We start from the raw sequence: 144179 nt of genomic DNA on the forward strand, positions 1-144179 counted from the left end.
GAGGTCTTACAAGAAGACTGAAATGTGGACTTTGTCTGAGGCTTCCATGGGGTACATCCTGCTTGCTCAGGGGACACACAGTGCCCTGCCTCAAACTGCTGACTTTCCCTAGGCCTCCAAGAGGACCCTATCAGATGACTGGTCCATGAGTCATTACGGACATTGCCTGTCACACTAACCACAACACAACTGAGGAAAGATATCTAAAGGCCAGGAGTTGGAAATTAAGGGCAACTGAGCGGCTAGAGCAACGATTTCCCTTGTTTCAACTGCACATCCCAGATAGATTTCTTTCCCTTTTTAAAGAGCCAAGTTCTATATCCCATTTGCCCATATGGTTAGCCTGGGAAGGAATGAAATAAGCTTTCTTTCCTGCTTGAATTCTTCCAGCTCATCTGAGAACAACCTCCAGACTCATATGAATTAAACTCTGGTTTGCTCTTCAGAATACCCTTGTTACATTAATTTAGGAAGCATAATAAATCTAGATTGAAATATGTTTGCTGCAAATGCTAATTTGCTTGACGAGAATACCAATTAGATCTCTAAGGGAATAGAAATAATGGCTGTTACAGATCTCAAAGGTCATTCTTAGCTTGCACCGAAGTAAGAGGATGAGTGGTTATCTGCTGGAGCAGTCTGGGATAGAGTGCAAAAGGTACAAATATTAAATATCAATGAAGTATCAGGGATTGTGCTTGGGATTGAAAATTCAGGAATTTCACAGATCCCAGAAACCCACCCAGAGACCCTCAGAACGATAACAATAACAACAACAATAATAATAATTTCTACTTATTGAGCAACTATCATGTGTTACATCCAAGTATTAATACATTCAATCCTTACAACAGTTCTATGACATGGGTACTATTATTCTCCTCTTATAGGTGAGGAAATTGAGTTGTAGGGAATTTAAATAATTTTTCTGGCTTCTACTTCTAGCCAAACTGAAGAAATGGGGATCAAATGTACTTGTCTTACCAAAACAAGTGAAAAAAAACCAAACAACAGCTCTCGAGATACCAGATATCAATCAACAAAGGATAGCGATCCCTGAAAGATGGGGAACAAATGAGGTGAGTGAGCCACACACATGCTCCATCTTACTGCCTGTAGCAAGTTTCCATTCTACAGGGCTGATGGGGAGTATAGGCAGAGTTCAGCATACTCCTTGAGCTGACAACGCAGAACTAGAAGCCCAAGGCAGTCAAGGAGGCTACAGTTTGTAGGGCAGAGTCCCAGAGAGAAGCAAACTTAACAGAGAGAGCACTCTGGAGCTCTGCAGAGGATTACTCAATATTCAGTTTACTAATCATTGCATGTGTGTGAGGAAACTGCCAAGACCAGGCGAAAAAACCACCCAAAAGAATTAGAGGAACATTGCTGAGAGTTCACACAGGTCTAGGAATAGTGCCTGTTCCCAACAGCCAGGGTGGAAAACTCATTTTTTGTGGTGCATCAGCTTGGGGTCTAAGTGGGTACTGCCTCGTTCGTGGAGAACATTAATACCAGACTAAATACTGCTCTGGTCATGCCTAACATAGCCTCAAAGAAAGCCCTGGAAGGATCAAACTGCTTCCAAAGAACTGAACAGCATCCCAGAAAACAGCGAAAAAACATGTCTTGGAAATATTTATGAATAACGATGACCTCGCCAGATAAAATGTTTAAGTGGATGGGCTAAATGTGTAAAAAGTTAGAAAGCTATTGATTTAATCAGTTCTGCTTATAAGTATACTAAATTCAAATGGTCTCTATTCAAATTTGTTTGTTTGTTTGTTTAATATAACAATGTACACAACAATGTATATAACAATTTTACACAACAAAGTAAAATTTACAATGTCTGGCATCCAATAAAAAATGACTATCTAGTACACCTGAAAGTAATATAAAATAATATTGAATGTTAACTATAATTGAAAAAAATAAGTATATGGACATATATATGAGTATTATGTTATTCAAAAAACTTAGGAAAAGAGTAATGAAGCATGCAAAAGCAGCAAAAATAAAGAGAAAAATCAATCAAACCTGATTCAGAAATGATATAGATGATAGAATTACTATATAAGGTCATAAAAACAGTCATTATAACTTTATGCCTCATGTCCTAGAAGCTAGAGGAGAGATTAGACACGTTAAGTAGGCACAAGGATGGCATTTTATAAAACAAAACGCCCAAATTGAAGTTCTAGAGGTGAAAACAATAATGTCAGAGATAAAAAATAATACCTCAGATAAGATTCATGGCATGTTAGACATCAGAGAAGATGAGTGAACTTGATGGCATAGCCATAGAAACTATCCAAAACTAAATAAAAGAAGAAAACGCAAACGAACCTATGACAGAAAGCAGATGTGTGGATTTCTGGGGACAAGTGTACTTGGGAGGGGCGGGAAGGGCAGGAGGAAAGTTTTGAAAGTGATGGACATGTTCACTATCTTGGTTGTGGTGATGGTTTCACATGTGCTTACAAATGTCAAAGTTGACAAAACTGTACACTTTAAACAGGTGTCATTTACATTATGTCACTCAGACCTCCAGAAATCTGTTACAAAGCAAGTTTCTGAAAGTCAGACAGCGAATAAATCCCAGTCTCGCTGCAGACGCTACACACGTAAGTAATATTTTATACTGCAAGGTAGTTATTATTATTCCCATTTTCTAGATGAAAGAGTGAGAGTCAAAGAGATGATGTCATTTCTCCAAGGTCACACAGCTGATATGTGACAGAGCTGGAATTCACACCCATGTCTGTTTTACTCCAAATCAGGCGCACTTTATGTCCCTCTCTCTAAGTATGTGCTGTGTATTTGAAGTCTGTAGATGCTATACACATAGTCTGTGCTCTTCCACAGAACTGAGTGGCCTCCGTCTCATGCTCCACCTCTTCCCTCAGATACAAAGCCCACCCTGGATGCCCAGTCCTTACCCATGGATCATTATTCAGCTGCTTATCTTCTATACCTGGAAACGTGGGAACAAATCAATTTGTAAATGCCTAGGAGAGCTCAGGGCTCTGAGTAATTGCCAATGCATCTTTGTGAAAGCTAGAGCTTGCTGGGCACGTGGAAGGCAGCCCTTGCCTGTTTTAAAGAAATAGGCACTCTGAATCAGACCAACAGACCAGCAGGCACGCAGCACTTAGCATCTAGAGAGCCATTTCTCCTCTCTCATGTCTTTACAGCGACTCAGTAAGCTCAGTCTTCTTGCTCCCCCCTCCTTTTTTGAGATGAGGCAACTGATGCTGAAATTGTTATGAGGCATGGAAAAACATAATAGCTAAGGCTGCATTCAAACTCATCCTTGTGGGGGGAGGGAGGTTGCTTTGCATTCTAGACCTCATTTAGGTCATAGCAGAGTGAACACCTGACCAATTTTTCTAATATAAGCATGAACTTTATATAATCAAGACTTATTACGACAAAAGAAAAAACCCAGGGCAGCCATCTGGAGTGGGAGGGGGCTGTGTATTACCAGGGAGGTTCCAGCAGAAGCCAGCTGGCTGCTATCAAGAATTAGGCAAAGGAAGATTCCTGCCTGGAGTGGGGGCCAATCCAGAAAACTTCTGAGGTCCCTTCCTGATCTGGTGTTCTCTAAATGACAGGGGTGCTAGGCTCACATTTAGAACGCTGGTACTGTTCTAAGTGAGGTGAAGAGGGATCTCTGCCCTGTCCCCTGTCCTGAAGAACTCAGCATTTCTCAGCCACTGGACTGTCTCTACATGTAGTGCAATGCTTTAATCACTACATCAAACATTTTTTTTCTTATGACTGAGAAAAGATGCCGCTGCATATTGTCTGTTGGATGGAACATGGGGTGGTTATGAGATGCAAGCAGAGCAGGTCACACCTCTTCCTGCACTCCAAGGACACATTTAATGTAAATCTGAATGTTGTGATATAAAACAGTTAAGTTTTCATTCTGTGTGCAAAATTTGGAGCAACGCAGATTCCCCAAAATGGGGGGTGGGGGGGGGATGCATCATGAAAAGAATGATTTCCAAACTGGAAAGGCTCTGGAATGAATTGTATTCTGTGTTTACACTACTGATTCATGGCTATATCTCGTAAGGAGGTAAACTAAAGTCCCCATTTTCCTTGGTCAGGATCTGTCTTGAATCATACAAGATTTCTAGGAGCCATGTCACTTGCATTGCCTTGTTATGAGATAAGAAGCAAAGGTCAACATAAAGCCTGTTCCAATGAGGCATTTTGTATTTTCTGGAGCATGGGAGAACTTGGTCTCTAGAGCCGCTTGGTCCAGTAGAAATAAATTGTAAACTACATATGTAGATTTAAATTGTCTAGCCCTACTAATATATGTAGAAAGAAACCTGTGGCATTAAGTTTAATAATATAGTTTATTTAACCCAAAGATACCCATCATGTTATTTCAACATGGAATCAATAAGAAAAACGATTTTTGAATATTTTACGTTCTTTCTTTCATACTAAATTTTCAAAATCCTGTGTGTATTTTTGTAATTACAGCACATCTCAGTTCAGCACAGCCACATTTCAAGTGGTCAACAGCCACATGTGGCTGGTGGCTACTGTACTGGACAGCGCAGGGCTGGAATATCTAAGGGGCCTGGTCAGAGCACGAAAAAAAGGTTACCTGGGGAGGGCCACAGTTGTACGGGGTGGTTTATTCCAGGAAATAATGTGATAACTGCCCCCTTAGTTATGTTCTAAGATGTTTCCCCCCTCTTGCAGCCATCATCCTGTGATTACCGCTCCCTTCAGCTTATCGTTTTTAAGTCATTTAATCCCTCCAACTGGCCTGCCCCAAACTCCAGTATTCAAAGCCATCTTCTCACACAAGACTGAGGACCACTGGATAAATACTGGACAAGCCACAGTTAGTTAACGATTTTTTAAGCTAAACTCCCCAGCTGTAGAATGGTGATGACCAGGAACAGCAAGAGGATAAAATGAGACGGCTGATGAGAATGGTATAATTTGATTTTTATTATGAATGGTTCAGATGATATTCCTTGGCTGTATGACTATGCATGTTCATGTATAATGTTACCTTTCATCCCACCATCAAAGCACGTATTTGAACTTAAAGTAAGCAACAACAAAGCTAAACAAACACCAAAGTGAACTTCATGTATTTATTGAACCTCCAACCAACCAAATCCAAATATTTTTAAAAAGTTTAACTGAATATTGAACCAATTCCTTCAAAACAACAGCAACACCAATAAAACAAACAAAAGACCCAGAGCATCATTTCTAACTTGTCTGGTATTTTTGGGGTCCTTCTTCTTGGCTGCCTGACCCCAGTCACAGACTCCAGTCCAGGTTCTCTGCACCCATCACAGGGCATGAAAAACCAATGCATATAGCTCTGGGGGAGGCATGGAGGCATCAGCCAAATAATCATTATTTTTTATGATATCGATGCAAACGTAATGGGGCTTGTGTTTATTTTACAGAATGTGCAAAAAGGAATCATTTCAGAGGCACTTCCAAGCTGCCAGGACAGGGCAGTCTGTCCCCATCAATTATCACAACATGTGCAGTTACCCTGACTGAGAACTTGCTTAAAGGAAATTGCACTGAGGATCCATTCAGTACCCTGTTCCACTCTATCCTGCTCAGAATCAGATTGTTTTCCTCCCATTTGAATGATAGGTTATTATTATGTACCTGGGAAAAGATTTGAGGCTACTGAACGTGGGTGTTATATCATATTTTACTCAATGTGATTTAATGAAGAGCAACAAGAATAGCGATGCTCAATCTCCTTTGCTTAAACAACCAATGGCACGTCTAAGTGCTAAGTTCGATTATTAGTCTGCTGTACTCCAGTGAAAAATTTCATGGGTTTTGGAGTGAGCTATACCTGCTTCACATCCTAGTTGTCCTCAAGCTGTATCTTAGTTTGTCCATCAGTAAAATGGAGATAATCATGGCTGCCCAACAAGAGATAAAACGAGGCCATATAAGTAACTTCTTGTTACGTATTCAATAAATACTTTCCCTTTCCAGTTGCCAAGCCAGGATTCTCTTCTCAAGCTAATCTTTCAAGTAATTGCTGAGCATTTTCCAACTGGCACAGCAGATGATAAACTTGTTGACCCCATATAAACCATGACCAATTTTATTATGGCAGCCCTAGAAAGGCGTCCCACAGGCTGGTAGTCCACCATCAAACCACCACCAAACTAAAGGCTTTTCTGCTCTTGTCCCTAAAACAGTGGTAAGATACTATGGGCTCCTATGACTGTAATGTCTGTCGGTTCTTAGAAGCAAAGTGATCAATGAGAAAATAATGAGGAATTAATGGAAACTGTATGAAGACGTGCACGTATTACTGATTAACCCTTGGAACAAAAATTCTAGAAGGAGACTAGTTGGTGAGCAGAGCCCACACATTTAAAAGACTTTTAGAACATTGTAAAAATGAACTCAGGAATATTCCTCCAGCAGTGGACGGAAGTGCCCCTTTCCTCACAGCCTCATTAAAACACCAAGTTATTGCCATTTTTCATGTTTACTGACATGAAACATTGAACGGTATAATGTTTAATTTGTAAGGCTTTGTTGCAACATTTTTCCATATAGTTATTGGCCATTCATGTTTATTCTTTTTTGTTCATGTTTTCAGCCTAATGTTTTTTGGAGGTTAAGTTTTACCTTATTGGTTTATAAAGAAAAATCTTTGTAATATAGATATATATATAGTTTATATATAGATATATAGATTATATATATACATATATATAGATAGTTTACATATCTCTATATATCTATACACAGAGGGTGCCAAAAAAATGTATATACATTTGAAGAAAGGAAAAAGCTGTATTAAAATTACGCTGATGGTAACCACTTTGAGCACCTCTTGTAATTGCAGAAGTCAAACGTGACTTGTATTCATCTTTTGTTATCAGTATATATTGAGTATTACAGTTTTAATACAGTTTTTTCCTTTCTTAAAATGTGTACACATTTTTTTGGCACCCTCTGTATATATAAAACACAACTGTTGGATTTTTTTCCCCAGTGTGCTATTTGACTTTTAAGGTTTATGATTCTGTTCTTCAAAATTGTCTAAAAATTAATGAACAACCATTTATCCATCCAATAAACACTTACTGAGGGCCAACTCTGTGCCAGGCATTAGCATTAGAAGAGAAAAAAACCCAAATCTCTGCCCTCTGAGAGATCACAGTTTAGTGGGGACCAGATGTTTTTTAAAAAGTGCCATGAACACAATGTAGTGGTTGCTATGGTCAAAGGACGTGCTGAGAGCTCTGACAGCAGAGCGAGGGAATCCTAACCCAGTCGGGAACGATGGAAGGAGTTGGGGAACGATGGAAGCCTTAATGGAGGTAGTGACATTAAAGCCTACTCTCAATTAGACAGAGCAAGGAGGGCATTCTAGGAAGAGGCAAGAGCATAGACAGAGATCCCGAGGCATCGAAGAGGCTCAATCTTTTCAGAGATTCCACATAATTCAGAGTGACTGAAGTTTGTGATATCATGCAATAAGGGGAGGCTCATTCTAGAAGAGAGCTTTGACAGCAACAAGCTGGACAAGTAGGCAAGGGCCAGGTCACAAAGATCCCTGGATTTCAGGATAAGGAGCTGGAATGTCATCCTGGGCACCATGGGTTGCCATTGAAGGGTTCTGGGCTGAAGAGAAGGGCCCAGGTCATAGTTAGGTATGAATGTTAAGGCATAGACTGGACGCAAGAATCCGGTTAGCTGGGGAAATGAACCAAGCCAAGAATGAAACTTGGTTTCTAATGAAACAGACAACTTTTCAATTTTCTCTGGGAGGGTTGTGGGAGAAGCTGGTATAGCCTCTCTTTGCATGCATAATCCTTTCCTGGAAAGATTAACTGCTTATGCTGATGATAGTCTGGGATCAGATTCCAGAGGCTCTTGTGCTCATCCTCTCTGTCTCCCAACTCAGCTTTGGTCAGCCAGGAAAGCTGCAGGCCTGGTTTCTGGATTGCCCATACTGATGGTAAAGAGGCATGGCAAGGAGGTTGAGGTCTGTAATTCGGTTGACTTCCATTCACTGGGCTCTTACCAAGCACCCTCTGCATACAGAACCACAGAGAGGAATAAGGTAAGGTCCTTGCATTTGGGACAGGAATAAGAAAAGCACAAAGGATAAGGTAAAGGTTGGCCTAAGCTTCACACCATGTGCTAAGAACCATACAATTAAGATCTGAGAACTAGGAAAAGCATCAAGCGGCTTTTGGAAGCTGGCTCTAAAAGGCCAGGTTAGATTTCATTAGTAAGAGAGGTTGGAGAGAGAGAGAGAATTCAAAATTTCAGGCAAAGGACATGATTTTTAGTTCAGGGCGAAAAGTAATCAGAAGCAAACCTGGAAAAAGAGGTGGAGCCCAGTCTGGGGTTTTGTTCTACAGTCAGGGAGGAGCCACTGACATTTCTGATGAGAGAGCCTAGAGAAGTGCTTTGGGGAGGAGAGTAACTCTGGAAGCATATATGGATAGACTGGGAACCAAGAGGCTAGTTAGGAGGCCGCTGCAACATTTAGGCTGCTCTGAGAGGTGGTGATGGGGATATAGGGGGGCATATATTCCAGGGACACTATGAAGGTCGAGGGAGCTGAGGGATCTCTGTGTTGGTTATGGCGATGCTCTCTTCCAGAGTTAGGTGAGGGAATTAGCCGGAAGCTCCTGGAATCCAAGGCCACATTGTTGAGTCTTCAAATCACGGGACATCTGAACTGGCAGAGCCCTTAGAGTTCACTATGATAGACTACATATGGCTGCAAATCCTTTGACATTCCTCCTACTAAGAGCCGGGAACTAGGGCTCCTCTGCTTGATTCTGGGTGGGCTCTGTGATGCTTGACTAATAGCATATGGTGGACGTTACACTGTGCCAGTTTCTGGACTCAAGACTTGTGGCACGGATAGCTTCCACTTCTCATCTGCTGGAATATTTACTCCTAGAGCACAATTATCATACCGTGGGGAAGTGCAAACAGCTCCATGGAGAAGCGCACATGAAACCATATCAAACCTCTGGCCAACTGCCCAGATGAGTTCCCAGACGACAGCCAGCCAGCACCAACTTGCCAACCACATGAGTGAACCCTCTTGGTAGTGGATCCTCCAGCCTCGCTTGAGCTTTCCCCACTGATGCTGCCTGGAGCGAAAATAAGCTGTACCTGACCAGTCTGTCCAAATTGTACTAGATTCATGGGCAAAATAAATGATTGCTGTTGTTTTAAACTGCTAAATGTTCAAGTGGCCTGTCACATAGCAATAGATAAAGAAAACAATCTACTAGATGGGTGGCCGACTATGGCCAGGCGGCCAAATTTGGGCCATTGCTTATTTTTGTAAATCAAATGTTACTGGAACACAGTAAAGCTCATTCATTCACATATTGTCTTTGGTTGTTTTTAAGCTGCAACAGCAGAGCTGAGTAGTTGTGATAAAGACCCTATAGCTCACGAAGCCTGAAATATTTACTATCTGGCTCTTTACAGAAAAGGTTTACCTGAAGGGGGCGGCCGGATGGCTCAGTTGGTTGGAGCATGAGCTCAGAACAATAGGGTTGCTTGTTCGATTCCCACATGAGCCAGTGAGCTGCTCCCTCCACAACTAGATTGAGGACAATGAGCTGCCCGCTGAGCTGCCTGAGCGATGGCCTGATGGCTCAGTTGGTTAGAGCACAAGCTCTCAACAACAAGGTTACCGGTTCAATTCCCACATGGGATGGTGGGCTGTACCCCCTGCAACTAAGATTGAAAATGGCTACTGGACTTGGAGCTGAGCTGCGCCTTCCACAACTAGACTGAAGGACAATGACTTGGAGCAGATGGGCCCTGGAGAAACACACTGTTCTCCAATATTCCCCAATTAAAAAAAATTAAAATAAAAAATAAAAATGTTTACCTTTCATGATCATTTTAAAAGTTTACCCAAAATTTATATGCTGTTATTAACCAATATCACCCCAGTACATATAAATACATACATACATACATACATACATAAAGGCAAAAAAAAAGAGGCCAAAGGAGAAGAAGGCACTTGCTCAAAGATTACACAAAAATTAGGGACAGAATCAAGACAAAAACTCAGGATTCTCTAATCCCAGTTCTGTGTTATTTTCATTATTCCACTAAGATGTAGAAAGCATCTTTACAAAAGGTGATAGGGGTCACAGCTGCTCCCTGAAAGCACATTACCAGTGGGGAAGACAGGCAGGTGAAAAAATAACCATCTAGAAAAACTTACGGTAGAAAAGAGCACAGCACATGACAGAAGCCAGAGCAAGCACTTTTCATTCCCGCTGTGGTGGCCGGGAAGAGCTCCTGAGGGCTTTCCTAGCATCTGGCCCCCTCCTTCTAATAATAGCACCCAATTTTCCCTTTAAGAAGCCATCTCTATGACGTCAGTTCACATGGTTTGACAGGGACTGACCTCTTCTTTCAGCTCCAGGCCTGGCCACTGTGCTTCCTTCTGGGATGTCCAAAATGGCACACTTGCCAGTGAGATTCCGCCCCCAGACACCTGCAGGATCATCTAGGACAAAGGGGGATTCCTTCCTTGGAGGGGCTAAACTGGTAACCCATCAGCCTGGAGCCATTGGTGGCCATCTCTGCCACCACATTGGGAGGACCTGGCCAAGACGGAAGCTTCCACAGAGGAAAGCAAAACCAAGAGCTGGAAAAAGATTCCTTATGACATTGAATCAGATGTAATTCTCTGGTCTTCCATCATGCTAGTACATTTCCTTTTTGCTTATACCATGAGACTCTATCATTGTAACTAAACAATTCCAGCCAATATCTATCTTTTTTTTTTCCTCTGGGCAACTACCACCAGCTGCTTCTGAATCCTTCCTTCCTTTCCCAACCCTATCTCAGCTGTTTGCTATCTGCACCCGCGTCCTCTATCTAGGAATGCAAATTTCAGAAGCCAGCAGTGCCAAAGGCAAGTCTGAGAGGAGCCAGCCAAGTTTGACAATGAATTCTTGTTCACATGGGAGCCATTGCGGGTTATTCAAAAACCCATTCAGTGTTTCTCTCCAGTGATAATAAGCACACTGTTCTTGGTACTGTGTCTGTCACCAGCTAAATGACAGTGATATTTCCACTCAGGATCTTGTTAGTCTTGTGGCTCTGGAAATGATGCCTCTCAGAGGAGACTGGAAGCCCAAGGCACCAGGTGTGTGTGAGCTGAATGTGCTCTTAGCAGCTGGAAGCAGGAGATGGCTGCCCTCTGAGGACCTGCTTAGGTCTGGACCCCACTGTTTTCAGAGACACCTGGCTTCAGAAGGTGTTTCTTTTCCTGAGAAGTAGAGCCTACCTCTTGGAATTAGCATCTGCAATGTGGGCAGTGGGGCAATTGGGAAGGAAGAGGTTAGCAGCACACTGAGTCGGCTCAGATCTTGGGTCTCCAATAACTGCTACTTCAGAATTTCCAGGAGAATTTCCAGAAAGTCCAGGCTCTGGTCCCCATGCCCTGCAATGTTCTGGGTCAGTATGTGGTACACAATCCTGATATTTACAAAGCTCTTTGATTCTAAAGAGCATCCATGTTGGAGAATTATAGGTATGAAATATCCAGTGGCCAGGGTCCTTCTCCTTCCTCTTCCTAGGGGCCTCCCTTTCGTCTCTTAAGGCACCTCTACTGCCAGCTTCTAAGGTGCCTCACTGGAATCCTTTGCCTCGTGGACTGTCCAGAGTTACCTTTGTCCCAGAGTTGTGCGATCAGAGGCTATTGGGAACAATAGCGAAAACCACTGAGGTTGTGCAACCCGGTAGCTTTCCATTTAAGGAAACCAAGCAAGAACCAGAGAGGCCAAATGGGTTTTCCAAGACCACATAGCCAATTCCCGGACTTAACCACTGTGCAAACCAGGGAGACGCAACCGTGAAAACACCCCTGGGTCTGGTCCTGCACCCTCTGAATTATGGGGGTGGGGTGCTCTCCTTCATCTAGCTCACTCAGTCTTCCAAGCTAGACTCTCTCCATCCTGATAAGTGAGAAGGAGCTGCCCACTGAGGGAGAGCAAGGGCTTCTCTCAGCTCCCCTATGTATAAGCTTTCAGCTATGCAAAGAATTTAACAGGGAGCTCCCTGGGCTCTGCCGTTGTGGGGACAAAGCCCCAAAAAGCAGTTTCCAGGCTCTCGGCCTCACAATAGAAAGGTGCTGGCTCGGGTAGTAAATGGCAATCAACTGTGATCAGATGGCCAGCAGCTGTGGCTAGTTGGCCGTCAGCTGTAACCCGTAGGCCATTGGCCACTAATATAACGGCTGTGGCTACGCTAGCAGGAATGGAAAGGAAAATGGGGGCTAGCAAGAAGATGGTGGCTGGCAAGCGCGGACTGCTGTTAGGCAGATTATGTAGATCCTGCTTCCTGTGTCTCCAGCCCAGCCGCCAGCGAGAATATATTGGTTTCACTCCCCTATCTATGGCTCCGTGGGTATTCCTTTTTGGCCTCACCATGTCCTGCGTTCTTGGGCGGGGAGTGGGAGCTGAGACCCTGCACGACAAATGGCGCAGCGAGCAGGGTCCGCCGCGTGACAGCCGTGTTTCCCTTAAAATAAGACCTAGCCAGACAATCATCTCTAATGAGTCTTTTGGAACAAAAATTAATATAAGACCCGGTCTTATTTTATTATAAGAGCGGGTATAATATAATATAATATAATATAATATAATATAATATAATATAATATAATATAATATAATATAATAAATATAATACCGAGTCTTAATTGTTTTGCTCCAAAAGATGCATTACAGCTGATCGTCTGGCTAGGTCTTAATTTCGGGGAAACACGGTAGTATCTGTAAGTAAACTTCTTTTCCCTCTCCCAGGGTGGGGTGACTCTGGATGGGGAGTACCTGCCCTCCCTCCACCCAGCTCCTTCCTCTGTCCCTGCCCCCAGATTCCATACCCACACAACCACTCACTCAGTCCAGCGTGTCGGCAAGAGTGAGCAATGGAGCCCACAGACCATTGTTCAGGGGAGGATGGTGCTGAGTCACCGTGACAGGCTCCTTCCAGGAGACAGAATAGTAATACCCTTTGGATTGGCCTCTTAAAAATAGAACACAGGGAGTCTGCACCCATGGGAGGAGAAGTCCTTGGGATCGGGTGTCCTGTTAGGTTACAATTCACGGTAGGACACTGGCTCCTGGTCTGCCCAGAGGTCATTGGAGAGTGTTGTCCCAGGAGCTATCTAGGGGTCCACCAAGAGTCACATTAGAATAAACTCAGGTATGACTGAAAAGGGCTTGTTTTGAATAATGAAAGATGTCCTTATCACTCCAGAAATTCCAAGGGTTTTAGGATCTCCACGCCAGAAACCAGGGACAAAGACCAAATATATATTTGTTATTATACACCACAGGCTATTTCACCAAATATTTACTAAGTAGTCTCAACTTTTTGGAATACAAATAGGGTAAGCAGGATCCTTTTGTGGAAAAAAAGGGGTCACATTGGATGTCCCCTTATAAGAGAAGAGCTTTATTTATTCCAGTAGGTACATCAGCTGGCACACCCCTTCCCTCTCACCCCCCAACTTTTCCTAGAGTAGTGATCCCATGATATTATTTTGGTAGGATTCTTTAGTTTTACCTTCACTGTGGGTCCAGCTATCCATGGCACCCTGGGCTCTGAAGGTACAGGGACACATGGATCCTCTGCACCTTCAGAGTAGTCAGAGTGGAGCCAGGGACAGTCACAGCTCCTGGCCAATGGCCTTGGGACATGAAGGTTCAATAAATACCACTTTTTCTCTGAGGTGTGGAAGTACTGCGTTAGATTATTAGTAGAGCCTCATTTTGCTATGTGAGATACAATCCTGTTCATTCAATTAACTCACTCCAATTCCAAGTGCAATTAAAACTCTTTTCCTCCTCTTTGGTGTGCAGTTAAGAGAGGCACACAGTGCTGTGGACTTGGCAAGCAGAGCAGGGCTGGATTTGAGCTCTGCTCCCCACCCCCACTGGGTACCTCTGTGCAGGACACAAAACCCCCACGGCCCTGGGGAGCACAACACCTAGGAAAACGCGCCACAGAGAATGCAGCAAAACCAGTGTCCTTGGACTTGTGTGTCATCGCCCCATTGCCGGCACAATCAGTTCTGCTCTGACATGACATATGTGCTCCTGAAAATCACTGTGCTGTATAAAACTGCAATTAAAAACCACAGGGCTTTTGAGAAAAATGGGCTTAGGACATGACACTCAAACACTCTGTCAGTGACACAGTGAAAAAAAAAACACCTAAAGATAGGAACCTAGTAAATATGGTAGCACAGTCTTTCACGGTTAACAAATACATAAATATCACAACAAATATGTCACCTTACCTTGAGAAAAGACCTGAAGTTTGCTTGTGGAAGTGGGGGGAAGGGTGACAGCTTATGAGTTATGGTAACGTGATGGGAGGGGGGTTATCTGAGATCAGAGAGACAGCTGTAACCCCAGATGGGGGTAGATGCGGCTCATAACACAAGTGGAGAGCTAAGGGCTGATGAAGTGAGAAGTGCACGCAGGTGTGCGTTTTGCATATTCCTACTGATAATGTTGAGTTTAACTGGAGTCCTGTGATCCTGGAAAGCAGTGATGATTAAAGAAATCTCCTCACCTTTTTGTGTTCCAGCAACAGCTTACTTCCCATGTGACTTAAATAAGACTCATGACGACCTCCTTGTTAACATACGACAAGGCCAGACACAGACCTTCCAAATTCCCATTCTTTGCCTTATACGTGAGCAGCTGAATTGTTTTGTCCCACTGATCAATCGGAACAAAATTCTTGTCAACGAAACTTTGGTTTAAAATTCTCTCCTTCATCCAGGCATCCCAGCGTTGGCACAGCCTGAACCTGAACCAGCGTACAGATACAGCCTCTCCTTAGGGCCTCCTGAGAGCTGGCTGACATGCTCTGAGGCACTCTGATCACACCAACCTTTGATCATTCTTCCCACACCTGGTTCTTTCTGGCCTTGATTACTTTCTCTCCAGAAAAGTAAAATCCATTTGCCTAACACTTGAAAGCCTTGCAGATCTCATGAAGTATGCTTTCTCCCCATTGCAATTGCCCCTATCCTGTCCCCTTACCCCCACCCCCACAGTAAACCTTTCAAAGAAAGTGTCTCCTTGGCTAGGTCCAGATTTGTTTTTTATTTAGTACTATGCAGTCAGTTCAGATGAGTGCAGTTTACTGCTTCTACCTAGTGTTTCTCGTGGATGAAATAAAAATTTGCATTATGCCCAAAATGTTCTCCAATATATCACGGACAGTGGAACACGTCTCATTTTCAAAACAAGTGTTAAAGCATACCTTAGTGTAGATGTCTGGCCCAACGGTGGACACAGCTTATTCACATGCCAGGGTTCCAGTCACATAACAGTTCTTTTAAACTTATGGAAAGAAAGATGCCCAGCTAGTATTTTGATAACACATTGGATTCTTTGCAAAAATCCATGATATTTTGATCGTCTCTCATCCTTATCTGTATCTTCAAGTAAAGCCTCTTTCACAAGCCTTCTTCCTAGAATTGACCTCACCTTCATAAAAATGATAGAATTTTAAGGTGTGAAGAGATTTAAAAATCACTTAGTCCAATGCCTTCATTTTACAAAAAAGGAAAATGATGGTGTTGATGGTGAGCTCCTCAGGACAGGTCCTGGGTCAGATTCATATCTGAGACCCTCATGCTTAGCCCAGGACCTGGTATGATCAGGTATTCAGGAGGAATTGCAAATCCAAAGGCAAGGTGGAGTAAAAGGCAGCGAGGCAGGCAGCTTGCTTGGTGGTCTCTTAAATTACACCAGCTGGCTATAGGCTACTCTTCCTGCCAAAGCCAACCAACAATTTTTCTCATTCTCAGCCTCTAGATGGTCCTCAAACTGCCAAAAATATAGAGGCATCTTCGGGCTCAGCGAGGACTGAATTGTACCTTTTCTATTTTTCCAATTTGATTGTTTTCAACCCAGTAGATGATATGGGTTATAAATGGTCAGACTACATACTCTGAAATGTGACTCCTCCGGGAATTTTTAATCTATGCGAAACACAGACAAGCCCAGCAGGGGAAAGTGAAACTATCTCAGCCTTGTTAGAGAAAATGTATGAACTTGCCTAGGGTCGCTATGGTGACCAAAAGACAGGAACTATTTGCAGACCCCAGGACCTATAGAAGATCTCAGGTAAGACCTACATTTATGGACAACAATCTATTTCCCAGGTTGCTTGGCACACATTTCTTTAATCCTAACAAATACCTGTGAGATGGTTGGTATTATCCCATTTAGAACCGAGGTGCAGAGGCGCTACGCCATTTGCTGAAGACCACCTAGAATTGATCTGAACTCGTCTGACCCTGAAGGCTCTATACGAAGGGCTTTTCAAGATTGTGAGGATCATCGCTTCGGCTGACTCAGCGGGTGGAAGTTGTTATAAAAATGCACAGAGATACGCACTTGCCCCGGGACCACATCAGTGGGGGTGGCAGAGCCTCCACCAGCCTCCCTCAGGAGGCCCCGGGCCAGCATTCCCAGGATCCAGCTCATCTGTTGCTGTTTTCTTTTTCCTACTTTAGTTTCTTCCTTCTCTGCTCCTGAGAAAAAGAATCCGGTTGCTTTGCTTCATTATAATCATGTACAGATTCGTGTTCTGGTCAGCCGTGGGGGGCTGTCTTGGATCAAGGTTCATCCTTGTCTAATCAATTGGGCCTGGTGATTAGTGTGGGTTCTCCGGGAAGCAGACCCTGGAGCAAGGATTCGAGTGCCAGTTTTTATTTGGGAGGTGCAGGGAAGACTGGTAGGGGAGTGCAGAAGTGACCCAACCAAGGGGAGGTGGATTATTAAGCCAGCTGCCACAAGGAGAGTAGAGTTAAACCTCTGGGGAAAACCCAGCACGAAACATATACCTCAGAATGATCCCGCCCAAAGGTCAAAAGAAAAGAGGTATTTATATACCAACTCCCTAGTGTTACTGGTTGAAGGCTGCTCCCTGGGGATGTTAATTCTCAGTCACTTTCAGTGCCTGGGAAGAGTCACCTTTCTCATTCTGAGAGATGCAGATACTGGCAGTTGGAAATGGGCTGGAACCCACTAAAAGGTCACAAGGAATTGGGTGGGGTAATGACAGCTTCGGCTACACTACGGTTAAAGGGTCACATGAACAAAAGCATGATGACCTGTGCGAGAGGATCTGCCCCTGGCCACTTGGCTCATAAATGAGCTTGAGAGAGTGGCAGACACTGAGTGTGATCTAGATTCTTCTTGTAGACAATGACCTCTCACTCCTTCCAGAGACCAAACTGTTTTTCTAATATAGTCCATAATAACAACAGGCTAACATTTCATGTATTATCTCATTGACCCCTCCTAACATCCCTGTATGGAGGGCACTGTTATTTTCACTTCAGAGAAGAGAAAACAGAGGCTAAGATAACAGAGATCTTATATACCCAGAGATACCTATCTGGGGATATCTTTTTCAAAAGGTTGTTGTAAGTGCTCAGTGAAAGCTGTGATGACAATTTATTTAAGAAATTAATAGTATATTGCTTCTGGCAGATTTATTTATCCCACAATCTAGTGCCTCACAAAGTGCTTTGCACATAGAAGATGCTCAATGAATGGTGTGTGCAACTGGGTTGATTCCATCCTTGCTGCATTACATGTGCCAAGTTCGTAGTTTGCAAACCAACAAGTTCTGGCTTCGAATGTGTTTATCTGAACGATGTCGCCAAAGACAAGATGAATGGGGAATTAAAGAGATTATTTTGTTTAGGCTATTGCAACAAGGCGAGCCAACCAGATGTGAAGATCAAAGTGTCTGAGGGGGGTGGCTTTTCCTTAGACTTTTGTAGGGAGGAGAAGACAAGTTACAGGTGGGGTGATACAGAGTTAGAATTATTTTGCAATCAGAGGAAGTCTCAGCCAGCTGAACAGGAAGTGTTTCTCTTTGTGTCTGGCTAGTTTCAGGGGTACAAACAATTCTAATCTTAATCACTCATGAGACAAAGAATGGAAAGTGGAGGTTCATCTGTGTTTGGTCTTGTTACAGACAAACCAGGAATTTGTCATCTGCAAATTTGTGGGAGTCATGACAATGGGGTGAGGAGGATGGATGAAAAAGGTGAAAGGGATTAAAAAGTACAAATTGCCAGTTATAAAAACAGTCATGGGGATGTAAAGTACAGCACAGGGAATATAGACAATAATATTGCAATAACAATGTATGGTGCCAGGTGGGTTTAGACTTATTGGGGTGATAACTTCATAAGGAATATAAAGGTCTAATCACTATGTTGTACACCTGAAATCTAATACAATGTCCTATGTCAACTATAAGTGAAACATAAATTTAAAAAAAATCCATGGCGTTCCCTCAACCACCAGAAATTTATCAGCCAGTTTCAGGCTACTCCCCATTCCCCTCTCTGCCCAACTCCTGGCAACTACCATTCTACTTTCTGTCTCTGTAACTTTTACTACACTAAGTCTAAGTACCTCATATAGGTGGAATGAAATAGTGTTTGTCTTTTCGTACCGACTCTTTTCACTTGGTAATGTCCTCAAGGTTCATCCATGTTGTAGCATGTGTCATAATTTCATTCCTTCGTAAGGCTAAATATTCCATTACATGGTTTGTTTCTCCATTCATGGACCCTGGGTTGCTTCCATCCTTTGGTTATTGTGAATAGTGTTGCTATGAACATGATGGTACAAATATTTCTTCAAGACCCTGCTTTTAATTTGGGGGGGATATATATCCAGAAATGGAATTGCTGGATCATATGATAATTTTATTTTTAATTTTTTTTTTAGAAACTGCCATTCTGTTTTCCACAATGGCTGCCTCATTTTATGTTCCCACCAACAATGCACAAGGGTTCCAGTATCTCCTCCTTTTCACCAACACTCAATAGTTATTTTCTGTTTTTTTTTTAAATAGTAGCCATCCTAATGGGTATGAAATGATGAAATTAATTTTAATAAGACATTTTATTTAGCCCAGTATATCTACAATATTATCAAGTGTACTTGTAATCAATAAAAAATTATTAATGAGATGTTTTACTTTTGGGGGGTACAAAGTCTTTGAGATCTGCTATGTATTTTATACTTAGCACATTTCAATTAGGACTAGCCACATTTTAACTTCTCAATAGCCACCTGTGGCCAGTGCTTCCATGTTAGACAGGCCAACTGTAGAGGCGTTTACTCAGTTTAATATTATGTATTCATTGGTGGGTATTTCTGTTTGGCTGTCTTCCCCATTCATGCCAAACTCCAGGAGGACAACCAGTGTCACATAACAGTAGCTGGTTGAAGGTTGGCATATATCAGGAACTCAGTACACATTTTTAAATGAATAAATGAATTAATGAAAAGGATTACTGTTAATCTCTTTACTCGTAACTTTGTTCCGACTCATTTGTAGTTAATTTCTAGGAATAATTTATAATGCTTTGTTTCCATCAGCTTTCCAAACATGCTCCTTAGTCCCTGAGAAAGCAGAGAAATAAATGTTACTAACCCAGGCAGATCCTGGGTCTGTATCTTTGAAGACACTGAAATAGGAAGTAAATGCTATTGTAGGGGAAGAAAAAATATCTTTCCTCTATCCAATTTAGGTTCTTGGCTGGGTCTCTATAACCACAGACAGATTAACAAGAGACAAGCATCCATATTTATGTAAGATAAGTTGTATGTGACGTAGATGCCTTCATAGGAAATTGAAGACCCAGAGAAGTAGTTAAACCTGAGTGTTTTTATGCTAAGTTTGATGAAGAGTGAAAAGTCGTGGGAAAAGGTGATAGGACAAAATGGGTATGAGTTAAGTGGAGTAAACGTGGGGAACTTAGCAAGCCCCATTTGTTTGGATTCATCTGTGAGTTCCTTGGTCTTGGAGATCAGAATGTCCCTTTCCTCTGGGTATTGAGAGGGCACATCTCACATGAGAGTCTTATGATCTGCTTCAGGGGAGGTCAAAGAATCCTTCCTGTACATACCGTCTCAAATTCTTGCAGCTTAAAATATGCAATATGCCAAGATGCCGTATTTTAGGCTGGCGGGTCCTGAACCGCGTCGCTATCACACCAACACACAGCTAACTGGGTTCATCGGAGGATAAACATTACCTCTCTGACACTGGTAAGGTTTCAACATATAATCTTGGTCTTTTCATAATTATTTTCAGTATGAATCAAGGGCCAAGAAGGGTTAACTGTTAATCACCGGCATTCTAATATGGAAAATGCATAAGCAGCGGTCAAGAAGCTGTCACTCAGAAGGCCCCAGGGGGTGGGGTTATGGGTGGGGGTTAGGCATGGAGTTTCCCCAGGAGTTTCTGAGTTTTCCATGAGGCAAGTCAGGCCCTCATCCTGGATTTTGTGGAAGGACTACTACTTGGCCCCAAGGGTCCTTTGAATGAGTTACAAACAGGCGCTTCCTCTGGGCAGAGCAAGTGGAGCATGGGCTGCATTTCAGCAGTCTCACTTTCTTGTGCAGCGAAGAAACACTGCACTGTTTATCCACGTGCAGTGGCCCTGCAAAGTCTCCCTCGGGCAGTCATTTTGTCTGAGGTAAGCTTCCACTAACCAAGTACACTAGGTAATGTATAAAAGCAAAAGGCCCACTCATTATTTTTTGTTGAGAAGCCACTGCCATGTTTCCCTGAAAATAAGACCTAGCCGGACCATCAGCTCTAATGCGTCTTTTGGAGCAAAAATTAATATTATAAGACCCGGTCTTATTTTAACATAATATAAGACCGGGTCTTATATAATATAAGACCAGGTATAATGTAATGTAATGTAATGTAATGTAATATAATATATTTGGTCTTATATAAGACTGGGTCTAATATAATATAATACCAGGTCTTATATTAATTTTTGCTCCAAAAGACTCATTAGAGCTGATGGTCTGGCTAGGTCTTATTTTCGGGGAAACAGGGTATCACAGGGATCCAGGTACTATCTGTGTTATAAGTAGTGGTACAGTCTAAGCCACTTACAGTTGGCCCTTTCTATACATGGGCTCCCCATCCCTGGATTCAACCAACCATGAATTGAAACTACAGAGGGTGCCAAAAAAAAGTATACGCATGTTAAGATAGGAAAAAACTGTATTGAAATTGCAATACTCAATATATACCAATAACAGAAGATGAATACAAGTCACGTTTAACTTCTGCAATTACAAGAGGTTCTCAAAGTGGTTACCATCAGTGTAATTTTAATAGGTTTTTTCCTTTCTTAAAATGTGTATACATTTTTTTGGCACTCTCTGTATTTGAAAAAAAATTACACTGCTGATGAGTACATGTCTGTACTAAACATGTACACATTTTTTCTTGTCATTATTCCCTAAACAATGCAGTATAGCAAGCATTTATATTGTATTAGGTATTATAAGTAACTGAAAGATGATTTAAAGTATGTGGGAGGATGTGTGTAGGTTATATGCAAATACTACACCATTTCATATAAGAGACTTGAACATCCTCAGATTTGGTATCCCTGGGGGGGTCCTGGAACCAATAAGAGGAGGCTGAGGTTCACAGGGGTTAAGTAATTTGCTCAAGGTCACCAGGCAAATAAATGACAGGGCTGGGATTTGAACCCAGGCTGTCTAGTTTCCTAACCCAAGGTAATGAGAGACCCCCACTTTCCTTAGTCTCTGCTGACCTGGGGACTATAAAGATAGCTATTGTTCCTTCTTCTTGAATTCCGGCTTATATGTCAACAGCCCCACCTCAGAATGGGCACATTCTTTTTTCAGCCTAGTTAATCCATTCCCTTTTCAGGGGAATCCACTCTGTGCCCTTCAGATGACTTTGCAAATCTTTGTTCTGGCTATCTGGCTCAAGACTTCAAGCCTTCCCTTGGAGGGCAATTACTTCACCCTCATTTCTTAGTTATTGTGGAACATCTCCCCAGTGTACCCAAGTTCTGACAATAAGCACCCACTCAGACAACTAGAAAAACCAAACCAGTTTGAAAATTTCTGAGAACAAATTGTCTAATATTTCTCTCTTTACACAATAAACTTTTGAAACGCTGTGAGAGAAAAAAAATTCTGGAATTTGTAGATATTTAGATGCTTTGAGAAAGCTGGCTATTAGAGGAACCCTGATGTGAAGGCTTTTGTTAAGTGGAGGACCAGATTTGTAAATCAAACAATAACCCCCTAGCCGGATAAAACAACAGCTTCCATTTTCTGGCACTTACTACAGACTGGAAACTGCGCAAGGGCTTCATATCCATTCTCTCACACTCTCTTTTCATTACAGCTTTATTGTGACATAATTCATATACTGTACCATTCACCCTTTTGAAGCACACAATTTGGTGTTTTAAGTATATATATTATGGGTGTGCAACGATCTCCACTATCTGATTCCAGAACAGTTCCATGATCCCTAAAAGAAACCCCATACCAGTTAGCAGTCACTCCTCATTCCCTCTCCCCGAAGCTCCTGGGTAGCCACTAATCTACTTTCTATCTCTACAGATTTGCCTATTCTGAACATGTCATAAAAATGGAACTGTAAAATAAGCGGTCTTTTGTGCCTGGCTTCCTTCACTTTGCACAATATTACTGAGGTCCATCCATACTGCACCACATATCAGTACCTTATTCCTTTTTACGACTAAATAATATTCTCTTGTGTGGATACGGCATATTTTGTTTGTTCACTTATCAGTTGATGGGCATTTGGGGTGTTGCTACCTCTTGGCATTATCTCTTTTAATTCTCATCCCACCCTTGGAAGTGTGTAGCATTCTCCAGCGATTGACTTAGTCAACTATGTTTTCTTAAACACCAAAAATGACAAATTGTCCCAGGAAATCATTGACTGAATTTAAAAATCCCAGAGACCAGACAAGTGCAAGTTCTTATAGCATTGGGAAAAGACAATTCTGGATTTTAGCCTCCTTCCCAACCCCCGCCCTAAACTCAATCAAATGAAAATGTTGTGAGTCATGAATCCAGCTCCTTGAGTGCGGAGATATTTCTTTGAAGAAAAGTTATGGCATTATTGTATGTTCTCAGTGGTTGGTGGACTCTAAGAGATCATCTGGTCCTTTCCAGGGCCCACAAGATTCCAGCAGCCGGCTATGGTGGGTCAGATGTTCCCTTCTGCAGCCCTGGCTGGATTCAAGTATTCTGACAATTAGCAGGGGTGTGACCTCCCGCCAGTTAGTTAACCTCTCCAAGCTTCAGTTTGCTCACTACAGACTTGGGGTCCTAACACTACTTTGAAGTTGCGGTCAGAAGTCAAGTCAAGAGTTTCAGGACAGGGCCTGTCACATTGTCAATCAACCGCGGGCTTCCCGGCTCCCTGTCCCTGGTAGGGGACGGCTCTGTGCCAAGTTGCCCGATCCAAGCACGCGGGGTCCCTTTCCCCTCCAGACCCCCCCCACCCCCCACACACACACTGTTCTTTCCTGGCTCACTTCCCACTGTCCTGATTTCATGTTTAGTGCCACTGTCTCGGGAGGGCCTTCACGGACACCTCCGCCCCCTGCTGTTTTCTTCAAGCATCATCCTGAGTGTTCCCTTCGTTGTTATCACAGTTTGTACTTTGCTATTTTGGTCCACGTTTTTCGGCGTGTTTTCTTTTCTTGTTTATGAACCTTGTCTTGCTCCCTGCTGGGCCCTGCGTACCGACAGTGGTTTAGGAGCATCGCGGGCTTTCAGCAAATGTTTAGGGAGCAGCCCACTCTTGTCCTGAACTGGGGTTCGGAAAGGGAGTGTGGTCCCCCAAATCACACAGCGGATGAGTGGCCGACTTGAGCTCAGGTCTCCCCATGCCCAACCCCTACTCCATACCCGGCGCCGGGCAAACATGTTCTTCATCTGTCCCCTAATATGAGTCCCATGGAAAGTTCCAGAAAGGGGGAAAACAAAGGAGTGTGCGGGATAGGGGAACGTGATCGGCCTTGACCCCTCCTCTTTGGACCTTAAGGTGGGCATACTGTAAAGTGAGGAATTATGGCGATAATGACGTGGCAGGGCAGCCACAAGAATCGAACCCGCGGAGGGAGAGGCGCCACTAAAACCAGCCGGCGCCGGGAGACCGAAAGGCAAGGCAGACACACCCCGCGCAGGCGCCGTCGAGGCGCTCCGCCCGCCCCGCCCCCTTGCTCGCAGGCCGCCAAACGCAGTCAGCTGACACCGCGCGGCGCAGGTCACGTGGCAGCGGCTGTGGCGCAGGCGCGGATCGTGGGCGGCTGGGTCAGCTGACCCACGGAGCCGTCGGGCGGATTTAGGCCGCTCGCCTCGGCTTCGGAGTCGTCGCCGCCATGGCCAGTCAGTCGCAGGGCATTCAGCAGCTGCTGCAGGCCGAGAAGCGGGCCGCCGAGAAGGTGTCGGAGGCCCGCAAGCGTGAGTCTCGGGGTGGGGCGGCCAGGGATGGCGCGAGTCCGGGGAACGCGGGCGGTCGTGGGCGGACGAGGCCCGAAACGGCGCGGGGAGGGTGGGGCACAGTCGCGGAAGCTGGCGCACCCATTGGCAGCTCGATGGGTGGCAGCCTTTGGAAAGCCTGTAGGGCGATGGGAAGTTGTGCTGGGGGAGGGGAGACCGGGCGTGGAGACGACGATGGGGGGTGTCCTTGGCGCCGGGCGGCGTGGGAGTGGGCTGTGCACGGGGCACGTTGTGTCCCCCCCCACTGCTTCCTCGGGGTGCCCCGTCCCGGCGGAGGGAGCCGCCGCCTGCGCCGTGGCCCGGTCGGGGAACACGGGCGGCCGTGGCCCCGTCGCCCCCCCTCGCTGGCGCTCGGGCAGTCGTTAGGTTGGTGTGTCTGTCCCCGTCCGCCCCCCCTGCGCCTTCTTCCAAGGTGCCGGCTTCTCCGAGGCTCCCGGAGGAGCCCGCTTTCCTGAACGTTTTGTTTCAATGCGCCCGGGCCGTGCCCAGCGGGATGCGCGCTGTACCCGTGGTCCCCTCCGCCGTGGTGGTCAGGCCCCCAGGGGGGAGCAGGTGCCGGCCAGGGGAGCGGCGGGTGGCGGGGGGCTGCAAGTGAGAAGCCACGTGGCCCAAGAATGGAACACGTGGGTCCAGACCGGCGCGAGGCACAAGTTCCCTCCTCCCAGCTGCCCCTTCTCCCCTGCGGGGTTCGTCACCCCGCTGACAGGCCACCATCACCTTCACGGCCACCTTCGCGGCCAGCACACGTTTGGGGCCTGCAGCACAAAGTCCACATCCTTCCTTCGGTGGCGGGAGGCACTTTGCGATCTGTCCGTTGCTTTCTTCCCTAATCTCCAAGGTACGCTCCTCCGGACCGGTGAACTCCTGGGATTCCTCAAAGGGACCTTAGTTGATGTCCCTGCGAGCCTTTGCCCAGCTCTTTCCTCTCACCAGAAAAGCCTTTTCTCAGTTTCCTCTCTCTGTTCTCTACCCGTCAGTCCTCCTTCAGATCTCGAAATGGAGGCAGCCGTTCTTGCAAGAAGCCTCCCTGACTTGACCTTCTCCCCTCACACTAGGTTGAGTCCTTCCCAGGTGCTTATTTCTGTCGTCGCAGTGCAATCACCTGTGTCTTCCTCTCGCTCAGTCACTTGACTAAGCTCCCGGACAGTAGGCATTGTGTCTAATTTATGTATTCAGTTCCTTATCTAGTGACATAGATGTTTCTATTTCCCTATTTTACAGGTGGGAAAAACGAGGCTCAGAGAGAAGTTTGACTCTAGCCTGGGAAGCAGCATGGCTGGGGCTTGGAGGTCTCCTTTCTTGTGCAAGGGTGAAATACCAAGAAATATTAATCTTGGTAACTCCTTGGTGTTTCTCCTAGTGTAGGACTTACACTCTGAATCCATACCCAAGTAAAGGGCTTTTGTTACTCACAAAACCCGCTTAGGGGTAGGTTAGTATCACACAACCTACTAAGTGATAACTCACTTAGGGGTGTGCGATACTCTATATTTCATAGAAAAAGCTTTCTTTGAGGGAGTTGGGGATTGGAACCAAGCCTTTTATTCCTGTTGTGGTGACTGGAAAGTTTTGTGTTCTTCATAGAATATTCTGACTATGCCCTTGATACAGTGTTTCCAGAATGACTTCTCAGAGTTTGTTCTGTAGTGGTTCATCAGTAACGGAAGCAGTATCTGTTGGAAAGCATGTGAGAATATTTGGGGGAAGTGCGGCAACAAATACTTAGAATTTGGTAAGAATAATTCTGAGTGCCTTAGAGAAATGGGTTATGTTTTACACCTTTATCCCATTAAGCCTGGTGCAGGGGCTTGTACATCTGAATAGCTATTACACATTTACTGAATGAATTTGTTTTAATGGAGTTTATGGCTAATACACATCTCAGAATTTGCAATAACTAGAAACAGAAGTGTTGAGAAAGGCGGCAATTTGAAAAAATTATTGCCTTTCTTGATCTGTAATTATAGTTGACTTGCCCTGTTAGGAATTGGAAGAAGCAATACATGATGTGGTTAAAATGGTCCAACCCAAATTTTTCATGAAATCATTGCTTTGGACCATAATATTTTTAAAAAATTTATGACATGGTTTATTTCACTGGAGTGAAACAAAACTTTGGCTCCCATAACGTAAGGCCCATGAAAAACAGGGTTGAGAAGAAATATGATGTCCTGTACAGGTATTTAGTTTTGGTTTTCAGAGAAGGCTATTCAAAACTGAACTTTGAAGATGTTTGCTGACAGAATGTATTAGGTTGGTTGGTGCTAAAGTAATTGTGGTTTTTGCAATTTTTTTTAACCTTTTAAACTGCAATTACTTTTGCACCAACCTAATATTATCACAAGTGATTAATTCAGGGAGCCGTGGGAGTTGGGAGTGATCAGGAGAGCAATATTGTGAAATTATATGAAGCTACTGCACAGTGTTCAGGCCATAAATATTATTTGTAGATTGTTGGTGGGGAAAAGATTTTTGGCTTTAAAACATAACTTTGAAGGCTGTCCGGCTGGAACGTCAGGAAAAGACTGAAGATTAAATTGCAGGAAAAGAAAAATAGAAGCCATGTTTCGAAAACCTGTATTCCAGGTGCTCCATCAGTTTGTAAGACATGAGTCTGAAGTAGCTAGCAGCTCGGTTCTCGAAAGAGCCCTGAATCGTGTGCAGTTACTTGGGCGAGTGGGTCAGGACCCTGTCATGAGACAGGTGGAAGGGAAAAACCCAGTCACAATGTTTTCTCTAGCAACAAATGAGATGTGGAAATCCGGAGACAATGAAGCATACCAGATGGGTGATGTCAGTCAAAAGACAACATGGCACAGAATTTCAGTATTCCGACCAGGCCTCAGAGATGTAGCATATCAGTATGTGAAAAAGGGGTCTCGAATTTATGTGGAAGGAAAAGTAGACTATGGTGAATACACGGATAAAAATAATGTGAGGCGACAAGCAACAACAATCATAGCTGGTAACATTATATTTTTGAGTGACCAGACAAAAGAGAAGGCATAGAATGGACGATTCGTCTTTGGACAGTGTTTGGTACAGTCTCATTTCCAAATCATGTATAGTCTTTATAGTTTCTAAGGACAAGAATTAAAATATTGTTTTATATAAAAATAAAAAACATTGACTATAGCTGATGAGGGTAGCATGTAGTGCATTGGGGTACAGGTTGATTCCAGTGGACAACAGTAGGCTCTAAATAATACTGAAGTACATACAAACTTGCAGAAATAGTCCTTGGGGTGCTTAGAGAGCATCTGTTGATTGTGTCAGACTTGCCTCATGGAGTGGATGTCATGGGGTCATCACAGGTCTAAGATCCTTTGTTAATCTTAGGAGGTGGAAGGTTAAATTGAATTTCCTTTATCTACATGGGTTGAATGGGATTTGGGCAGTGATATATGGTGATAGATAATAAAGCTTACTTTTAAATGCAAGATTTTTTTGTTCTGAATTAAATAAATGCTTTGATTGATTGTCTAGAATCCCTCCTCTCCCCTCCTTTTTTTTTTTAATGTTTGGGTATCTGAGAAGTTTGATTGGTGGGCAGGGAATCAAAGTAAAGAGTATCTGTTTGGTTGGTCTTGTGGTCTTGTTTTTATGCAGGTTCCGATAGAACCTAAAGAAGTTTTCCAGTTGTATGTTAAACTAGTCTTTTCTAGAAACCAGACCACCTGTGTCTGTCTCATCGCCCCTTAGATGCTTGTGCAGTCTTACTGTCCAGTGCTCTGCATTTAGGATTCCTTCCCAGCACCACTTTCATTACTTAGTTCCTTATGCACAGGCATGGCCTTTAGTTTCCAATATTACATCATCTGTTTCATTAGTTAGAGTTTATGTTGAGGTCCCTTGGGACCTTATTAGTGTCTGCTAAGCTAAGCAGAGCTCCAATTGCAATCAGCAGCATACTTAGGTGTTTACTTCTTGGGAAGAGGAAGAGTTCCTTAGATGGTTAATGTCACCCATATGATGTTGGTTCTTAGTTAAGATTGGGAGAGTAGTCTCATACTTTCCAGTTTATTTTTCTGTTATTTTTACAGTCTAAAGATTTGGAAGGTAGACCTTTTTATCTGTTCACTTTCTATTAAGAGTTAAATACAGCCTGTAGGCAGCAAGAACTTACACTCTTAGGTAGCTCTGAATTCCGTCTTGCCAGTGCATGTCTCTTGGGACTTTATCTTAAAACATTTTTCTTTTTTTATGTTAGACTTTACCATCGTAGTCTCTGCTTCCTCTTCTACTTGATTTTTAAGCACTTCCTGATGTATCTCTTTCCTTTGAAAACAGGAAAGAACCGGAGGCTGAAGCAGGCCAAAGAAGAGGCTCAGGCTGAAATTGAACAGTACCGCCTGCAGAGGGAGAAGGAGTTCAAGGCCAAGGAAGCCGCGGTGGGCCCCCTTTTGTTTTCACTGCTGCTTTAGTTCCTGAGTGTTCCCTCTTCTTCCGGTCCTTCCAGTCTCAAAATGTCCAGCAGAGCTTGGCAATTTTCATTCTCGTCAAATTTTGAAATTTTGGTTATTGTGTATTTTATTTTATTGCATGCTCAGGTTGACTGTCAGGGTGATCAGTTTTTAACTAACATTGAATCCTAGTCTTCACTTATTCAATCATTTAACAAGTCTCTGTTGAATAGTTAACATGTGCCAGGTCCCTTACCAGGTGTTTGGGGTTGAGCTATAAAGAGAAATAGACATGGTCTTTGCCCTCATCCTGGTGTTTAGCGTACAGCCTGGTGGTCAGGGAGACTCCGAAGTGAAATGCAAGTCATGCAAACCTGCAGCTGTGAAAAGTGCAGTGGCAGCCATACACATATGTCACATGGAGCCCCACTTTAGTATAGTGGAGATGAAGACACTTACCAATATAGTATAGGCTCAAGATGCGTAAGATGCAGACAATAATAGTGCAAAAACAGATCACAGAGAGTACATAGGAAGCAAGGAACATTCTGGAAAGGGGAAGGGATGAGGAGGGCTTCACAGAGAAAAGAAACTCTCAGGACTTTTGGATACAGATAACAGAAAACAGTTCAAACTGGTTTAAGCAAAGTGGAGTTAATTAAAAATCCAGATGAAAGGCTAACTTTATTTTGATCCAGAAGTTTAAATAATGATCTTAGGGTTCTTATTTTCATCTTGCTACTCTGCCTTTGGCTTTGTGGGCTTCATTCTCAAGTTCTACATTGTGGCCTCTGCTAGTTCCTGGCACACAGCGTCCCAGGTCCAAGTCCAGTGATTAAGGCACATGCCTCTCAGCAGTAAGTAGCAATAGTTTTGTTCATCATTGTTCATCTTAGCACTGGTCAGTGGCAGCGTTCTTAAACTTAGTGTTTCGCTAACTCTTAAACTGGGCCAGCTGCTGTAAATTGTCAGACTGCCCACAGAACAGTGTAGAAATACTCTTGTCAGGGCAGCCATCTCATCTTACTTTTACGTCTCTGCCGCATTTGCTTATAGAGACTGTATTAGTGTTCCATTGTAGGCATAAGGTCTGAGTTTTTCTAGTAGGTTCCATTGTAACCTCTTCAGTAGTGAGACAACTTACTGGGGTTTGGCAATTTATATTCATAGACTAGAGTTAATGTGGGTTTTTTCCCCCCGAATAGGGTTTACGGACTTTTAAAAATATGAATTAGCAACTGAACTAACCATGATGAAGTGCCCCTGGGTGTTCCTGTAATATGAACAGTCATATATAGGATGAAGAGCCCTAAGTTTGAATCTTCACATGTTCACCTTTACCTCTTTGAGCCTGGTTTCCTCATCTGTGGAAAGGGGAGTTATAGCCTTCTCATCAGTTATGGAGGAATAGGTAACATCTGAGAGAATGCTTTATAAACCGTATTATACAAACATGAAGGGATATAGTTGTTAACATACGTAATGAAGTGAGAACAATATAGGCAATATTGGTAGGCAATATAAAGGGTTAGACACAAAAAAGTTATATCTTGTTATGAACCTGATAGGTTCTAATAGCAGTTGACAAAAAAGCCAGCCATACTGTGAAGACAGTGCAAGGTAAAAGAAACTATCGATCCGTGTATGTTAAATTGTGAATGGAGACTGAAGGGGTGAGACATGCATATAATAAAAACTTCAAGCAATAAAATGGGGCAACAATGAAAAGTAGTTTCCCTCATGCCCAGATCTGCAGGCCTCCTCAGAGACAGTTACTATTGGCAGTTTCGTGTGTGTTCTACTAGAATATTTATATTTGAAAGAACAGATGTTACATATTTATAATATTGGTGAATTCACTGCTGAATGTAAGAGCGAAAACATTAGCTAGTAATGGTGAAACTGTATATTCCTCCTAAATTGTGTCTCCCCTTGTACCCTTGTGCTTATTATTTTTTAAGAGTTTAAAAAAATACAAGAACATATATCCCCATTTTAAAAGCCACAAAAAGAAATAACCACACTGATGTCATTCTGTACCTTGCTTTTTTCCCGTTAAACTGCATATTTTACAGTTCGTTTGGTCTTGCTGTACACACCTTTCTTATCTTTCTTAACGGCCAAAGAGTGTTCTCTGGTGTAGATGCACCACCGTTTGTTTAACCAGCCCTCAGGCTATGGGGCTTTAGTTCATTCCAGTCTTTGGTTAGTGCTACACACTACACTCAAGAGAGATGAGAATATACCACTCTAAAAATACCTAGGACAGTAGAATATCTAGGATCAGAATACACATTAGGATAATTTCCTAGCAGTAGAAATGCTGTGCAATTTACTTCTTGATAAATGTTTTAAGGTTGGCCATCAAAGTGATTGCGTGAGTTTATGCCCCCATTAACTCTGTGGGACTTCCCCCGTGCTTGCTCTGCAGTCGTGAGGCTACAGTGCCCACTGCTGCTGATTGATATTAATTGATGAGCCCAAGTTTCCTCAGAGTTCAAAAGTTGTTCCTGGCTAACCAGAATGTCATCCACTGTTCCCTGTGTGTCATTGCTCCCCGACTCCAGGCTCTGGGATCGCACGGCAGTTGCAGCACTGAAGTGGAGAAGGAAACCCAAGAGAAGATGACCATCCTCCAGAGCTACTTCCGGCAGAACAGGGATGAAGTCCTGGATAACCTCTTGGCCTTTGTCTGCGACATCCGGCCAGAGATCCATGAAAACTACCGCATAAATGGATAGGGGAAGAGGAAAGAAGCACCTATTCCATGGATTGGTGTTTAGATGTCTCCATGGAATATGAAGCTTTAGCAAAGCTTGAGTTATATTCTTGTGAAAGGCATTAAATTATTTCTGTTTATTGTATACTAGGTCCTTCTACTTTTTGGAGAATAGCAAACCTAGCTTCTTTGTATAAACTTAGAGCTTATCCAAAGATTTCATCTTTTTACCTCACGTTTCTTAGAAATTTAAGGGTATATGTTGTCTGTTTTCCTATGCCTTTTAGCTCAAGCAACATATGTATATCAACACTGACTTTTTCTTTCTTAGATGTAGTAAAAAAACAAACTTTTTAAGAAAGAAAGGGATTAAATGTTTTTTCCCTAAAGCTTTCTTGAAGGTCAGGGGCTTTATCTATGAAAAAGTAGTAAATAGTTATTTGTAACGTGTGTAAAGCAGCAGCCAGCCTTAAATAGTCCTTTTTGGCTAAGGGTTAGAACAATGAATACTAGTATAATTGTTTGGGTGGTTTCTAGTAGTTCTTAATCCAAATTACTAGATGATAGGATTCAAAAACTTGTTACTTGTTATTACTTGCTGTACTGATAATCTTTCAAAAGTAAATGATTTTGTCACTCATTTTCCCTCCCTCTGGTTCATCCTTTTTGATAATATAAAGTGTACTTTGACCCAGATGTCTGCAGAATTTCACTTAGGAAATTAAATTAACGTGTATCACACACACATTTGCACACATGCTTAGAAAATACTCATAGTCTGCATCTTAGCAGGAAGGGAATCACTTGTGATTTCACCCAATGGCTGTTTTGAAAAACAGCAAGCAACTAGTAAGTCAGCAGTTTGCCTTTCCTCTAGAGCACCTGTCCTCAGCCTTGGGCAAGTTATGAAGCATATTTCTTTTCTGGCAGGCTAACTGGTATGTGTTAATACTTGCAGGAACGTCACACTAGTCCTGACGTGTTAAATGCCCTGTGACTCTATATTAGCAGAAAGTCCTTGGCTAATTTCTGGTAGGTAGAAACAGTTTAAAGAGAACATTGTGGGCTTTCTTTGCTTGTTCTGAAACAGAACGAGAGAATTAGCTGGACTTTAAAAAAATCTTTTGTATGACTTGGGACTGGTTGATCTCAGGTCACTGCCTGTCTCTAGTTACTGTTCTTTTTTACAGTAGAATTCCTCAGGAGTTTTCTCTGTGAGCGTTTCCGTTTTTCACTGTCAGAGCACTCTGACCCACACTTGCCTCTCCATTGAAAGTGCTTGTCAAGGTCAGCAATGAGGACCAGGTTGAGAGGCCCAGCCCTCTTCCTACCTGACCTTCTGTACTGTGCTGTCTGACGGGGTTGACTCCTTGAACCATTGTCTTGGCTCCTGCCGTAATATGCTGCCTTGCTTCTCAGTCTTTTCCTCCTCCTTTTCCTAAGGGTTTGTTCTTGGACTTCTCCACACTAATTCCCTTGCTGAGACCATCTGCATTTCCTGGCTTTAAATACCAGGTACATTGAAGACTCAAATTTATATCTTCAACTTAGCTCTCCTGAGCCCTGGAGTTCTTAAATTGCTTATCTGATATTTTGATGTGGACATCTAATAAACATGTCCATGTTAGCATGACCCCAAACTACCCAGTTTTGTTAGGGCTTTCCTCTTGGTATCTCTAAGAGTAGCAACTCCAAGTCTCTGCCTACTGCAACTACACGTTTCCCGAACCGGAAATCATGAAGAAGCAACACCTGCATTCACTGCTTTAGACCCAGTATCTTTAGCCTGGTAGCCACCAGTATTTGCGTCTCGGATTCATAGGATGGTGTTTATATGACTGACTCTTGACTTCCAGCCGACCAGCTGGATGTTGCTCAAGTCACAGAAGCAACAGAGGGAAATATTTCAAAAGTGCATTGATAGGTTCAGGTGAGAGGACAAGATAAGATCCAAAAAGTAGAGAGCGTGGTTTCCTGGGAGAGGAACCGAAGTGGTTTGAAGCATGCATTGAATGTAGAGTGGAAAAACACGTGGCTGTGAATGGAAGGAGAGAGCTGCAGTAGCGGCTGATGGAAGAGGTGATTTGAGAGCTGATAATACGTTCAGATGCTGGTGGGAGGGAATAGAGGGAGTGAGACTGAAGAAGGTGTTCTGGGTGGAGTGAGAATCCCTGGGGGGTGTAGAGGCCATGGGATCCAGGGCACAGGTAGTGTAATTCTGTAGTTGTTAATCTTGATTGTACCCAAGGATAAAGGTGGGTGTCAGGCCCCTCCCAGGCCAGTAGGAGTAGGGCCAAGACTAAGATATTTTAAAAACTCCCTTGGGGACAGGCTTCCATTGTAGTCTGGTATGAAAAAATAGCATGGTAGGTTCTGTGAGCACTAAGACAGGTATGTTGTTTTTGATACGGAATGAATTTCAAGATAACATGCAGAACAATGTGATTTGTTCCCACTGAGCACAAAAAAGATGATACAATTGCCTGTACTTTTATATGCATAGTAAATCTGGAGGACAGAAGAAACCTCAGTGATTATCTTAGAAGATAGGGTCTGGGCTGCCACAGGAGGGTTTCTTTTTGTACATTTAATCTACAGGGATGTTTAGCAGTGTCTCTGGCCTTGACCGTCTAGTAGATGCCAGTAGTACCCCTTGAGTTATGACAACCAAAAAATGTCTCCAGACCTTGTCATATGTCCCTGGGGGTCAAAACCACCCCAAGCTGAGAACCACTGTTGTACAGCAACAACAGAATTATTAAAGTTCCACTCATTCCTAGAACATTCCAGGTGCTTTGCAAATGTTTCCTAATTTTCTAAAATTTGCTTTTCGCAATCTAATCATCTTTGATTACAAGTTTACAAGTCCACAATAACAGCGGTAATTGTCCAGTCTGGATAGGATACGCTCTGAAATCTCAGTGGCTGACTACAACAAAGGTTTATTTCTTAGAATGTTCGATACAAGTTGGGTGACTCCAGGGCAGTTCTCTGTGAGTCAGTGATTCAGATTACTTCCACTTTGTGGCTCTACCACTTTAGCATGGTAACCGTGATTGCAGAGGCAGGAGAAGATAAAGTTGGCAAACGTGCAGCAGCAGCTCTTAATGCTTCAGTCCTGCAATGACACAGCATTTGTTTTCAGCCCACTAACCAGCATGGGTCACATGAGCCAACCTAACTGCATGGGAGGCTAAGAAATTGGAGAGCCTGTGGATATTCTGTGAGTGAAAAATACCTGCTACCGTTACTCACAGCTTTCTCTACACCACCTAGTATTTTAAGAACTTTTGCATTTATATTAAAAACTCAACCACTTTTATTTTGCAGTATATGAAGCAGAGAGGTCAAGGAATCAGCCCACAGTTGTGCTGTGGTAGAGTCAAGATTTGGGCTCAGTGTCTGGCGCAGTGTCTATACTTGACCACTGTGCGTATGCTCAGTACTGAGCATATCATACACCTTTTATGTATCTCACCCGTGTGATTTTTTTCATCTCCCGAATCCTAGATTGATGGTTCCAGGCAATTTCATGTCCTGTGAACCCGTTGTCTAGAGAGAGAAGGATGACCCGGATATTGCCCATTATAAGCACAGAAACTCTGACCGTTCCATGTGGTGCCATAGCTCAGACCTAGTCGTGTTCTTGAAAGAAGGCACAAAACTGCTTACAGTAAGCCGGACCCTGTGTGCGACACCTTATACAAGTTCCTAAAGATTTACCACTTCCACTTTCTGAGTGGAAAAATAACCTGATGTTCTCAAAGGTGAAGTAACTTGTCAGAGGCATATGTTGAATCTCTGCATGCTTCTAGTGAGGGAGGACTTTTATGTGCCAGGCACTTGATGTAAACCTTGTTGGGCAGTGTGATCCCACCTCCATGGATGGGAAAGCTGAGGCCCAGAGGCTCATCAAAATGGGTTCTTCCCACCAAATGGCTTTCCTTGACTTCTGAAACCATCATTCTTACAAATGTGCCAAGAAATGTAGAAGGTTAGCTACACAAGGCTAGTGTGAAGGAACTGTTTTGGTGAGTCTTCCATGCCCCTTGTTTTTCACCTTTAAAATTTTTTCTTTCCTTCAGAGAAATCTGGCAGATCTCAGTGTTTTGTCCTGTCAACTGATCTCATCATTTCAGTGGCTCTGAAATGATGGAGAAAGCTTTTTTCTGCACAGGCAGACAGTTCAAGTTTTGCTCTCACACTCCCACCCCTCCCCCTGCAAGTAAGCCAGTCTTCAGAGACAGGAGAGGCACATTCTCCTGCCAGTGGTTGGGGAGAGGAAGCTGCCAGATCATGTCAACATCTGTCTTTTCTGGCTTTTAAAAAATTTCAAATGACACTGACTGGCTTCTGGGTCAAGCATGAATTCCAGGCCATAGCTCACTGTGTTCGGGCGAATGATTGATGGGGATTGGTTGGCTTTGAAAGTCAGGGAGCAGATACCCCCCCTTTTTTTCTACTTGAAAATAAAAAGGGAAGAGCGATAGCATTCTAGAACAGATAACAGCAATTGAAGAAAAGCTTAAGAGAGGAACTAGGCTGATTGTTCTGAGAGCATGATTAAGTTGTCTACTATTGTCTTATGGGGTTTTTAAAGGTAAATCAGAGCCTAGCTCTCTAGTCAAAAGCCTGATTACTACCTTCAATTGTCCTCTCCCAATGAGATGTGAATGATCTCTCTTTGGACCCTGCCCCATTTTATTGCCTTTGTATCTGCCCGTGGCTCTTTCTACACATAGTGTAGAAACAGATGCTTGACATTTCAGGAGGGTTGTTCGCCTCACCGGCAGGAATTTAGAGTATTTCTTCTGGTTTTCACAGTTTCCTGACAAATAGCATGTGACTTGTCTTACTCCTTGCACATTCCTGGAAAGGACAGTTGTGTGTTTACTCCCAGATTCTGACACGTGTATCTCATACTGGGGTACTCACTACATGATGTGACTTCCAGGATTTGAAATCTATTTAATGGAGCCATGAGCAATGGAACATTCTGGGGGACATGCTGTTAGGAAAACATTTTAAGATAGCTCTAATTAGTGGCAGACACTGGATTTAACCCAGGTCTGTCTGACTTCCCAGCCTGAATTGCTATACGATTTAGTTTAATCTGTTCAGGCCATGGCAAATTTCAAGCAGTATGTTTCTAAAGGAGTTAGGAAGACAGTGAATCTATACTTAGCAGACCAGTTCCAAAAAACAAGATCTCATTTTTGATTTTTGCTTTTCACTTACTTATCCAGCGGTTCTGAGGCTCCCCTGTCTCATCAAACTGCCACGCTTGAAGGTTCTGCCAGGTTGGGAAGAATTTCATTCCTTCTTCATCCAGGTTGCCAGATAGTTGGCAGCTGGCCCTCAAACATGAATCTAACCCTTATCAACACAGCAGGACAGATGGTGCAACTGCTGAGTAAGGATGGCTTTGGGGTTTGTGGTTACAGTCATGCATTGCTTAATGACGCGGATATGTTCTGAGAAATTCGTCATCAGGTGATTCTGTCATTGTGCGAGCATCGTAGAATGGACTGACACAAACCTACATGGTATAGCCTACTACATACCTAGGCTCCATTATAATCTTTTGGGACCACTGTCATATATGCAGTCTGACGTTATGGAGTGCATGACTGTATTTGGATTTATGTGTAGTTGAGGCCGTGATGATTTCACTCATAGCTATTTATTCCCTAATTCAGATAAATGTGAAAAAACACTGAGGGCAGAGTGCTGCGGGACAGCTATCAGCATGGGCGGAAACAGCCCTATGCCCCATTTCTCTCTTTTTGGGAAATGGCACACTGAACAATGACCATACCTGTGCTAGGTGTGGTTGTAGGTTAAGCAAGGGTAACTACGAGAACGAGGTACTGGCCTGGGCCCAGGACAGGAAATGGCTCCCAGAAGCGTCCTTTCAGCTGAGACCTAAGAATGTGTCCATCAGGTAATGAGGTGGGGATGGGGTTTGGGGTACCTTCCAGATGGCAAGGCATGGCAACCACTGAGAAGTGAGAGAGGGCATGGGGTGTAGGAGGAACTAAGAGATGGTCTGAATTCTTGGAGCTTAGGGTTTTTAGGGGTTGGGGGACAGTGGGTAAAGATTAGCACAGGGCAGACTGGGTTGGGGAGGGTCTTAGGCCCACCACACAGAGTCTTGTGGATCCATCGAGATGTTGCTACTGAAGTCTGCTTTCCAGCGCTTTACTAGATACCACTCACCTTTTGTTGGATATTATTCACCTTTCTCCACTCTACATGGAGTCCCCACGCCCCCATGCTACAGTGCCAGGCCTTGCCATGTGCTGTAGTTCAGAGGTGAAAAAGGCATGATGCCTTGCTGCCCAAGAAAAGCAGCTCACTTTTATCGCGCGCTTTCTGCTAAGCACATCATCATCACATTTCATTCTTATAATCTTTCAGTTTAGCAGAAATTCTCATCCTTCTCTCATAAATGAGGCAATTGAAGCTCAGAGAGGTGAACCGACCTGTGCAAGTTCACGTGCCAGTAAGCCATGATGCCTGGGCAGCCAGTTCCAAAGGCCCACATCTTCTGTGCCTCCCCAGCAAAAGAGACTGAAATGTTAACATGTAAATCCATGCTGGAGGGATGAGCAGTGAGAATGCAAAGTGAAGACAGCCTGGCAGAAATGCAGTACAATTTCCAGCTTCATGGAGGAGGTAGGCCTTGCTAGAGAGGCAGGATTTGGCTAGATGGTGACCAGGCCATACATATATCTGTCAACGGACGCCTCTCTCAGCAATCAGTAAAGCTCCAACATCCCATGTGTTTTTTGCTTCCATGCCCCCAAATTGTGTTTTGGGAAATGAGGCAAACTAAACAGGTATGTCTTGGATCTGGTGTGTGCTCAGTGCTTGCCCAGTACACTGCCTGGCACTGAGCAGGCACCCAATGTCTATCTTCACTTCCCTGGTGAATGAGGGCTCCTGGCCAGTATCAGCTGCTCAGATGCTCAATCACTGCTCACTGCCCCCAAGCATTCTGCCTCTGCCTCTGGCCAAACGTGCAGCCAACTAAGTCCTGTGGTTTGAGAGGCCTCCAGCAACTTGGCAGTATCTGTTGAAATAAAACATGCATCCCCATTCCGACTCAGTTTTAAGTAGAAATGCAGGCGGTGGCATGTATGCAGAGCTGCGGCTGTGACCAGTCAGTCCAGCAAGGCCTGGGAGCAAGAGTGGGAACCCAGGAGGGACAAAGGAAAGAGAGAGCCTTTTTGCAGTATGTGGAGTTAGTTCTATGAGCCCCTTGAAAAGAAAGGAGGCTGAGTGGGGTGTTCAGGCATGAGGTGAATGCCAAGGAACTTTGTTTAATGAAAAAGTAGGGTGCCCACCAAATAGACTCCCTTTTGTATAAATACACACGTGTGCTCTGTCCATACGTACTCCATGGAAAAATACAAAACAGTAGCGCTTTCCTTGGGAAGGGGCCACTTTTCACTGTAGCCCCCTCTGAAATGCTGAGTGGTGCTGGTAGGGGTGGCAATCAAAATCTAGTGCGTAGCTACTACGTGTCTGGCAGTTGGAATACTTCACACAGAGTGTATCATTCAAGGTTTACACAATCCCACGAAATAGTATAATGATCCATTTTTCTTACAGAAAATTGAGGTACAGAGAAGTTAAATCCTTTACCAAAGATGATCTAAAAAGCGGACCCCCAAACCAATGATCTTAACAATACAGCGCACACAATTTTTCATTTAAGAACAAGTCCCTGGGAAATTTCTGGTCCCCGATACTGGCTCATCCCCCGAGCCCCGTGACTGTGTCAGGCGTGGGCTGGACCTCCGAGGTAAGCCTTTGCTCTTCGGCGGGGCCGACCCAGACTCAGGGAGGGGCGGGGATCTAGGGTTCGGCCCCGCCCCCAACCCCCCCCCCCCCCCGAGCCCTAAAATCGCCGCACGTGGCTGGCAAGGCGCTTCGCGGCGTCCGGGGAGAGAGCCCAGCTGATGAAAGGACGCTCCCAGCGCGGCCTCCAAAGCCTTCGCTCTCGGCCCCGAAGCGCGGCTCCTACGCGTGGGGTGACGGCGCGGGGCCGAGCCGGCCCGGGGGCGGGACCGAGGAGGGTGGCGCGCGGCGCGAGGCAGGCGGGGCGCGCGCGGCGGGGCCGGGGGCCGGGGCGCGGAGGGGCGGCGGCGGCGAGGCCGGGTGAGTGTGCGCGGGCCCGGGCGCGCCCCCGTCTGTGCGCGCGCTCGTGCCGCCGGAGCCGAGACTGCAGCCGCGCGGGCCCGGGGCTGCGCGGCCGCCGGGGCGCTCCTCTCCGGCCTGGGCTGGGCGCCGCGGTCGCGTCCGGCTTCTTCCGGGCGCCTTTGGGCGCCTTTCTCCGCGTGTTGTGCGTGGGGGCTGCTCTCAAGCGGCTTCTGGGAGCCGGTGGCCGGCGGGGGTGACTGCTTGGGTAAAGGAGACCCCCAGGCAGCAGACCCGGGGCCGGACTTGAGGGCAGTGACTGGGGCAGGACACATCTGCCCCAGGCCAAGGCCAGACGGGGTGGGACCTCCCCGGCCTGAATGGGCCCTGTTCCGTTCTGCCGCGGACCCCGACTGGCTCCCTGACCTTGGATAGTTCACTTTCATTTATCTGGGTCTTAATTTCCTCATCTGTAAAATGGAGAGCTTAGACCCGCTGTTTCTCGAGGTTTTTTTTTTAACCCCAAAACTTCTGTGACAGGCCCTCTTAGGGCCTCCTATTGGGACTTTCCAGTTTAACAAAAACAAAACCTGACTTGTAAAAACAAGGATCTTTCTTTCTCTCCCAACCCCCACTCCCCTGTCCCACCCCCCATACCCTCCCTAAATCTCTGTGAAGCACCGGCTTCCTGGGGAGGCTGGGCACTCAGTGTCTGGAGAAATGGAGACATTTGCTCAGCAGGACTTAAGGACATCTTTCTTTGCAGGGAAGGTCTGGGTAAATGCAGAGTCTGCAAAGGGAACTAAAACTCGGAGAAGATGGGGAGTAGATGACCAGTCAGTTGCAGGAGCCCAGGGCTGTGCCTCCACCCTGATGTCTCTCTCTTCTTCTCCTGCCCCCATAGGACTGGTGCAGTGCTGGGAAGGATCCTGGGCCCAGGAAACACTGAAAGGTAATGGGTCAGTGTCTGCCCTTGGCCAGTCTTGCTAAACACCCCTCCTGCCCAGCCTCCAGGTTGGACAAGGGGCTGCAGGGTGAGTGCAGATTCTGGCTGCCCTGATTGGGCCCATCCTGGCCTCTGGGCTGAACCTCTCCCTACTTGGCAGTCCCTTCCCTCCCCTGCACTTTGCCAAGCCTTTCCACCATCCCTCTGCCTTGTTTGATCACTGTCTGTTTCTTATTTCTCTTTCTTTGAGTTTGTCCTTTCCATCAGATGGTGATCTCCAGCAGGGAGAGCTGAAGAGGGACTTAATTTATGGTTTTTATAGTCCGGAAAGCATGGCACCTGGCGCTAGAAGCTTAGGGACTACGTCTGGAGTAAAAATAATGACAGCTATAGTCCTTTCAGTCTTTCCTATTTGCCCAGCTTTGCTCTGAGTAATTTACATGGATGAACTCTTTAAGCCTTTCAATAACTTAAAGTTATGATTATTTCCATTTACATGTAAAGACGCTGAGGCTGAGAGAAATAATTTGCTCCAGGTCGCACAGGTGGAAAGTGGGAGGACTCTGCAGGTTACTTTTAGCCATTACACTAAACAGCCTTCAGTGGGAAATGGATCTAAGGACTATATTTTCCTGGTGGGCCTAGGAGGTGATCAGATGAGGCAGGAAAGGGCTTCAGTGATTGCCAAGTACAGGGCAGACATCCTGTACATGGTTGTTGCTTTCATGCCTGGGGTGGGGGTGAGAGGTTACAAGATAAGATGAAGGAAGTAAGGGGTGATACCATTGACTGGTAAATGCTCAACAATATTTGGGAGTGCCTGCTGTGGGCCAGGCGTTGGGCTAGGTGAGGGGGAGGTGGTCCCTGCCCTCCAGAGCCCCTCCCAGAGCGCAGCATCTCAGGTGCTGACTGGAATTTGTTGCTGGATCACACCTGGGAAGTGTGTCCCTTGACTTGCGCCTCTCTGTCTCTGTCTTTTTCTTTTTAAAAGTGGAGTAAGGAACAGGTTCAGAGACAGCCAGACCCGGGTCCCCAGGCTCAAGGGCATGGGAGTTATGATAGGCTTGGACTCTGGAGCCAGATGGCCTGGATTTACCTCCTGGCTTGACAGCTTCTGGCCACCCTACATTGGGCAGGTCCTTTCACACTGTTGACCTTCAATTTTCTGTTCTGTGAAATGAGAAAAACCTGTGAGGAAAGGGGCCTGGTTGGTGAGCAGGGTGTTCAATGTCACACTTGTATTTCTTTCTATTATCCCCATAGCAGCCAAGTGAGCCTCCCTGAACCCATTTTAGAGATGAGGACAGCAAGGCTCAGGGAGTTAAATATCTTGGCAGTGAATGTCACAGCACATGGGAGTGGCTTAGCGGGTATTCGAGTCCAGGCTCTTTGGTATTAAAGTCCTCGCTCCTTTCCTTACATTTTGCTGCTTTCTCGCCTCGAAGCCTGATAGAGCGCAGGTTTGTGAAACTTGTCAGTGAAAGACTCATTTTTGTATATTCTCGGTTGGTGGAGGGGGTTTCAAGTGATCTTCTGTAACATAAAGTCAGGACCAGCTCAGGTGCATGCAGTCTGTTCAGTCACACAGAGCCTCCCATTTAGGAAGCGCCCCTCCCCCCTTGATTTAAGGCTGTTGTCACCATCTTGAGATTCTTCATTTTTGAACAAGGGGCTCCACATTTTCATTTTGCACTGGGCATCAGAAATAATGCAGCTGGTCCTTTTTAAAGGACTGAGAGAAGTGGAAGGTGGTGAGAGAGTCAGGTTTCCCCCTTTGGGGGACCTGAGCAGTGGCATTGGACTCAAGCAGGTGTGTGCTGACTGGATACTACTTCCTTCTTCATCAGCATGGAGAACCATGGCAGCAAAAGATGATTATAGCGGTTTTCTTTTCTTTTTTTTTTTGCAGGACTGGTTTATCATCCCAGGGACTTAGGCATGATTTTCCTTGTGAGGGCTGATTCTTAGGCTCCAGATGGACACATCACAGATAAAGTGTGCAGGTTCTAGCCGGAGTGTATGGCACCAGAAACTGTTTTGGCATCAAAGAAATATCCACAAAAGGGATTTCTGTTCTTGTTGACAGAGTGGCTAAGGGTCATCCCACTGTGCTGTCACTGACCCAGCTCCCAAGGCTTTGAAAGCAGTTCCAAGGTCTTTTAGAGCTAAGTGCCAGGAGGATGCATTGCTCCCCTCACCCTGGGTTTTCTTTTCCTCCTTATGGATAACAGGAACTATTTAACTGACAGTATTTCCATTTTAGCTTTGGCTACCGGGAAGCTCGAAACCAAAATCTTGGCTCAGGTATAGCAACTGTGTCAAACCTCAAAACAGCAACAACCAGAGGTAGTTTTTATGGCACGTGTCCTTTGTTCCAGATGCTGCTGTCTGTCCTTTATGTGTACCATCACGCCGATTCTTTGTGCAGCAACCCTGGGGGCAAGGTACCACTATTTAAATATAGGAAAGCTGAAGCTCTTTGAGGTTAAACCACTTGTCCGAGTTTACATAACTAATAGGTTGTACAACTGATTTTTAAACCAGTTAATCTGACCCTGGAATCTACAAACCTCTACCACTTCTGCTTGGGACCCTGATTGCCTGGGTATTTTTATTCTCCATGGTTATCACTTTTATTTTAATTTTAAAACTATCTTTCCTACCATCCTGATGTCTTTCATGTGTAATTTGCAATGTCTTCTGGGAAGCTACCTGAGATCCTTTGTATAAACAAGTCTCCCCGTGATGAATGTAGCTGTCTTGCTTTTAGTAAGGGAATGGAAATTTCACATGCCTGGAGTGGGGCCTGGTTAGCTCGTGGGTGCTTTGGGTTTCTGGATGTGTCTGAGCTGGAGAAGACCCAAGACCAGAAGGGAAGTTTTCATTTGAGCTCTGGGAGGGTTTTAGTTCCTTCTCATTCCTTCTGAGAATGTCCCTTAGCATGACCAGAAAGACCAAAGTCAGCAGAAAGACTGGGTGGTTCTCCTAGGCCCGGTGATGACTGGCCTGGGAGAAGTCAAGGAGCCCAACATGTCAGGCCTAGGCCTGAAGTTCTTTCTTTGCTGTTTTCTGAAGGCAGGTGCAACTGATCTGGGTGCCCCAGAATGAACCACAGCCCCGAGAAGGGGAAGTAGACACCTCGCTGGCTCTGCTATGGCTTGTGAACCGCAGATGGACCCAGGTGGGGCAGCCAGCCCCTCGTCTACCTCCTCCCCGGGCTGGAACGCCCTGCCTGTGGGGAGCCCTCCTGGCTGGGGGCAAGGTAAGGTCATGGCCCTGAATTCCTTTTCTGGCTATACCCCGTACCCCGCCCCAGGTACTGAGCTGAACTCACATAGTATAGGGAGGAGAGTGCATGGGCACAGAAGTGTTTTTAGCTAAGGGTGTGCATTTTGGAATTTGTTTCCCGCCCATTTTCTGTCATTTCTACCTATTCTGTCTGTCTCCACCTCCTTAAATTAAGCCACCATCACCCTCTGCTTTGATCCCTGCTGTAGCTTCCTAGCTGATCTCTTCTCCTTGCCTCTTCCATCCATTCTCTACATAGCATCCAGAGGGATCTTTTTTAAATTCACAAGCAACGGTTTTACTTTCTGTTTCAGTGTTTCCCATTGGGCTTAGCACAAAGAACTATCTATCATTCACCAGCTTGCATGGCCTGTCTTAATGACTCCTCCTGCCACTGTTTTTGGTTCCGGCCATGCTGTCCTGCTTTAGGGCCTTTGCCTCTGCTGTCCTTCCTTCTGCCTGTTAGATGTTTTTCCTGCCTCCTTTCCCCTGTGTAATTTCCATTCATCCTCAGAGTTCAGTTCAGATATCCCTTCCATGGGAATCCTTTCCTGATGGCCCAGCCTAAGTCGGGACCCTCTGATATATTCCTTCTTCTCCCCATGGCATCTATTACAGTCTGTAATTAAATAATTACTGTGTAATAAAGTGTTGAATGTCCAGTTTTCCTACTAGAATATAAAATTTACAAGGGCAGAGGCCCTGCTTTGTGTTGTTTCTCTCTGTGTTGAACCAAGGTGCAGTACCTGCACAGAGCTTGGGCCATAGTAGATACTCAATTAGTATTTTGTTGAATGAATGAATGAATGAATGAATGAATGAATGGTTGGGAACAGGCAAGAGGAGACAGCATTCTCAAGTGTGGGATCCATAGAAATGTGGCTGGTTACTCAACTACTTAGGATTTCTTTTATTACTACTGCTATTAGGAAAGCAAGCGCGTGTGTGCGCGCGCACACACAGTAGAATGAAATGGAATGAAATAATTTTTCTTCAGAACTTTGAAGACATTGCTCCATTGATTTTTGGCAAGCCAGTTCTTACTCCTTTGCAGGAAATTGCTCCCTCCTACACACACACACACACACACACACAGAGACACACACACACACACACTTTCTCTCTCTCTCTCTCTCTCTCTCTCTCATACTCTTTGGTAGCTTTTCAGATCTTTTTTCCTAATCTAGGTGTAAAAACAAGTATGTCTAAGTGGAGGACTTGCTATCCTCACTTAGAGGAACAGATGAGAGAGGTGATTGTCAGGAATCCAGGAACTCATGGTCTGGAAGGCAAACAAAGACACTGGAGAATCTTTGCATTGCTTGGGCAAACACTTTGCTGTGTGCAAAGAGCCAGCTTGGGGGGCGGTGCGTGTCACATTCTCCATGCCTGGAGTCCAAACCTACATCGGTTTACCATTTAGTGTGTGAGATGGAGAGCTAGTCTGGGCCCCACCCTGCATGATAGCCTACATTGACAGCACTCACTATCTTTTCTCCTTCTTCTCTTTCTTGCTTTCATTTCCCCTGGTAACATTGGGCAAGTTTGTTAGCCTTTCAGAGGCTTGTTTCCTTTTCCATGATGTGTCTGGCACCTACCTCCTGGGGCTCTTATGAAATCATGACTTAAAGCCTAAGCCCCGTGCCTGGTGCTTAGTGAGAGCTCAATTACTGGAAGTTATTCTTGTTTTATTTCTGCTTCTGTTTTCTTTTTGTGTTGTTTCCCTCATTTGCCTACTTTTAAATCTAATTTTATAATTTTATTTTTTTCATATTTTTAGGAAGTCACTTTAGATCCTTCTTGGAATACCGTGTGGGAGGGTAAAAACAAACACAACTAGGTCAGAGTTGCTCTACTGTAACTTTGAGTGCTGACACACTTGCTTTTAAGTTACGACAACAATAGTGGTCAGCTGCTCAGCACCCATTTTGTGCCAAGCGCTTCCTCTGCGGTGGATGTGACCCTCCTCTAAGGCGCTGGCCAAGGATTTAGATTGCTTCTTCAAGGTTACTCTGTTAGTGAGAGGCGGAGTTACAGTTTGAATCCCAGACTAGCTAGCTTATGCTTTTGTCCTGTGTGTTTCTACTCAGGACTGAAGGTGGGTTTGGCTTCATTCCGCCACCGCTCCTCCCTGGGCCAGGCTCGAGGGAATTTTAGCCCAGAGCTCTCAGGCCAGCTGGCCTCGGGCTCCCAGTCTGACTTCATCGCACCCTCGCAGGACAAGAGTGTTGATAGCTGTTGTGATCAGCCTGGATTGATGTGGTGTGTTTTCTGAGCTAATACCTAATTCACTTTTGCATTTAAAATGTTGACTGGGTTGCAGATATCCTGGGAGGGGTTACCAGTAAGTCAGTATACGAGTTTTCTCTAGTTGCTGTAACAAACTACCACTGACGTAGGGGCTTGCAAAACACAAACTTCTGCGCTCACAGTTCTGTGGGTTAGATGTCTGATCCTGGCCTCACTGAACGCAAATCATCTCGGTGTCAGGGGTCTTCATTCCTTCACGAGGCTCAGGGGAGAATCTGTTTCCTATCCTTTTCCAGCTTCCAAAGGCTGCCCACATTCCTTGGCTCATGAACCCTTCCTCCATCTTCAAAGCCAGCAATAATCCTGCTGTCTGCCTTTCTTCCAGTCACATCCCTCCTGACTCTTCTGCTGTTTCCCTCTTCCACTTTCCTCTTCCACAAGGATTCTTGTGATTACATTGGGCACACCCAGATAATCCAAGATAATCTCCAGCTGATTAGCAACTTTAATTTCATCTGCAACCTTAATTCTCCTTTGCCATGCACAGGTTCTGGGGAGTAGGGCAGGGCATCTTTGGGGGTCCATTACTCTGCTTATCACAGTTGGTTATCTCTTAGGCTCTGAGCCCACTGGGAATGGAAGAGTTACTTGGTTAAACAATGCAATAATAAATGTTTGTGACATCACCTCCTCAATGTAGTTAATTGTTCACTCTCGTTTTAATATCCCTTGTGATGGGGAACTCACTACCTCCCATTCTGTGAGTGGACAGCTCTTGTTTTGGGTTCTTACATCGTCTTGCACTGGGTCCTAATAGCCTCCATGATTTGGCCTCCTGGGAGTTCTGTCTCCTGGGAGGCTTTCCTATCAAGTCTAGTTCTTCTTTAGGGATTTGAGGACAGCCACCCTGTCCCTCCTTGCCACGACAAGGTGCTTGTGGCCAGAGGAGGTGATGCCATCAGGCTCTGGGCTCATCCAGAGTAGTTATTGCTCAGCCAGACGGAGCTCCTGGTCTGCTTTCAGAGCTCCACAATGGCCAGGTCCTCGCAGTTCTCCGGATTGACAATACCTGTGCACCCATCTCCTTTGATCTGGGAGCTGCAGAAGAGCAGCTACAGACCTGGGGTATTCAGGTGAGTGCTGATTTTATTGCGTCCTTACCATTTTTCCTTCCCTCCATCTACCTGTCCGTCCATCTATCCTTTCATCCAGTTATTCACGAAATATTTATTAAACACTTACCATGTGCTCACTATGGTAGGGGACAGAAGGAAGACGTATTAGAACTGTCCTCTCTTCCCAATTAACTCACTTAACAGATATGTGTTTTGGGTGCCCACTCTGTGCCAGGCGCTTAGCTGGGCACAAGCACAATAGAGGTGAGTGGGCCCCAGTATCTGTACTCACAGAGCCCAGTGGGGGAGATGGCTATGCATTGGCTAAGTCAGACAACAAGAGATAAATGCTGAGTCGAGGACTATAAGGCATTGAAGACCTTCACAGGAGAAGATGATACACCTTCCCAGGCGAGGGCACTCCTTGTGAAAGATTTGCAGAGGAGCAAATGCTTGATCTGGGTTCTTGAAAGAAAAATAGGAGTTTGCTGGGCGGACAGGCGGAGGGGCCTTGTAGGAGAGGAAAGGGTCCGCAGCAGCCGATAATGCAGTGCCTTCCAGCCTAGTTTGGGGTATAGGCTTCATAGAGCCATAGTTCTGGGAGCACATCTAGCTGTCCTGCCCACTGTCTGCGTGACTGGGCAGGTGATTTAACTTCTCTGAGCCACAGTCTCATCTGTAAAGTGAGGACAATATTAATACGTATGACAGGGTTTCTGTGAGAATTAAGGGAAATAATGCTTGTGGAACACTTACACTGTGTGTGGCACGTAGTAATGTTCAAAAAATTGTAGCTATTGCTGTTTTTATTAAATACCCATAGGTGTTCTCTCCCCAAAGCCCCCACATCCTTTCCCTGCACTGCCCAGGGAGGGTTAATTATGGATGCGGAAAATACACTTCTCATTTTACCCTGAAGATTTTAGAGTTTATCTTTTTTTAAATTTTTTTATTTATTGGGTAACAGTGTGTTTTTTCCAGGACCCGTCAGCTCCAAGTCAAGTCGTTGTCCTTCAGTCTAGTTGTGGAGGGCGCAGCTCAGCTCCAGGTCCAGTGGCCGTTTTCAACCTAGTTGCAGGGGCGCAGCCCATATCTGGAATCAAACCTGCAACTTTGTTGCTAAGAGCAAATGCTCTAACCAACTGAGCCATCCGACTGCCCCTCGAGTTTACCTTTTTAAAAACTGAATTGCTTTATTCTTTAAAACCACATGTTATCACCATGAAAGTGAAACTTTCCAAATTGATAGTACTAAGTCCACATCAGCAGAACAGCTGGTTTGTCTTCCCAGGTTTCCTTTCAGCCTTTGTTCAGAGCAACATTTTCTTTAAATAGTTGTCTTCAGTGAATGATTTACATACTGTTTACATACTGTTCTACATGTTCCTAAATAGCATCTTTAATGGTTAAATTCTGTTTTCTTAAGCAGTCCACTCCTATAGGGCCTTTATGTGCTACAACATTTTTGTTTGAGCAGTGTCATGCAGGGTGTCATGTGGGGTCTCCAGTCCTGCTCCCTGCATAAGAACGCAGGATATGGTGAGGCCAAAAAAAGGAACACCCATGGAGCCATGGATCGGGGGTTCATACCAGTATAGTCTCGGTGGTGGCTGGAGACACAGGAAGCAGAAGCCACACGATCCGCAATCCGCCATCCGCTTCCCTGCCAACCGACCAACCCCTTGCTAACTGCAATCTGCGCTTGCTAGCTCAGCTGTGGCAGTTATATCAGTGGCTAATGGCTCAACGGTTACAGCTGACGGCCAACTAGCCACAGCCGACAGCCATCTACTACCCGAGCCAGCACCTTTCCACATGAGGCTGAGAGCCTGGAAACTGCTCTCTGGGACTCTGTCCCCACAGGCAGGAAGATGGGAGTTTTTATTCAGTACTTTGGACTTTATTAATAGTTACTGATGTCGCAGTATTGATAATAGCACTTTGTATCAAGTGCTCACCGTGGAACCAACACTGGGCCAGTGTGCACATACACTTAGATACACATATCTATCCAAGTAAAATATAACCGACTGCGGTAGGCAGAACAAAGGCCCACAGAGATGTGCAGATCTTATGTATGTACATATTACACGTATGCTTACTGCATAATGCATAGACAAGTATTATACACGTGTGACCTTATTTCATATGCATACCACCCTTATCAGGTGGGTAGTCTTACTGTCCTCATTTTACAGAGGAGGAAACAGGCTCAGAGGAGTGGAGTTACTTTGTCCAGTTCACATAACACGTGAGTGGCAGGGCCAAGGTTTGGACCCAGGGCTGGCCGACTCCCGGGCCTGTGCCTTCACCGTTAGTCTGTCCTGGGTCTGCTGTGAGGTACTGAGCCTTGGGCGGCGGGGATCCCTCTGCAGGATGTCCTTCTGGATCTCGAGCTGTCCCACTTTCCCCGTGATGCCTGACCTTCCCTGCGCGGAAAGCTGCACCCTGTGCCTGCCATCAGTGCCCTGAACTCTTCATTCTGCCCAGCGTGCAGCCGATTCCCCTTCCCCATGACAATGACTGGTGACCACATGAACTAGAAATGACATGCTTGCTGGCAGGAAGGAGGTGGGGAGGGGTTCTCCGTGGCTGATAGGTCTCTTTCCCTTGGGTGGCCAAGCAGGTCCCAGTGGACCAGTACCGAAGCTTGGCTGAGAGCGCCCTCTTGGAGCCCCAAGTGAGAAGATACATCATCTACAACTCGAGGCCTATGCGGCTGGCATTTGCTGTGGTAAGGAGTAGGTGGGCCCCACACTGACCTGTTGCATTGGCAGCGTGGGCTGGTGCCTGTTGGTGTATGTAAGGGCCTTGGGGCTGGTGGCCTGATTCCTGGAAGAGGGCACGACACGGGGACTCGGATTGGTATAAGTAGGAATTTATGGCAGAGAGGTGTAACAAGGTGCCCAGGTAAAGGATGGGAGGCAGGGTTCACTGTGGGCAGAACTCGGGATTGGGGATCTGTAGACCCACCCCTGAGGCTCTGGACTTAGTGTCTGGCTTTGGTCAAGATTTTCCTCCTCTCTGGGATGTGGTTTCCCCACCTGTTCAACCCATGGGTCCATTTCAGCTCTAATTGTGTATGTGTTTGTGTGTGTACAAACATGTATACATATACATATAAACATGTATGTATGGCAGAGCCGGTATTTGAACCCAGACAGTCTGGTTTTAGCATCTGTGCTCTTAACCACTATGATTTTATGCTCCTCTGTATGGATAAATGGTAAAATAGAACTCCTGACTGCCACGTCCCACTTCTCAGGAAGGGAAAAGGATGGCAACTGGCTTTTATTAATCTTTTAATAAGTGCGAGGCTGTTACATATGTTATCTACCCTTATATCAACCCTGTGAAGTAGGCATTATCCCCATTTTACAGATAAGGAAACTGAGGCTCAGAGAGTTGTTATAACTTGTCCAGGCCACGTAACTACTGAAGGATCCATGTGGGCTTCTGTCTCAGATATCTCTTCCTCCCAAGCCACCTGCCCTTTTCCTGTTTTATTTAAAATCAGGGCAAGCAGGGATTTGGAGTAATTAACCCTGTTCCTCAACCTTCACTTAGGAGCAGGGAACAAGGGCTCATTCTCACAGGCCCCCATCAGTCTCTTACAGGCTCTGTGAGCTCTGTGAATCCAAGGACGCGTCAGAAGTGTCCCAGGATGTCCCCTTGAGTGGAGCTGCTTCCCTCGAGGCCTGGCGTTCCTGACCATGCTCTTGCCCTGGCTTCTCGCAGGTTTTCTACGTAGTGGTGTGGGCCAACATCTACTCTACCAGCCAGATATTCGCCCTGGGGAACCACTGGGTGGGCGTGCTGCTCGTGACCCTGGCCGCGGTGAGCCTGACCCTGACTCTTATGCTCATCTTCGAAAGACATCAGAGGAAGGTGAGATGTCTGGAGACTCTAGCCACCTTCCCTCCAGAAGGGCTGTGTGGGCAGGAGGGTCCCTAATCAGATTTTTCTCTTTCCCCTCCTTCAGTGTGAATTGCTCCAACCATGACAATTTACACTTGCCCATGTGCCTGGTGACTAAAAGAAATCAAATCACATATGTGATTAAATCAATCCTCTCTGTCCTATCTAATCCCTGCAGGGTGTTTTTCTGGAAGCAAGCTGTGTTTTGAGAGAGTCTGGGAGCGGGAGGAGAGCACTGATAGCCAGTATTTGTACAGCTCTTGGAGTTTACTGAACCCTTTCACGCACTGTCTCCCACGGATGCTCACAAGAGTCCCTGAGTGAGGAGAGGGTTACTGAGCACAGGTGCCCGAGGCAGAGGGTTGGGGGAGGTGGGCAGGCCCTAACTGGGTGCTCTGTTGACAATTCTGTCTCATGTAACCCCAGCAACGACCTGTGAGGCAGTGTGGGTAGTCAGAGGGGTTAGGCAACTTGTCCCGTCCTAGTGTGAGTGGCAGAGCAGGGGCTCAAAGCCTGAGCGTCTGATTCCCGATTTCATGCACAAAGGAGATTGGTTCACTAACTAATTGCGTTCTGCTGCTTCAACGTCTGCCTTTTGTTACTTATTGAGCACTTCATATGCGGTTGGTCTATTAAATGCTTTCCATATGTTAATGCATAAATCTCTGGGTAGAGTCTTGCACACTCATTTTACAGATGAGGAATCCAGGCTCCAAAAGGCTCAAGGAGTAGTCCAAGGTCATGCTGCTAATAAATAGCAGAGCTGGAATTCAAGGCCAGGATGCTTAGATTCCAAGCCACGTCCTCAGTCGCTACCCGACAGCCTTGGTGTTCCATAGCTGCTGTAACAGATGACCATAAACGCAGTGGCTTAAAACAACACAGATTTATTACCTTACAGTTCTGCAGTTTAGAAGTTTCACACAGCAGGGCTGCATCCTCTCTGCAGCCGCTTGGGGAGAATCTGTGTCTTTGCCTTTTCTGTCTCCTGGAGGCCACCTGCGTTTCTTGGCTCGCGTTCCCTTCCTCCATCTTCAAAGCCAGCAGTGGCGGCTCGAGTCCTTCTCACATCTTTGCCTCTGACTCTTCTGCCTCCCTCTTCTACTTCTAAGGCCTCTTGGAATTGCACTGGGCTGCCGGGTTATCTGGGACAATCTCCCTATTTTAAGGCCAGCTAATTAACAACATTAATTCCACCTACAACCTTCCTTCCCCTTGGCCATGTAATGGACCATATCCACAGGTTCTGGGGAGTAGGACTTAGGCGTCTTGCAGGGACTCTGTCCTCCCTACCACACCTCTGTCGTCTTCCCAGTGCTTAGGAAGCTCCCCCAGCACCTGGCACAGAGCTGGATTTTGAGATCTTTAGCAAACACTCCGCTCTTGCCTGACTCAGGAGGAGAGGGCGGGACGTTGGGAAATGTGGCCAGGGTTTGGGGGATGAGTTCCATTTAGTGTCTGTGCACACAGGGGCGAATAGGAACTTTATGGCTTAATCATTCTGAAAAGATTATTGTCGGGCTTTGTGATAAGGCTGACAAAATAATGCTGCCTTGGCCCCTGTTGAAGCTTCATGGCCCTTGTGCTTGGCCTATAAAACTTAAATTGAGCTGGCAGCTCCTGCAGCAGGAAACTTCTCTTGGGGAGGGGGCGAAAGCAAAGTATATTCCGCTTTAGCAGGAGCAAAATACCTGGCACCTGGCAGATGCTTCAGGGAGCAGATGTAGTGCAGTTCGGGGAATGCCTGCTGTGGTTGTCTGCGGACTTTCCTCCCCCCCTTCCTTGTTCAGCTGGTATTTATGAAGCCCCTGCAAGTAGCAGACGATGTGCCAGGCACAGGGCACAGAGATGAACAAGACCTGTGTCTTTACCCATAGGTGCAGCATGGAGTCCCCACGTACACAATGGTACTTTTGTCATCACTGTTTGCTCATTCAGGAAACCTCTCCAGGGTCCTTTCCTTCCTAGTAATGACTATTGTTTAATGAGCACCTACTATATGTATGCTTTGTGTTTGGAGCCTGATATCTCTGCCCAACAACAACCTGACAAGGAGGCAGGATACGTCTGTCACTTGCTAGCTTTGCAACCCCGGGGTACGTTATTGCTTAACTTCTCAGGGTTGCAGTTTCCTCATCTGTAAAATGGGATGATAATTATAGTTCCCCACAGCATTGTTTGGAGAGTTAAATGACTTAACATATGCAAAGTATTTACAATCGTGCCTGGTATAAAGCAAATGCTCAATAATTATTAACTGTGACAGTAATTGACTCTTGGCCAGTGGGAAAACTGAAGCTCAGAGAGGTTAAGTAACCAATCTGTGGTCACACAGCTTCCTTAGGTCTTGCTTCAGCTCAAGGATTTCTTCCTCCTTGGATGCCTTGTCACTCAGGACCATGCAGATTGCCCTTCCTGACCCTTGTTACTGTTAATGTCCTACCGGCATTACATAGCATCTTTGAGAGCCTCACCATTTTGCACACACTGCCTTGTTTCCCCCTTGTTTGGGGCATTAATAGCCTTTCTTAAAATTGGAAGGTTTGTTAGAGCAGGAAAGACCCTGCTTTGCATTCCCTACAGAGTAAAGCACGTTGCCAGGGCATGTGGGAATAGTCCTAAAAATATTTGTTTGTGGCCAACACGATACAGTGGAAAACACGATAATTTCAGTTCAATAATATCATAGTAATGATAATCATTACCTAACATGTATTGAGTGTTTATTTTTCCAAGTGTTCTATGTGGATGAACTCATTTCTTCCTTACTATAACAATTATTAGGAGGGGGTATTATTATCTCCAATCTGGAGGTGAGGAGATGGAGGCAGAGAGACAATGAGTAATTTGCCCAGGGTTATATAGGTAGTGAGGGACGGAGTTGGGATTTGAACTCTTGGTAATACCGGTAATACCGGTCATAAAGGGTGAACTACCCTTATGGACATTCTAGGCAAAACAAAATCATCCCTCGATTGTCATAGTAGTGGCAATCCTGGAAAATTCAGTATATTTTAAAGCCATTTTAAAAAACCACTTTAGGTTTATTTGTAAAATGGAGTTAGGTTAGCCAGTCAGGTAATTATAAGGAGATTTTTCACCTGCATTCTCATCTAGTGGGGCATTTGGAGTCCAGGTAAGCTGGGTGACCGTTCTTCTGCATGTGGGATTGTCTCTCGTGGGACATGGCCTTCAGTGGAAGGTACACGAGAGTACATTTAGCATCCCTGGTCCTTCTTCCTAAGTGCCAGCTTTTTCCATCCCATCCCTGTGACCACTGAAAGGGCCTTCTCATATTTTCAAAAACTCCTTGCGGGGGTCCTGATCTTTTGGGAACCATTATCTTTGACTGGGCTGCCTTCTAACTGCATCTCAAAATCCTTGGGGCAGGGGTGGGGCCGGAGGGTCTCTTCCCTAAGTCAGCACTTTGGGTCCCAACACCCTTCCTCTCTCATCTCTCTGACTTGCTGAGCATCTACTTTGTCAACTAAATCCACAGCATCGTGGGTTTGGGTGGGAAAAGAAGGAGACGGAGTCCCAGAGCCTCCTTCTGAGGGCCAGGGGCCAGGCACTGTGGTAGGTACTTTGGAAAGGAGGGGCCTTATAGACAGAGTAGGTGCTTTACTTACACAGTAAGTGCTCAAACCCATCTCTCTACCCTCTACCTCCCTCCTCCTCCCACAGGTACTTACGGCACCTGACTGTGTCCCAGGGCCCGGGTTAGGTGCTTCTCACGCACAGTCTCAATTAAATCTCACCACATTCCTAGGAGGCAGGGACACTCTTTATCCTTATTCCACAACTAAGGAAAGCAAGACTCGGGGAAAGGGCAGAACGTGTGCAGGGCCACACAGCCCGGAAATAGTAGAGCTGGGCTTCATCCCAGGGCTGTCTGACACTACTGAATTGATTGTCTTCACAACTTCACAGTCCCACTTTATAGGGGAGGAAATGGGTACGTCCTGAAGAAAACAGTTGTCCCAAGGTATCGAGGGGTGGGGTAGTGCATGGCTTTTGCCTGAGCCCCAGAGCTCCCTGGCAGCCTGGAGGTCTGGCCACAGGGCTGGTGTTTGTCTTACAGGCCAACACCAACACAGACCTAAGGCTGGCAGCTGCCAACGGAGCCCTCCAGAGACACCGGGTGCTGTTGGGAGTGACAGACACGGTGGAAGGCTGTCAGAGCGTGATTCAGGTACCGTGTCTCAGAGTGACCTCTCCTCGAGGGCCCATTGTAGCTGGGCTGGTGGGGAGAGGTGGCCCCTGTTCTCCCAGTCTCACAGTGTCTCCCAGAGTCTGCTAATGAGATGGTATCGGCAGCCCTTCTCTTCCTCCCTGCTCCAGTGTTCCTTCTAGAGGCTCCCCTCTGACTGGTAACCAGCCTACAACCTCACAGGGCTGGAATGGTTGCTCAGAGACCATCCAAGCTTCACTCCTCATTCAGCATCCATTCAGCAAACAGATGGGGCATCCTGTGTGCCAAGTGCTGAGGGACCCATGCAAGGGCCCTGGAGAGCAGGTCACATCCGGAAGGCATTGTCTGCATGGCTTGGTTGTTTTCTTTGCCCTCAGAGCAGTGGGAGATCTTAAGTGACTAGTCCGAGGTCACACATTGTGTCTGGGACACAGGTGGGGCTAGATGAGCCCCAGGTCTCCTGATGGTGGCGGGGCTCCCCAGGTGAGATTGCTAAATCTCTGTACCACATCTGCCCTCTCACCAGTCGTTGCCACTTGCTCTGTGGGAGCTCAGGGGTGGGTGTGTGGCTAGGACCTGGGAAGAAGCTCTTTGTGCACAGGACCTGTTCATCCTATAGACATTTCCTGAGAGCCTAGTGTGCGCCAGGCACTGTTCTAGGTACCGAGGCTGCAGCAGAGAACAGACAAGTGCAGATCCATGTTTTTGGAGCTCAGCACACCTGAAGTGGTATAGGGTGTAAGGGTATCTTGTGTGGCACCAGGGGGTGAACTTAAGGGCATCACAAGATTTCTGGCCGTTCAAGTGTGACATCGGACACTGGGAGCTCCTTGAATCTGGGAGTCCTTTCAGCCTCTGAATCTGAACTTGTCTCTGAAGCCTCTTTCTGGATTGACACATAGGGGTGACTTGGCAAGTATTAGTTGAAGGCATGGATGGATGGATGGATGGATGACTCGTGAAAGGACACGTCTTTTAAAATAATTGGGTTCTTTCAGTTTCAAAGTAGTATCTTGGGATGAGGTGATACAATATCTGGATTTAGAAAAAAAATCATTGGGGATGGTGTGGGATGGGGCTGGGGGTGTCTGGGGTGAGTAATGGGTGGGGGTAGAGATGAAACAAGAGTCGCCATGAAGCGATAATCATTGAAAGAAGATGGTGGGTAGCTGGAAGTTAATGACTTTATTTGCTCTACTATTGTATATGTTTGGAGATTTTCGTGATAAAAAGTAGAAAAGAAATTAAGTTTTAAAGTGTTCCTCTCGGGATGAGACAGCAGGAGAGACTAGTTTGCAAGAGGGATGTGCCCTTGGATCTCACGGGTCAGTCACTGGAGTTCTAGGATCCAGGGGACGTCAGCGGATGGAGGTGTGAGACAGGGCCTCCCAGTTTCTTGCAGAGTTTGGGTTGTGATGTGTGGCGGGTGTGGACCTGACAAGATGATGTAATGTGTGAACGAGGAGGATTTCTGTCTGGCTGGGTTTAATCTGGGCTTCTGGGGATGGTTGAGTTTCTAGAGGAAGGGAAGTTAACAGTGAGGTAAGGACTTCTAACCCCTCTCTCCCCAGAGTACCCAGGTTGATTACCTTTGGGTCCATGGGCAGTGGGGGTGACAGCTCTGAGGGTTTTTTCACTCCTTTGCATGTTGGATTCCAGACAGAAGGGCCCCTGGCCCCTGAAGATGAAGATGGTATCCCCGGATGGATACATGATGTCCAGGATGATTTGGAGTCTGTCAGATGCTTAGTGACTCGTGGGAAATGGGGCTGCAGCTGTTTTGAACAGGGTTTGCACACAAAGCCATTTGTCTACCGGCCATACAAAGCACACTTAACTTCTTCATGTATGGGGACCCTGGGAGAGACACTGGCATGCTTCCGCCAGAGGCCAGGATAAATCCAGTGATCCTCAGAAGGGTGGGCCTCCAGCACGGAGGCAGGAGGTGGAAGAAGGTTCCAGGGACAGAGAGTTCAAGGTCGGGCTGGCTTTGAGCCTCAGTGGTCATGGCTTCTTCTCTCCCCAGCTCTGGTTTGTCTACTTTGACCTGGAGAACTGTGTGCAGTTTTTGTCTGATCATGTTCAAGAAATGAAGACTAACCAAGAGGTAAGATACTTTAAGTGAAAAAGCAAACAGAAAACCCAGGAGGCCAAATTGTGTAGATTGCATCACCTCAAAGTTAGAAAAATGTCTAAGGGAAAGTTGCTTAGAAGGGAGAACACTTCACTTACGTGGCATCCGTGGTTGTTTTGTCTAAGGAATTAAGTCTTTCTAGCTAATTGCATTTTAACTAATCCCCTTTTTAACTGATTGCATTTTTCATATTTTCTACAGTGAGTATATATTTACTTAATAATAATAATAACAACAAAGATCCTGGCAGAGGAAAACACCACATATTTAGGCAGCTTTCACTGTTCAAAATGATTTCCTACCATTTATGAAGAAGATCAGGGAGCTCTTGCTCTGATTCCACAGATGAGGAAACTGAGGCTCTGAGAAGTCCTGTCACTACCCTGGGATGGTCACAGAGCTGCTTGGCGATGCCCGGTTTGCCCCCCAGCTCTCCTGTCTTGGAGCCCTGGGCTCCTTCCCTGGGATCAGCCTTTTCCTGGGCCCTGGAAGTGCTGTCGTGGGTCCTGAAGTCAGAGTTGTGGTTTAGCCTTGATCCTGGCCCATTAGCTCCTGTATGGCTTTGGGCAAGACCTTTGAGCTTCCGTTTGCTTATCTGCAGTGTATAAAGATAGCCATATCTCAGGCTGCTTTGCGGAGTAAATGAGAGCATGGAAGGAAAAGTGCTTTAAAAGCTATTACGGACCGTACTTTTGTAGGGAATTACCTGATCTTTGTGATGTGGTTCAGTTCCACATTCTCCCCAGGTCAGTGTCTGAGTCTGTCGAAGGTCCTCCCGTCCTCCGTGGGTCTGCAGCTCAGGACAAGACTTGGCGTCCTGTGTGCTACGCCACTTAGGACACTACCCGAACCCCCTCTCTTTTTCCTTCGTAGTCCTTGCTGAGAAGCAGATTGAGCCAGCTGTGTGTTGTCATGGAGACTGGGGTGAGCCCCACCACAGTGGCGGAGGGGCCTGAGAACCTGCTGGAGGAAGCTCCTCTCCTGCCCAGCAGTCTTCATCCCACAGAGAGACCACTCATGCAGACTGAGCTTCACCAGCTCGTTCCTGACGCTGAGCCCCAGGTAACGGGCACCTGGGCTAGACAGGGCCACCTTGTCTCACGGGATGTTTCTGTAGAGTCTGTGTGGGGGCCTCAAGTTGTCAATTCCGCGGAACATGGCTTTACTGAGTTGGTGGAGACCATACAAATCTTCTAGCCTACTAGTTTCCAATATTTTTTCCCCTTATCCCAGCACTTTTAAAAACAGTTTAGAGGAGTCATTTTTACTTCCTGGGTTATTTCCCCTTTTTTAATATCCTGGAAATTCTTTTTGGTAGTTCCACTAGATGTATAATTGTGTGTTGCTAGATTATAGCCTACCTAACCATGAACATGTGGATGAATATTTAGATCGTTTTTTAATCTATTTATCAATCAATGTATCATCTACCCACCTCTCTACTTAAATTGCAATAGGATATTTAAATCTTACGTGCATCTCTGTTGAAGTGCAGTTCCTCCAGAGTTCTGTTGGGTCCTGCCACCTAAGCTGCCCGTGGGGTTTGACCCGAAATCTGACAATATAGTTTGCAGCTTGTGCTACCGTCTTCTCGCCTTGAGGACCGACCCACTGTCTGGGAGACATGCAGTGAGGGGGGACCTCAGGCATGGTGTGCTGTAGAAGAGCACTTGCATTTTCTTTTCGGCCAACAGATTTGGGGACTAAAGGTCCAAACCAGCCCAGACTTTCTCTTTTGCACTGCTAGGGAGTAGGGGGGCCTGCAGATACGACTATTATAAGAGAAAATGATAAATATTAATGTCTTCACTTGACTTTTTTTCTGAAGAGCAGAACAGATTGATAAGGTCACGTACTTAATTGTGGCAAGCGTGTCTGGGTTTATGGGAAATAGCCTATTAAATATGATGGGTCTTTTAAATTATTTTTCAAATTCATTCAAACCAGTGGTTATACAATTTCCTGTCATGAATATCAAATCCCAGTGTGTGCACACGTTTTTAAAGTAGCTGCTCTTATAACTTAGGGAAAATATAACCAGTGCCCAAGTCTCAGCATGGGCCATACTGTTGTATTTCAGTAGGAAACCAGTGCCTGTGAAAGATGGTGAAACAGTTATGACCTCTTACATTTTAACAACTTTTTATCGTGCATAAAATTCTTTAGCATGCTTTCTGAGGCAGAGATTATTTTGTTCTTCTCTGATGGATGAAATACGCCTCTTAAGAAGTCCACTACTTGCCCAAGGGCACAGAGCAGTGGAGAATGTGGCAAAGCCAAGGACAGAAGCCAGGTTACTAATTCTAAGCAGGTCAATTTTCTCGCCACAGTTCTTTGCTTCTTACATTATTGACTTTCGAGTAAATGGGCAAGAAGACCAATCTGAGTTAGTGAGTGATAGGCTATTTGAAGAATTTTCAGTATTTTCTAGCACAAACAATAACACTGATCCGACAGAGCGAGGTGGACTTTTTGCTGTTTTGAATAATGGTCACGGTAATGATAGTGATGACATTTATTGAGCACTAGGTACTAGGCTTTTTATCCGTTAGTTCCTTTAATCCTCACCCCAGCTTAACCAGGTAGAGAACTAGGATTTCCCCTCTTTTACTGATGAAGAAATGGGCCTAGCAAGGTGCAGTGACTTGCTCTGGGTCCGTCGCAAGGTGGCTGAGCTGAAATTTCCACTTGGCTTTTTTGATTTGAAAGGCTATTCTTAGTTACTAACTCTATCATCATAAATAACCTGCTGTAACCCACAGTTTACTTTATTACATTCAGACTGGACATAGTATGTATCATGAAAGGTCTTCAGAGCCACGGGTAAGGAATTGAAGCATTTTCTATGGAATTCCAGCTGCCAGACCAGTGGACAGACCTGAGAGACCAAATGTGTTCATAAGAACACGCGTTAAATCCAATTTTTAAAATTCTTTATTTTTTTTTACTGTTTAATGGTTTTCATTACAGTGGAATACATGTAAGGTACAGTTTACCACCTTAACATTTTTAAGTGTACGATTCCGTGGCATTGTTTTTCACATTGTTGTGCAACCCTCACCACCTTCCATCTCCAGAACTTTTTCATCTCATCTTGAAACTCTATACCCCTTAAACATGAACTCCCCCTTTCCCAGCCCCTGGGAATCACCATTCTACTTTCTTTCTCTATGAATTTATTGCTCTAGGTTCCTCGTGTAAGTGGGATCATACAGTGTTTTTCTTTTTGTGATAAATCCAGTTTTTATAAGCAAACTCTTAGTATAGTAGGAACACTTGTCTAAAGAAATCCAGCAGGTACCTTGTGTGAATTGAAGCATCCTGTCCCCATATTCCTCCACCCGCCCCCATTCACTGGTCATTTTCTTCAAGTGTATTACCTTGACCTCGTGTACTTGACAGTCTCACAGACATTGGAAACTGGAAAAAGTGTGTGTGTGAGACTGGCTGGTATAAGTCAATGTTAATTTCTGCAGTACTTTGAGGCTGCATAGCTTTTTTGTGCATATGATTATCACCTATCAGCAGTTCGGTTACCCACCTCAGAAATGAGGAAACAGGCTCCAGGATCCCCACAGAGTCAGTTGCAGGGCTGGGGTTCTAGACCAGGCATCTTCCAAGGCCCCCAGGGGAGGGCCTGGCTGGGTTCTTCCCTGTGAGCATTACTGCTGGTCCAGGGGCGTGAAGACGGTTTGGTTTCCCGTCGTGGATTAGCTGCGTCTCTGTGGCCCTCATTCTGCTTCTGTGCCTCTTCTAGGAAATGGCCCAGCAGCTGTTGGCAGTGTTTGGTGGCTACTACATCCGGCTCCTGGTGACCTCCGAGCTCCCCCACGTAGTGGGGACACGACACACGGACTCTCCGAGGGTTCCATGCCCCTGCCAGCTCATAGAAGCCCACATCCTAGGCACAGGGTGCTGCCCATTCCTGGCCAGGTGACCTAGGGACGAAGGTACTCATCTTCCTCTAAGACTGAAGGTGAGAAGTCAAGGAAGCCTCAGGAGTCCAAGATGGCTGACGGCGAGCCCTAGGTGAGGAGAGAAGCATCTGAAGGGTGTCAGTCGTGTCAGCAACAGGGTGTCGTGCTCACTTAAGGACCCTGCACAAAAATGGCCTGTCGACATCCCATGCTGACCTCAGCCCTTTTCAGAAGCGGGTGGTTGCCGAGCCGGTCCCACTCCAAACTACTCTTCATGCTGCTGAGAACCTGAATGGAAGGGCCACGCTCCCATTCCTTTCATTGTCCGGGCAGGCCAGAAAATGTGAAGATGACAGACTGGGCCAAACATATCCATAGTTTGGTCCCAGATGATGCTTCCATCTCCAAGCCCTTCATGTCAGATGGGGAAACGGAGGCTCTTTGTGGCATTGCCCTGGGCCTCTAAAATTATAAGACTGCCTCTTCCCAAACTGAAGAAAAGAAGTAAATTCCCAGAATGTTCTCCCCCTTTAAGTTTTTCTTATCCTATACTTTATGAAAAACAGTGCCCCTATGCTTGTAGTCTGCGTACACAGGCTTCCAGGAGACAGAGGGAAGAAGCAAATGGCGCATAGCTAACTACGCACAGGACTATTTGGAAAAGACCCATCCTGTCTGATTTGAGGACTTATTTTGTTCCAAGATCTGTGTGCTCGTGGTTGTGGTTGTGGTTTTATACTGCAGATGTAGCGCAACAGGCCTGATTCCTGACACTAACTCTGTCCTGGAATGTAGCATCGTCTGTCACTTGTGGAGTTCCAGTGAAGAGCTCAGAGGCTTCCAGGTTCTCTGCTCCTGAATAAGTTTGAAGACCCATTATTCCATAGGCCCAAATCAAAAAATTTGCCTAGCATTTGAAGGCTCCCTAGTCCCCAAGATCTAAGCTTCATTTGCAATTTTGACTTCATCTCCCACAAGACTCCTTCATAAGTTGAAACTATTTCCTGGACTGACATACCTATTTTTTTCTATCTGTTGGACTCCTATGCATGCTTCAAAGCCCAGCTTTCCTTACCCCTCCTTCAAGAAGCTTTTCAACATAGCCAGCTCTGCTCCTCTTTGCCTCCTTTAAATTCTTGATGTGGCTGCTACCTTTACTGATGTTTAGGTATTGATTCTGTTTTCCTGTGCACATGTTTTTCTAGGTAGACTATAAGCTCCTCAAGGGCAGAGACTGTATTTGATACTTTTGTGCATGACCTGGTCCTGCTAAGGAAGAAAATAATCCTGTGGATTAATTGCTTTGTCTTCTCCATAGTAGCTGAATGATGAGATTGGCACAGACCTGGCTTCTGGCTCTGAACTGCCACATCTAGCTGTGTAACTTTTCGTGGGTCCTCAGTTTATCCATTTATATAAAGGGTAGATTGGATGGTTCTTAATGGCTTTTCCAAAGCCAAAATTCTGGGAATTTCTAGTTTTTTTTTACTCCGTTGGCCTGTCTGTCTGTTATGTCTTTATATGTAGAAAGGTTCTGTAGCCCCACAAGGCTGAAATGGCCCAGACCTGATGCTTCTTTGGACAGAACCCTGGCCTAGTAGCAGGAGAGCTGGACTCTCCTCCCAGATCTGCTTCTTCCTAGCAGAGTGACCTTGGCTAAATCATGCAACCTTTCTGAGTGTCAGTTCAGTCCTTTATAAATGGACCTGGTGAATGTGAAATGTAATAATGTGGCTGACTTGCTGTGTAAGAGATGAGTCTATCACTTTCTCTGGGCCAGAGAAGAAAAATCATGTGTAGGCCAGCCCTTGGAAATGGCTGTTTTCGGCATTTCTCTTTGGCCAACTCTGAGGGCAGCTTGGCAATGAGAATTATTCGGGAAGGTAGTTACTGTCTGTCACCTGCCACAGAGGAAATACGAGTGTGAATGTGATCAGTAGGAGCCCATAGTTATCATGCAAACATAAAACTGTAGGTATAATAACTGAGAATAAAAATGTGTGTGTTAATGACAAAACAGCAGTTTTTCCATTTTAGAATGCAGCCCTTTTCCATTAAAGAATGCAACCCTTGCTGTATTCTTTCCTGCCTTTCCTCTCTTCAGTTTCTGATGGTCTCACTTGCTGGGTGGGGCATTCAGCTTTGCCCACGTGGTACACGTTCTTTGCATTTGCACCTCAGCTTTCTCATTTAGAAAATTCTGTGATCTCGGTCTTGCCGCTTCACGGGGTTGCTGTGCAGACCGGATTCCACAAATGAACAAGCAAGCACCCTAAGTTTTAAGGGGCTCTGTGTTACTGCCGGCCATAGCAGTGGTGAAGGTGGTGCAGTGTTGTGAAGGGGGAGCAAAGGGAGTAAGTAGCTCAGAACTGCGATTCTAGTCACATTGATTCAAATCCTAGTTTTGCCTCTCGGGAGCAGCGAGCGTCCTTCCCATCCTTAGGTCTCACTCCCCATTGTGGGATGGGAATAAGAGAACCTACCTGGCAGGTTATTGTGAAGATTAAAGGATATCAAAAATGTAAAGTGCTTGCAATTTTGAGTTGCAAGCTTGAGTAAGATCTCAATAAATTGTTGTTATTTAAAAAAATAAAAAAACCTCTTACTATGTATGTCTTGTATACTGTAGATGCCCATGTGTATTTTTGTTTAGTAAGTCATTAACAGTTAATGTTTATTCAGTATGCATCAGACTTCGGTCGTTCCAGCACCATGGGGTACATTTATGTGAGTTATGATTCTAGTCAAATTTCTCTGAAATTCAGTACCAAGGGGCAGCATAGCGGGAGGTTAAGAGCAATCTGGTCACTTTGGGCCAGATGCTCCCCCTCTCTGGTCGTTATTTTTTCTCCATTTCCTCATCTATTAAGGGGCGTGTGATAACAGGTGGCTTATGAGGTGAGGGCTCCGTCAGTGGTGGTTTGTCTTTTGTAGCTGCTGCCTGCTGTTTTCTACCTGAGTGTAGAAAGCTTTTACCTTGTGTTGTGCAAATCTGTACTTACTGATTTTGATTGGTTGGTTCTATCTGTGACCAAGCTAGAAAAATCTCCGACTACGAGTGTAGATTTTGTTTCTCCTTTTAGTGCTAACAAATTTCCTTTTAATTCCATAGTTTAAAAAACTGGTGATATAATTAACATACCATAAAACTCACCATTTTAAAATGTGCCATTCAGAATTTTTCAGTATGGTCAAAGATTGCACAGCTATCACCGCTGTTTAATTCTAGAATGTTTTCATCACCCCTTCCCCCACTATGGTGTGCATTAGCAGTCACTCTCCATTGCTCCCCCCAACCCCTGACAACCACTAATCTGCTTTTCTATCTCTGAATTTTATCATTCTGAACATTTCATATAAATGGAATCGTATTGTATGTAGCCTTCTGTGTCTGGCTTTTTCCCACATAACATAATGTTTTCAAGTTTCATCCATGTTGTAACATGTATCAGTCCTTTATTCCTTTTTAATGACTGAATGATATTCCATTGCTTGGATATACCACCTTTTGTTTACCACATTTTATTCATCAGTTGGGTTGTTTCTGCTTTTTAATTGTTATAAATATGTGTCAAAGTTTTTGTGTGAACATATTTTAATTCACTTCTGACAAGTTTTGCTCTGTTATTACATGCATACAAATTTAGAATTGTTAAATCTTCTTGATAAGTTGACCCTTTTTATGTTTATGAAATGTCTCTCTATTAGATTTTTGTCTTAAAATCTACTTTGTCTGATACATGATCTTTCTTTCGATTAGTGATCACATAGTATATCTTTGTTCATACTTTTAGTTTCAAATTATCTGTGTCCTTATCTTTAAGGTGCCCGTCTTGTGGGCATATGGGATTTAAAAAAATTTTTCGGTCTCTCTCTTTTTAATGGGAGTATTTACTATGCTATGTCTAGTGTACTTACTGATATATTCGATAGATCTGGGCTTAAATGTGCCATCTTATTATTTACTTTCTTTTGGTCTTCTTTTTCTTTTTCTGTGTTCTGTTTTCTGCCCTTTTTTGTCTTCTTTTGCATTAAGGTCTTTAAGGGTTTTTTTCTGCTTTTTTTTTTTTTTTTGGTAATTTCTCATCTCTTAGCCTAGGAGGTATGCATTCTTTTCTTTTAGTGGTTACCCTAGATTTCAACATGGATCCTTGCTGTATTTCAAGCGCGTCCTTCTGCCACTTTCTGGGCAATCCAAAGACCTTAAAACTCTTTCGTCTTTCTGTCTGTTTTACTGTTGTTATCATGGGTTCCAATTCTCTGTATTTTAAACCACAACAGACATGATTATTAAGTTTTCTTTTAAAGGAGGGGTCAGCTCACAGTGGCCCATGCAGGGATCTAACCGGCAACCTTGGTGTTATCAGCAGCACGTTCTAACCAACTAAGCTAACCGGCCACCCACTGTTAATGTTTCATATAGTCAGTATTCATTTAGATTTATTCATATGTTTGTGTTTTATTACTCCGTATTTTTCATTACTTTTTGTTTATTCCTGCATTTTCATACATTTATCTAGGATCATTCTTCTTCTAGAACTACCTTTGGAAATTTTTCTTTAGTATAGTATTTAGTATATTTAGAAATACTTTTAGCATTTTCTTTCTAGCACAGATCTTCTGGTGACAGACTGTTTGTTTGCTGAAAAGTATCTATTTTGTTTTTATTTTTGAGAGCTATATTTTGGAAAGTCAAGAATTCTAGGATACTACTGTTATTTTCTTTCAACTTTTGGAAGATGCCATTGGCTTTTGTTGTTTCTGTTGTGAAGTCAGCTCTGAGTCTCATTGCTGTTCTTAAAATGTTTTCTTTGCTTGGGTTTCAGCAATTCTATTTTGATGTGGCAGGTATAGCTTGCTTTATTTTGCTTGGGGTTCATAGAACATGTTGAATCTGTGGTACAATATTTTTCATCGTAGCTTCTCCCCTCTTCTCTCTCATCTCCTTCTGGGACTCTAATGGTATGTGTGTTAAGATCTTTTCACTGTATCTCTAAGACTGTGTGTTTTCCCTTCTTTTGGTTCTCCATGATTTGGTATGAACATTTTCTACTGACTTCCATTCTCCTCCATTACTCTTGTCCTCATTTGGGTTTAATCAGTTGTTAACCCTTTCAATTGAGTTCTTAATTTCAGCTATACTATTCAGTCCTATACATTTTAATTGACTTTTAAAAATAGTTTATAGTTCTCAGGTAAATTATCTATTTTTATTGATTTTCTTCAGTATTTTAAAGTCCATGTCTGTTGACGCCAGTATCTGATTCTTCTGTGGATCTGTTTCTTTTGCTTTTTGGTCAGTTGCTCTTATCTATTCTGGCATTCCTGGTGATTTTTGATTGAGTGCCAGCCATTTAAAAAAATTGAAGAGTATACAAGATTCTGGATATTCCTTCAGAGAGGATTTACTTTTGCTTCTGAGAAAAGTAGGGTTGGGATAAATTTCATTCTGGGTTTTAGGCCTAGTGAGACCGACCTGGTCTATTTCTGGTTAACCCTGACTTGCCAGGGTTAACCAGAAATAGAGGAATAGAGTTTCAGGGATTTTAACTGAAAACCTATTTTAAAAACTTTTTAAAACCAGGACTCCTCCTCCAGGGTAAGCCCTCAACCTCCAATTTTTGTTACTCCAGGCTGTGCGTCTGCTGAAAAGTCTGCCCAGTTTTTCAGCCACTTAGACCCTGCTTAGGAATTGGCAGGTCCCTTGAGAGGGTCAGAAGACCTCAATGTTCATTTCATCTCTCTGTACTTCCTTTCTCCAGGATCTTGGCCCCTCGAGTCCTTATTGCATTGGTAGCTCTCTGACGAATTCAAACATATTTAACCAAAAAACCCCACAACCTCATCTTTTAAAACTGCTCTTACAGAAGGGTTAGTCTGATATAAGCTAGTCTGCCATAGTCAGAGGTAAAGTCCAGTTGTGGCGTTCATTGTTATTTTTACTATTATTACTTCAAAATCCTTCAAAGAAAGATGTCACTCTGAGGCCAAGAGCCCTTTGACAAGTTCATAGGATGTGAGCCTCTTACTATCCTTTCTGTGAAGAGGACTCTTAAGTGATGAGAGCAGGAAGTGACATTTAAGGGGCATCTTTTTTTTTGTTCCCCAACTTTGCTTATTTTATTCCCTCCTTCTGGGGTACCATTCCCCCTCCTCTTTGCTTGGCTAATTCCCTTTCAACCTTCAGAAAACTCAAGCACCATCTTTTCCAGAAAGCCTTCCCTGAATCCCCAAGTTGGTTGCAAAACGCTTCTCGTCTTTTTGTTCCCAAAGTTGTGGTTCTGTTGTGGAAGTGATCTGCTTCTGTGCGTGGCTCGCTGGTTCAAGCTGGAGACTCTTGGTGTATGGCATGTCCCTCATGTTTGCATGCTCTGTGTTCCGCACAAACACACGGGCTGGGCATTGCATCCCTCTCGGGCTGCTGGCTGCAGTGTTTGCACAACTTGACCGCTGTTGTCAATGGCCCTGAGCACCAAATGGAGTCCCACAGTAGGTGAACAGAATTGTGCCCTCAAGCTCTAGACAGTTCCCACAGCATCCATTTATAGACGCCCGTTACACTTACCAACCTCTCTTACACATTTCCTTGTTAGGTTGGTTAGGAGTGACGGAAATGTTTTGGAATGCTAAAACCACATTTCTTTTTAAGATACTAGGCTCTAATTGCTCCACATCCAAGGGAATCTCAGAAGTAGATGGAGAAGGGAAAAGAGGAGGGACATGCTCCTAGGATGCATCCAAAGACTTTAATTGAAAGCAGCTCTTCCTTCAGTGGCTTTTCCAGGATCGTGCTGGCGGCGCAGGGATGGCTCAGACGTCTTCTCCTCCAGGGGAGTTTCTGAATCAGTCTTCATGGCCCGTTTGCAGCCCTTTCCTCCTGGAGGCACTCCCGCAGCTGTGTAGCCTGGGGGGCCCCGACTAGAAAGCTCAGGGTCTCACAAGAGTACAGGTCTTGGTCCTTCTGTTGTTGGAGTAGTGGAGGTGTCTGTGTTGCAAATTATCTTTGCACAAATCTGGGTTCAGATCTGAAAGAGTGAAGGACAACATTTGTCCTGGGTAAAGTTTTTGAATTTCACATGAATACACAGTCTTGGTTAGATCCCGTTTGGGGGTTGCTGATACTAATAATGGCTCGAAAAAAATTCTGCTTGCTTGAGCCAAGAATAACCCCAAACTGGGTTAAGCAGTTGAGATCTTAGAGTTTACTTGTTGTGTCAGCATAGCTGCTTCGGACGGGTACCCATATACACTCACCATCTGTTGAGTGCCTTCTTTGTGTGGGGCCATAGTCTAGGCACTTAGAGATATGGCCTCATTTTATCCTCCCAACAACCTGAGAAGTAGGTAGTGTATTATCATTATCTTCATTTTACAGAGAAGGATGCTGAAACTCAGAGAGAGAGCTTCTGTGACATGCTCAAGCTCAGTAAGTGGCTGAGGCAGGATTCAAGCAGGTATGTAGCACTAAAGGCAGTAATTTTTATTATCTAACATAGACCTTAGGATGTATTGTTACGGGTTTGGATAATTACTGTCCTCTCACACCCCCAAAAGGCTGAAAGAAATCTGAGGGTGTCCTAGCAGAAGGTGGCTGGGGAGACTGAGGTCAAGAGAAATAACTCCTTTATGCTTGCCAGCCACCATACACCCGCGTCTGGAACCTACCAAAGGACCGTGGCTGGTACTGTTGGGGGGTTCTTGGAGTATAGGAGCCAACAGTGTCAGAAGGCCCCTCGCTGGCCTGGCAGCAACAACAGAAGATCTTTGACGCCATGCTTTGGCGGGCTGTGGGAAGAGGAAAGGTTCATGAGGCACCTGGCTATGCTGCCCCAGTCCCAGAAGCCCTTTGTTATTTAAGTGGTGGGTCATACTGGGCCAGCCTCCCAAGGAGTCACGCCCCTCCCGCCTCCCACACCTGCCCTAGCCCCTCGTGGTCAGCAGGCCCAGGCTCACCTGTGTAGGCTCACTGTATTTGAATAAATGTAGATTGTTGTACATGAAAAAATAAGACATCCCCTGAAAATATGCCTTAATGCGTTTTTTTGGAGCAAAAATTAATATAACACCTGGTCTTATTTTTGGGGAACATGGTATGTGAGGGATAAGGTAGTGAACATGGGCAAGAGCTTCTCTCAGAGAGGCAGGGATGGGTCCAGCTCCCCTTTGGATTCCAGAGCTGAGCACGGGCTTTGCACAGACTAGGTGCCCTTTCAGGATCGCATGGATAAGTTCTCTTGGACAACAACAAGCCCAGCATTCTCCCCATTCCTCCTTCCTCCACCAATAGCTGCTTTACGCCTTGCTCGTAGAAGTGGATGGAAACATTCTGACTCTGGACTTCCCTCCTCCTCCTGGTGACTTTAGTCTTAGATGTTAACAAGGGATGAGAAACAGCCAGGGTATCAAGGCCACTGACAGTCACCGAGCGTCTTGGACAGGTCCTTTCACGTCTATGTGCTCACTTAATTTGCAGCTACACGTCGCAAGGCTTTGCTCCATTCTTCACATGGCGAAACAGCTTCAGAAAGGTGCCTTTCCCAGGCCTTGCAGCCAAGGGTAGCAGCCGGGATTTTAACATAGTTTTGCCTGGTGCCAGAGCCCGTGCTGCCTACCGTCTCACCCTATAGGCAATTCCAGGGGAAGAGAGATGTTCTCTTCTGAGACTTGATGGCAGGTGGTTTTCGAATGGAAAGGTTTCCCCTGAAGCTGGGTGGAGCAGTTAAGAGCACACATTTTTTTTTTTTTTTAATCTTAGTTGCAGGGGGCGCAGCCCACCATCCCTTGGGAGGAGTCAAGGAATGGAACTGGCAACCTTGTGGTTGAGAGCCCACTGGCCCATGTGGGATTCGAACCGGCAGCCTTCGGCGTATGGCCACCAGGCCAGCCCCAAGAGTAGACATTTTTTACTTAGATGGAAATGGGATGTAATTCTTGCTGTGTCTTGCTGTGTAATCTAGAGCAATTTTACCTCCTTGAACCTCAGTTTTCCTAACTGTAAAATGGGGATGGTAAAACCTTTCCCAGAATGTTGTTGTGAGAATTGAGTGACATAAAGATGTGAAGTGCTTAGCATGTGTCTGGCACATAGTAAGTGCTTAATAATTTTGAATGACTGTGATGAAGGAGAGATCCAGGCTTGGGTGGGGCAGGGTGTATTATTTCTTGCACTACCAGTGCCCTCTTCTAGATGGAAGCAGGAGCCAAAGCAAAGGGCCCTTGGGTTGTCCCCTGTGGGCTGTGAACTTGAGGTCTCCAGTGACCCCACAGCACTTGGACCAGAACAAGAAAGATGAATGAGGTCAAACAGGAAGGTTTCTGGGTTGGAGGGGTTCGTAGGGGCCATTTAGTACGGGTGGGGAGACTGGGACCCAGAGAGAGAAAAACAGTGGGGATCAAGGTAAGTTAGAGATAATGTCTGCTTCCTGTCACAAAGTGAAAAGGTGTCCAGGAGTGATGGAGACAGTATCCCTTCTTCACTCATGTCTCACCTTTGAGCCTCACTCACCTGCAACTGGCAGAGCAGAGAGGAGACTGTCTGTGAGGTCACAGAGCCAGGGAACCAGGAACTGAGGCACAGAATGTTTCTTAGGTATCTTGATCAAGGTGACATAGTAATTAGCAGAAAGGATGGATCAGAGGCTGGGGCATTTTAAAGGTTCAGGGTTGATACCGTCCGATCGCTTTACAAATGGGTTGTACCACTTTAGTTCCTTCTCCGATGGGACGAAGTGTTGGTGTATTACCTGCTGCTGCCACTTCCCCTCCTGTCCTGGCCTCTGTGCTGTGGTGGCAGAAATCTGCCCAGAGCTGGGCTGCAGAGATTCTCCCCATGATTACATAGGGCCCACTCAGATAATTGGGAATTATCTCCCCATCTCAAGGTCAGCTGACTAGCAACCTTAATCTGTTTTGTAATATAGTTAACATATTGGCAGGTTCTGGGAAATATGACAAAGACATCTTTGGGGTGAGGGGGCATTGTTCTGCCTAACAGAGTCCTTAAATGCTTGTATCAAGAAAATAAAAGAATGAAATAAACTAGAAAAAGAATATCAAAGTATGACATTCAAAGTAATCAAAAGGAAATACAAGAAAAAGAAGTACTAAGGAAGTACATAAGTAAAGACAAATTACTTATGTATAGTATAAACAGTGGATCCAATTGATAAATCAAAATTTTTTTGAAAAAAATAAAATACAAATACTATGTTACTTAATTAAGAAAAAGGGAGAAAACACAAATATATAAAATTTGAAAGGTTAAGGGGAAAATAACCATTGAGACACATTTAAAAAATCTTGACAGTATGCTATATACCTTTATGCAAATATTTAAAAAAATGCGTGAAGTGGATAATTTCCCAGGAAAATATAGTTTATCAAAATGACTACATTAAAGATAGAAAATTCTATCAATTCCTATAGAAGAAATAGAGAAATTTATCAGGAAGTTACCCTCCAAAAGCAACAGGCCTAGATGGTTTCACAGGGGAATTCTACCAAACTTTCTATTATTATTTTTTATTTTTTCAATTACAGTTGACATTCAATATTATTTTATATTTAAGGTGTACAGCATAATGGTTAGACATTTATATAATTTTATGAAGTGATTCTCCCCGATTGGCACCCACCTGGCACTATACATAGTCATTGCAATATCATTGATATATATTCTCTATGCTGCACTTTACATCCCTGTGACTATTTTGTAACTACCAGTTTGTACTTCTTAATCCCTTCACCTTTTTCACGCAGCCTCTAAACCCCCTTCCCATCTGGTAACCATCACTTTGTTTTCTATATCTATGAGTCTGTGTCTGTTTCATTTTTGTTTGTTTGTTTGTTTATTTTGTTCTTTAGAGTCCACAAACAAGTGAGATCATATGGTATTTGTCTTTCTCTGTCTGACTTACGTGTATTTCAATTAGCATAATACACTCTAGGTCCATCCATGTTGTCGCAAATGGTAAGTTTTTTTTTCTATGGCTGAGTAATATTTTATTGTATATATATTTATATACATATGTATACACACACACATACACATACATACATACACATACCACCTCTTCTTTATCCAATCGTCTATTGATGGGCACTTAGGTTGCTTCTATATCTTGACTATTGTAGATAGTGCTGCAGTGAACATAGGAGTGCACATATCTTTTCGAATTAGTGTTTTGAATTTCGTCAGATAAATACCAAGAAGTGGAATTGCTGGGTCATAAAGTAATTCTAGTTTTAATTTTTTGAGGAACCTCCAAATTAGTTTCCATAGTGGCTACACCAATTTGCAATCCCACCAACAGTGCACGAGGGTTCCCTTTTCTCTACATCCTCGCCAACACTTGTGTTTTGATTTATTGGTGATAGCCATTCGGACAGGTGGGAAGTGATATCTCATTGTGGTTTTGATTTGCATTTCTCTGATGATTAGTGATGTAGAGCATCTTTCCATATGTCTATTGGCCATCTGTGTGTCCTCTTTGGAGAAATACCTATTTCAGTTCCTCTGCCCATTTTTTAATTGGACTGTTTATTTTTTTATGTTGAATTGTGTCAGCTTTTATGCCAGTGCCATGCTGTTTTGATTACTATACACTTGTAGTATAGTTCGATATCAGGTAGCATGATACCTCCTACTTTGTTCTTTCTCAAAATTGCCATTGCTATTTGGGGGTCTTTTATGGTCCCATATAAATTTTATGATTATTGTTCTAGTCCTGTGAAAAATGTCATTGGTATTTTAATAGGGATTGCACTGAATCTATAGATTGCTTTAGGTAGTATGGACATTTTAATGATGTTAATTTATCCATGTCCATGAACACAGGATATGCTTCCATTTATTTGTGTCTTCCATTTCTTTCTTCAATGTCTCGTAATTTTCCAAGTACAGGTTTTTTTTTGCCTCCTTGGTTAAATTTATTCCTAGGTATTGTATTATTTTTTTTGATGCAGTTATAAATGAGATTGCTTTTTAAAAAATTTCTCTTTCTGATAATTTGTTATTGACATTAAAAGGCAACCAATTTCTGAATATTAATTTTGTATCTTGCTACTTTACTGAATTCATTTATCAGTTCTAATAGGTTTTCTGGTGGCATCTTTGGGGTTCTCTCTACATAGTATCATGTCATATTCAAATAATGACAGTTTTACTTCTTCCTTTCCAATTTGGATGCCTTCATTTCTTTTTCTTGTCTGATTGTTGTGGCTAAGACTTCCAAAACCGTGTTGAATAAAAGTCGTGAAAGTGGATATCCCTGTCTTGTTCTTGATCTCAAGGGGAATGGTTTTAGCTTTCCCCATTGAGTATGATGTGGGTTTGTTATATGGGGCCTTTATTATGTTGAGATATGTTCCCTCTACTTCCACTTTGCTGAGATTTTTTATCAAATTCTTGCTGGATTTTGTCAAATGCTTTTTGTGTATCTGTTGATATGATCTTATGATTTTTATCTTTCATTTTGTTTGTGTGGTGTATCACATTAATTAATTTGTGGATATTGAACTAAACTTACATCCCAGGAATAAATCCCACTTGATCATGGTGTATGGTATTTTTTTAATGTGTTGCTGAATTCAGTTTGCTAATATTTTGTTGATGATGTTTGCATCTGTGTTCATCAGGGATACTGGCCTGTAGTTTTCTTTTTCTGTAATGTCTTCCTCTGGTTTTGGAATCAGGGTAATCATGGCTTTATAGAATGAACTTAGAAGACTTCCTTCCACTTGGATTTTTTGGAATATTTTAAGAAGAACAGGTGTTAATTCTTCTTTGAATGTTTCGTAAAATTCACCTGTGAAGCCGTCTGGTCCAGGACGTTTGTTTGTTGGGAGTTTTTGATTACTGATTCGATTTCATTAATAGTAATTGGTTGTTTCAAATTTTCTGTTCCTTGATTCAGTCTTGCCTACCAAACTTTCAAAAACTAGATAGTTCCAATGCTACATAAATTGTTCTAGAGCATATACAATGAAAGAAAACTTCCAAGTTATTTTTATAAAGCTTATATATATAATACTGATAACCAAGTCTGATAAAGACAATAGAAAGAAGAAACCTATAGATATCACCTACTGATACAAAAATATTAAGATATTAGTGTACTGTATCCAGCTCCCTATTATAAAAATAATATATCATGATCAGGTGGAATTTATTTGTGAAATGGAAATTTGGTTAAATATGAGGAGACATATATGATTTTCCCCCATAGATGCTGGAAAAAAGAAGAAAAGGAAATTGATGGATTTTTTTCTTAATGTGATAGTTCAGTATCTTTGTCTTAAAATGAGCTTCTTCCTTGATGGGCAAAGACGTACTAGGAAATCAGGAAAAAGCACAGATATCCACTAACTCCGCTATTTAACATTGTACCGGTAGTATTAGCTATTGTATTATAATTAGATGAGAAAAATCAGAGATATAAGAATTAGGCAAGGAAGGAGCTAACATATCCCTACTTGCAGATGGTCTATATAGTATTTCTGGTAAGCCATAGGGAATCAATGACAAAAGTAGCTCAAACAATAATATAATTCAGAAGGGAAGCAAGACATAAAATAACAGTGACTCAATAGTATTAATATGCACAAGCAATAACTAGTTAACTAAGTATCGCTAGTCGTGATAGAGGGAAAAACCCCGTATACAATGGCAACAAAAAGATAAAGCATTTAGGAGTAAATTTAATAAGAAATTTGCAAAATTTATATGAAGAACACTTAAAAATAGCCATGAAAGACAACAAAGTAGGTTTGAACAAATGGAAAGCCATTTGTAGACAGGAGGAGTCAACCCCACCGAGGTGCTAGATTAAAGGAGATTTAAGAGACATGCAGTTGAAGATGTTGGATTAGATCTTGGACTAGGTAAAAGAGTCGCTATAAGACATTTTTGGGACAATTGGTGAAATTTGAATAGTATTGTATCAGTGTCGAATTCCTTGCTTTTGATATCTGTACTGTAGTTACGTAAGAGAATATCCTTGTTCTTAGGAAATACACATGGATGTATTTAGGAGTAAAGGGACACGATGTGCACAACTCACTCTACTATGGTTCAGACAAACGTTAAAGGGAGACAGAGAAAAGAAAGGATGAAGCAAATGGGGGCAATGTAAACAGTGGATAAATCTGGGTAAAAGGTAAATAGGAATTTTTGTACTACTCTTGCAACTTTTCTGTAAGTTTGGAATTATCCCCCCCACCAAAAAACAAGAAAAAGCTGGTCTGAGACAAGGGCCAGTAGCGGCCCTAGCAGGGCCCTCCCTGAGCTTAAAAAAAAAAGAAAGAAAAAGCTATCCAAAAAGTTAAAAAAATGTTAGGACATTTTTGGGAGAGATACTCCCTCCTAAGGGGGAAGGGAAAAGAGGAGGGACAGAGTCATGTGACGTGACCAAGGACTTTAATTAGAGGCAGCTCTTCCCTCAGCGGCTTTTCCAGGAGCTGAAGGGACTCTTGCTGGTGGCACAGGGATGGCTCAGACGTCTTCTCCTCCAGGGGAGTTTCTGAATAAGTCTTCATGGCCCCTGTTCGCCTCCTGCTTCCTCCTGGAGGCACTCCAGAGCTGTGCAGCCTGGGGGTCCCCGACTAGAATGCTCAGGGTCTCCCAATGAGGCACCGCTGGAATGGCCAGTGATTCTGGGAGTAGCGGTTTAGGTTTCTCTTATAGAAACCTCTTTGGGAAACATTTGTATTCATATCTGGAAGGAGAAAGGAACAAATTAGTCTGGGTGCAGCCCTTGCATTGGGCCTGGCCGGACTGTCCTGGTCACCTCCATCCCTGCTCACTGAGTCTGGAATACTGTGTGAGCCAGGGAGACGCCAGCCTGGGCTTGAAAGTCATTTTTGATCGTGACAAGCCCCATCCGCCTGGGGGCTCCTGGTCAGTGCCAGGACCCCAGCCTTCTGCAGCAGGTTCTGCACTGTACTCCGTCGGTGCATTCAGTGATGGTAGGGTGCCTTGCAAAGTGCAGTGGTCTGGAAAGGGAGAATTAGGCTCATCCTGATTCTGACAAGGATGCCACTCCCTGGGGACTTTTGGAAAGTTCCTTCTCCCTGTGGGCCTCAGCCTTCCCTATACAATGAGAGGTGGGGATTTTCAATGGGGTTCCACAGATCCTTTTGGGGAGTGGGAGGGGAAGAGGAAAAGGGTGGGCTAGCTAGTGGGGCTGCAGGCTCCCCGCCCTCCATTCAAGTAGAGCAGGACCCCTTTGATCTTTTATAGAAATCAGACTTTGTATGAGATTTTTGTCTGCTAAGGAGGGTTGAGCTGTTGAGAGAATCCTGGAATGAGTGGGCTGGATGATGCTTAGCTCTCCACTTCAGGCCTCAGGGGGTGGTTGTGAGCTATGTGAGGTCACCCTGGCACAGCACTGGTTCCCAGCCGGGGGGCTATGTTTTTTCTTTCTGGACTATGCCCACTGGCCAGGATTGGCTTCTGGCCTTCCACAACCCAGAGACATTTCACCTTCCAACTGGACTACGCTCAATCCACAAGCATTTTCTGACATTGTTTACTTGCCACGCACCTAACTGGGTTTGGGGTAACAAAAGTTATGTGGGCCCTGACCTCCTGGAACTTACTGTCTAGTGCCTGAAACAGACATTAAGCAATCACACAAAAAACACATATAAGACAATGCCGCAGGGCTTAGAAGGGACGTATGGATGTGTGTTCTTTCTTCCAAGAACTGCTCCTCATGTAATCCTAGCTTGGAAGATCATGTAGGCAGGTCTTGGCCCCTTGGCCCCTCTCTAACATGTTCTAGAATATGGCTACAGCTTCCTGATGGGGGTGGTCCCGTCTTTCTTGTCACCCTGCTTAGCTTAGCTCAAATATCAATGGGGTTTGGTCATCATGACAAGGTCTCCTCCTCCCCAGGGGTTCCTGGCCAGTGTTAGGACCCCAATTTGGGACTCACCCTCAAAATCATTGCTGCTTGTGGAGGTGTCTTTATTTTCTGGATGGTTCAGGGGTTGTCCCAAAGGCGAGCGGGAGGCTGTGTTAGCTTGCTTAGGATTTTGTCCGTCAAGCTCATCCTTTCGCAAACCTGACAAGATAATTCCATGCGGTCATGTGGGGAGGCTCAGAGGATATGACAGAAGTGAAGGCCCACTCGGAAGCAATACGCACAGACCAGTGGTGGTCATTTATGGGGTGGGGAGCACCTGAATCTACCTCCTCTAGTCTTCTGAGCATCCCCTCACACGCAGGTGCTGGATTCAAAATACGTGTTCTTTTTAAAACATAAAGTTTATGGTTTTCCTGTTTTTATAGGTAATGCATATCCATTATAGAATAACTAGGAAATATTGAAGAATATGAGGTAGGAAAAAAATGCCCAACACCCCTCCCCTCAGATATTATCATAGTTCCAGTCTTGTCCTATGCATATTTTTTTATGCAGTCCATCACATCCTATACATTATGAATGCATTTTACTTTATACATTATATCATAATGTATATCATTTTTCTCATGTTATTAAATGTTAAGAAACAGTGCTTGTATAAAGTTCTATTTTATGGAAAAGTCAAGAGTTATTTAACCAATATTCTATCATTGGGTGGTTAGACTTTTCAAATTTCACTACTGTACTGTTGTGATGAACATTGTTGTATATAAGGCTTTGTTTTTTATAGGCTTCCAGGTTCCTAAAAGTGTAACAGAATTTTGTCAACAGACTAAGCCGTGTTCTGTGATAGGGTAAGTGGTTCTATCATCTGTGAGCTGCATATCTTGAGCAAATTGCTTCACCTCCCTCTGCCTCTGTTTTCAGACCTGCAGAATGATATGTCCATTCTGGATAATCATTTCCGTTTCTTAGAGTTATTGCAGGGGTTAAATTTTGTCACCTTACTAGTGTGTAAGATCTCACATTAGAAGATTCATTTGATCACAGCTTGGTCCCTAGTTCCTAGCATGTAATTATCATTATTATTATTATTATCTTGGAAAAAGGGGTTGACATTTTTAAGCTTCTTGGGTTTTATTATGAAAGTACTTCCAGGGGAAGCATTTTAAAGACTTTCAGCAAGGGTTTCTGGGAAAATATGCCATGAGAATTTGTCCCTGACCAACCCTGACCAACCCTGCCCCCACACTTTCTACCATGTGCCTGTCAGTCCTAGGATTGCCTGATCTTGACAATAACGCTTCTCCTTTTCTGTCTGAAGTTGTTGATTTTGATACCCAGTTTTCTCCACTGTGACGGTTTGTCCTGGATCGTCAAGAAGGCTGTAATTAGAAACTTCTTCCTCTCTCTTCTCTTGTATACACAGCCTTGGAAGTCATGTGTTCCTGGTGCCCTGGCTAAAGATGGAAAGGATGGCTGATGTGTACTAGACTTTGCATTTTGTAAACCATTGAGATTTCAAGATTTATTGTTTCAGTAGCAGAGCCTATCCTATCCTGGCCAATACCCATATAGAATTTCCATTCGTCGAGTACCTGCTTTGTGCAGGCCCTGGGCTAGGTGCTTAAATATATTATCACATTTAATCTTCCCAATGATCCTGGAAGTAATAATACATTATGAATATGCCCATTTTACAGGTGAGGACACTAAAGCTCAGAGGGAGAGCTTAAGTGACTTGCCCAATTCTGTGGCAGAGCTGCTTAGAATTAGTCAGAGTCTGAAAGGCAGGGCTCCTAAGCACTCTCTTTATAGTCTTTAAGTGCTACTCAAACTGTAACGTACATTCAGATTTACCTGGGGGTCATGTCAAAATGCAGGTTCTGATTCAGAATGTCTGGAGTGGGGACTAAATGTAGAGTTCTGATAAGTTTCCAGGTGATACCAATGGATCACACTTTAAGTATCAAGATTTCAAGCTCTATTGTTTATTGGTTTGGGTACAGAGCAACCCAGTCCTTATCTCACTTTAGGTTGGAATTATCACTCAGAAGCTGAAGGAAATTCCAGGGCATCTCAGTAGAAGGGGAATGAGCCAGATGAAGTGTAGACAGGCCAGTAGGGTGTTCTTGCCTGGTACCTACCATGGGTCGATGGCTGCTGCTGTAGGGTTTGACTGGAGGTTGTGGAGTCTTCTGTGCTTTTGGACTCCTTGCACCCTCTGCAGCATAAACAGAAGATCTTTGAGGCCAGGTTTTGGTGGACTGCTGCAGGAGGAAAAGGAATGAGGGTCCGAAGTTCAGATGTCCCCTGGAAATTTACTGTGATGGGGGTCACATTGAGTCAGCCTCTCCCAAAGTATAATAGCCTTTCCCTCTCCCAGACTTTCTGTAGCTCCCCGTGGCCAGCAGGTTCAGACCTTTCTGCCTAGGTCACCTTCTCTTAAGGCCGTTTCCCCAATTCTTACATACTTTTCTTACCCATGGGAAGGAATTGAAGCCTCTGCTGTGCCAGCTTTGCCTGCAGGGGGCGCCTTGTTGAATCAGCTGATCTTGAATGTGAGCCCACTTCCCTAGGCAGGGCTGTTTCCTAAATAAACATAAGGCTGTGGCTGAAAAATGCCTGCCCTTTACCCGTGTCACAGTCCAGATAGGACCTCACTACAGCAAAACCCCAGCTCAGGTAGAAATGCACATAAGGACTCTCATCTTTTAGGGAGACCTGTACTCTACCCCATTTCTAGGTGCCTGTTCTTGGGTAACTTCCTTAACCTTCTTGAGCTTCACTTTTTTCATGGTGCCTGCTTTGCAGAAGTACAAGGTTAAACATATGAAAAATGACCCCTGTGGTGCCAGGGACGCAATAAGTGCCCGATGAGCGTTCATTCCACTTCCTTTCCCTTCCCTTCGTGTGGCTCATTGGCTGCAGATTACTCCAGCTGGCCCACGTCCCAGGAGAACAGGTGATGCAACATGGTCTTCTAGGTTCACATCCTGGTCCTGCTATGAACTTGCTGAATGGCTTTAGGTATGTCTCTCTGTCTCAGGCTTCTCATCAGTCGTAAGAGGACGTTAGGCTGGGTGACCTCTCTAAGGATCGTTCTAGTTCTGATGGTTCAGAATCATAAAGCTTTGTGTTAGTCCCAAACTCCTTTCTTTGTGTGTCCTTTCTCTGTCCTAAAACCCTTTCTTTGTCTCTGGATGTAGCCTATCCTCACTCTCCTTTCTGGGTAAAACCCCCTTTTAGGAAATCCTTATCATGGTATTGGTTAATATCCCCCCTGACACCCAATTTTACGATGTGAGTTATCTCGCTCCTGGGTACTTGCTTCTCCATTTCTCTACTGCAGTGCCTTCGTCCAAGGCACCATCATTATGGCAATAGCTTCCTGTTTTCCCTGTTTGTTTTACCCTTGACTTCTTAATAATTAATACAACATCTTTCTCTTCTCAAACATAAGCTATTCAACATAGCACAATTTATATACTGTGACTAGATACATCCAGCTGACTAGACACACACAGGTGTCTCTACTGTGTGGGATCCTTGGACCAAAAGGGTTACAAACTGGGGCCATTTGGTCCCAATCTCTAATAGTTATTTGGATCTGTTGCCAAGTGAGTTTTTCAACATGACTTGAGCTCTGACATATTTCACTGAGCTGTCTTTAATAAATTTATTTTATTAGGATTTATAAACAAATAGAAATTTATATAAGGCAATTAAGATTTTTGTTTTTGTTTTGGAGACGCATCATTTAGCAAATATGCTTGCCATTAATGTGCTCATTCTTCTGCTGCTTGCTTTACTTTTAATTTTCTTTATTTACTTATATATACTCTTGCCTCCTGGGGTTTTGCTTTGGCTCATGTATGTTGAATGTGGAAGGAAGTGTTTCATAAGGAAGGGATAGGAACATAGGCCTGACAAGCCCACACCACAGGTCAGTCAGCCTGAGAACTAATGGTTAGATGTCTGTTTGCCAGGTGATCAATTTGTATAAAGATAATTGCCAAACATTTGCCTTGAGTCCCTTCAGACCTTCACGAGTGCATGTTCTGTCTTGTGAATTTCATGAAAGAAGCTCACTTTATTCTGCCTATATTCTGGAGTCAATGATTTCCAAGTTGTTGATCATATAGACTCTTTTAGGCTCTCCTTGGCTAAGGAATTCAAGACACCATGCATAAGTACAAACTTCCGATCAACTATAGTTATAGTGTATTCTTTCTTGTTTGTCATGGTCTCATGTATACGATAGTTGCTGCCTCTTCCTAGAAAAACTGCTTCGTGTATATACTCTCATTACATGCAACCTTACGTGCTTATCTTAATAAATGGCAAAATTTTACTAGATGACTTGGAATTACAATAACCATTATGGCAAACTTCCAATGTCAAAAAAGCAGAGATTTAATAAGGGCTCTAGAAAAGAGAGAAGACTAAAAGACCAAACACTCAATAGAGGGTTTCTTTTATTGATATATTTTGGCCTCAAAAAGAAAGGGAAAAAAAAAAAAAGATCTCACTCAAACCTTCTGAAACTTACTTTCTTTGCATCTCTCTCTCTCTCTCCACCTAGCTTTATCTTTATCACGTACTTATAGTCCTCTTGTTCCTTTCCATAACAGCGTAAATAAACTTTCTTCATGGGCATTTCTCTAGAAAATAATGGTCAACATTACGCAATATTCCCCTAAAATCCCTATACCAGAAGGTGGATCCAGAGAGGCTGGGTTTAAACCCTGGGTGAGAGCTGAGTTGAGGACAAATTTAGAATAATCCCAAATTTCAGAATGACAGAAAGTTGCTGCATAATTCGGGATTCTGCCAGTTACTCCGTTACTTATTGTCCTGAACTGTCCTATTTGTGCCAGTTTACTTAATTGTTGACTTTGAACAATGGGAAAAATGTTTAAAAGCAGCAGGATGGAAAAGACCAGGAGATTTAAATAACCCTCCTATGCATAAAATTTAAAAAACAGACTTGGGAACGTAAGAAAAATAGGAAACACGCCACATAAAACTATTTCAGAAGCCTTTTTCTTAAGGGTACATTGGGCAAAGGTTCAAAATTGCAAACAAAATCAAGATAAATCAGTAGGAGAGTCAATAGACTTCCAGACACCTTCAAAGAATATTCTAGGGCAGGCCAACAGCTTCAGGGAGACTTTCGTCCTCTTTTTGCAGTGGCTCAGACCTGAAATTGGGGACTTCGATAAAATAAATTGGAATGGGAAATGTCCATGTAAATCTCTTCATTTTCAAAGAGTCCTAAATAATTAATTGGAAATGAAAATAACATTGGGGCTTCTTGGATAACACAATTGGGTCCTGAAATAAAAACGGGACCAAAAGTTCTTTTGTTCTTAAAGACTATGGAGCTTGTAGATATGGACACTTGTATTTACTGTGAACAGAAAGACCACTGGAAGCACTCATGTTCCAAAACGGCAGAAGCACCGCTGTCCAGATCTGTCCAGTAATGCAACTGTGAAGAGACTTTAGCGCTCTACGCTCTCCTATCCTTCCTCTAACCTCCCAGGCGGAGCTGTTGATCCGTAGATGGACAGCGGTACCCATTGCCTGTTGACATGGTTTGTTTCTCATGTGGAAATCTGACTCGAGTGCCAACTAGGACTAAGGCCGATTGTTCTGTGTGACCAATACATGCGCCACTCCAAGTGTAGGACTCCCTAACGTCACGGTGGACTGTCTTCTTACACAGCCCTGGAGGAAGATAAATGCTTCCTGGGGTTATCCGTACCTCCAGGGGGAGTGACTTCTGGGGACAGGATCCCTCAACAGGAGCTGGACAACTCAAAGTGGTCATTTTCCTTCGCCTGGGCTAACATAGTAAATAATACAGCCCACGTCCTAGGTCCAACCGATCAGTTTGAGCCTTAGCTCAAATAATTATGGATATTAGAATACCTTTGGATTTTTGTTTTGGCTAATAAAGGGGAGTATGCACCACTGCCAGCACTGCATGTAGTACCTGGATTAACACCACAGATGAGGGTAATGTAATATATCGACGAGGAAGCCCAAAGAAAAGGCAACCTGGCTGTTAAAGTAGACTTAGGGAATCATTTGAAATTTAATCTCTTGGTCATGCCTGGGAAATCATGGGTCATGATTCTGCAGTGCCTTCCAGACTCTAGTTAAAATAGTTTTAATTATTAGTTTGTCTCATATCAAATGAGAGTCAAATACTTTTTGGCAGTCATTGGCTCATTGTATGATTCCACAGATGATTCAAAGACAAAAAAGAAAACACCAGGCTAGCTGGTGCTTAAACTGAAAAGATCTCTATAAGTAGAAAAATGGAACTGTGTCTTCAAGGAAAGTCAATGCCAGTGGTGAAGATCTGAACAATCGCTGAGGCTCTCTCCTGAAGCTTTGGTTGAAGGAAGACCAAAAGGGGGAGATTGCGAATAAAAAGTTTCCACACTCCTAAATAATGATAATTGCTCTAAAACCATGGTAAGAGCTAGTTACCAGAATCTGTTTTAACCCCATTCAATCCATGAATGAAACTTCGCCTTGGTGACTATTCTGAAAGTACTAATAGACACATGACAGAAGTTACATTCACATTTTCACAGCGAGAGCTGATAGGCTCCCGTTCTTAAGTATTCCTATCTCTGAAATACCACCTGTCCATGAGCCCAACATCTCCCCCAACCCCGTACGTATCCACCATTAGCTTTGTTCAGAGACTGTCCTAGAAGTATCGTTCTCCCTTGCTTAACCAGCAATACAATTTTTGTTTCACACATTGAATGGAGGCCTCTTCCTCTGGAGGCCTCTTCCAAGCAGTTTACGTGCATATACACATATGCAAACATCTGGGAGACCTTTCCATGTTAGCAGGTGCAGCAGAGATTTTAAAGGTAGGTTTGTCTGAATCTAGTGCCGATGCTGTCCATATTTTTACTCCACCCATAAATTTCATGAGAAAAAGAGGGGAGTAGAACCACTTTCTCCTCTGAGTGTTGGTAGAAAAAGAGCTCTAAACTTTCGAACCCTCGTCAGAAATGGAAAGGTTCTTAGGGAGAGCAGAATGTGTAACACACATTCTTTGGAATGTAATTCTTAAAGATCTACCTATTAGCTATGAGCTTTAGAAGAATTTACTTCCATCGAACCTCAGTTTTCTTATTTGTAAAATGGGGATGATAATAATAGTAGCTACCCTAGAAGGTGGTTGTGAGGATTAAATAACAATGGAAAGTTATGTGCCACAGCTTTCTGGCACATTGTAAAGGCTCAATAAATGGAAATGCCAATGATGACGGAAATACAGAGTTGATGCTGGCTGGGGTAGGGTGTGGTGTGGTTTTCTTGCACTACCAGTGCCCTCCTCTAGATGGAAGCAAAAGCCAAAGCAAAGGGCCCATGGATTATCACGAGTGGGCTGTGAACTTGAGGTCTCCAGTGACCCCCTAGCACTTGGAGTAGAACAAGAAAGGTCAACAAAGACAAACAGGAAAGTTTCTGGAGCTGGAGGAGCCCTGGGGTCATTTAGCACAAGTGGGGAGACTGGGATGTAGAGAGAAAAAACAGTGGGGATCAAGGTAAGTTAGAAGTAATGTCTGCTTCGTGTAGCAAAGTGAAAAGGTGTCCAGGAGGGATGAAGACAGTGTCCCTTTAGTACAAAACAAATACTCGCTCCTGCTCTCAGGTCTAACCTTTGAGCCTCACTCACCTGTGGCTGGCCAAGCAGAGACGAGGCTGTCTGTGATGTCACAGAATCAGGGAACCAGAGAATGTTGTGGGCAGAGAGGTTTAATTGCACTGCAAATGCAGGGAGAAGGGAGGTCTGTTGACGTCTCTCTCCAGTGGTCCTTTCCTCTGTCCACCACGCCACTCTGTCTGCCCTGGGGACACTGGAACAGTGTTCTTTGGTGCCTCATGAAGATGGCTGGGCCAGAAGGGGGCAGTACAGCATTTGCTCAAATTCTGTCTCCTACAAGCTAGGTGGTTGGTGATCTTAGCAAAAGGACTCTGCAGCTGGGTTTATTCCTCTTTAAAATGGGAATAATTATAACATTACGGCACATATATATTCAGGTAAACATTTACCATGGTGCTTAGCTGTAGTAAACATTCAAGAAATGGTTGTCGACCTCCAGCTGCTCACGGTAGCCCAGCTCCAGGGAGAACGGTTGTTCACTCAGCATTAGGAGCACCGCGCTCCAACCACCTGAGCCACCGGCCCGGCCCTAGGAAATCACTTTATATTTGAGTCCTCACAAAATCTTTCACCTGCTTGGGCACTGTCTCAATTCCTCTATTTAGGACAATCAAGTACTTTTTGGGAAGCCAAATTAGGTTAAAATGTTCTCAATCAGTGCTCTCTTTGGATGCTCATAGAGTCAAGAACAGAAGAAGGCAAAGTTTCAGCAGTTTTAGAAGTCATGGGGGTGATGGGGGAAGGGTTGAGGTGGGAGGGGAATGTGACCCACTCTCACATGTGTTTAATGGTGGGTAAAACAGTCTTTTAAACCTCCTTGTAAAGCAATACTCCTAATTGGTAATACTGAAGGTTCTCAGTTCTGGCTGCCAGTGAGATTCACCAGAAATGTTTTAAAATCTAACAATGCCCTGGGGCCTAACTCCAAACAAATTGGAATCTGGTGGGGGCAGGGGAGGGGCGGGGCATGGGCCGGGCAGGGTGGAGCTTGGGCATCAGTATTTTCACAAAGCTTTCCAGTTTCTTATATAGCAGTCCCTCCTTACCTGCAGTTTCGCTTTCTGAGGTTTCAATTACCCCGTGGTCAATCATGGTTTGAAAATATGAAATGGAAAATTCCAGAAAAAGTCAATACGTTTAAATCATTGGGCTGTGCTGAGTAGCATGATGAAATCTCGTGCGACCCAGGAAGTGAATCATTCCTTTGTCCAGCATCTCCATGCTGTAGATGCTCCACTCCTTGGCCATGTAGCAGCCATTTCAGTTAGATTTATCGTCTGCGGTACGGCAGTGCTTGTGTTCAGTCACGCTTATTTTATTTCATAACGGCCCCAAAGCGCAAGAACAGTGATACTGGCAGTTTGAAGATGCCAAAGAGATGTCGTAAAGTACTTCCTTTAAGTGAAAAGGTGAAAGTTCTCAATCAGGAAAGGAAAATATCGTACGCTGAGGTCACCAAGATTTATGGTAAGAACAAATCTGTTCATGAAATTGTAAAGAAGGAAAAAGAAATTTGTGCTAGTTTTGCTGTTGAACCTCAAATTGCAAAAGCTAGGCCACAGTGCATGCTAAATGCTTACTTAAGATGGAAAAGGCATTAAATTTGTGGGTGAAAGACATGAACAAAAAACGGGTTCTGACTGACAGCAGTGGGTTGTGCTAGAACGCATTGAGCCTATACAGAGACTTCAGCAAGAGGTCCCCTGAAAGGAGTGACACCAAGCCATTTACTGCAAGTAAGGGATGGTACACAGATTCAGGAATAGGTTTGACATTTTATCATCTTACATCATCACAAGAAGAAGGGTGAGCTATCTTCACAAGATATTTGAAAGAGAGAGTGAGCACATTCACATAACTTTTGTTAAAGATCATTGTTACAACTGTTCTATTTTCTGATTAGTTGTTATTACTTTCTTAATGTGCCTAATTTATAAATTAAGCTTTATTATAGGTAAGTACATATAGAAAAAATGTATTTATAGGGTTCAGTACTATCTGTGGTTTCGGGCATCTATTGGGTATCTTGGAACGTATGTCCAGTGGATAAGGGGGAGCTACTTTATGTAATCAAGACTGAGAACTACGAAGTTACATTGTGGAAATCTCTAATTATATACTTAAGCAGTGGTTCTCAGCTCAGGATGTACTTAGAATCACGGAAGGAACTTTAAAAAAATGCCACATCCTGTGTCCACTCCAGGCCAGCAAAATCACTACTTCTGGGCATTTGTAGTTTTTAAAGCTCTCCAGGTGATTCCCCCCCCCCCCTTTTACAAAATTGATACGTAATTGACATATACCAATGTGTAACTTTGAGATGTACAATATGTTGGTTTTATACATTTATATATTGCAATATGATTACTACAGCCGTGTTGGCTAATACCTTTATCACGTCACATAATTATAATTTCTTTTTTTGTGTTGAGAACAATTAAGAGCTAGTCTCTTAACAACTTTAAAGTTTATAATGCAATATGATTTTAATTCACAGCTAGTGTTGAGAACCACTGACCTACAGAGCAAATGAAAAAAACACACTAAATTTTCTTGAAGCTCCCCAAGTGGATCTTGTAGCTTTTCAGCATTGCATATGGAATCAAAAGGACTATTTTTGAAATAACTTGGAAATGATGGTAACATACGCTAGAAACCTGTGTTAGATGAAAACTGTGAAGATGCTGATGTTAAAGATGTGTGTGAAACATTTGAATGAAATTATTTCAGAAAGTGGGCGAGTGAACATAGTGATATTTCCAAATTAATATATTTTATATAATATGCCATTATAAACCCATATGACATATTGAATCCTTGTAAATAGATGCTTGGTTATTGCATCCATAACACTACGCATTTATATGTTCAAGTTGACCAAAATACTTCAAAAAAATCTTTGTGTGGGGAAACTGGGGGATTGTCTTGTTTAGGGTGGTTTACTATTCCAGCATATATGGTGTGGTATACCATTGAAGCATTGCTTCCTTCCCCTTAGGTCTGGGGTAGGAGACTAGTCAGCAGGCTCCTGTACTAATTCCTGGTCCAGGTAGAGAATAATGAAATCTTGAACTAAGGCCCTGGTCTACGGTAAGTGGGTGGATTTTGAATCTGGTGTTTCTGCAGCACGTGGGCTCTGGAGTCAGACTGCTTCCGTGAGAAGCCTGCCCTCCTAACTTGCGGGATGTGCTTGGCCATAAACATTAACCCCACCCCTCTGATGTTCAGTTACTTTACCTTTAAAATGGGAATAATAATAGAGTTGATGTGAGGAGTGAATTAACCCAGACATGGAATGCTGGAAGTGTAGTGCCTGCTAGAGAGGAAGCATTCAATAAACGTTGCTTCTTCTCTTTCTCCTTATTACCGTCATTTGATGTTTGAGATTAAGGATAAGGAGGAGTCTGGGCTGAGGCCTATATGTCTAGCTTTCACGTGCGTGGATGTGAAATTATAGAATTCAAAAGGAGGAGCCATTTTGGATGAGGATAAATTTATGGTTTAAAAGAACCCTTTATTTTGAAATAATTACAAATTCACAGGAAGTTACAGAGAAATGTGCAGAGAAGTCCCATGAACTCTTCACCCATAGTCCCCTATGTTAACATTTTGCAACACTAATGATATCAAACCAGAAAATAAACATTGTTATAATCCAGAGTTTATTCAAAGTTCACTAGTTATACATGTACTCATTTGTGTATGTGTGTGTGTGTGTGTGTGTGTGTGTGTGTGTGTGTGGCTGTATGCAGTTTTATCACATGTGTGGCCTTATGTAATTGCCACCACAATCAAGACACTTAACTACACCACAAGGCTTCTTTGTGTTTTACAGCTACACCCACCTCCTCTCCCCCACCATCTCTAACCCCTGGAAACCACGAATCTGTTCTCCATTTCTATAATTATGTCATTTCATAAATGTTACATAAGTGGAAACATGCAGTGTGTATGTATCATTGAGTTTTTTTTCACTCAGCATAATTTCCTTGAAGTTCATAGAAATTATATATAGAGTGTTTCAATAGTTCGTTCCTTTTTATTGCTAACCCATGGCTTGGATGTATTCGTTTAACCTTTCATCTATTGAAAAATATTTGAATGGTTTCCAGTTTTAGGTTATTACAAATACAGCTACCATGAATATTCATGTACTAGTTTCCATGTGAAAATAAGTTTTTATTTCTGGAGGATAAGTGCCCAAGAATGCAATTTCTAGATTGCATGGTAAATCCATTTTTAGTTTTAAAAGAAAGTGTTAAGTTATTTTCCATAGTGACTGCCATTTTAGATTCCCATCAGTGATATATGAACGATTCTGTTTCTCTGCATCCTTGCCAGTGTTGTTTTCATTATTTTTTATTTGAGCTATTCCAAGAGGTGTGTTCTTATATCTCAGTGTGATTTTAACGTGCATTTCCCTAATGGCTAATGATGCTGAACATTTTCCATTATTCACTCATACTCATACATCCTCTTTGGTGAAATGTCTCTTCAGGTCTTTGCCTATTTTCTAATTGGATTGTTTTTAAAGTTCAGTTTCTTTTAAAAAGACAGCTTTATTGAGATATAATTCATATACCATAAATTTACACTTTTAAAGTATACAATTCAGTAGCTTTTAGTATACTCACAGTTGTATAACTATCACCACTATCTAATTCTGAATATTTTCGTCACTCCATAAAGAAACTCAATGCCCGTTAGGAATCACTCTCCGTTCACCCTTCCTTCTAGCCCTGGGAAACCACTAATCTACTTTCTGTCTCTATGTATATGCCTATTCTGAACATTTCACACAAATTGAATCTTACAATACATAGCCTTTTGTGTCTGGTTTCTTTCACTTATCAAAATCTTTTCAGGGTTCAACCATGTCATAGAGTGTATCAGTTCTTCATTTCTTTTCACTGATAAATAATTCCATTGTATGGATGTACCACAGTTTGTTTATTCACCTGTTGATGGGCATTTAGGTTGTTTCCATTTTTTGGCTCCATGAATAATGCTGCTATGAATATTTGTGTGGAAGTTTTTGTATGGGCATGTGTTTTCATTTCTCGTGGTAATATATACTTGGAAGTGAGATTGCTGAGTCATATGGTAACTCTATGTTTAATATTTTGTGAAACTGCCAGCCCTTTTCCAAAGTGATTGCATTATTTTACAATGCTTCCAGCAATATATGAGGGTTCCAATCTCTTCACATTCTTGACAACACTTGTTATTGTCTGTTTTTAAAATTTCAATCATCTTAGTGGGTGTGAAGCATTTCATGGTTTTTATTTGCATTTTTCTAATGACTAACAATGTTGAGTATCTTTTCATGTATTTGTTGGCCATCTATACATCTTGTTTGGAGAAACGTCTATTAAAATCCTTTACCCATTTTAAAGTAGAGTAATTTTCTTTCTCTTGTTGAGTTTTAAACATTGTTTTATATATTCTAGAAATAGACCATTATCAGATACATGTTTGCAAATAATTTTTGCATTCTTTAGATTGTCTTTTCACTTCCTTGATGGTGTCCCCTGAAGCACAAAATGTTTTAATTTTGATGAAGTTCAACCTGTTGTTTTTCTTTTGTTGTTGTTTGTGTTTTTGATGTCATATTTAACAAATCAATGTTCTAACCCAAGATCATGAAGATTTACTCATATATTTTCTTCCAAGAGTTTTATAGTTTTAACTCTGACAGGTAGGTCTATCATCTAGTTTGAGTTACTTTTTGTATGTGGTGTGAGGTAGGGATCGACTTTATTGTTCTGCATGTGGATATCCGGTGGTCCCAGCACCATTTGTTGAAAAGACTATTCTTTTTCCATTAAATGGTCTTGGCACCCTTGTGGAGAATCAAATTTGCTTTGATCCTGTTGCATTTAATATTGTAATGGAGAGTCAAATGAAGGTTTCCAGGAAGATCAAAAAAGATGTAAAGTGTGGGAAATGGCACTATTGGTCCCAATTTTTCACCCCTGCCTGTGGTCATGCATCATCATGGGTGAAGATATTTCCCTGCTTTTGATTTTGGACTTGACTACATGACTTGCTTTGGTCAATGGTTTGTAGAAAGAAGGGATATAGTTTTAGAGTTTCAAGCTTAGACCTTAAAATGTCTTGCATGTTGCCACTTATGTTCTTGTTCTTTTGCCACTGCCATGAAAGAATATGCCCCCCTTAGCCATTAATCCCAGAAGGAAGATGAGAGACGTAGATCAGAGTCACTTCAGACAAGCACCCCGGCTAAGTCCAGCTGAGACCAGCCAACTGCCATGCAACTCTCAGACAGGTGAGTGATCACCAGTGATTCACTGAGTTTGGCAGGGGTTTATTAAATAGCAGTGGTTAAGTGAGGCTTCCTTAGATACACAAAGTACTCTCCATATCAGAGGAAAAACTGAGACGGCTAACTCTACTTTCTTTCAGTCCACTTTTGTTTGAACAAGAGTACAGATCAGATCAATTAGAAACCTTGGGGTGTTTGCTAGGTGCAGGCCTTATGGTGGGAAGCGAGATGATTTACAGTCAAACATGGGCATGACATTGTATAGCATTGAGTCTCCTCCTGAGAGAGCGACTCCATTTTCAGTCCTTTCAGTTACATAAAGGGGGAAGTCCCAGTTAGGGGCTACCCAGTCTGTAATGTCTCTAAACAGTTGCCGATCTCCCTTTATAACAAAAAGAAAACAGCCTGCAGGCTCAGTCTTTGGCAGGTGACAGCATAAGATCAGCATTTAAGCACACTATTTTGTTTTTATTAAGCTTATTTTTGTGTTGACCTTTTCCGTGTATGGTTGTGATATGTACATTTTAGTGTAAAAGAATGAGATGGCTTAAAGAAAAGTATTAAGGAAATAATAGTAGAGATAATAGGCAGTCACAATGATATGTGAATAAATGGATTTTAGGAAATACTGATTTGATATACAATATACCTATGACCTATATATTAAATGTTATGGAATGAGTCTGTTTCCTTTCTAAGAAGCTTGTAGGAGGGCATCATTTTGGATGTAAACCCATCTCTTTCCATACTTTTTGAGTTGGAAATTTGGTGTATTCTTTCAGAGGATTTAGGCTTCTCAGTTTCTGGGAATCCCAACCCTTGGATTCCCTTCAAAGCCCCAAGGTGTCACAAATAAAACCCTTGTGTGGCTCTTACATAATCGATACTTAAGTACCTTTTGGAAAAATCCTCCTCTGTAATCTCACATTCTAAAAACAGGCTTGACTTTTGGATTGTTTCTAAATAAAAACATATTTTTCGATTACACTGGAGACAAAGAAAAAAATTTCCAGTATCATTTTGAGACTTGTGGGAAAATGGAGAGAATAAAAGTTTCACTGTTCTCAGTGAAGGTTTTGGTATTGAAATTTTGTCACAATGGCTGACTTCTAAGTGTGGTCGCGATGGGGAAGGTGGGAAGGGTAAAGATTGTCACCAGTCATTTAGTGTGTCATTTATGACTCAGACCTGGCCCTAAAAGCAAAGGCTGCAGCTGGAAGACAGAGCTTGCATCGACGTGCGTGCTGTGATCCAGGAGAGCATCTCTGAAACACTCTGGTTTCTCTGAGTAATTACTGATTCATCTCTTTATTACAGTGAAACTTCACAGTGACATTATTTGCTGTGGGACAGAGCCAGAGAGCTTCATTCTGGGCTTGCTTGGGTAGCAACTGAAAGGGCTTGGGTTCCAAAGAGGTGATGCATGCTCCTTTACAAGTCCCTTTCACCTGAGAGAGGCCCCCAGAACAATGTCACCATGCAGGTCATTTCTCAGAAACTCCTGGGGGGCAGCCCCTCTCGGCGCTGGATTTTATTCTTCCTGCCTGTCTTTGGGAGCATACGTAGAGAAGGAACGGCCACTGTAGGGTAGCACATCATCCAGATTCAAAATTTGGGCCTCTCCCCTTCCTTCCAAGGATGCTTTCCCCTTATCATCAAGTCATCTAGTAGGTCCATGGCTCAAAAGGTTACTCACCTTAGGTGGATTCAGACTTCTGCCTTTCCCGCTCAAAATGTTACTCACCTTAGGTGGATTCAGACTTCTGCCTTTCCCACTCGGCAAGTCACTTCCCTTCTCTGAGTCTCGTTTATTCATCTCTGAGGTGGGACCCACATGTGGTGTATTGTGGAAGGACATCTGTGCCCTTCCCAGTGTCACATCTGATTGTCTTTATGTAGCCACCCACCTCTCTGTGCTCTCCTTGAAAGCGTTTCTGCTCACAAAGCTCCATCACGTTACCTGACCCAGATGCGGATGAATGTAAACGGGCAAGTGTGAGGCCCCACCCTTTATTTTAGTGTTTTGCCTCGGAACAGCAGTTAGAAACTGTTTATTGTGTCTCTTTATATTGCACACACATCTCAGCACAGTGCCGTATATACATGGAGGATGGTGCATAAATATACTTTAATTGGATTTGAGTAAGAATTTATATTTATTGTTGTCTCACTGCTTGAAAAAAGTAAACAGAGGGGATGTAGGAGCACATACTTTTGCACAGTGTCAAGTTGTAGAGGGGGGAGGGAATAAGGCAAAGGACAAAGTCTCACAGAAAAAAAAATTACGAAACAGTTGGGAAAGAGAGATTCAAGGTTTCCACGTCAGTAGATTTACCGACTGGTGTGCCCACTTCCCTTCTTCCAATGTTTTCATCAGTTGCCTCTTCCACTGAATAAATTAGAAGCTGCTTTTTTTCTTTAAGATTTTATTGGGGAAGGGAAATAGAACTTTATTGGGGAACAGTGTGTACTTCCAGGACTTTTTTTTTTCCCCCCAAGTCAAGTTGTTGTCCTTTCAGTCTTAGTTGTGGAGGGAGCAGCTCAGCTCCAGGTCCAGTTGCCAATTGCTAGTTGCAGGGGGCGCAGCCCACCATCCCTTGCGGGAGTCAAACCGGCAACCTTGTGGTTGAGAGGACGCGCTCCAACCAACTGAGCCATCCAGGAGCTCAGAGGCAGCTCAGCTCAAAGTGCTGGTGTTCAATCATAGCTGCAGGGGGCGCTGCCCACCATCCCTTGTGGGGCTCGAGGAATCGAACTGGCAATCTTGTGGTTGAGAAGACACTCTCCAACCAACTGAGCCATCCGGGAGCTCATTGTACCTCAAGGTACCCTGTTCAATCTTAGTTGCAAGGGGCAGAGCCCACCGTCCCTTATGGGACTCGAGGAATTGAACTGGCAACCTTGTGGTTGAGAGCCCACTGGCCCATGTGGGAATCGAACCGACAGCCTTTGGAGTTAGGAGCATGGAGCTCTAACTGCCTGAGCCACAGACCCGTCCCAGAAGCGGCTTTTTGTAAAGAAAAGTTGGAGACTACCAATTTGAGGTGCCCCCCCCCCTTTTATGATGTCTCTTCACTTAGCCTTATAACTGATATCAAAGCTAACCCCCCAGGGCTATGGAAGAGATTATTTTTTTAAGACTGTTCTGATGAAACTCTAAAAAGTGAAATCCAACATTCTCAGAAACCAATAAAAGAAGACATTTTCTGACTTCGGCAGGGACCCTGGAGCCCTGCAGGAGAGCGTCTGGACTTCTCAGGGGAGGGAGTCCATTAGACAATGGGGGTTAGGGGATCCCTAGGCCCACCTCCCCCAAGTATAGGTAAGAATCATTTTCTGAGGACTCAGCATAATAGTAGCATTCATGACTGCTGACTGTGTGCCAGGCTGCACACTAAGAGCTTGTTCTGGAGCCACTGTCTGGGATGAAATCCTAGCTCAGTTGTGCATCAGCTCTGTGACTTAGACATGTTATGTGGCTTCCCTGAGCTTTGGTGTCTATGCCTATAGATGGGCTTATAATTCGTAACCCTCAGAGATGATGAAGGATTCTTTGAGACACTGAACTCCAGTTCTAGGCAAACACTCAATACCTAATGTTTCTGGTTTGTTGTTGTTATTCATACATTTCATACAAAATTCAGGGCAGCTTTGAATTTTGTGGCAGACAGAGCTTTCTGTTGGCCCTGGGCTTCAGTGCCATTTTGAATTTTTTTTCCCCCAAGGGGAGAGATAAATATTTGGTTTTAAAATAAGAGGTTTTCTGAGTTGTAAATTAAATGAGTCTGATTTATAAACATAGAATAATTTTGACCACAAATCCAATAACAATGATTTCAAAATAAATGAAGACAAAGTCACAGACCCAGGCTTATTTTGGAAGATGTTCTTATGTATATCATTATATGGACTAGATTCTTACTCTACAAGACTTGAAAGCCTGGTGATGTTGTCCCAACCTACAAGGGAGTAGGTAGTTTCTTTCATTACAGACTGTAAGGCTTTACTTATAAGACTTGTAGAAAGCCTTAATTGGACTCTGAGAAAAGAATAAAAAAGTGCACATATGGGCTATACAATTTGATGGTGGTAAATTAAAGTGTATTTGTTCTCTAGTCTCACTCCAAACGGGGCCACTTAAATGTTGCCTGGCTGGATTTCGAATATCTGACAGCTCCTTCTCAAATCTTTTTGAATTGTACAGCTTCCTTGTACTGGACCCAGGGTAGGAATTGAGGAGCATAATTGCATCTTTTTTCTCTGACCACACTAGGTACCTGAGGGTTATGGCTGAGGTCAGCTTTTGAAGCTTCTAGGGCTCCCAAAGCAGCCATTTCTATGTAAATTGAAAAATAGTAATGAGAGAGCTCCGGTGGAATTCTCTTTTGACCTGACACAGGTTTGGTGTTTGCCCTTTTGTTCACTAAATGCTTTCAGACTGAAAGGGAGATGTCACCTGGGTGTCTAAATAGGTATATCAAGACCAGCATCTGATGGAAAGCCAACCCATTCAGAATCTTCATGTTATGATTCTGGAAAGGAAGGAGCCAGAGCAGATTAAGAGCCCACGCAGCCCAAATCTCTCTCCCTTGTCCCCATTGTATAGGAAGGAACACTGAGGCCTAAAGGAGGAAAGAATTTTCCCAAGTTTACAAGTTGAGCTGTGATATGGATCTAGGTCTGTTTCATCCAAAACCATTTGTAATTGCAGCAGAAACTACTATTGTTTCCCAATTTCCATCCTCTTCCATCCCCCTTACTAATAGAACCTCCAAATTGTGGCTGGTCACATAACTCTCTGAAATAAAGACTTCTTTTCCTGTCTTCTTTGCGGTAGAAGTGGCTATGAGACTAAGTTCTGGTTAATGACAAATAAATGGTCGTGTTCTGTGCGACTTCTGACTTTTGTCCTTCTTCCATCCTGCTGGCTGGAATGTGGAGGTGATGGCTGGAGCTTGAACAGCTGTGAAATGGAGAATGGTAGAGCATCCAGAGCATCCAGCAGGATCCGGGGTGCCTGACTTTGGGAGAACACTATACCCATCTCTGGGCTTTTCATATGAGAGAATAAAACCAGGTTGTTTTTTGAAAAATTTTGTCACATGCCCTTGGACCTTATTTTTCCGGATACTTCACTACCTCATTCTGCCTCCAGATCAATTTTCTTGTTGTTAAGAGGACAGAAATTAGGTCTTGGGAATTCTGTTGGGGGACAGTGGGGCAAGATCCTCTTAGCTAATGAGGTGCAAAGAGGTGCTTTGTGTGTGTCTTCCTGCAGAATGGGATCCTATGTGGGAAGGACCACGACTGAATTTTCTTTGTAGTGCAGAACCCAGCATAAGACATAGAAGAATACTGGTAAATGTTGGATCTTGTGTTAGTTATTTATTGCCACAATAATGCTGAGTAGCAAATAACCACAAAACCTCAGAGACTTATGACAATGCCTATTTATTGCTCATGGGTCTGAGGGGTCAGTTAGGTGGTTCTGCTGAAATTGGCTGGGCCTGGTCACACGTTTGGGGCATATAATGGTTTGGGGAGTTGGCTGGCTACTTGGATAATCTAGGGTGGCCATGGCTGGGATAACTGGGATGATATGACTCTCACATCCAAGCAGGCTAGCCCAGGCCAATGGAAGAGGCCCCAAGTGACAAATGGAAGCATGCAGGGTTTTCTTGCCTCTGCTTTTGTCATGTCTGTCAACATCCCATTGGCCAAAACAAGTTTAATGGCTGGACCCAGAGATAGAGTAGGAGGAAAACTTCACTCTTATATGGCAAAGGCCTGGGTATAGGGTGGCATGAGATTTGGAGCCTTAATGGGTTCAGTCTGCTACAGATGGATGACTGAATGAATGGAGGGATGGGTGGAAAGAGAAAAAAGGGCAGATGGGGGAGGAAGTTCTATTTGCTGTGTCCAATACAAAGGAAGACGAGGCACTGGAGAGCAGTTTCCGAAGTGTCTGATGCGCTCTGAGGTTAGCCACTCTGGGGCCATCTTGGGTTGGGGACTGCACACAGGGCCTGGAGCTTTGGTGCTGACCCAGGCTGTGGGGTGTTTATATTATGACTTGCTTCTGTGCTGGGGAATCTTTGCTTCTGAGTGAGTCATTATGAAAGGCTTCACAGGTTTTACCTAGTGGTTGGGAAGAGTATATTTTGGAGATGAGATGCCTTTTCAAAGAGAACTAATTCATAACATGAAGACAGTTGTGCAGTGGCCTGTGAACTGAACCGGGAAGCTAGGGACCTGAGTTTCAGTGCTGCCTCTGCCAAGTCAGAAAAAAAAAACACCCCAGAAATATGAGCTTCTCTTGGGCAATTTCTAAGTACTTGTCGGCAAGAGAAAAGGCTGAAAAAAATGTTTTCTGTTTTTAATCCTCATCCCCTTTGGCAACTATCAGCTTGTTCTCTATATTGATGGGTCTGTTTCTGTTTTGTTTATTCATTTATTGTCTTATTATTATTTTTCAGATGCCACATATAAGTGAGATCATATGGTATTTGCCTTTTGCTACTTGGCTTATTTCATTTAGCCTAATATCCTCTAGGTCTATCCATGTTGTTGCAAATGTCAAGATTTCATTCTTTTTATTATTGAGTAAGATTCCATTTTATTACTACTGATATATATCTAATATATGTAACATATATATATCTAATATATATGTTATATGTCAACTACGTCTTCTTTATCCATTCATCTATTGATGGACATCCAGATTGCTTCCATATGTTGGCTATTACTAGTAAAGCTGCAGTGAACATAAGGGTGCATATATCTTTTTGAATTAGTGTTTTTGTTTTCTTCAGATAAATACTCAGAAATGGAATTGTTTTTAAAGAAATTCTAAAGAATACATTTTCTCCTAGTCTTCATGATTCTTTGATCTCTTGGTAATACACAGAAGGTGCCAAAAAAATGTATACACATTTTAAGAAAGGAAAAAAACTGTATTAAAATTGTAATACTCAATATATACCTATAACAAAAGATGAATACAAGTCATGTGTACACACTTTTTGGCACCCCCAGTATATATGTATGTTTGTATAAATATATATATATATATATATATATATATATATATCTACACACACACACACATATATACGTATATATATATATATATTTCTTTTTTATTAGTTTCAGATATACAAAACAATGTAATGATTAGACATTTACACCCCCCACAAAGTGATTAACCCCCCCAAGCCTACTATCCCTCTGACATCATACACAGCTCTTACAATACCATTGACTATATTCCCTATATGTACATATTTTTTTGAGATGAAAATTCCTCTAGCATTAATAAATTTGATATTTAGTTTTCTGATATATATATATATATATGATCCTTTATCATTATTTGTTTCAAATACTTTCAAAATAATGCTTAAATATGTATGTAAGTCACAAAATGATGGCTCGTGTAAGAATTAACACCATAAAACAATGGTTAGTGTGAAAAGGAGAACATCGTTAATGTGAAAGTTAATGATTCTAAATTTCATAACAGTGGGTGCAAGAGAGAGATTTAGCATTAAGTGTAAGCACGTTTCCCTCAAATTAAAACTTAATTTGTTTTGATGGAGTTAGGATGAACAACTCATTTGGTCATTTTCCTTCTGTTGTAGAAATAAAAGTCATTCTAGCAATTTTCCTGACTCTTCAACACAAAGTAAATGGTTTGTGTGCTTACTTAGCTTGAAGGCAAGCAAAATTAGATCCAATTCCTTGGCATCTGCAGATCCTGCTGATTTTTCAGGGGTAAGGTCAAGGGTATCAAACCAGACCAATTTCTGAGGAGCAGAATTCTAGAAGCCTGAGATGGGTCTTTCTGATCCTACCCCCACTTAAAATTCTGGGGAATACTGAGGCCTGAAAGAGGAAAGAGAATTGCGTATGCATGTCTCAGGGGACCACCAGGAAAACTAGATCCTCATTCTGGTTCTCTGCATTATGCATAGAATCACCTCCTTTCATCCTGCAGAGCTCATGTCCCTTTAAGTGGTGACTCGCCAATTTCTAGATGCACTAATGTAAACCATATTTCTATATCTGCTTTCAGAAGAGAGAAAAAAATATTATATAATATTGCCCTGGGGTAAAGTGGAGCAATACCTATTTCATTTCCTCGTTGCTTGAGTACACTCAGCCTAACCTCCATAAGTTTGTTCAGTAGAACCAGGGTTTATCTTATTCTGTCTCAATCCTTTTATCTTTTCCTCCATGGCTTGCACCTAAATATCGAAGAGATGCTTTCTTTGTCCTGGTGCATGGTTTATGATTTCACTTCATTATGAATTCAGGATGGGCAAGAGATTGAAGGTGTCAGCACTAGACACTGACAGCTGTGAGATGGAAGAGATCCTAGCAATGCCTCAAATCTTCTTCAGTCAGAAGCCAAATAGATCTGAGAAGGAGGGTGGCCCAGGGATTCTGGTCCTGTCACTTTGATTCACATGGTACAATAATACTCCTGGGCAGAATGATGACTTACGAGTGTAACAGAGATGATTTTCAGATTCATCTGCTATTCCTTGTGTCAAAACCTTGCAGCTGGAGTCTTCTTTAGACAGACGCCATGGTCCCTGACTCACTTGCTGACAGTGGCCAGGATTGGGCATACCTTTGGTATCAAGATTAACAACTACTTCATTATCAATGCTTTGTGTTCTTCCGAATAGGATGAAAATGACTACCTCCAGATTATTGGCTTGAAAGGCATCTGGGGTGCTAAACTTTAGACAGTCTTCAGAGACTCTAAAATCTCCTGGCTTTCTCATTGGAATCTGTACAATTATTTTCCCTTCTCTGACCTCGGTTTCCCCATTGCTAAAACTGATATCCATGCAGATACTGCTCCAGGGAATTCAGGAAATGCTGAACAGAAAGGGAGCTGGCCTCTTGCTCAGGCTTCAAACAAAGCAGCTCCATTTTTATGAATTTTGTAAATTGAGAATCCATGGAAGATTGTTGTTCAAACAAAGGGTTCTGCTATTTCAGAAGAGGCTTGAACTCTTCCCCAACTCTTTTACGAATGTGGCCCATGCTTGATATTTGAGAACTTTTGTTCTTAAATACTCCCAGGAACATGAGAGGGGATAGTGAGGAAACATAATTCACCAAATTGTTCATTGTCCATAACATCTCAGCAATGAGCAGACTTTGGTAATTTTTTGTGTGTTTTCTTATAGGTGAATTTTTTCTTTATATCTTTGGTTTTTGGCCATGGTTTGAACCCCTGACTGTTCCCTGAGTAGTGCTTAGTCTTGGGAGCAGACTCCTTTTGTCCAAGTTTATAAGAGACTGATGTAAAAACTACATGCCATGGTGTCAATGGGGTATAATCTATACACAAGAAATTGTTTGTTTCTCTGTTGTTGCATGATACAAAATATTGATTGAATTTAGAGATTATGTTTTGGATGGAATAACCTAAGCAACAAACAGTCTTTGTTTCTGTATTAGTCCATTTTTCCTGCTTGATAATGTTGCATAACAAATACCACCCTCTCTTGAAATATCAATGGCTTATGATAACATATATTTTTCTTACTCACAAATTTGCAGGTCAAATTCATGTGACTTTGTTGGGATAAGCAGGTCTTAGTTCTGGGGTGAGGGTCAGTTCAGCTCTGCTTCACATGACTTCATATTAGGATATAAACTGAAGGGGTAGACACTACTTGGCAGAAGCTCTAATCATGGCTAACAACAGGAGTACAAGAGAAGTGAGTAGAAACGTGATGCCTCTTACGGCCCTTGTTTAGAACTGGTACTCTGTCACTTCTGCCCACGTTCCATTGACTAAACAAGTCTGATGGCCAAGTCCAGTTGTAATGGACTTGGATATATACTATGGACAGCCAAAATTCTGCCATAGGCCTGTTTGTGTATGGCCCCTGTGCTAAGAATAGTCTTTACAATCTTAAAGGGCTTTAACAGATAAACAAAGAATATATGGCAGAGATTTAATGGAGTGCATCAAACCTAGCATATTTACTGTTTGGCCCTTTACAATATTACATATGTAATATGTAATGTTTACTGCTAATAATAATTACAGGGCAGGGAAGAATTGGGACTAGTAATCCAGTCTACTACAGAGGCATATGTTAAATTCACTTAGTGGGGAGCACTGGGGAGCAGCTGAAAGAGATCACCATTTACCTCCCTGAGTAGCTGAAATTGAATTCCACTGAGAGCCCATGTTCTACTGCCATGCCGTATCATATAAGACCACAAACAGTACTTTCAAATATGAGTTCTGAATAGAAAATCATAGTGGCAAATACTTCAAAACATAGGTACTGATTTTCAGGCGAGCTGTTTCCCACGCGGCACCTCCATTTACTATACTATAGGCCTGGTAGCCACAAGGCCCAGTTGACTGCACACTCAAGCTGTGAACTTTGTTTTTTTCCAAAAAAGATTGGCGTTCATCTAAAGATGGCAGATCTCATGAGTTGTACGTCCATTTATTTTAATATTATTCTCAGGCAGTAGGCTGAGCTCTTGATTTGACTATTTTCATCACCTTCCTGTTCTGTCTTTAATAATGCCACTCAACATAGGGAAAAAGGAGTGAGAATAGAATCCAGACAAGGGCAGGAAATGGAGTGAGCAGTCTACCTATAATGCTCATGGAAGGCATGTGTGCATAAGAATCCTCTTTCCTGCTGAGCTCACGTGCACCCATAGGCTTCTCAACAAAGAGCTCCATGCAGCCACTGTCAACACATTCCCCTGAGAAGATAAGTATTTGTCATCTTTCTCTAGAACGAAATGTCCATGATGCCACAGACAGAGTTTTTGTCTTCAGGGATCTCCAAGGAGAGAGGCAAGAGGCAAGGGAAGGGATGCAGGTTCCATTCTCAGCCCTGCTGGTTACCTACTCTGGGACCTTAGGCAAGTTGCTTTTCCTTCTCTGACCTCAGTTTCCCCATTGCTACAACTGATACCTATGATGGAAGACAGGGTTTTATTTTTATTTAATTTTTTAAATTATTTTATTTTATTTCAGTCTTGGCTCAGCTGTGTGTCCCCAGTCAACTCATCTGGGCTTTCAGAACCTCATTTTTCTCATCTGGTAAAATAGGGTCAAATTTTCTTTGTGGCAAGAAAGTGATCTGGAAACTCCAAAGCATCAGAGAAATGTGAAGGGCCTTCTTCCAGGTCTCCATTTTTTGATCAGTGCTAGAAGAGCTAGGCTTCTGCCCACACTGGGTTTTCCAGTTGCCCTGGTAGAAGGCAGAGAGAGGACTGGATCCCAGAAGCTTTGGGGGGTCCCTTTCTGTTTGACTTGGATGCTTTGGCAAACTTTCCTTCCAGAGAAGGGGAAAGGTCCTATTGCAGGTCTGTGTGAGTGTGCATGTTGGAAAAAAACAAAACAAAACCCCACCACTTTCTAGCCTGAGGCCTCTTCTGAATGTCTCTGAAGAGAGAAATCAGGGATGCCCCGAAATTGAGAATGTGGCAGAAAACTGAGACCAAGTTGCTCAGAACACGGTTACGTGGCGGATGTTCAGTCATATCAGGACCAGAAGATGCGCAGAGCCCTGCCCTGCGGGCTATTTGAAGGTCACATTGCTGGGACTCACCTTGCTGGGAAACAAACTCAGTGTCTCTATTTGCTTGGTTCCCGGGGCCAAAGGTACGATTTGCTATTCCCGCTGCTGCCTGACCCCCTCTACCACCCACCCTCTGTCCCCTGCCCCAGAGTTCCTCCTGCTGGGAGCAACTTTTAAACTCATTTTTTTTTTAATACTCTCCTCTTTTTCTGTATTTTTCTGAAAATTTGCTATAATCAGGTTGATTTGGCACAGAAAATGCAGCGGTGGGCTGAGGCTGGTCCAATCTAATTGAATCCGGCCAGAAAGAAGTATGTGATTCATCGTAAGCAAGAAGCTGCAGCCTTTATTGTTTTGTTGCAACCCTTTGGGGGAGTGAAAGCTGGATGACCCCTGCCACTGCCCTGGGGTCACAGGGCCACTCAGGAAGGTGAAGAGAAATGATGTCTATAGAGCACCTGCTAAGAAGCATTTTATCTAAATCATCCCACTTAAACCTCACAATGCACAGCACAGAGAGAGAGGTTTTATTACCACTCCTATCTTGATGATGTGGAGCAGGGAGGGAAAGAACACATATCCAGTGGTCACTCACCCTCCCTGGGCCCCTTGGTACGTCATTTTTCAGCCCCTCTGCCATAAGAGGTGTGTGCGGTAGAGGATAATGTGTCATTTCCATTCTGCTCTGTATCTTTAGGAAAATCCCTTTTCCTGTATGGACCTCACTCAGTTTTCACTTCTGTAAAATAAAAGTCTTTGGTATTAGGCCTCTTTGAGCTAAAGAGTCTTATATTCCATCGCTTTGTACTGTTTTCTTCAGTTTTCCCTGGCTCCAGAGTAGGCTGTATAGTATAACTTCCTGGAATGTTGGTATCCATTTCCAGGGGGATCCCAGGAAAGCTATGGATCTGGCAGACAAGATGATAGCGGTATGACCTAGCTGTTGTAGGAAAGATGGTGAATGAATTTGAAGCAAACCAAAAAGATTACTGCGTGTCTTCAGTGGAAAACTAGGTGTTTTTATGGGGCCTCTGTGCTTTTTGTTGTTTTTGAGCTATTTCAAAACTCTGTAAGTTGCCGCTAACTGAGAGCAATGCAAATCATTCTTGTCCATAGATATACAAATGATTTTTTTCCAGTGGAAATACAGTTGGTTTACCACACCTCCTGTGGAACAAGCAAATTGCACATCCATTTGTTAATTCATTTCAGTGTTTCTTTGTGTGTGTGTGTGTGTGTGTGTGTGTGTGATTCCGTGAACCAATTGTGACATCTCACAAATTAATGAGCTAAATAAAATCCTTGATATGTTTCTTTTATATTTCTAGAAGGGTCATGATTATACCCTCTTAAAAGAAATTGTCCTGTAACAATATATAGCTAACTACAACACAAGTCTTTTTGGCATTGTTTGTTTACCCAAGTCTGTTTACCCAAAGGGCTGACTGTGAGGCTATATAAACCTTCATCTAGACTTCCAGCCTAGAAGCTGTTTCTCTGGTCCAAACTGTTTCCCACAAATAATCTGCCTCCCTGAGTTTCTCTCTTTGTGTTTCCTGGAAGGGAACCCATTCTTCCCAGGTCCCCACTTCCAAGCTACCTTAGGAGCCCTTCTAACCTACTACCTACTTTGTTCTGATGTGACCCATTATGACTGGGGAAATATAAATACCACCCATGGCACAGTGATGAGGCCTCAGTTAGGTTGCACGGGTCTGAAGTCGTTCAAGGTACCACTTGTCGTGGTCTTTCAAGAAATTGGAGCCTTATGCCTGTCCCATATTTGTTTAGGAGAATTGGGCTTGCTCAACATGAGGCAACTGCTCTCCCCCCTATCTGGCCCTTAGCAAGGTTGGTGGAGATGGAAATAAAATGAGATTGATCCTTTAATATCATCCCATGGACAGTAGGAACTCTGGGACTCTCCCATTCTCTCTCCCTAGTCGCATCAGTTAGAATGCATTAGGTACCAGAAAACTCGATTTATAGTGACCCAAAAATGAGGGATTTATTTTTCTTACATAAGAGTTTGAAGGTAGGTGGCTCAATATCAGGGTCACAGAGCCTATGATTCTCTAGCCTAGCTGTCCAGTAAAGTAGCCACTAGCCACATGCAGCTACTTAAATTCAGATGAATTAAACTTCAAAATAAAAATGAAAAAGGATTCAGTTTCTCAGTCACACCAGCAGCATTTCAAGTGGCTGGTGGCTCTTGGCGTTGGCTCAGTACAGGTGTAGAACGTTTCCATCATTGAAAAAGTTCTGTTGGACAACAGCCAAATGGCTCCTGCAGTCTAGGTGCATCGTGTGTGTTCAAAGAAAGAAGAAAGATAGAATGTGATGGTGCTAGCCATGTTTGTTCCTTTTCATCGAGAAGGGTACCATTTTTCCAGAACTCCTACGAGACGTCTACCAGTGTCTTACGCACTGACTCAATGATGTCACCTGGCCCTTCCCAGCTCCAAGAGAAAACTAGGAAAATGAGGATCTCGGGTAGGTTTGGGCATTCTGTGGCCCCGAACAGAACTGGGGTTCTGATAGCAAGAGGAAGGGGGAAAGGCTACTGGGCATGCGATTCTGTGGTAGGGAGCGTTTCTGTTCAGTTCGTTCATTCAGTCCCTGGGTTGTCTGCAACACAGTGTCTCTAGGAGAGGTTCGAGGGACATAAGGGGGGCTTGCATTCTAGTAAGGCAAATTGATGCTAGCCTCAGATGTGCCTCATCTTACCCCATTGTCGTGTCATTCTGCCATCCTGTTTCTCCTCTTACTCTCTCTGTGTATCCATTGCTAGGACTCCCCAACCCGTAGACCCCCCAGGTCCCTTTCTTTTACGAAGTAGAACAATGCAGGCTGACACCACAGGCCACCTGTCCTGGGAAACTCCCCTTGCACGTGCAAAGACTCTGCAAAGCAACGGCAGTCTTCAATACTCCTTGCCTTCTCAGGTGTAAGAGAACCAGGGAAAGGCTTTGAAATATCAGTCTATTCCTTTCTCTCTCCCTACCAGCTCTGGTCAGACAAGATAGCACCAAGCAGATGTATCGTTCCTCTGATAGAAATGATCTTGCCTGTTTTTGGAAGGCAGAAACAACCACAGCTTGTTTTGATTCTAAATAACATTTTCTTCTATTACATCAAATACAGCATTTGCACTACTGAACATTGAGAATACAATTGATCAAATATTCTGGGTGGTGAACACACAATGTGATGTATAGATGATGTATTACAGAATTGTATACTTGAAACCTATGTAATTTTACTAACCATTGTCACCTTAATCAACTTTAATTAAAAAAAATATTTTGGTTAGAAACCAGGGCTTAACAGATTTTTGAAGAAATGGAACAAAATATTCTTAATTCTGGAAGCAGAGTGGCCCAGGAGTCAGATCTGAGTATGAGTGACAGTCCTGGTCACTGAGTGACATTGGACAAATATGCTTACATGCGGTGGACCTTAGTTTTTCCATCTGTTTAGTGAGATCCACAGACCATGGCCGGCAGGCCCAATTCTGCCATAGGCCTGCTTGTGTATGGCCCCTGTGCTAAGAATAGTCTTTACAATCTTAAAGGGCTTTAACAAATAAACAAAGAATATACGGCAGAGACTTAATGGAGCACATCAAACCTAGCATATTTCCTGTCTGGCCCTTTACAGGAAAAATGTGCCCATCCCTGGGTTAGATGGCCTCTGAGGGATTTTACAGCTCTCAGGGTCTAGAAGGCTGAGGTCCTGGCAGCTTAGATGCACAGGTCCTTGTGGAGTTCAAATAAAGACGGTGGTTTCCCTCATTTCTGGGGTCTCTCCATTCTACGTCAGAAGGGAAATGGGAGGGGGCCTGACTGACTAAGTGGGCTGGAGCTGGAAGCTACGAGACGATGACGGTAAACCTGCTGACGCGCTCATGGAGAGAGATCTCCTCCGCAGGTGAGCGGCAGGCAGGCACGTCAGAGCCTGGAAACTGGGGGGCAGAACATTCTAGCTTTCCAGCCGCAGTCAGGCCTGCTCATCCGGAGCAGGTGTCAGCACCTCCAGTTGCGGTCAGCTGGGCAGCTCTGACGCCAGGCCCTGGCTTGGGGTGTGCGTGAGTGTGTGTGTGTGTGTGTGTGTGTGTGTGTGTGTGTGTGTAGGTGGGAGGTGGGAGGTGGGAGGTGGGGGAGTAGGGCTGGGGGAACTGAGTCACATTTGCTTCCCCGTGAGGGTACTGTGCTACCTTAGCAAAGTAGGGTACCTTAGTTTCAGGGTACTGAGGTCTTAAGTTCCACCCTGGGGAGGGGACTTTGTACGGGAACTGACGTTCTTGGCCTCTCTGGCTCTGAGGCCTGCAAAACCAGCCCTTTAGAGCAGGGCTTGGAAGGGACCTGTTTTCACTTCAATTGAATCCCAGTGTGACCGGGGGCAAGTCACTTCACTTCTCCCAGACTCAGTTTTCTCAACGGTAAAATGGTACTAATGAATCCTACCTAATCTGTAGAGTTTCTTGGACTGTTGAGAGGGCAAGGGAAGAGACTACTTGGAAAATCAGTTACAAACAGAAAAATACTGTAAGGCCTCAAAGGTTCAAGTGGAGCTTTCTTTTTAAAATACCATTTATTGAACACTTACTATGTGACAGGCACTTGGATAAGTCCTTTACATAGTTTATTCACTTAACCTCACAATAGCCCTCTGAGACAAGTGAGGGAACTTTGGGTCACCTGCCTTTTAAACTGAAGCACTGGGATTCGAACCCAGGTCTATGGGATGCAGGTTCTTGCTCTGAACCACTTTTCCAGATCTAGGAAGTCAACAGACTTCTGAAATTGATGCTGTTAAGTGGCTCTGAGGATTCTTCATTCCATTTGTGGGAATGAACAGTATTGCTTTGGAGTGGCTTCATATTTCATAGAACTTTATTTTGGCTCCTGACAAATCACTTGGATAATTGTTCCTATTAAAGCTCTTAACTGAAGTATTTATATTGCTTGGTAACGGAGAAAAGAAAAAAAGACAAACGTTCCTGGGAAATAAATACCATAAATAGAACTCTCAACTCAAAATAAAATAATAATAGCAACAAAAAAATAGTTAAGATGAAATTTTGACGTTCGATTTCAAGTGAATTTTGTGCCATTAGAGGTTTCAGAATCCTTTGATTTTTATCTTACCTCTTCCACTGCTAATTTTCATTTCTTTTCTGCCTGCATTCTGGGCATTTTAAAATTACAGATGCATTTGAAATGAAAGCATTTTAAAATTACAGATGTCCAGTCACATCTGAATAATGATTATCTTTATGGAGTCAGTTTTCTAACCACTTTTACTTCCATTGTCTTAGTTGAATTTTACAGAAGCCTGCCGAAGTCAAGCAAGCATTGTATTTATTGCCCATAAGAGGAAATGGAGGCCCTGGGAGGTTAAGTGATGTGCTTAGGATCATACAATTACTACATAGAGGCAGAATTGCTAAGACTCACCACGATGAGCCACCTCCTCTGGGGACACAGCTGGCCTTATTCCACCGTGTAAGATATTAACAGTAGCAACCGCCACAAACACTGACTGACTGCACTTTAATTACTTCTCTTTTGAACTTCACCACAAGCCCCCCAAAATAGGTATTATCATTGCCATTTTACAAATGAGAAAACCATGGGCACTTAGAGAGGTGGACACTTCGCCCACGTGCGTTCAGCCAATTAGAGGCAGAGACAGGATTTCAACCCAATTCTGCCCGGCTCCAGAACCCATGCTCTTGCCCACTATCTTCGGTGCTGTCAGTGGCACAGCCAGGGAAGATGTAAATGAGGGGGAAGTGAGGGTGTAGGGTACCTTAGTTTCAAAACCTAGTGCGAGTTTAATGGCCCATCGGAGAGCCAGGGAGTGAGTCTGGGTGACCTTAAAGCAGGTTTGGTGATCAAGGCTGAAAGTGTGGCCTGAACGTCCGTTGTCGGCAGCTTGGTACGTATTATGGCAGCTACAGGGATGGTCTAAAAAGTCTTGTCAGCTGGGGCAGGGGCCGTGTGTGTGCGTGCATGCGTGTCTTCTCCCTTTTTCTTTTTTCAGCTCAGGATTCAGGAGTTAAAATTTATTAAGCCTTTCTTGTATACCTTGACTCACTGCAAGCTGTGTATTTCTAGCCTCCCTTTTAAAGAGGAGGAAATGGAGGCTGAGAGAGTTGCGGTGACTTGCAGGAGATTACTAAGAGGGACGTAGAGCTGGGATTTACACCCAGGTCTCTCTGGTATTGAGTCACCCCGCCTGCTACCTTTTGATGCAGTCCAGGACCCCTTCTTTTTCAAGAACTCCCTACCATATTTCTAATCTGATTTGTCCCCAGGCCCAGCTTCTGGAGCAATCCATGCTGGGCTCAGACATCAGAAAACTCAATTCCCAGAGATCCGGGTGCTGCTCCTGTGTATGTGCTCTGCTGGGTCAGCTAGCTCCTATTTTCCATTCCTCCTTACCAACAACTTGTGTGACCTGGGCAGGCTGTCCCCGAGTATTAAAAGCAGTGGTAGCTAACAGATGTGCACTCTTCACATTTGCATTCACTCTCCATATGAACTGGGAAAGTTGAAATACTTCATGCGTGTTATCCCCTTCCAGGTGGCTTCCTGGGTTCTGTGCTAAGCTCTGCCAACAATCTTGGTATGACCTTGGCTCTACGCCTGCTCCTTTCGAGGCCTCAGCGTTTCCATCTATACATGAAGGAGATTCTTAGAGCACTTCTAAGGGATGAATCTGAGGCTTCTGTCTTCTGGGTAAAATTCTGTCTTCCTTTGTCCTTCAAGTTTTTATCTATGTTAAAAGACTTTATTTAATATTGTAGAAACACTCCAAACAAACAACAACTCTCTCAATCCTTCTTTTGTTGGGAGGAGGGCATTTTTTCTTATTATAGTGTGACCTGTGCCCAAATATAATTGGTATTCTCCTGTACTCCATCCCCAAGAAATGGGGAAAAGAAATTTAGCTTTGAGGCAACACTATTCCTAATCCAGCACACAGGTCATGAGCTGAGTTCCTCAAGGACAGTCGAATGAAGACACACACATTTTCCACTCAGGGGACTGTATCTATTTCCCTTGCCAACTTCATCCCTCTCCCCCTCAATGAGTGCTCAGTTCCTGGACAATTTCTAGAGCTCATTTTAGGGAAAAGCCCATTTTCACACCTGACAGCAAAGCTTTCTTTTTGAATCAGGTTTAGAAATTGCAGCCCAGGGAAAAATATTGCTTCCATTGCTTTGCCAAATGCATTATCTTTTCCCTTCATGGCTGTTTATTTCACGAGCGTCCCTTTACCCGTCACTACCCCACCCTCCCCTCTGTGCTAACTGGAAGCCTGGATCTAAGATGGTAAATGGGACATCAAAGCTGGGATGATTCTTACCAGGGGTCTTTGGCTCCGTTCTTGACCACTCTGTCCCTCAGGGCTGCATAGCGTCTCCTGGCCAGGATGGAGATGTTTCTTCATCTCCTCTGAAGCTTCATAAGTCAGCTGCCCCTTCAACCTGCAAACCTCCAGAGCTCAGCTAAGCATAGCTAAGCACTCAGTTATGCTTAGCTGAGCTCTGGAGGTTTGCAGGTTGAAGATTTTCTTTTTGTCCTTAGGAGGTGTCCCCTTGAGCAAGTAGATTTGATTGAAAAAAGTGCAGAGTTAACCAAAAGTGGTCTGCTGAGGCCACACTGAAATTACTAATGTGTTGCCTGCACCACCCAAGAAGTCTGGGGCTGCAAGCTCTTCCGGATTTGTGCTAACCACCTGGGGCTTTGCAGATCAAAACTAAATTTAGCTACTTGGTCTTGGAGACCACAGATAGCCTGGTAAAATACCACTTTCCTAGTGTCCCTGTTTTGCTCAAGAGTACTCAGTCGTTGCCATAATAGTTTTCTGTTTCTGTGTAACAAATTACCCCCAAACCTAGTGGACTAGAAATCTGGGAGCAGCTTAGCTGGGTGGGGTTCTGGCCTGGAGTGTGTATCCACACCCCTCAGCTGGGGTGACAAATTTATTAACAAATATGATTGCTATGATTTGTGTTACTAGCTTTGGGTTTAAACATGGTCACAAAAAGTTATTAGGAAATATATTTTAAAAGGAAAAAAGCCTAAAGAATCGTGTGAGATAGATGTACCCATCCTATCCTAAGAAACAAAACATTTCTGATACTGTGGGGATCCCTAGATATCCCTTCCCTATTGCATCTTCCCTATTGCCTCTTCACCAAAAATGTAATCAATTCCTTGAATGAGGTCTTTTTCGGTCCCTGTCATTTCTCTCATACTTTTACTGCCCCAGAGTGTATGTATCCTAAGCCACGTGTAGCACTGCTTTGTAGACTTTTAAACTACATTAAATTATATCATACTGCATCTATTTTTCTGCTTTTATTTGTATGGTTTGTTTTTTTTTCACCCGACATGATATTTTACACATGATTACCCTTGTTCACCCATTTCGCTGCTACATAGTATTTCACGGTGTGGATATACCGTAATTTATTCACTCATTTTCTTGTTGATGGATGGCTGGGTTGTTTATAATTTCTTTCAAATGAGCTGCAGGAGTTCTCCTTGCACCGATTAGCTGGAAGTCCCCTAGCTACCCTCTTGACGCTCTATGCTAACCCCCCAAATGGCTAGAAATCTTAGTGACTTTTTTAGTCCTAAGAGATAAGTTCTGCTCAAGAGTCAAGTGGCTACCCGTTCTTCTGTGATAGTTACATGCTGTCACTGCTCAAAACTTGTTCTGTGTGGTCCTTTGTGTCCTTATTCCCCGATGTGGTGGCTCCCCCAGAAGAACAGCTGATCTGGTGGGTATGGATTAAAGAGCTGGGACCTGGCGTGTGAGCCTGGGCCATTGCAGAATCCATACGGGGTCCCAGTCATGAAGGCTGTCCCTGCACTTTGTTATGGCTGCCCTGGAAAACTAACACAGAGGTGTGAAGATTGGAGGAAAGGAATAAAGCTATCATTATTCACAAGTGCTGTGATCATCTACACAGAAAGGCAACTGAACCAACAGATCTTCTTTTAGATCTAGTAAGAGGATTCAGCAAAATTGCCAGACACAAGATCAACTACGAAAAGCCAATAGCATACCTCCACACCAGCAAACACCAACCATAAAATACAATGGAAAATATGATGCCATTCACAACAGCTACAAAAGCTATATCTACCTAGCAATTTAGTTTGTCAATAAACAAGTCCTCTATGGAAGAAAAATTTAAATTCAATTAAAGTACATGAAAGGAAGTATTTTTTTAAAAGATTTTTATTAAAAATATAGCTAATGTACAATATTATATGAGTTTCAGGGGTGCCTCATAGTCAACATTTATGTACCTAAAGAAGTGATCACCATGATAAGTTCAGCAACCATTTGGCACTGTACCATGTTATCACAATATTATTGAGTATATTACCCATGATGTAATATACTTTTTTTTTCATTTTATTGGGGAAGGGGAACAGGACTTTATTGGGGAACAGTGTGTACTTCCAGGACTTTATTTCCAAGTCAAGTTGTTGTCCTTTCAGTCTTAGTTGTGGAGGGTGCAGCTCAGCTCCAGGTCCAGTTGCCGTTGCTGGTTGCAGGGGGCGCAGCCCACCATCCCTTGCGGGAGTCGAGGAATTGAACTGGCAACCTTGAGAGCCCGTGGTTGAGAGCCTGTGCTCCAACCAACTGAGCCATCCGGGAGCTCAGCAGCAGCTCAGCTCAAGGTGCCGTGTTCAATTTTAGTTGCAGGGGGCGCTGCCCACCATCCCTTGCGGGAGTCGAGGAATCGAACTGGCAAGCTTGTAGTTGAGAGCGCACTGGCCCATGTGGGAATCGAACCGGCAGCCTTCAGAGTTAGGAGCATGGAGCTCTAACCGCCTGAGCCACCGGGCCAGCCCCCAACTTATTTGTTTTATATCTGGAAATTGGGACCACTTATTGCCCTTTACCTTCCCCTTCACCCCCACCTTTTTAAATTTATCAATTACAATTGACATTCCATATTATTTTCTATTAATTTCAGGGGTAAGCATAGTGGTTGGACCTTTATATAATTTAAGAAGTGATCCCCCTGACTAGTCACTACACATAGTTATTACCATATCATTAACTATATTCCCTATGCTTTACTCTACATCCCCATGACTATTTTGTAACTACCAATTTGTACTTTTTAATCCCTTCACCTTTTTCACCCTGTCCCCCAACCCTCTCCCATCCATCACCCCAACAAATTCAGTACCCATCTGACACCATACGTAGTTATTACAATATTATTGAGTATATTCCTTATGCTATCTCCTACTTCCCCTACTTCCTTCCTTCTCCTACTTCCTTCCTAATTATTGTGTGACAACCAATTTGTACTGCTTAATTTCTTCCCTTTTTTTTTTGCCCACACTCCCAAACCTTTTCCCATCTGGCAACCATCAAAATGTTTTTTGTATCTATGAGAGTGTTTCTGTTTTGTTTGTTAATTTTGTTCTTAGATTCTACATATAAGCGAAATCACATTGCATCTGTCTTTCTCTGTCTTACACTCCACTCAGCACAATTCCCTCCAGGCCCATCCATGCTGCCACAGATGACAATTACCCATTCTCTTCTATGGCCAAACAATATTCCATTGTATATATGTACCACCTCCTCTTTATCCGTTCATCCATCAACAGACACCCAGGCTTCCTCCATGTCTTGGCCATTGTAAACAGTGCTGTAATGAACATATGGATGTACATGTCCCATCCAAGTAGCGTTTTTGAGTTTCTTCAGATAAATACTCTGAAGTGGGATTACTGGGTTCTTCATTGTCTCTTATAGCCTTTATTTTAAAATCTATTTTGTCTGGTATAGTATTGCTACCCTTGCTTTTTTTTTTTTTTCATTTCCATTTTCATGAAATACCTTTTTCCATCCCTTTACGTTCTGTCTGTGTGTGTCTTTCAATCTGAATAATTCTCTTGTAGGCACCATACATGAGGGTTTTGTTTTTTAATCAATTCATCTCTCCTATGGCTTTTGATTGGAGCATTTAATCCATTTAAAGTAATTGTTGATAGATATGTAGCTATTGCCATTTTATTATTTATAATTTTGATTTTTTTTTTCCACTTAAAGAAGTCCCTCTAACATTCCTTGTAATACTGGTTTGGTGGTGGTGAACTCTAGCTTTTTCTTTTCTGGGAAGCTCTTTATCTGTCTTTTGATTTTAAATGTAGCCTTGCTGGGTAGAGTAGTCTTGGTTGTAGGTCCTTGCTTTACATCACGTTGAATATTTTATGCCAATCCCTACTGGCCTGCACAGTTTATGTTGAGAAATCAGCTGACAGTCTTATGGGAGCTCCCTTATAAGATACTAGTTGCCTTTCTCTTGCTGCTTTTAGGATTCTCTCTTCGTCTTTAACCTTTGCCATTTTAATTATAATATGTCTAGGTGTGGGCCCATTTGGGTACATCCTGTTTGGGATTCTGCACTTCCTGGACTTGTATGTTTATTTCCTTCTCCAGGTTATGAGAGTATTTTGTCATTATTTCTTGGAATACTTTCTTGATCTCTTGCCTGGTGCCCCTATGATGCGAAGTTGGTGTGCTTGATGTTGTCCCTGAGGTCTCTTAAACTATCTTTATTTTTTTGGATTGTTTTTTGTTTTGCTGTTCTGATTGGGTGTTTTTTGCTACCTTGTCTTCCAAATCACTGATTCGATGCTCTGCTTCATCTAGTCTGCTGGTGATTCTTTCCAGTGCATTCTTCATTTCAGTTATTGTATTCTTCACTTCTGACTGGTTCTTTTTATGGTTTCTATGTCATTTTTTATGCTTGCTAATTCTCTGTTGAAGTTCTCACTAAGTTCCTTGAGCATCCTCATAACCACTGTTTCGCACTCTGTATCTGGTATGTTGCTTGCATCCATTTTGTTTAGTCCTTTTTAAAGAGTTTTCTCCTGTTCTTTCATATGGGATACATTTCTTTGTTTCCTCATTTTGGCTGCCTCTTTGTTTCTATGTATTAGGTAGATCTGCTATGTCTCCCAGTCTTGGCCAGGTGGCCTTATGTAGTAGGTAGGTGACTTATGGAGCCCAGTGGCACAATCTCCCTGGTCACCTGAGCCTGGTGCTCCACAAGTGTCCCTTGCATGGATTGTGTGTGGCCTTCTGTTATAGTTAAGCTTTGATTGCTTTTGGCATGTAAGTCAGTGGGATTGACCCTTAGGCTGATTGGCTATGGAGTATGGCCTTGTCCACAGCTTATGGGATGCTGTGTTGGAAGCTTACTCCACTCAGTGGGATTTGTTCCACCAGGCTCTGGTGCCTGTTGAGATCACCCTTTGGGTGTGCTGCGTGTGGGGCTAATTGGACAGTGCTCTGCTCTGCTGTGGTCTGAAGCCAACCTCTAAGTATGTTAGCTCTGGAGCCTCTTGGGAGGGGCTCCAGTGAAGGTCCAGGTTACCTGCCTATGACCAGGCAGGGGCTATCTAGTAGGAATTACAAAGCAATCTGCAGTTGTTTGTTGCCTGTGCTAAACCTGGAGGTGTGTGGGAGAGGCCATGCTGGGAACCAAGGACATCTGCCACCAGTACCAAGCCTGGGGTAGCTCCGCAAAAAGTCAGGACACCCCCAGGCCTGCTGCCTCCTGCTGGTTTCCTTAAGGTTCAGCCACTGATAGAGCCTTGTGTTGTATGGGAGTTGGGTGAAGCCGGGTCCCAGGAAGTCACTAGAGTGGAAAGAGTTATGGTCAGCAGGTTAATGGAAATTCTTGTTTGGTGCCAGTGCTGAGCCTAAAACTACTCAGCAAAAGTCTCAGAGCACACCGAGGCCAGTTTCCTCCTGCCTTGAGCCTGCTGGATTCTGATAGTTTTCCAAGAAAGAGTGCAATTCGGGTGGGACTGGCTGCTGGCAGAGAAAGTGCCTCAGGCGGTGTTTGAATTGGGTGGGGCAGGGTCCCAGTGAGTCGGTAGGGTGGAGCAGTGAAGATCACCAGGTCAATCAGATTCAGATTTGGCAGGAGGGGCAGCCTCAACACAGGAAAGATGGTGCCTGCCTGCCTGCCAAACAGAAAGTGGACCCCTCACCCAGAAAGTCATACACCTCAGTCTGCTTCTGCCTGTATGTCTCTGTGACCCTCCCCATCCCCCGAGTTACTGTCTCTCTGCTGGAGCCCAAGGTAAGTGCCTATGAGTCTGTGCGCAAGCTGGTTAAGAGGATGTCTAGTTTTTCCACAGCCTCCCGGCCTACCTGAATGGATAGAATACCCACTGTTTTTTCACAGCCAGATGTTGTGGGGGCTCCTCTTCTCGGCACCAGTAGTCCGGGCTGGGGAGATTGGTGTGGGGGCCTGGGGTCCCTTGCTCCTCTGTGGGAACCAAGGCAGCTGAGATATCCCTCCTGATTCTCAACTGTCATATGCAGGTGTGGGGCCCAATCCACATTTCAGCTCCTCCTACCAGTCTTGACATGGCTTCTTCTTTATATTTTCAGTTGTAGGGCTTCTTTTCGGCTAGACTTCAGATGGCTCTCCAGGTTGATTGTGCTATAATTTAGTTGTAATTTTAATGTGTTCATGAAAGAACACAGGCACAGTGTTTATCTACTCTGCCATCTTGGATCTCTCCCCAGGAAGTTTTGAATTAAATGGAGAGATATTCCATGTTCATGATAGAACAACATTGTCAATTCTCTTCAAAATAATTTATAAATTTGGCACAATTACGATCAGAATTCCAAATAGATATGTTGAGAAAATTGACAAACTTATTCTGAAATTAATAAGTGTGAAGGTTCACAAAGAATTGAACCACCTTTTAAGAAGAGGAGGGACTTGTCTCCTAGATATTAAAATATATTACAAAGTCATATACATGGAAGGAGTATATGGTTCGATGGAAGGACAGGTAAATAGCGCAATGAAAGAGGATAGAGCACTTAGAGACAGACCACACATATATAGGACTTGATACATGATAAATACAGCACTGCAGATAAATGGGAAAGGGACCACGGACTTGTAGATGGTTTGGGAAAATGGCTGACTATATATATCAGAATAAACTGTATCCCTACTTTGCCCAGAATATAAAAGTGGACTCCAGATAAATTAAAAACTTAAATGTCCAAGGTTAAACAGTAAGGCTAATTGAATAAATGTAGGGGAAGATTTTTATGACCAAGCGGTGAGGAGTCTTCTCCAACAAGACCCCAAAACACAAAACATAATATGAAAAATTAAATAATTTCATTTTTAAAACCAGGATAATGAATTTCTAATCCAATGGGAGGGATAACCTATAGATCAATGGTTCTGAACTTGGGGCTATTTTCCCCCCCATCCCAGGACATTTGGCAATATCTGGAGACATTTTTGGCTGTCACAACTAGGCAGAAGGTGCTACTGGATTCTAGTGGGTAAATGCCAGGGGTTCTGCTAAATATCTTCCAGCGCATAGGACAGCCCCACAACAAAGAATTATTTGGCCCAAATATCAATAGTACCAAGGTTGAGAAAACCTCCTATAGAAAAATGTCATAAACAGATGCCACATCTAAAGCCAACATGTGACCAAAACCTGGAATATTCAAGAAATCCTACAAAGTGTTAAGAAAAAGATAGAGAACCCAATAAAACTTGGTCAAAGTGTACAAGTAAGCAATTCACAGCAGGAGAAATTGAAATGGTTCTTAAGTTTATGAAGAGCTACTCAAACTCTTGAATAATCAGAGAGATGAAAGTTAACACAACAGCGAACTATTACTTCAGACTCACTAGACTGGCAAAAATGAAAAATCTGGATAATGCCAACTGTTTGCAGGGATGTGGGGAACCAGGGACCCTTGCTCATTAGTGGTGGGGGTATAGACGGATAGACTAAACAACATAAATTCATTTTCTCACAGCTTTGGAGGCAGGAAGTCCAAGAGCAAGGTGTTAGCAGATTTGATTTCTCCTGAGGCCTCTCTCTTTGGCTTGTAGTTGGTTACTTTCTTGCTGTCTCTTCCCGTGGCCTTTTCTTTGTGCGCATGTCTCTGTGGTGTGTCTACCTCTTCTAAGGACACCAGTCCTATTGGACTAGGGTACCACTTTATGACCTCATTTAACATTAATTACCTTCTTAAAGGACCAATCTACAAATAACATTAAGAGTTAGAACTGTAACATATAAATTTGGGGGAGGGACACAATTCAGACGGTAACAGACCAATTGGTCTAGAAGAGGCATGAATAGGCCTTGGGGTGCTCTTTCCATTGTTTCCTGCTTCTGCTGTTGTTTACTCAGGTGAGTTTAGTTGGTGAAAATTCATAGACTGAACACTTGTAATTTGTATACTTTTCTGTTGGTATGTTATCCCTCAAAGGAAGTTTTAAAAGAGTTGAATTTTAGTAACTGCTTTCACTGATACGATTATATGGATTTTCTACTTTGATCTTTTACTGTAGTACTGTATTAATTTGCGAGTGCTGCTATAACAAAGCACCACAGACTGGATGATTTAAACAACAGAAATTTATTTTCTCTGTTCTAGAAGCTGGAAGTCTGAGATCAGAGTGCTGGCATGGTCAAGTTCTGGTGAGAGCTTGCAGATAGTCACCTTCTCATATGGTGCAGAAAGAGAGTGAACTCTTTAGTATCTGTTTTTTAATAAGGGCACTAATCCTATTAAATCAGGGCTCCAACCTTATGGTCTCATGTAACCTTATTACTTCCCTAAAAGCTGTCTCAAAATATAGTCACACTGGGGGTCAGGGCTTCAACGTATAAATTTGGTGGGGGGATACCATTTACAGCAGGAGGTGGCATGAAAAAGGGAATATGGCAACCCTGCTGGGGGGTCCTGGCATCACACTGAGCCTAGCGTACACACTGCCGAGCGTCTCCACTTAGTATCAAGAGTCCTGTGTCCAGACCTGCCTTTGTCCCTATTGGAGATGGATTGAACAAGCCTCTTTCCTTCTCAGGTCTCAGTTTCCCTGTGACTGCAATGCAGGAGGGGATGCTATTCTCTTAGAACTCTGGGATACTATCACACTGTCACTGCAAAGGGTGAATGCCCTGGGGGGTCAAACAAGAGTTGGATATTTTTTTAACAGGCCCATTGAAGGCAAAAAAAAAAGGGGGAAGTGATAGTAAGGTTAGAGGTTTGAGACCCTTTCTTTAGAGTTGGGGTGCCTGTCTCAGTTAACCCTGGAACAGCCGAGGAAGAAGTTGCCTCCTGCAAGCTTTATGCTTTAATAGAAGAGGGAGGGGGCTTCATTTCCCCCCTCACTCAACTCTATCTCACTCCAAAATAAGAACTTGCATAGTGTTTAACTTGAGATTAATTTTGAAAGCCATCATCTTCTCACAAAAAAGGTTTGGCCTTCAAAGCAAAGGCTGATTCCTATATCTTTGCATATTTAATCAGGGGAAGGCTGTTTCCAAGGTGTGACTCTGTGTGTCAGGCTGTCATTCATTCTGCAGTATGATTGGAGCCCATGACTATAGGCTCAGGCCAAGAAAGGGCTCCTGGCAATGGAAGAGATGAAGTGGTAAGGGATGAGGTTTGGGGAAGCACGAAGGGCAGGAGGAGCACAGAAGAGGGTCATTTAATGGAGCCTGAGGGTGGGATGAGGTGTGACAATGCTCTGGGAGGCTTCCTGGAGGAGGTGATATCTGAGCTGGGTACTGGGGGAGTTCTACAGGTGAGGCTATCCCCGGAAGGGCAGCATTCTAAGCAAAAACCTAGGAGTGAGATAAAAGCTAATGTATTTGAACCTGTGCCAGGTTCAGGGAGGAAGTTGGCAGGGCTGGCAGAGCAAGAACCCAAAGAATACAGAAGACTGTGGTGAAGAGTTGGCTCTTTTCTGAAGACAATGGGGTCACTGAAGAGTTTGAACAGGAGAGTGACTTGGTCAGTGTGTTCCTTTGTATGTTTCGAGGAAGTGGGAATTGTGCTTTGAGTGCAGAAAATGTACTTACGGGGTTTGTCATCCACCTTTACGAGCGCCTTCTTCTTTTTCCCTCTTTGATTTACTTTTTGTTGAGGCAATTGAGTTTATTTTCTTTTATTGTTTTTATTTGTCTTCTCTTGTGTTTTGCTTTTCTTTCTTTTTTTCTTTGTTAGTTTCAAGTGTACAAAACAATGTAATAGTTAGACATTTACACCCCTCACAATATTATAACCCCCTCAATCTACTACCTCTCACTTATCATTTATAGCTGTTACAATTCCATTGACTCTATTCCCTATGCTGTACTCCACTGTGATTATATCTCTATCTATCTCTATCTATCTATCTATCTATCTATCTATCTATCTATCTATCTATCTATAATTATAGTTGACATTCAATGTTATTCAGCTTCAGTTTTAGGTGTACAGTGCAGTGGTCAGGCATCTACACAGTCTATAAAGTGGTCTCCCTAATAAGACAAAAACCCATCTGACCCCCTACAAAATCTTTACAACATTGTTGATTATATTCCGCAAACTGTATTTCATATCCCTGTAGCTATATTGTGACTACTAATTTTTACTTTCTAATCCATTTATGATAAAAACTCTGAGCAAAGTGGGAATAGAGGGATCATATCTCAACATAATAAAGGCCGTATATGATAAACCCACAGCTAACATCATACTCAATGGGGAAAAGCTAAAAACATTCCCCTTAAGATCAGGAACAAGACAAGGTTGCCCACTTTCACCAATTTTATTCAACATAGTGCTGGAAGTTCTAGCCACAGCAATCAGACAAGAAAAAGAAATAAAAGACATCCAAATTGGAAAGGAGGAAGTAAAAGTGTCATTATATGCAGATAACATGATGCTATATAGAGAGAATTCCAAAGACTCCACCAAAAAAGATTAGAATTGATAAATGAATTTAGTAAAGTAGCAGGATACAAAATTAATATTCAGAAACCAGTTGCGTTTGTATATACCAACAATAAACTATCAGAAGGAGAAATTAAGAAAACAATCCCATTTACAATTTCTTCAAAATCAATAAAATACTTAGGAATAGATTTGACCAAGGAAGTAAAAGACCTGTACTTAGAAAATTATAAGACATCGAAGAGAGAAATGAAAGAAGATACAAATAAATGGAAACACATATCATGCTCATGGATAGGAAGGATTAATATAGTTAAAATGTCCATACTACCTAAGGCAATATGTAGATTCAACGCATTCTGTATCAAATTACCAATGACATTTTTCACAGAGCTAGAACATATAATCCTAAAATTTATATGGAACCATGAAAGACCCTGAATAGCCACAGCAATCTTGAGAAATAAGAACAAGATGGGAGGTATAACAATACCTGACATCAAATAATACTACAAGTCTACAGTAATCAAAACAGCAGGGTACTGGCATAAAAACAGACACATAGATCAATGGAACAGAATAGAGAGTCCAGAAATAAATCCATGCCTATATGGTCATTTAATGTATGATAATAGAAGCAAGAATTTATACTGGGGTAAAGACAGTCCATTTAATAAATGAGGCAACTGAGTTTTACTATTCATTTTCGCCAAGCCTTCATGACACACATAAAATGTGGTTACAGCAGTTATTTTGTAGAATAGAATGAAGAGCAAAAATTACCTGTCATTTTAACCTATCTCACTTAAGATAGTATAACCTTCATAGTTAAACCCTATAAGGATGGCACCATAAAATAAAATTTAAATATGGCCATAGAATTTTAAAATCTTATATAAAATGCCAGCAATTTGAATTCAATAGTTATATATAATATCAATAGTTAAAATACCTCATGATCAAGTATTACCACAAGGATATTCCTCAGGTACAGAGGGAAGAGGTTGTGAAGACACAGGAAAAAGACGGCCATCTACGAGCCAAAAAGAGAGACTTCAGAGAACAAAAGAGAGAGGCCTCAGGACAAACCAAGCCTGATGACACCTTGTTCTCAGACTTCTAGCCTCCAGAATTATGAGACAATAGATACCTAACACCTCCTGCTACCTCCTGAACTTTTCTACTTGGATCTCCTGCTGTCAGAGATGGGCATCCTCTCCTTTCTCATGGACCAGAAAACCCATGCCCCTTCCTAACTTCCCTATTTACATCCTAGGTACTCCCACCCCTCACCCACGATGGTTGCACTGCCTTGGAATAAATTTCCAAGGCACCTTGGCCTTCCACTCCCTTCCTCTGGACCAGAGAAGAGTGGGTGTTAGTTGCAGCCTTAGGGAGTGGTTAGCAAAAAGCACAGCTCCTCTAACCACAGGATTTGAATACCCAGCAGGAGTGGCCTCTGTGAGTCATGACTGATGAAACCACATGCGCCCCCACCTCTTGTGTTTTTCTTGGAATCGGGTGTGTGGGTGTGAGCGCCCTCTCACGAAGACCTTTGAAGTATTGTATCCTGAAAGGAGGCTCACAGCTGACCTGTACAGTGTGCTCTGCAGTTTACACAGCGCTTTCGGGCACCTTGACTCATTTCCACTTTGCGACAATCCAGTGAGGTTCAATGATCATTCCCAGTCCAGAGCTGAAGAAAAGGAGCCTCTGAGTGTGGCTTGCCCAAAGTCATCACTGTTAGATGGGCGGTCTGTGGCTCAGTCCTAGACTCCCGTCCACAGGTGGAGGGAAGAACACGCACTGAGCCCCTCTCACTACCAGGCTATTGTCAGTTGTTACCTCGACACACAAGGGACGTTGCGGCTTAGCTAAGTGGGATGATCGGTTCAGGTCTGCGGCCTACCTTTGCCAAGTCCCTGGCATGGACAGCTATGGTGTGACAGGAGGACACGTCTGTGAGCTCACTGGAGGCAGCCTGTGTGTCCTAAAGGACCGGAGGGGTGAGAACGCTCAGGCCCAGTTTCTCCAGCTGCCTCTGCTGGACCGAGTGTTACCCTGAGGACAGTTACTTAGTACCTTGAAGCATCAATTTCCTCATCAGTACATCAAGGACAATGGCCATGTTTGCCTCCTTTGGATGACAGGAGGGCAAATGACATGGAGGTGTGCCTGGCCCAGAGCGGGTGCTCCGGAATGAAAGCTATTATGGTTTTTCCCTGTGTTTTTCAATTCCAAGCTCTGGGCTGGGGAATGGGCAGAGTCCAAACTTGGTAAATGCATTTTAGTTGGAATGATGCTTAAATGGGTTTAAAAATTAGGTGGGTGGACCTTCAGGTCAAAATTGCAGAGAATTCAGTGGATTGAAGATGAAGAAGAGAGCCCTCACATTAGCTTTTGCTAAGTTGTGCTGTGCTGACAACACCAACATCTCAGAGGCTTACAACAATACAAGTTTGTTTTGCTCCCTTTGTAGGTCCTTGTGGGCCCATTGTGGCTCTGTTCCATGTGCTATCTTGTTTTTTTCTATTGTCTTTTTGTTCTCCCATGTGCTATTTTCATTCTGGGGTCTGGGCAGAAAGAAGAGTCAGGGGATGGACCCCAAAGCTCCTATGTTGCATACAGTCTTACTGCTCATATCCCAAGGCCACACCAATCATGTAGTCAAGCCTGATGTCTGGGGTGGGATAGGGGAGGGCTATCCTCCTCCAAGGATATACTGCCGGTCACAGAGCAATAAGTGGGAATCGATCATTCTCTTCCAGGGAGGACAGCTAATCATTGGGAATAATAATACACTGACCACCCTCTGGTTATTTTGGGGCATGGTCTGATGCATCCCTTCAGCTCTCTCATTTTGATTCTCCACCCACAAGCCAGAACCATCACCCTGGGAAATTTGAGGGCTGTTAACTAAGATTAGGTCTATAAGTGGTCTGTGAGGGTCTCTTGCTTTGCAAATTTGGTTCACAAACTGCAACCTTTGAAACTCCCATCATGGCAATGTTACTTATGATAGTGGGAAACTGGGAACCTAAATATCCAGCAATAGGGGAGTGGTGAATGAACAATGGTTTATTCATGCAATGGGATTCTATACTACCATTAAAATAAATAAATTACAGCTAAGCATTAAATTAGAGGAAACTCCAAAACAGAATGATTAGTGGAAAAGGCAGATATAGGATGATATTGATATAAAACCATGCAGGGTTTTGGACATAGGAAAGTCCTCAAAGCGTTAAATGTAATTATCATGTGACCTAGCAATTCCACACTTAGGATACACCCAAGAGTACTGAAAACATTTGTCCACACAAAAACTTACATAAAAATATTTACTCATATAGCAGCATTTTCATAATAGCCAAAAAGGGAAGCAACCTAAATATCCATCAAAAGGTGAATGGATAAACAAATATGATATATCCACAAAATGGAATATTCTTTGGCCATACAAAAAATGAAGTATGAATACATGGTATACGAACACAGATAAACCTTGACAGCATCATGATAAATGGAAGAAACCAGACACAAAAAAAGCGTGTATTGTATGATTGCATTTATAAGACATGTCCAGAGCAGGCCAATCTGTGGAAGTATAAATAAGATTAGTGGTTTGTAGCGGCTGGAGAGAGGAGGCAGTGACTGCTTAAAGGGTACAGGGTTTCCTTCGGGGTGACGAAAATGTTCTACAGCAGGATAGTGATGATGGTTGCACAACATGATGAACGTACTAAATGACATTGGATTTTATGCTTTAAAATGGTTAAAATGGTAAATTTTATTATGTGTGTTTTGCCACACTAAGAAAAATCACGCAGAACAACAGATATACAGTGTGTATAAAAACTTGCACAGAACTATATATACCAATATCATGAGAGTGGTTATCTTAGGGAAGGAGGAAGAGGAATAGAGGTAGTGAAGGGGTTTTAATTGTGTCTGTGACATTTTAATGTCTTACCATGTCCAAAGTATAGATGACAAAATGTTAACATTTGTTAAATCTGAGTTAGTGTGAGAGTATGTATTATGTGGTCCTCTGCATTTTTCCGAATGTTGGAAACATAGCATAATTTAAAGAAAACCCAGCAGCTTTGAAAACTATTTCTGGGCAGAAAAATGTGAGATTGTCTTCTATCCCATTGCGCTCTGGGAGGAGGTAACTTAAGGAACAGGAAACATTAAGATATCATTGTATTTTTGCTTGGCTGCCTCTCATTGTTTTAGATTCTATTGAAATTAATGATGCAGGAACCATATTTTTTTTCCACCTAGATTTGGAACTATAACTCTGATCAATGAATTCCATCTTCTGGAGGCACGGTGATGGGCTGGGATTTTTTTTTTTTAATTTTTAAAATTTTTATCTCAGGTAATTGCTTTTTCCCCTTTGTTTGGTGGAAGACAGAATTTTCCTTTCAGGCCCTAACTATTCACAGATAAGGCAGTAAACTTGTTTTCTCAGTTTGTGAGTTTTTAAATGAGTTATTCCATCATCATTATGAACAATTCTCCAATCTATAGAACCTCTCAGAGATGATGAAGTGGAAGAGGGAAGAAACGCAGGTGCTAATTTTAGATGTTATTGATGATGTCGCTGAACAAACAAATTCGGAGAGTATCTCTGGGGATGAGGCAGAAGATGTCAGGGGTTGTTTCTCCTAAATAATAGTTAATCCCTCTCTGGGTCCTCTTCTTTTTCTCTGTAAAATAAAGTGTCCTCATTGTTTCAGAAACATCTATGCAATAAAGTGAAAATTAATACAAACAATATTTAGCTAACCACATATATCCAGGCAACAAAAATAATGCCACTGGAGTTGCCACTGTTCAAACCTTTCCTGAAGGTCCCTTCAAGGGCACCTTGTCCAACGAACTCATTTTGCAGATGAGGAAACTGAGGCTCAGTTTGGCAACAAGACTTGCCCAAAGTCTGTTTTGCGATTTGAAAGTTAGAGTTCTTATGTAGTCTATTCACAAATCTACCTCTCTTGCCAATATTGACTTCAAATGTCTATTGTATATTTCTAAAAACCAAACTTTGCCTTCCAAGGACATGGATTCCCCAATAAAAAGAGTTTTCTATGGAATAAATGTGCTCTGAAGAGAACTCTGCATGTTCAAGTCAGAAAACCTGGTTAAAATCTTTGCTTTGCCTGGGAACCTGTGTGATTTGCGGCCAGTCACTCCTCTTGTATGAGTGTCAGTTTCCTCCACTACAAATTGGGTTGAGGATCCCCAAATCCAAGGGTTGTCATGACACAGCAGATGTGCCCTTTGTCTGAGAAACCCGAAGTCAAAGAAAGAGGCCCAGTTTGTAGGAACCGGACATAAGCATGATTTCAGATGACAACGTAGACTCAATCTTTACACACTGGAGCATCAGCAATGAAAGATGGCTTCTCTCAGGCCCTTACTATGTGCTACACACTGTGCTCATCACGGTTTGTGGATTTTCCTCTTTAACCCTCATACTGATGGTAAAACAAGGCACAGAGAGGCTAAGCTAAAGGTCACACAACTACTGAAGAAGCCTGCACCCAGGCCTGCTGGCTCCTGTGCTTCTGGATGTAACCACAGGTCTGTCATTCCTCTCTGCATGTCTCTGCAGACCACTTAGATGTCTTCAGCAGGTGAGCCCCGGAACCTTCTTGTCTCTATTATAAGAATCTTTGGAACATCTTCATTTCCTGTTGCGAAGAAACAATGATGAAAGATGCAGCAGAAAGTAGCATCTAGATGATGTCAGCTAAACCCCAAAATTTTCTTCCTTGACAGGGATAACCTTGCTGTTTAATACCTGGCTGTTAGCAGGATGATTTCTAGCAAAACAGCATGTGCCTGTACCATACTGCTAGTTTTTTTTTTTTTTTAAGAATGTGAAGCTCTGTGTAATTGTAGTTGACATACAATATAATATTAGTTTCAGGTATATAATATAGTGATTTGACATTTATATACCTTGCGAAGTGATCATCCTGAAAAGTCTAGTAACAATCTGTTGCTATATAAAGTTATTGCGATATTATTGACTGTATTCCCTATGCTGTACATTACACCCCGTTACATCCCCATGACTTATGTTATAACTATAAGTTTGCACCTCTTACTCTCCTTCTCCTTTTTTGTCCATTCCACCCACTGCCCAGCCCTCTGGCAACTATGAATTTGTTCTCAGTATCTATGAGTCTGTTTACTTTGTTTTGTTTTTCATTTGTTTAGTTTAAATCCTATATATAAGTGAAATAATACAGTATTCCACTTAGCATAATACCTTTTTGTCCATCCATGTTGTCACAAATGACAATATTTCATTCTTTTTCATGGCTCAGTAATATTCCATTGTAAATATATACCACCTCTTCTTTATCTAATCATCTATTGGTAGGCACTTAGGTTGCTTCCATATCACAACTATTATAAATAATGTTGCAATGAACATAAGGGTGCATATAGCTTTTCAAATTATTTTTTCGTTTTCTTAGGACAAGTGACCAGAACTGGAATTACTGAATTGTATGGTCGTTCTATTTTTAACTTTTTGAGGGCCCCCCACACTATTTTTCATAGTGGCTGCCTGAATTTGCAATGCCACCACCAGTACAAAAGGGTTCCCTCTTCTCCACATCCTCGCCAGCACTGTTGTTTTTTAACGTTCTGATAATAGCCATTCCGACAGGTATGAGGTGATATTGTGGTTTTTAACTGCATTTCCTTAATGATTAGTGAAGTTGAGCACTTTTTAATGTGTCTGTTACGTCTGCTACTGTAGCTTTGTAGTATATTTTCAAATCAGGAAGTGTGATGCATACAGATTTGCTCTTCTTTTTCAAGAGTGCTTTGTCTATTCAGAGTCTTTTTTTTGGTCTTATACGAATTTTTGGATTGTTTTTTCTACTTCTGTAAAAAATGACATTTTGATGGGGACAGCATTGAATCTATAGCTCGTTTTGGGGAGTATGGATGGTTTAGCAGTGGTGGGTCTTCCAATCTATAAACACGGGATGTCATTCATTTATTCATGTAAAGACAGACATATAGACCTATGGACCTAACTGATATTTGACAGGGGTACAAAGAACACACAATGGGTAAAGGATAGTCTCTTCAACAAATGGGAAAACTGGATGTTTGTCTGCAAAAGAATCAAATCGGACTCTTATCTTACACATGCATAAAATGGATTAAATACTTAAATATAAGACCCGAAACTGTAAAACTCCTAAAAGAAAACATAGGAGAAGAACTTTGTGACTTTGGTCTTGGCAATGATTTCTCGGACATGACACCAAAATTACATACTACAAAAGCAAAAATAGACAAGTAAGACTATATCAAATTAAAAAGCTGCATAGCAAAAGAAACAATTAACAGAATGTAAAGGTAAACTATGGAATGGGAAAAAATATTTGCAAAGCCTGTATTTGATAAAGCATTCAAATCCCTACTATATAAAGAACTCCTACAACTCAGTAGCAAAAAAATCCACGAAGGACTTGAATAGCTATTTCTCCAAAGAAGACATGCAAATGATCAAAGTGTATATGAAAAGGTGATCAATATCACTCTCATCAGATCCAAACCACAATGAGATAGCTAGCATCTCACACTTGTTAGGATGGCTATTATGAAAAGAAAAGAAACAGAATAAATTGCTGGTGAGCATGTAGAGAAAGTGGAACCCTTGTACACTGTCGGTGGGAAAGTACAATAGTATAGCTGTTATAGAAAACAGTATGGAAGTTCCTAAAAGCTTAAAAAATAGAACTAGCATATGATTCATCAATCCTGCTTCTGGGTATTTATCCAAAAGAATTGAAATCAATACCTCAGAAAGATATCTGCACTCCCATGTTCATTGAAGCATCATTCACAGTAGCCCAGATATGGAAACAACCACTGACAGATAAATGGATAAATACAATGTAATACGAGGTGTGACAATTAAGTTCACGAGCTTGTTGCAATGATGTCGCTAACCTTTTTTAGTATCAGAGAGATTATTCATTATGAATTTGTACCAACTGGACAAAAAGTTAACCAAGTTTACTATATGGAAGTGCTGAAAAGGCTTTGTGAACAAGTTAGACAAAAAAGACCTGAACTTTTCGCCAACAATTCGTGGCTCTTGCATCACGACAATGCACCAGCTCATACGGCACTGTCTGTGAGGGAGTTTTTAGCCAGTAAACAAATAACTGTATTGGTACACCCTCCCTATTCACCTAACCTGGCCCCCAATGACTTCTTTCTTTACTTGAAGATAAAGGAAACATTGAAAGGAAGACATTTTGATGACATTCAGGGCATCAAGGGTAATACGACGATAGCTCTGATGGCCATTCCAGAAGAAGAGTTTCAATATTGCTTTGAAGGGTGGACTAGGCACTGCCATCGGTGCATAGCTTCCCAAGGGGAGTCCTTTGAAGGTGACCGTAGTGATATTCAGCAGTGAGGTATGTAGCACTTTTTCTAGGATGAGTTCTTGAACTTAATTGTCTGTATATACATACCGTGGAATATAAGTAAACCTTAAAAAAGAAAGAAACCCGCCAAATATAACAACATGGAATCAGGACATTGTGCTAAGTGAAATAAGCCAGTCACAGAAGGACAAATATTGCATGATTCCACTTATAAGTGGATCTAAAATAGTCAAACTCATCAAAATAGAGAGTTGAAAGGTGGTTCCCAGGCACTGGGTGGTGGTGGTGGTGGGGGTGCAAATGGGGAGTTGTTCAATAAAGTTTCAGTTATGCAAGATGAATAAGTTTCAGATCTGCGACAGAACATTGTGCCTACAGGTAACAATACTGGATTGTGCACTTAAAATTTTGTTAAGAGGGTAGATCTCAAGCTAACTGTTCTTACAACAATAATAAGAAGCAAAGAGCTTGTGGAGTTTCACTTCCTTGGCCTGAGTAAAGGCTGACCCTTTGAAAAGCTGTTTGAAAAGCTGTGTTTGAAAAGCTGACCCGGGATGAATGCACTTGCCTTTCAAATTCCAGGTCAGAGCAACTGTCTCTAAATCTTACCCGCTTCCACTTGTTCTGTCTGTACTAGAACAACTATCAGATTGAATTTGCCCAACAGGTCTCCTGACATTGTCCCCTGGGGGCAGTTTCCTGAGGTTTTCACTGCAGTAGGGACAGAACCACTGAGAATGGATTTGGACCTTGGTGAGAACATTTCTTTGGTGTCCCCGGCAGGGTCCCCACTAATAATCTTCACAAGTGCTTTATAATCTGGGGTGCATAGTCATGACCTGGGCCCCTTTCTCTACTGCTGTACTGGGTCCTGGACCTTTGTCCCGATTTCCCCACACTAGGTGGGCCCAGAGTCAGAGGGACAGTAAAGAAGACTGAGCAGCTTTGATGGCCCTGTTTCTCTTTTCCACCCTGTCGTGCTTTCCATGGCCCTGTGCTTACTTTTCCTTTCAACAATATGCTTACAGACTCATGGACGGAAACTCTCGTGGGCCTGGGCATCTCCCAGTCCTTCTTAGCGTGTGTTTTACAGGTTGGCGAAGCACATTCTATGGACGGCTCTATAAATTTGTTCTTCAACATCACCACATAATGAGGGGCCATCTTCTCATCAACCTCCAGGTCCTCATCCCTTGTCTGCATTTCTGCAATCTACAACAGTCTGGAAACCACAAGTTCTCCGGCTGAGAACGTTCTTCTTCCTAACCTCACCCGAACTGACGTGAGGCTCTTTGTAGTCGTTCTTTATCTTACTGAGGGTGACTATGCGTCTGTTTTGCTGCAGGTATTGGTGTGTTTGAGAGTGGGGTGCTGCCCCAGACTCTGCTGGGCTCAGTATACAGTAGACTAGAAGCAATACGTAGATTTTCTAAAATCGGAGGCTTTTTGAGTTCCAAAATGCATGTGGCCCTAAGGACTTTGGATAAGGGATGGATACGGGATAAGAGCCTATGTAATGTACCATGCAGGCTGCTTGGCTGTTCTCTTGTTGCTGTGTGTTTAAGATGTTTTTAACTCTACACTGTCAAATAAAGCGTCGCTGCTCACCCCTCCTCCCTTTGGAGTTATTTCCTTGGGAACACTCCCCAGAGTGCAATTGTTTTTATCAGAGGGCAGGAGCAGAGTATAATTCTTGGGCCTGGTTCAAGGTTGGTCCCCTAAACTGTTAGGTTGGTGACCTTTCCCCGCACAGGGTCACCCTCCCCACACTCCACGGAGAGGGACTGGCATGAAGATGCCATCTTGCTCGAATGAGGCTGTGAGGGTGAGCAGCAGGGCTCCATACGAATAGACAGTTACCCTGGCTTCTTGGATTTCCTGGGTACAATATGGTCTCCTTAGTTCTGTTGCCTGGCTTTCTAGGGGGCAAAAGTGAGAGTGGAGGTCTTTACTGCTTTATAGGACTTAATATGGCAGGGGCCTTCTACAATGTGGGTCTCAGGAGAAGAGGGAAGGAGATCCATCCATCCATCCATCCATCCATCCATCCATCCATCCATCCATCCATCCATCCATTATCCATTCTTCATGGGATATCAGTATAGTGGGGGTGAGGGAACAGGAAATGGGCAATAAACAAGATGATATCAGATGGGGCAAGTATTATGATAAAAATAAAACTGGCAACAGGATTGGGGAAAGTTGCTAGTTTGGACAGGGTGATCAGAAGATTACATTTGATTTGAGGCCTGGATGGCAAAAAGGAAGTCATCGTGCAAAGATCTTGGGGGAAAAGCCTCTAGCAGAAGGAACAGCAAGTGCAAAGGTGTTGAGATGGGAAGGAGCTGGCGTTTGCAGGAAGACATGGAAGCTGCTAATTATTGGCAAGGGGAAGTAGAGCAAATGTATGGAACTAATGCTACAGAGAAGAATTGCCAAAGAAGAATTTAAATGAAGAAAAGAAAGAATAACAGAGAAACCTGCCAAGAAGATTCTCACACTTCTTTGGGACCCTGGACAAAATACACTTCCTCTCTGCCCCACAGATCCCTCCTGGGCAGTGGGTAGGTTATCTGGATGGTCCCTAAAACCACCCTCTGCTCTGATGTTCCGATCTTTTCCAGCCTATCAACATTCTCTTTGATGTATGTTTTCCCTGAGCTCATTCTTAATCTCATCCTGAGTTGTCCAAAATGTCACCAGTGACATGTGACAATTAAAATTAAAATTAGTATTGATTAAAATAAAAATTCATTTCCTCAGTTGCACTAGCCACATTTCAAGAGCTTGATAGCAACATATGACGGGAGGCTATCTTTTAGGACCGTGCATAGAAAACATTTCCATCATTATGCAAAGTTCTCTTGGACAGTACTGGCCTAATGTGAAATATAATCAGGCCTGTCATTTTTCAAGGAGCCCTTGGTGACTGTTATGGGTTGAACTGTGTCTCCCCTAAATACATATGTTAAAGTCCTAACCCAGTACCTCAGAATGTGACTGTATTTGGAGATAGAACCTTTACAGAGGTAAGTAAGGTTAAATTAAGGCATTGAGGTGACTGGTGTCCTCATAAGAAGAGGAGATGGGGCACAGAGACACACAGAGGGAAGACCATGTGAAGACACATGGAGAAGACAGCAGTCTACAAGCCAAGGAGAGAAGCCTTTAGAAGAAACAACTCTGCCAACACCTTCAGTTTACGCTTCTAGTCTCCAGAATTGTGAGAAAATACATTTCTGTTGTTGAAGCCGCCCAGTCTGTGGTACTTCCATGGTACCTTTTATTTTTTTTTTAACGGCACCCCAAGCGCACTAATTCAGGGAGTTTTCTTTGATCTGCTTATAACACAGAAGAGTGCATTGAACTCTGTGGGACTTTAATTCTGCGCAGTCTTGGTCTGTGGAAATGAACTAGTGTTGATAGGCTTGGCGTGGATGTTAGCTCAGACCTCCCTTAAGGGCACTGATGAGTCCTCCCTGGTGTGCAGTGTCATTACTGTCTCCACCCCCTGCCAGCTGACCTTTGATGCATGGGTATACAAGTGGTTTGTGGATTGCCTTCTACCTGTGATTAACTTGATAGCCTTAATCTTAGGTTCCTTTTTTAAGCAGTGCATCTCTCTTTTTTTAAAAAATAAATTTAATTAAAAACAAAAAGCTTTTATTGGGGAATATTGGGGAACAGTGTGTTGCTCCAGGGCCCATCAGCCCCAAGGAGGGCGCAGCTCAGCTCCAAATCCATTTGCCGTTTTCAATCTTTAGTTGCAGGGGGCGCAGCCCACCATCCCACGCGGGAATTGAACTGGCAATCCCGTTGTTCAGAGCGCGCTCTCTAACCAACTGAGCCATCCGGCTGCCCCGAGCAGTGGACCTCTTTTTAAATCACTAACTGGGTTGTACAATCTACTCACAGAATAGACATAAGACCCAGCACAGGATCAGGAGCAAAGAAATCAGATTTCTCACGTAACATTGAACAGCATGAGTTTTAAAAGTATTCTTATGTAATATTAGTACATGTAATAATATATATGCATGTGCATGTCTATAGGAATAGCTATAGATACAGTAAATTATGAAGAATCATATTCAAATGGATGAACCCACCACCCAGCAGGGAACTTTTTCATACTATTGAATCGGTTCACGTGTTATTCTCTAATCTTATTCCTCCACAGAGTATGGACTCTGAAGTCAGGTGGACTTCCCTTCAAATTCAGACTCTTCCACTTATGAGCTATTTGATCTTGGGTGAGTTACTTAACTTCTCTGAGCCTCAGTTTTTACATCTATGAAGTGGGTATAATTACTAGTGCTTTCTTCATAGAATTCTGGTTACGACTGAGTTAATTCATGCAAACCTCTTAGAAGATTACTGCTGTGAACACTCAATATCAGATATTGTTATTGTTGAGTAATAAAGAAACAGAGGATTGAATCAGGCTAAACTTGGGGTTTTTGTCTGGAAATGAGAGGAATACCCAGGGTATTCCAGTATGGATGATTAAAATTCTGCACATTTGTGATGTCTGTGATCCTAGGATGACATCCACTAGATCCCCTCAGTAGCCCTTCAAGGCCAGCAGGCTTGATGGCCATCCCCTGCTATCTATGATCTGGGGTTGAGGGAGGGAATTGACTCACTCAGGGTCCCACCTGCTCCCTCTGAGGATAGAACTCAGGTGGCTTATTTGAGCCCTACCTTAGATGAAGTCTTCTCTGTGCCTTTTCAGGTTTCAAAGGGATCTAGGGACTAAAAGAACGATTTCTAAGAATTCCCTTGAACAGGACATTTCCTCTCCATTGCAAAGACCCAACACAACCCACTTCGTTTGGCATTTATTAAGATGGGTAATTGGGCACCATTAGGAAGTGGGGTCTTATGAAAATCATACTAGGTTGGCATTTGTGTTAATGTAAAGATTATTTGCTGCTTTTAATTCCTCTGGACTGTTCTAGCTTCCTAGACAACCACCTGTGGAAGAGATTGGTGTCTGAAATAAAGGGTTACTCTAGTTTGTGGAGAAATCAGATCTCCTGTTGTTATTTTCTCTTAGAATTATCCAGTCATGCTTGAGAGTGTTTTCTAAGTTCCCAAGAAGTTGCCATAGTTATAGCTCTGTTTGTTTAGATGAAAATTCAAAAATCAACATAGTAGGTTTTAAAAAGAAAGAACATAAATTTCAACAATTTAATTGGGTGGGGAAATTACCCAATCTTGGGCAGAATTAGCTAAAGTGCTGCTTGCTGACAGCATGGCTGAGCTGTGTCAAGGGTTTAGGGACATGTGGACACTACCAGCAATGGCGGCTTCTGTGTTTCGTGTGGGAGAGGAGACTTGGCTCTGGGTAGACATTAAGGACTGAGGTCTGGCCCTAGATCTGACATTTGTTCTTGGTATGACCTCAGGCAAGTCACTCTCCCTCTTGGCCTTTTGTTGTTGTCCCTTCTGTAAATGAGGATGTTAGACTAAATGGTCTCAAAATCCCTTTCACTTCTGGAATTCCAGTATTCTTAAGTTCTGTTTTTGTAGCTTTGTAGCCCATTTAAAAACCACACCCTGTCCATTTAAGTCCACCAGAGGGCGATATAACCCACGTTTTGGCCCTGCCCCCTCGCAGAGACCAGATCACAAGGCTAAGTGCCCTGAAAGAGGAAACGGGGGAAGACACGACTCAGTCCCTGCTTTCCATGGTGGGTGGAAAAAAGACACTATTTAAGTTGCCCCTTAGGTCTAGAGTTGACAAGTGGTCTTTAGGTCTATTGTATTTTGATCTCACTTCTGTTCCCTGGGCCTGACGCTCCCTTCCCATTTCACAGGTCAGGGAAGGGCACAGAAAAGACTGGCACTAGGTTACATGGGTTTCCAGGGGTGGGCTCAGGACCTTATTCCCTCCTCCCCACTCATTCTTCTGGCCAGTTCCACTGGACTTCAACAGGCTGCCTCCGTGTCTAAGGGGCTTCTGTTGAGCTGAGAAGACAATTTACACACAAGTTGATTAGGGCAAAGTTTGAATCCATATTAGATAAAGCCAAGGGTAGAAACGGAGCTGCCTGGGTGTACTAAAACTTCTTTCCAATGAAGTTCTGTTTTGGGGATTTAGACTAAAAGATCAGTAAACTGTGGTGGCTAACGAGAGCTGCGGTAGTCCAGGTTCTAAGTTACAGACAACAATCTGCTCTGGTTCATTTAAGTAGCAAAGGAATTTTTGAAAGGGTACTAGGAAACTCTTAGACTCTCCAGGAGGGTCAGAGAGTGAAAATCTAAAATTATGTATCCAGGAACTATGACCCGTCCCATGGTGGGGGCTTTTCTAGGAAAAAACCACTGCCACAGCCCCTTGGCACCTATGATATTTGAGACTGGGTAACACCATTGAACTACCATTGATTGAGCCCTTTCTGTGTGCTGGGCATACATCCTTTTCCAGTGATCCCGTGGGACTGGTAGCATTATCCTTTATTTACTGAAAGTATTTGCCCAGGGAAGCCCAGGCCTCTCTGACTTCAAAGTCTGGGCTCCAACAGGACAAGAGGATATGAACGTTGGGCTGAAGCTAGGGCCTACCCCCCAGGCCTCAGAGGGCGATTGCAGGAGATGAGGGACTTTTCTTGGTGTTTCTTAACTGCCTTTGTAATGCTTTTGTTTGCTAGTAACCTGGAAGGAGAGGAACAAAACGAATGTTAAATTTTTAATTTCTATTTATTTTAGCCTCTTGTGTCCCTAGTCCTTGAGACAAGTAGCAATAGCCCCAAAGGAAGAGAGTATTTCCCATCTGACACTCTATAAGCATTTCTTGGATCCGGCTCTCTTCGAATGAAAACTTGTTTGACTTGGAAAAGACGCACAGACTCATCCAATCCTGTTAGTTTATTAACTGGGAAACTGAGGCCCCAAACCTGAAATTAACTGCTCAAAGTCATGCAGTAAGATAGGGGCGTTCATACATTCAACAATTATTTAATGAATTCTTACTATGTGCAAAGCACTGCACACAGTGTATGGCAGGCAACTTCTCTGCTGCCATGGAACTTTACGTAAACAGAGATCCACTGTGAATCTAGTTTCTAGTTCTCTAACTAGCTTAACCTGGAGCAAAAATATTTTTATCTCTCTTTTTTTAATTTTTAAAAATAATAAAGAAACCCAATGGCAGATAAACAGTAAACATATTTAACTTCATTAGTTATCAAAATGTACAAATAAACCTTCTTTTTCCTGTCTATCAAATTGCAATATTTGAGGAAAAAGACTACCCACTGATGGTGAAGGTATGTGGAATTCTGACATCGCATGCACTATTGATGGGAATGTAAATTAGCTTTTGGAGAAGGAAAAAAAAAATTGCAATTATGTATCAAAACCTTATTGACTCAGAACTTACTTCTTAGACTATCTCCTAGAAAATAACTATCCATGTGTCTGAAAATACATCCAATAAGAATCACACTATGGTGTATAATAAATATAAAACCTAGCAAAAACCTAAATGTTCAACAACTGATTGATGATATGAGACCTGCTATAAACCCCCGTACCAGTCAGGGTTAAATTTGGCCATGTATAACAGAAAACCCAAAATAACAGTGACTTAAACATATATGGATTATTTTTCCTCTACCTAAAAGATACCTGGAGGTAGGCAGTTTGGGATTGGTACAGAGGAGTGACAAAGCCATCTGAAACCCAGGTTTTTTCTGTCTTTTATCACTGCCATTCTTAGTGCAGGGTCAAAGGTGGCTGCTAGAGCTCCAGCCATTGTGTTCACACCCCATGTGGAAGAGAGGAATGGCAAAAGTAAGCCAGAACTTAGATATATGGATTTCTCCGGGTAGTTCTTGTACCCACGTTAAATTAATGTTTTTTTTTTTTTTTTTTGTTCTTTTTATTTTGTTTTGTTTTTTAGGCTCCTCTGGGCTGTGATCATTTCTCAGAATTTTCTTGTTTTTGATGATCTAGATAGTTTTGAGTTCAGGTATTTTATAGAATGTCCTTCATTTGGGGTTTGTCTGATGTTTTCCTCATGATTAGACTGGGGTTATGGGTTTTGGGGAAGAAGACCACATTTCATTACATCATATCAAGGGTACCTGCTATCAGAATGGCTTATCACTAGTGATGTCAAATTAAGCTTGATCACTTGGCTGAGAAAATGTTTGGCAGATTTCTTTACTAGAAAACTGTTTTTTCTCCTCTTCCATACTCTGCTCTCTGGAAAGAAGTTACTCTGCTCAGCTCACACTGAAAGGGTTATGGAGTTATGCTTCACTTCTTTGAGGTCAGAATATCTACATAAATTATTTGAAATTCTTTGTCATGGGAGATTTGTCTATTCTCTGTTTGTTTATTTACTCACTCATTTATTTATATCATGTTGAACTCATAAATATTTATTTTATACTTTGGGGTAAAATCCAATACTACTTTATTTGTTTTGTTGCTCAAATTGTTCTGACTTTGAACATTGAGAGCTTCTTTCAACTGGCTCCTGGGCCCCTTGGACATGCCTCCATCCTTTTGTTTTTTGAGCATTTTGTTACTTTCTGGCACTACAAGATGCTCCAGGTTCATCTTTTATATTTTATATCCCATCCCTAGAATCAGCCATTTCTCTAAGGAGTCCTCATTCTTTTTATTGGAGAATGGTGTTACAAACCAATATCTGATTGCTGGGTCATGCATTTCTTCTCTATACATAACTTTTTATCATTCACAGCTCAGCTCTGAGAGGCTATTTCTGATCGCTCAATTTAAAATAGCACCCCATCCCCAACCAATCACTCTCTATGATTTGTCATGACTTATAATTATCATGTTATACACGTATACACATTGTGTTCTGCAACTTGCTTTCCCCAGTATCACAATTCCACAACATGTCATGGATATCCTTCCAGATCAATACATATGATTCTGTATTATTTTAAAAAATAACGTTTCGGTATTCTTTCTTTCTGTCTCTCTGCACACAGGTGTAATAATTTTTACATTAGTGGAACATTGGAGAATTTCAAAGTTTCTGCCATTACAGTGTTAAAAAGAATATGTATACCTTTGTGAATTTCTGCGTGTTTAGCCGCAGCTAATATTTTTTAAAGACTGTATTAAGGGCTTTTTACGTGTGTTAAATCATATAACCCTCAAACACATTTATGAGATAGCTGCTACTCTCATTCCCACTTTACAGACAAGAAAGGCTTAAATAGGTTAGAACTTGTTCAATAACACACTCTTGGTGGGTGGCAGAGTCTGGATTTGAGTTTTAGATATGTCTGAATCCAGAACCAAAGAGCTTAAATATTACGCAATTCTTGTACATAAAAGGAATTTGAGGGAGAAAAGGCATGCACATTCCTAACACTTTATATCTAACTGCCTTTGCAAAAGCTTGATGTGGTCTTTCAATCTATAAATCTGCTCTCTATCTGGCAAAAATAAGAATTCCTAATTTTGATAAGTGTTAGATGGTTAATCCTCTAATACAAATATTTCCCAAAGAAACATACATTTTTTCACTTTGATATCCAGGACCCTGCCATTTTGACCCTATAGTAGCTATTAATGCTGCTTATCAAATATTTCTAGATCTTTGCTTTCCGGGTAGGTGGTAGAATTGTATTTCCTTCAACGTTGAGTTTAGGTGTGGTGACATTACTTTCTTTGAGCCACAATGGAATGTAGTATGAGCCAGAAATAGACTCTGCTTATTTTAAGCCATTGAGATTTTAATTCTGTTTGTTAGCACAATGTAACCTAACTTATTCCAGTCTACATTTCCAATTTTCTTTCCTGTAATTCTCCAGCATAGAACTTTTACTCCATTAAGATTACTTAAGAATACTTCATATCCTCCTTTCTCTTTCCTTCTTCACTGCCACTTTTCTTTCTGTCTTTTAAAATCATCCTCATTTGCTCTAGCTATAATAAAGTACACCTCCTCCAGGGACTCTCCCTAGACCATCCAAACTTACAGGCACAATGTGTGGTGTAGTGGCTTTGGCATTAGGTAAACCTAAATTCAAACCTGTTCTCTGTCACTAACCAGTTGTCTGACTTTGTACGGGTAATTTGATGTCATTTAATTGAGCCTGTTATATTCATTAATGAATGTTAGTTGCAGTAATGGATATACTCCTAAATGTTGGTGGTTTATCACAATAGGATTTTACTTCTCACTCACTCAAGGTCCAGTGAGGGGGCGCTCCACTCCATACAATGATTCGAGGAATCAGATCAAAGAGTCTCTGTCTTCTTCAACGTATGACTTCCTGGATTCTCTTGGGGATGACCTAGAGGAGCTAGAAAATGAAGAATCATGCAGCGCTTTTATGGCCAGATCTGGAAGTGGTAATTGTGACTTCTGTTGGTCAGGACTCAGACCCATAGCCTTACCTGCAAGGGAGTTTGAGAAATGTTGTTTACATGAAGGAACAGGAAGAAGAGAAATGAATTATTCAAGGTTTGCCAGTCTTTGCCACATTAAGTTTCTCCTTCCAGTGTATGTAAAATGTGGAAAATAATTTTCACCTCCTGGCTTTTTATGAAGATTGAATGAGATATCATATGAAAAGTATTAATATGGTACTGGCATATAGTAGGCTCTCAAAAACATTTAGTGTCTCCATTTTCTGAATTTATGACTTTGATTTGAGTCTTATACATAAAACTGCTCTGGCTTATAATGAGTCTTCTTCATTACTGAGCTTTCCATTGTTCCAGGCATGATGACTGCATAGAGTAGGTGTTTGATGCAAATCTGGTGGTTGATTGTTTGCATTTGCTAAGAATGGGAGAAGGCAAAGGCCTGCATACTCCAAAAGCCCAGAAATTACAGACGTCAGTCAGCCGGCATGGGCTGAATTAGGGCCAGCTCTGAGTAGAGAGAAGTGGTTTAATAAATGTGGTGGCATGTTACTTCCTTTTTGCATGATTCTTTAAGAAGCTAGGGGAGTGGACATTGCTATGATACCAAGACCACAGTGGCCAAAGATCCATGGATGTGCAAGGTGAGGCTAGGGAGTAGGTGGGGACACTTCTTCCACAAGAGGAAATGCTACCTTTGCCTCTCTACACACAGGCATCATTTTAACCATGGGTGAAAGGCTGGCAAATTGTGTGGTGGAGATAAAGGAAGTCCAGGCCCCAACTCCGTCTGGTGGGGAAATTTGAGATGGACAGAAATGACTGCAGGTGATATCTCTTGGATTTTCTTCCTACGTTCCCCTAAAAAGGAAGTGTGAGTTTCCAAGTTGATAGTAATGATGAACAGCCCCACGCTGTTCTTAGGAATTTGGCCTGTTGGGGTTCCCTTGTCCGTAGGGGCTCTTGTAGTCAGGAGGAGTTCTGTCCCCGCTTCGCTTCTTCCTGACTTCATGACTTGTCACCTCACAGACTGTAAGTGGCTCCGTTTATGAGATGGGAAGAGTGTTATTTACCTTACAGGGTTGTTGCAAGTGGTATATATGTGTAAATAACATATGATCTTAAATATATCACCTTCCTACCCCCTGAGCCAAAGCTGTTTTCCCCTAAGGTCATCTAGCTTTGAGTGTAATAGCATGCACTTAGTTCTCAAGCCAGAAACCTAGACATCCTACTTACACTTCCTTCTCTTTCAAGCACTCCCTTCTACCGTGTTTCCACGAAAATAAAACCTAGCCAGATAATCAGCTCTAATGTGTCTTTTGAAACAAAAATTAATATAAGAACCGGTCTTATTTTACGATAATATAAGACTGGGTCTTCATAACATAACATAACATAACATAACATAACATAACATAACATAACATAACATAACATAACATAACATAACCATAACATAACCATAACATAACCATAACATAACCATAAATATAATATGGGGTCTTATATGAATGTTTGCTCCAAAAGATGCATTAGAGCTGATTGTCCGGCTAGGTCTTATTTTTGGGGAAACAGGATATCAGTTCTCAAAGGCTGCTGAATATTTCTTAATACCACTGGTCTTCATTTACCTCTTCGTCTCTCCAACAATACTTTAGTTTAGGACACTGTCACCTCTTCCCTGGATGACAGCAAAGCTTCCCAATAGATCTTCCTGACTCTAGTTTTGCTCCCGAGCCATTCTTTCTCCTGAGTGCAGCCAGAATAATCTACACAAACTGGAAATCATGTCAACTTTTCCCCTGGTTTCAAGTCCATTCATGGTTTCCCAGGACCCTCTAGAGAAAGTCCAAAATCATTAACACAGCCTACAGTGCGTCTCGTTCCTGCTCCTGAGTCTCTTCTGTCTCATTTCACTTTGTGCCCATCGATCCCCCGTTTAACTCTCAGTTCCCCTGTCTCAGTCAGATTGAATCCCCTCCACTTTTCCAAACACACCAGCCTGCCATGTGCCTCTAGGCCTTTGCCTTAAAACTTAAAACTCTTTTCACTTCTACTTACACTCTTTTCACTAGTTTAACTCATATTCAGTCGGGAGGAATAGTCAGTTGTCCCTTCTGCTGGGAAACTTGCCTGTGATGCCCCTTTTACTCTTTCCTGTAATCATCTGGTTCTGTGTTCTCTCCGGCATTAGACATAAGCTCCTTGAGGTATTGGCTAACCATGTATCTCGGGCACCTAACTGGTAATGGTGAGATTGCATTGAAGTGAATTTAACAACATAGGTAGTCTCTTTTCTGAAAGAGTCCTCGGTTAAGACAAAGACCGGTATTAACTGCCGCACACTAACATTGTGCAGTATTTTTGTTTTCTCTCTCTGAATGAAAGAGATTGGTGTGAAATGGCACATTTTCATGTCACTGGAGGTCATCAGGTAGTATTGGGTTTATAGTAGAGCTAGCACCTTGTTGAGTGACTGGATTCCTTTCAGTCTAGTTTAAAGAAGGTGTTGTTCCTAGTGAAAGCCTTCCCATGTGCCTCCAGGGGCCAGAGGCTGAGTAAGTGCGCTGGTTTTTATTAGTGAGAGTAAAGGAGTGCGCATCAGAGCTAGGAGAAAGATTGAGAGGGTGGTAAGTGAGAGGGGAATTCTGACTTTGTAGATTCAGCTCTCCTTCATCTTTCCCTCCTCATGGAGGGCCATTTGACTTGTCCCTCTCATTCCTACACTGGGAAAGCCCAACAGCTATTCTCTCACCCTCCTCACAAACCTGGGGAGCGCTGATTATGTCACTTCTGATATCTTTTGAATAACTGGACCTGGAGAGAACTTAATATTCTAAGTCTGAGGGTGCTGGCTGTGGAGAAAGAAGTAGGTGAGAGCCCTGTGGACCTGAGAGAGGAAGTGTGGGCAATCTGCATTTCCACTGAAATGATGGGGGCGTCTCCCTATCACTGGGTGGAGTGGAGCCCGTGAAGGTGCCTCAGGCTTAAAATGTGCTGATTCCTCTAAGTGGCCTCTGCAGGCAGGGGCTGTAGGTTGGATGACCCAGGAATGAGAGGGTTGAGAGGAGAGGATGTTAAATCTCAGCTGGACCTCTCACACCAGGGGCTGGGTAGCCTAGTCTCCAGAGAGCCCTCCAAAGAACCACACAGTGGCTGTACAAAAGATCCTGCATTTGAACACTGGTCCCTAGAGAGAAACAGCCAGCCCCTTCACCAGGTAGACTGTGAAACAGAGAGACTGGACAAGAAGGGGATTCACCTTCCCCCCAACAGATCCCCCTGGGTTTGCTCACATAGAATGGAACAGGAGTGATGAGCAATGAAGAAAAGAACAGCCCCTCCCCCCATCATAGTAGGAGGAGAACAAACATCAACTTCCTTCTCCCTGCTTCCTGCCCCAACAACAGAGGAAGATAGGCAGGGAAGAAGAAAGGGCTCCGAGTGTACCATATCCAGCCTTCTGCCTCAAGTTGCTGAAACTGAAACCAGAGGCCAAATGAGTCCGGGGCTCGTGCTGCCTGCGCCACTCAGTCAACAGACCGACACAGGAGTTGGGCCATAGAATAAGTGTTTATTTTCAGAGCACCGGTGATCTGAGAAGGCAGTAGGTTAACACCTCCAAAAACTGCCTTACATTCTCATACCGGCTGGGAGTATTTAAGGGGAAATCCGGGCATTCTTCCAGAGGCTACCTAATGGTTCCCGGGGTCTGCATGGAGCCTTCCCTCTGGCGATGTGGCTCTCCAATGTGGTCACCAACCCAGGAGCAGTGATGACAGTAACCTGGAAAGAATGCTAGGCCATAAAGATTGTAATTGGCAAGCATGGGGGCATTGTGACTGGTAAGCAAGCATGTTCTCAAGCAAGGAACTGGGACAGGGGACATCCTAAGCTCAGGAACTTGGACAGGGGTCATTCCCAGCTCAAATCACAGGGAGGGGTTTGATCAGTTGTTAAGCTCTAGGCCAGGAAGAGGCAAGGCCTCTTTTGTGGGGGTCCCAACTGGGCCCTGTTTCAAAACCTCAAGCACAAGCCAGGCTTGAGGGCAAAGGAAGAGGGGAATGTTTATGAGATGGGAATTAAAAATAGATGGACCAAGCTATAATAATATAAATGAGACTGTTTTTAATATTTAAGGTGACTGAGAAGTAGTAGAATTAGACTGAATTATAGTTAAGGAAGCCCATTACCCAGCGGGAAGAGAAAGCTGGACAGAAAATAAAAGTAGCAAGAATTTGAAAAATAGTCATTTGTTATTTCTGTACCAACAAATTAAGAGAATCTTAATTTTTCCAACTGCCCTGAAGACTAAGTATTATTTTCCTCATTTCCAGATGAAGAAATTGAGATTCCTCTAACTGACTGGCTGAAGATTGCCCAACTGAAAGGTGGATAATTATATTACAGTGTGACAGCCACACAGACTTGAGAAAGGCTCAGAAGAGCAAAAGGGAGAGTGGGATAGCTCCTGTCTTGGAAGTAGGTTTAGGAAGTCCTGCTTCAGGAATTAGCATCTGAGTTGAGTTTTGAATGACAAACAGGATTTGCCTACCAATAGAATGCTGGGTAAGGAAGCTCAGAGAGAAGGAAGGGGTTAAGTAAGGGCTTGATAAGGAAGAACAGTCTGTGTTTGTTGAACAATAGTACACGTTACACAGCTCAAATCTTTGATAAGTA

The 144179-nt window shown here is 43.1% G+C and overlaps 4 protein-coding genes across 7 annotated transcripts; 3 read left to right on the forward strand and 1 right to left on the reverse strand.

Moving 5' to 3' along the window:
- Positions 1 to 24181: 24181 nt before the first annotated feature.
- On the forward strand, positions 24182 to 34336 carry ATP6V1G1 (ATPase H+ transporting V1 subunit G1). The gene is made up of 3 exons (XM_081065351.1): positions 24182 to 24395; positions 28725 to 28825; positions 31405 to 34336. Exons 1-3 carry the CDS (start codon positions 24314 to 24316, stop codon positions 31576 to 31578), a joined length of 357 nt encoding a protein of 118 aa, XP_080921477.1. The 5' UTR covers positions 24182 to 24313; the 3' UTR covers positions 31579 to 34336.
- TMEM268 (transmembrane protein 268) lies at positions 24313 to 65033 on the forward strand. Of its 4 annotated transcripts, none has more exons than XM_081065349.1 (10): positions 39492 to 39595; positions 40606 to 40653; positions 43723 to 43909; positions 47209 to 47318; positions 49927 to 50034; positions 51039 to 51188; positions 55300 to 55410; positions 57437 to 57517; positions 58418 to 58606; positions 61302 to 65033. In XM_081065349.1, the coding sequence occupies exons 3-10, from the start codon at positions 43801 to 43803 to the stop codon at positions 61479 to 61481; spliced, it is 1038 nt and encodes a 345-aa protein (XP_080921475.1). In that variant the 5' UTR covers positions 39492 to 39595; positions 40606 to 40653; positions 43723 to 43800; the 3' UTR covers positions 61482 to 65033. The 4 variants fall into 4 exon arrangements, with proteins under 4 accessions (XP_080921473.1, XP_080921475.1, XP_080921474.1 ...); XM_081065348.1 differs by lacking the exon at positions 39492 to 39595 and adding an exon at positions 39715 to 39969; XM_081065347.1 differs by lacking the exons at positions 39492 to 39595; positions 40606 to 40653 and adding an exon at positions 24313 to 24395.
- LOC308504535 (single-stranded DNA-binding protein, mitochondrial-like) lies at positions 25074 to 27925 on the forward strand. The gene has a single exon (XM_081065350.1). The coding sequence runs from the start codon at positions 26997 to 26999 to the stop codon at positions 27441 to 27443; it is 447 nt and encodes a 148-aa protein (XP_080921476.1). The 5' UTR covers positions 25074 to 26996; the 3' UTR covers positions 27444 to 27925.
- An 11038-nt stretch (positions 65034 to 76071) lies between the features above and the next one.
- Positions 76072 to 86121, reverse strand: TEX48 (testis expressed 48; the record flags this gene model as incomplete). The annotated part of the gene is made up of 4 exons (XM_081066706.1): positions 76072 to 76175; positions 77397 to 77525; positions 79475 to 79597; positions 86076 to 86121. The coding sequence occupies 4 exons, from the start codon at positions 86119 to 86121 to the stop codon at positions 76072 to 76074; spliced, it is 402 nt and encodes a 133-aa protein (XP_080922832.1).
- Between the last annotated feature and the right edge of the window lie 58058 nt (positions 86122 to 144179).

This window comes from Rhinolophus hipposideros (assembly GCF_964194185.1).
Source record: "Rhinolophus hipposideros genome assembly, chromosome: 11".
Lineage (NCBI taxonomy): Eukaryota > Metazoa > Chordata > Mammalia > Chiroptera > Rhinolophidae > Rhinolophus > Rhinolophus hipposideros.

Coding starts and splice junctions, on each gene's coding strand:
- TMEM268 (XM_081065347.1), top strand. CDS start 43,801: ATGGCTTGTGAACCGCAGATGGACCCAGGTGGGGCAGCCAGCCCCTCG. Junction 55,411..57,436: donor GCTGTCAGAGCGTGATTCAG/GTACCGTGTCTC, acceptor TTCTCTCCCCAG/CTCTGGTTTGTCTACTTTGA. Junction 58,607..61,301: donor TTCCTGACGCTGAGCCCCAG/GTAACGGGCACC, acceptor TGCCTCTTCTAG/GAAATGGCCCAGCAGCTGTT.
- LOC308504535 (XM_081065350.1), top strand. CDS start 26,997: ATGTTTCGAAAACCTGTATTCCAGGTGCTCCATCAGTTTGTAAGACAT.
- ATP6V1G1 (XM_081065351.1), top strand. CDS start 24,314: ATGGCCAGTCAGTCGCAGGGCATTCAGCAGCTGCTGCAGGCCGAGAAG. Junction 24,396..28,724: donor GGTGTCGGAGGCCCGCAAGC/GTGAGTCTCGGG, acceptor CTTTGAAAACAG/GAAAGAACCGGAGGCTGAAG. Junction 28,826..31,404: donor TCAAGGCCAAGGAAGCCGCG/GTGGGCCCCCTT, acceptor CCCCGACTCCAG/GCTCTGGGATCGCACGGCAG.